Source organism: Aplidium turbinatum, chromosome 4 (assembly GCF_918807975.1).
Source record: "Aplidium turbinatum chromosome 4, kaAplTurb1.1, whole genome shotgun sequence".
Lineage (NCBI taxonomy): Eukaryota > Metazoa > Chordata > Ascidiacea > Aplousobranchia > Polyclinidae > Aplidium > Aplidium turbinatum.
Window position 1 is genome coordinate 14,897,584 of NC_137475.1, and position 121,896 is coordinate 15,019,479.

The window sequence follows — 121,896 nt, forward strand, 5'->3', positions numbered from 1 at the left end:
TTGCACTGAGGTCTCCACAGGGCCTCTGAGAAAAATTTTCAGTAAGGGTACGAAGAGTCATTCCGGGCCCCCCTCTCACTCCGGGCCCTCTTTGTCTTTGGCAAAGCGCGTGATTTTACTTAGGCGTATTGCACACCATACAACATTTTACTGCAGAATTGGTCATCTGTGCGCAATAATAGCATCAGGCTGCAATAAAACTATTATTTAGTGTTTTGTGTTGTGTATAACCTATCATGTGATCTGTCCCTCGCCAATTTGCGTAGGCTATCCTGCATTGGATTCGTGTGTCAGTTGTTGATGCCGGTGCTGTTGAGAGGTGTCGCTTGTAGCTTACAGCTTTAATGCAAAATTTTCAAATTCATTCATTTATTTCTCTTAGATGTAGCCTATAATTAGTCCTGATGAGGACACTATGATTTGGTGTCGAAAACGTTGGATTTAGTAGTGTTTCTTGTTTTTTTGTGTGTTTAATAAAAAATGTTAAATCCACTAACGTTACTGAGTGTTATATGTATCTGGTACAACAAGTCAAGCTCTCTACCAAGGCTCAAACATAACATCTTGTCAAAACATCATCAAATTAATCGTCTGACCAATAAGCTTTCTTCATTAACTTTTGTATTCACCACATGCCTAGCAGAGGTGAACGAAGTTACTTTTTTTTGACTCGGTTTCGTTCCTGCTCCGAAAGTATTGACTCCGGCTCTTGCTCCAACTCCGAAATTCATTTTGAAGTGAAATAAGCGTGAAACTACCTTTTTCAAATAATTTTTAAAAAACACAAAAAAGCCCAAAATCACCCGAGCTTTTTAAAAAAGCCCGGGTTTTTCTCAACCCTGCTTTTGCTTCCCTATGTCCTCCCCCCCCCCGAACAGGAGAAAAACCAACTTTTACGATTTAATTTTGGGTGCTTTAAAACGAAACATTTTTGCACGTAAAGCATTAAATCACCACTTTGGGCCCCTAATTTGCGTGCAATGCACTCAATTACTTTTCCGGGCCCTTTTGCTACATTACGGGCCCCCAGGACTAGAGGATAACAACTTTTATGCTTGAATTTAGTCGTTTAGAGTGGTTTTAACCATCATTTTTTCGCGTAAAGTATAAAATTACAATTTGGGGCTTCCCAACAATCACAGGCCTGGGCCCTCAAGGGTATGCCGTACCCTCAGTACCCTCTTCTCATAGGCCCTACGAGTCTCCAAGCAAAATATTCAAACACAAACGGTTTTGAAACAACAAATATTCGTGCTTGTACGAAAAGCATACTATGTGGCTTCAGGCCACATCATCACTATTGATGAACACGAATATTTGCCATTTGTTGATAACGTACAGATCTGTTCGGAGGATTTGTTGAGGAATCAGCATCAAATCGGTGGACCTGGCCAGTGGCCACATCGTCGCTATCGGTGAGTCCTTGGTGGCCAGACGAAAACGAGGAAATTCACAAGGGCGCCCAGTGCCACAGCAGTGGATCTTCGGCGGGATTGACACCACAACAAAGTAAGTTATATAATATGTGCATGTTTACGCACTACAACTAGGCCTACGCCTAGTCAACTACGTTCGAGCAGGTGAGCAATATCACTTGGGCTTGGGATTTGAAGGAATATTTGACACTTTTATTTAACCCACCCTACTTAGGGCACTTTCTTTTGCTTCTCAATGCCTGTAGATATCCCTAGTAAATTGTGCTATTAGAGAATGCTTCATCGTAATGGTACCGCGGCGGGACAGGGCTACACTGGAGGCAGAAATTCTACGCCACATCGCACAGGAACAGAGATTCATTCCGATGAATGGGGTGCATACTCTAATTTGTCTAGTGAGTGTTTCTTGTAGTTCTATTTTAAAATGACATACACTAACATGTAAACACTTAACGTGGATTATGTTAAACATTAAATGGATTAGATGAAGTACATAAAATGCATGTAGATTAAACATTTGTGTATACTAGGTGTACTGAGAGTAAAAATGTGTAGGGGAGATGTGGCACCCATGGGACGAATATGACATTATTTCTAATAAAACGTTATTTTAAAGCAAATCATGAACTAAAGCAATTTTATTGCAAAGTTTAGTCATTGTTTCATAACATGAAATCAAAACAGTGATGACTGTAGGCTAATATTCTTTATTGTTTTTTTTATCATCATTAAAAAGTGTCAGACAACTGTCCCATAGGTTGCTTACACACATGATCAATGGGACAAGGGGCTATGTCCCAGGGGACACTTTGCTAGATAGGCTACATCAATTGATTGTCAAGGGTATGATGGAATGAAAGAGACTCAAGAGAAAAGAAGCAGAACGTGGTTTCTTGGTTTTCATCAATAAATAGACCCGCTTTTCTTTTCAGACATGATAAAATAAGACACTTTAAAGGTTCAATGAATTGAAATCTAAAAAGGTAGGCTATATACTTTTGCCATGATCTATAGCAAAGTGTAGTGTAATAAGGCTTTTTAAGATTGTACAAAATAAAGCAGTAGCTCTTATCTACATTCCTAGTGAAAAATACTTTTTAAGTGAAAAAAATTCCTTTCAGCCTTAAAATAACGTAGGATTATGTCCCAAAAGTGATTGCTTGCACAGTCCCATTGGTCATTCAAACACCAGTTTGTGTTTAGCTTGTCTGAAGACATATCACAGTACAATGTGTACTTTTCTGTTGTGATAGCATCAGACCCAACCATATGGCTTAAACTGTCATGCCAGGTCCCACTTGATACAACTTATTCATAGTGTAGAAATTGTTAACAAAAGTTAACCATTTAAAGTTACTTTGGGAGCAGAAAAAACAATCAACTGCTTTTTATTATTTGCAGAGGTTTCTCCATCCAAATAGGAACAATTTTCTAGCTCCTGCACTTGGAGCTGACATCACTTGCTTCCTCAACCGAGCTTTTCCAGTTGATGTCGACTGAGGGCCGAGTGACAAGAATTCTTCCACCACCTCCGAAAGGATCAAAGTTCTACACCGCTCTAGAGCACACATCGCTTTCCTATTGATCAGTGTTTGTTACATCACTTGATTCGGACAAGCCATTACACCACAAATTAGGCTATTTGTGTGCCTGATCCTAATCCTTTCTATGACTTTAGCATTTTATCAATATAAATGGGAGACAATTAATTATCGTAATCACGCCATGTGAATCCAGAAAGACGATCGATTCGTCATTGAAATGCATTGTGCAAAAGCTTCGTTGGGAGGCTGTCTTCGAACAACGATTGCTCGTATATTCAATAAGGTATAACAATGAAAGTTAGCACTTCAATAAACCGTAACATGTTCTTTTAATTGGCTGTCGTTTAATGTCTTTATCATTGCAAATAAACTTTTGATAATGGTTTGAATTTGGTCAAGTTTAGGTGGCCACCAGATGGAGCTAGTATTATTTTGGGACTTGGTATTAATTTAGTTGGTTAGATTTATGCTTGTGCTTTTCAACGATAGCAAATCTGTTGAAATTGAGCAAGAAATGAATAAATGGGAGACAATTAATTATCGTGATCTCAAATGCAAGAAGAAGAATCGTGATCACGCAGGGCGTGAACTGGAAGACGATCGATTCGCCATTGAAATGCATTGGGCAAAAGCTTCGTTGGGGGGCTGTCTTCGAACAACGATTACGCGCATATTAAATAAGATACAAAAATGGAAGTTAACCCTTCAATAAACAGTAACATGTTCTTTTAATTAAATTTAATTTAGATTGTTTATCATTTAAAATGAAGTTTTGGTGATGGTTTGAATTTGGTCAAGTTTAGGTGGCCACCAGATAGAGCTAGTAGTATTTTGGGACTTGGTATTAATTTAGTTGGTTAGATCTAAGCTTGTGCTTTTTAACGATAGCAAATCTGTTGAAATTGAGCAAGAAATGAATAAATGGGAGACAATTAATTATCGTGAACATGCAGGGCGTGAACTGGAAGACGATCGATTCGCCATTGAAATGCATTGGGCAAAAGCTTCGTTGGGGGGGCTGTCTTCAAACAACGATTGCGCGCATATTGAATAAGATATAACAATGAAAGTTAGCACTTCAATAAACAGTAACATGTTCTTTTATTTGGTTGTCGTTTAATGTTCTTATCATTTAAAATGAAGTTTTGATAATGGTTTAAATTTGCTCAAGTTTAGGTAGCCACCAGATGGAGCTAGTAGTATTTTGGGACTTGATATTAATTTAGTTGGTTAGATCTATGCTTGTGCTTTTCAACGATAGCAAATCTGTTGAAATTGAGCAAGAAATGAATAAATGGGAGACAATTAATTATCGTGAACATGCAGGGCGTGAACTGGAAGACGATCGATTCGCCATTGAAATGCATTGGGCAAAAGCTTCGTTGGGGGGCTGTCTTCAAACAACGATTGCGCGCATATTGAATAAGATATAAAAATGAAAGTTAGCACTTCAATAAACAGTAACATGTTCTTTTAATTGGATTTAATTTAGATTGTTTATCATTTAAAATGAAGTTTTGGTGATGGTTTGAATTTGGTCAAGTTTAGGTGGCCACCAGATGGAGCTAGTAGTATTTTGGGACTTGGTATTAATTTAGTTGGTTAGATCTATGCTTGTGCTTTTCAACGATAGCAAATCTGTTGAAATTGAGCAAGAAATGAATAAATGGGAGACAATTAATTATCGTGAACATGCAGGGCGTGAACTGGAAGACGATCGATTCGCCATTGAAATGCAATGGTTTGCATGTGATCAAGTTTAGGTGGCCACTAGATGGAGCTAGTAGTATTTTGGGACTTGGTATTAATTTAATTGGTTAGATCTATGCTTGTGCTTTTCAACGATAGCAAATCTGTTGAAATTGAGCAAGAAATGAATAAATGGGAGACAATTTCCTTCTGGTGTGTTTCATTGCATTTCCACCCCGCATTTCCTCCTTCATAATAGTCCATTCTAATGTGTGTGACGTATTATGACGTCAACATTTTGTCTGGTTGACCAACAGGGCGTCTTGTGGAAGAGCACCTAATTTTTTGCACAATACTGCCCCTAGTGGTAAAAAAAGAAACTTTAAAATATCTTGAAAACTACTCATCATATTGTTATGGAACTTGCATGCACCCCCCATTTTCATGGGTAAGGAGTTTGATTTTAGCAATATTTTTGCAAAATATTACCACTAGAGGGCGGTAGTTCTAATTTTGAACTATTTTCCTGTGAAAAGGCGATATTGTTGCATTTCTTGAGCTGTGCTTCTGAAGAATACAATTTCATGGTTTATGCACAACAAAATTTTATGAAATTTATGAAACTTCATATTTGTGGTCTACTGATCTAAACACAGTACCACAAAAAAGGTAAGCATGGTGAAACCAAGATTTAAATTTCATGGGGCGCCTGCAACACCCTAGCGCACGCGCTACAGCTACTAAATGCAATGAAAAATATACAATTACCAAAACAATCTAGACTTGTCTAGACAATCCCAATTTGATTCTAAAAATTATTCCAGATTCCAGACATTTTTTTTCCCTGCTAGACAGTTCGTTTTGATTCCAGATCTGGAATCAATTATTCCAATCTGACACAGGGTTGCCAGATCCAAAATAGCTTTACCTGCCAAATGTTTCGTAAAAACCGCCAAAAAACTGCCAAATTTTTCAGGGTTTTAAAAAAACTGCCAAAAAAAATGCCAAACTGTTAGTGCGGCTTGTCCTGTTAACCAGCAAGGCCATACACCATAATATATGGTGCTAAATATAGCTCTGATGGTATATTGTCTTAATTTAACTTGATAGACCACTTAGTATGAATAATGAAACACATACTGTATGTATCAAGCTAGTAAATTAAAACAAACTTTCAAAGGTTGTAGGGGGCAGCCAAATAGTTGAAGCTATCAAGTATCAACGGAGCGCATTAGAAGAAGGTGATAAAGACCAATTGGCCTGGGGGGAATCTATGGGGAAGGGCTGCTTTTCTAGCAGGTTTTATAAGTTTAACCTGCATGCAATAGCATTCCTCATTATCAGAATCACTGGTGGTGGTATGTTAGTTCAGGTTTGTTTTCCTTGCTTGGCGACACAAACATTCTGTCCCACATATCTACGGTAGCCTACTTTTTACAATAGGCCATCCATTTAATGCATGCTTTATAACCAATCTAGCCAAAGTCTGAAAAACAAGAAAAACTCAGTGTTAAACTTCAACAGGTGAAAAGAGGACAATGTCAAGAAACACCATTGGTAAATATCACAAAAACTTTTAAGGTTTAAGGATTTTCACAATGTTAATGGCATAAAGGAAATACACCTACACTACACCTGATAACTTTACATGTCAAGAGGCTACAGTTATTAGCAGAAATGCATGGCATCTGCATTGACGCCGGTATGCCAAATACGTTCCGGTTCAAATTTCTACAAGGTCTCTGGCTTACACTATGCTTTCAACTCAAACGGTGCGACATCGCATTATTAACCATAACCTGTTAACACTTACTAGTCCATTGGCAAGAAAATAAATGTCAAAACGCATCCCTCCAGCTGTCCAGGCCAACTCCAACTTTGGACTTGGTTGGTGACTGGCCAGCCGCCAGTGGCCTCTGGAGCTTCCATTTGAATAAATTAGGAATTCAGAGTTTCCAGACCATAAATTAAACTTTTTTGATGGACTTTCATTGATAAAAGTATTTGAAAAACTTTAGTGGTGAGTTGTTCCGGTAATAATTACAAAAAAACGCCAAAAGATGCCAAAAAAAGGCAGTGGCTATTTGACCGGCTCCGGTCTTTGAATCTGAAACACTATTTGACCGGTCATGACGTCACTACATAAGCACTTTTTTCTTTTAAAAGCAAAAGACGATAAGCGCGTTAAGTTTTAAATTTAACACGATTTCTTCAACTGAGTGCGTGGCGCATACGTAACGTCTCGGGCTGCCATTCCAGAGGGAATGAGTTCGATACTATCCGGAATCGATCTTTTTTTTTTTAACTAAATTTTGACCCAAAGTGCATTTTTGTGGTCAATTTTTAATTTGAGTAGCCTACAGCCCATTTTTTTAAATCTTTCCAAATGTGAGTAATAAATTTAAGTTTTTTTAATTTGTGAATAAAAGAATAACAGTTAACCTCTCAAGTACATGTAGCTCCACACAGAGTGAAATTTACATGCCTTTTGACTCCTTTTTATTTCTTTAAAAGTAATATCTAAAAAGACATTATTGACCCAAAAAGAATGTCTAAAAAGACATTATGAAAAGCAACTACGAACAAAGGCCAGTGTTTCGATCTCCCGACCTCTTCAGCGTAGCGTAGTAAAGTGAAAGTGGAAAGTTGTCTTGAAGGGTTGGTTGAGATGATGATTTGAAACTTGACTGATTGTTGTGCGACAATGAGACTGGATATAATTTTTAACTTCGGACTTCAGCGAAACGTAATCTTACAGCCTATTAGAAGGTGTGATTTTTTCAGAGAATTTGTGCTAAGAAATGAAAGGAATTTGTTAAAAATAAAGACTAGAAAAAACTTTTTTAATTCGTTTTGAAATTTTTTTATTCATTTGTTGATTCATTCATATCAGTTTGTATCCTTTTATAGTGAAAAAAAAAAAAAAAGAACGCTTCCGGATAGTATCGAACTCATTATTATTATTATTGTAACTGTCTCCGCCGCCAGTGTGGCCAAATCGTTTGGCATCCGCTGGCTTCGATCAGTCTTTCAACAAGGTTGATAGGATCTCCATTCTGTTTTGTCCTTTGCGATGTTTTGCAATCGATGGAGATGTGGTGTGCTGAGCAAGGATCCCAGGCCAGCTTTTCTGATGTCAGATCTCAGCAGTTGTAATAAATTGGTACGGTGACGTCCGGTTCGGCCTTGGTACTTTTTGCTGCCAATTATTGCAAATTCAAGGGCTTTCTGAGGAGGTGAGTCCTGGTGAAGTCTCAGAATGTGTCCAAACATGTTCCATCTCATGGTGGAGATCTTGCAAGACAATGGTTCACTGTTGCATATTTTGTATCGAACTCATTCCCTCTAGAATGGCAGCCCGAGACGATACGTATGCTCCACGGACTCAGTTGAAGGAAACGTGTTGAATTTAAAACTTAACGCGCTTATCGTCTTTTGCTTTGAAAGAAAAAAGTACTTATGTAGTGACGTCATGACCGGTCAAATAGTGTTTCAGATTCAAAGACCGGAGCCGGTCAAATAGCCACTGCCCCAAAAAAAACACTAAAGTACAAACTGCCAAAAAATGCCAAACTGCCAAACGTAATTTTCTCCTGCCAAACGCTTTCAAAAAACGCCAAATTTGTGGAATTTGGCAGGAAAAACGCCAATATGGCAACCCTGATCTGACATCCCTGGCAGTGTTGTTCAGGATCCGGATTTTTGGAGTCTGATCCTGCCAGATTTGAAGAAATTTTTCGGATCCGGATTGGATTGGATTCAATTTTTTTCAAGAAGGATCCGGAGCCGGATTATCCGAATCCGAATTTGTTTAACTTTGTTTAGTTACGTTTTAATAAATTGAATGAAATAAATTCCATGTAGTTGCTGTTGTACGTTTCAGGCAAGCTAGCCTCCTTAGATCTGGCAGCACTAGTCTGATACCGATGTACGGGACTCGCACTCTCGCAGTCAAAGCAGCAGAGGCAAACCGGCAACTAAGCAAAGGCAGGCACGCCACGCTAAGAGGTTGATGAAAGTAGCCTACCTCGGTACTAGAAAGTGCTGGCCGGTGCCCAGCAGAAGCTAAAAAGTTTGCCATAGTAGATCTCCTGTTTCTGTGCAGTATACTATTATGCTTTTGACTTGACATTTTAGATTTTATTCACATTATCAACTGTTAATGCTTTACTTGTACTCAACTCTTTGTTTAGGTCTGAGGAAGAATAGTTTTCTGAACGACTTACATTTCTGTATGGTTCATGGAAGTGAGCATGTGATTAGTGACAATTTATTATACACTGATCTTATAATGACATAATTTGTATCATTTTATTCAAAAACAGTAGGCTACGGTATGCTTTTGATAAGTGTGTGCAACTGTGCAAGTGTGCATGCTTACACTGCTATTTTCTTTGTTTTGTTATTGTCGTTTATTATTGTGTTTCAGATTGATTAGGGTAGGCTGAGTGCTACTTTAATATCAGTATAAATTCATTATGCTGCAATTGAGACAAGGATGGTAGGGACAGGGTAAGAAAAAAATGTTAGTGTAACATACCGGTATGTCTGCTGTAAGTATAATGCTAGTTTTCGGATATTCGGATCTGGATTGGATATTGCTTTTCCTATTATTTTTGGATCAGGATTGGATTCGGATATTTCTAAAAAATTTCGGATTGGATTGGATTATCAAATTTCAATATCCGCACAACACTAATCCCTGGTCAACTGCAAGCCATTTGCATAGCTTTCCAGCTTTTTAGGGTTTCCGAAAAAAAAAAAACTGATCCTTGTTTCCAATTTAAATTTAAAGTTTTATAACTGATTTTCTTGAAAAGTTGAAAGTTTACGTTTACGAATGTTTAATTTCTTGAAAGTTTACGTGGCAAGCGGCGCGGCTTTGTCATTTCAACCTTCCACGCGGCGCGGCACGCGGCGAAAAATTCAAAAGCGGCCGCGTACACGGCGCGGCTTGCATCACTAAAGCCATAGAATCGGCCGCCTTGGTCATTAACTATGATGCTATGATGCATTGATGCTTACAATTATTTAGTTAGTTACCTTCAAGAAGTTGAAATTTATTGCATTTTATTAATATTTTAGATTCCTGATGAGGGCTTAGGTTAAGCCGAAAACGTTTGAATGTTAAACTATTTTGTAAATATGTAAAATATATACTGTTGTAATGCTCAACCCTGTGGTATTGTTGTGTCTTGCCTGTCTTTGGTATAAAAAAGCAAACTCTCTCCCGAAACTACATTAACTATGTGACGTCTACAAAAGGGCGCAACTACTTTTGATAAGAACGAAAAGGGTGAAGAACCGCGGATTAAGTGAAGAAGCGGAATTGATATAGATTTTTAAAATTTTCATAGTGCCTCCACCAAATGTGCTGTAGCTTTCTCATTTCTGATCGGACTTTAACAATTGTACTATCGTTGGAAAGCACGATACTGCATCTACCCGAATCAGTTGGTTGCAAGTCCAAAACATGCATTAGGCTATATTTATCTAGTGCTAACTTAAACTACCTTCCAAAATCACATCATGAGAAGCATGACCAACAAGAGGTTACTTGATCACACGAAAATAGAAGATTTTCTAACCAGGGGCTCCGGACACTTCCTGAGAGTGGGGGGGGGGGGGGTAATTTAAGCAAGGGCGGAACGATGTGTTGACATCGACAGGGGCTTATTGGATTATCGCATCACATATATTTCTGGACGGTCGCTCCCCAGTTCCCGTTCGCATTACTGAAAGCTTTAGTTTCTTATACAGCGTCTTAGGCTGCATGTTTCGCGCCGAAAGCGCAAAATTTTTGCCTTTCAGCACGATATAAAATCGAAATATTCTTTTAACGAATATGAAATCACGAGCAAAAGCTTTTTAACATTTGCCACATTTTTTTGGAGGTTGGGAAACAATTTTGACTGGAAGATGGGACGTACACAAAATCCCTCTCTGTATTCTTCCTTTGCTCAAATCCTCCAAATTTTGCATTTCAGACGCTAAAAGTTTAGATTTAAAAGGCCAAAAGCGGTAAGGTCAAAGCTATAATCTATAACTTAATTTACAATTACATGAATACAGCACGACAACCTGTGCCATAACATCCACAGTGAAATGAAACGTTTCAGCATCTAGGGTCTAGGCCTATATTCAACTCTGAAAAAATAAATAAAAGCTAAAATGCATTAACTTTTACAACAACTGAAAATAAGGAGACATCTTGATCGATACTGCAGGAAGGCCTATCATCTGCGCCGTGTAAGAAATAACACTAAACAAAAAATGCCATAACACCCTTGTGCCAAAATCTCACAAAAACTACAAAGAAATTACATTATAAACGAACACCTCAACTAAAACAAAACACTGTGTACACTTTGCTTCTATTCTAAGCAGAACAGTCAGAAGTCGCAAAAAACTTCAAATTTTTGTGCATTGTAAAACAAATTCTTTGCAGATTTCATCAACACTATTTCATCCAAATACACTTGATGGGCATGGCAAATGGCAATGAAATTGAGTCTTGAAGCAGTCATTGTGCTTCGGAGCCATGTTTTTAAGTGGCGTAGCAAGCTAAACGATCTTTCAGCTTCTGCAGAAGAAGGGCCATTGACCAATAACAATTTTACAAGTTTTTTCAAACTGGCATAAAACTCTTTGACAGTAATAAGTCCCACTAATTGTTTCGAACATCGCACACATACTTGATCGGCCCAAATTTCTGATGGAAGTGGCTTAAATCTTGGCCCAAAATTTTCACGTCAAAGTCATATCGTTCCAACGCTGTAACAGCACTGTCGTTGACTGTGCCAGATACTAAAACTTCTTTATATGCTTTTAGTGAGTTTTAATTTCTTCGCCATTGAAGCGGTGGGTGAGGCCTTACACTATGCTGTCAATAGATGCATAGAACTACCTTCTGTAATGAGAAGCGAGGTCGTCATGGGAAGCACTTTACTCACAGCGCTTTTTTGAAATTTAGACTTTAGCTAAGCCTAAGCTATCCACTTGCTGCTGAGATTCCTTGTATAACTGCATAAATTGTTCTTCATTTCTAAGACTCTGGTAATTAACTTTAAAGTTTTCAACCAGCTACATCATGTCGCTGATGGTAGGCTATAGGCTACGGTAGGTTAAGACTTGATCTGCAACAGGCCAGTTATCTTTTCAAGTGGTTTGAATAAAACTTAGCAAAGCTGCAATGCAAAGTATGTGTTGCCTTGCAATAACTGGGAATAAAGGCCTAATGACTTCGTATTTTTGAAATTTTGCAGTGTGTTTAGCAAGGCTTTGTAGTTTAACAACACTGAAGAAATGGCCTGTACACATGTCAGCCATCTTGTTTGGCACAAAGTGTGCAAGCTATGGTGGGATTCTTCCTGCAGGGCGATTTTGAACTTACCAGACTGATTTTGCAAACTACTTAGCTCTTGAACAATACCCATAGCAATAGCATTAGCCTATGCAGGTCTCTATTGCATATTTGCGTTGTCTTGCGAGTCGGAGTTTCCAAGCAAACAACTAAAAAGTTGTGCAACAAAATAAAAAATGAAAATAAAACACAAAAGTAGAAACAATATTAAAAATTAAATTTTTATCTGTAGGCTACATTAGTGGGGGGGTAATTTTGCATTAGTTACCTCTCCACTCCAATTGGTGGGGGTAATCACCCCCGCGCCCCCTCCTCTAACGGAGCCCATGATTCTAACTATGACAAAACTAGTTAGAATCAATCAATTGCAGCAATAATAAAATCAAAAGTTTTAAAACTGTTCGGCCACACTAAAAGATGACAATTCGGAATCAGCAAAGTTTGCACAGAAGGCAAAGTAGAAGGAAAAAGAAAACGTGGCAGACAACCAAAACGATGGCAAGACAACATTCAATCATGGACCGGACTCAACTCGACGACACTGGGCGAGTTGGCTCAAAATCGCCACTCTTGGAAGCAAATAAGCCATGTTAATGCGCAATCTGCCGCAGGCGGAGATGACGACTGATAATGATGATGATGAACTTAAACTTTACTATTTTGTAACAATTCTCAGCAATTCAATTTTTACAATAAAAATACCAAACCAAAACAAATTAAAAGAGTATGTCTTGGTTTATTCACCTAAAAGCTTTCACATTTATATCGAATCCACAAAACGAGCAATCGTTGTTCGCACGTAACCTCTCGACGAAGCTTTTTTTCCACAACAATGCAAATACAAAGGTTTTGGTTTTGTCATAATAGGTTTTGTCACTCGAATTTAATCGTTTGATCAACGGTTTAATAAAAATTAACAGTTTTTTTAATGTTTACCGACTCTGACAAATCTAGACCTACAGTTTAAAATCGTAGCCTACTTAACCAAAAGTTGGACTAATAAAACTCCAGACTCGTTTTAGACACGTTTTGATGTTTTATGTTGAGTAAGCAAGAACAATTATTGTAAAATAACATTATCATACTGTAGTAGACTCAACTTTTATGATTTTCAAGTATGGTATTGTGGCACGAAACAGCTTGTTCTTGAATTGAAATGAACTGCGGCTTTTCTGAAAAGTTCTTCTCGTTTGTCGGACGCACAACACCATAATAATGTTCGGGGTTGTTGAGAAGATAATTTGGGCCCGGTAGGCCTAGGGGAGAGTGGGGTTGGTTGAATCATTTTAAGGTTTTATTCCGCTTGTGGGCGCCACAGACTAGGGATCATGGTAAAAATTGGTCTGCTGATACTTGGACATACACTCTACTAGATGAAAATGATTTCATATAGATACTACGAAGCAGTAAAAATTGATGCCAATTTCAAAAAAGGTACTATTTTTTGAGACAACGGGGTTGGTTGAATCACATGGTGGGGTTAGTTAAATCATTCATAAAATCATTTAAAAAAATTCTTTGTTGTGTTGTATAACATAACACATTATTTCGAATAACTACAAACTAACTTAATGGCAAAATATTTATAGCATTCCACAAAAACAAGCAAATTAGTTTAACATATTTTGTGCAGATAAACAGCCCATCTGTAGCCTACAGAACTCATGAGTTCATTACGATACATTTCACCCAAGTTTCTCTGTCAACAGATGATGAACTGTTTTATTTTGGTCAACGACGCACGAGTACAAAATAATTGACACGGCGAGAAGAACACAATAAACATAGCCAGGTCAGAGACTTTAAAGAACCGGCCTGCCACGCCCCGTGGAGGCGGGGAGCGGCGTGATTATGGGGTGGCGATGCACCCGGAAGGGAAATCCACCAGCTTAGGTCGCGGGGGCCAGGCTGGGGAGTCTAGGTACCTGTGGAAGGAAAGTGTGGATCGAGATTTTTGTGCGACTCGTCCGCAAAAGTTAGAATGGCGGAACGGGCCAGGGAGACGGGATTTGCTTTCTGCAAACGCAAAAAGGTCAGCTCACGACGGGCCGGGCGACAGAAGTTTTATAAAGCCAGGCAGCGCCCACGTCTCCATCACGTGACCGTAACACAGGTACGTTTGACTCCTATACCCGGTCTGCCCGTAGGCAGAGCGGATAAACTTTGGGGTCTCCCACGAGGAAGAGAAGCTTAGCTACAAGGACGATTTGAATACTCGTGGGAGACGAAAATTATTTAAAATCTGGAGCAAAGGCTCAATTAATTGGTGTAAAAAAAAAGATGGTAAGTGGGAATATATTGTATGCTTTACCTACCGAAAAAGTGTTGACGTTGAACCAACGAGCACGGATGTGCACTGGCCAGACGTTGAGGCAGGTTCGCCCAGATGGGTCGGGGGGACTAGCGATCGAAGCGTAGATATGACTAGGCTACGTTACCAGGAAAAATATATAATAGTGGGATGAAACTTTGGAGGTTGCATCGAGTTGATCGGGAAATCATGATTATCGATGAGTTAAAAGCAACGCGAGGTTGATCCGAGCGGGAAAGAGCAGCATATCGGGAGAAGGTAGTGTGTGATAATCTAAAATATTGAAATATGAAAATACAGATCCAGTGTTGTTAATGATATTACGTCATTGATGATGATATGAGTCCATTCACGATATGCAATATATACTTAATTCATATATTGCTATTTTATTTTATTGATGATGATTGTATTCTTCATTGAGCTGCAGCATGCTGATGAAACGACAATTGTTTACAGGTAAATTGATAATGAAACAATGGATTTAACATACTATGACGTCACACAGTTACTGGCGGGTTTTGAGGTTTGCTGTCTTGCGCGCTCGGATGCTTACTGCAGAGCTTCTGCTGTTGGGGAATTGAGCTTCTGATCGCTGGAATCGTCTTTTCTATGACGTAGCCCCTCCACGAGTGAGCCCGGCGTTCCAAGCTTTCCAGACACGGAGGGAACCTTCGATTGAGAGGGAGGCCACTTTTCTAGCCACCTCTGCTACCCCACGAGCAGGAACACCCAAGGCCGTCAAAGCCCGAGAGCTCAACGGAGCATAGCTCCCGAGGGAGCCTACGACGAACGGAAGTGACAGGACGTCCCTGCAAGGGCGCTTCCTGTCTTCCAATATGTTTACACATAACTCGCCGTACTTGTCGTGTTTCCTGTCGGCGGCTTTTCGAAGGGAATCCGCGCCGTAATCGAACGGGCAAGTGACGTCACATACAACCGTGACACCGTCAGGGCGTTGCAGGACAATGTCAGGGCGCAGATCAGCACCGCCCGCTTCCACGTGTTGTGGAACCGTACTATCTATGGTAAGCAAGGGTTGCCATTCGGCAGGTACATGCTTCACGATCTCCCACAATACCGAATTGTGTCGTTCCGTGACAACAGGCATCACGGTAGGGCAGTGATTCAATATATGAGGGAGAGTCTCTTCCGCTTTCCCACACGCGCGACATATGGCAGGTTTATATGGGTGGCCATGGCTTGGTTTTGATTTCAAGGGAAGTAGGTTTAGGCGGGCTTTATAAGCAAATGCACGGTTCGCGTGATCCAGGAGCTCCGGTCGCCGAGTCCAAGAATTCGAAAATCCGGACAGACAGTGGGCACTGACCGTCTTGCCTTGGTCAGGTTTGGATTCCCACTGTCTCCTCCACCACAAGTCATTGTGTTGGTGGAGGGTCGGAACCACTTTCTTTCTTAGGGGAGGGGTGATTTTGGAGCTCCCCGCGGTCAACTCGAGACCGCCATCCGGGCGTGCGGACCAACGTACATTTAGACGACGGGTAGCCGCCGGGACGCGGCCCCACAAGCTTTCGCCTGTTGGGCACGGTCGAGAACGGGCACCTTCAGGTGGGGGGTCCTTATTCAAGTAGGGGAGATAGGGGACCTATGGACCCAAGGGACCTATGGAACCATTGGAATATTTCGCCATCTAGTGTCCGTTTTGCTGCGCTATTTATGTTGTGGAACCGAGATGTCTCTCTTTCTTGTCAGCACATGTTAGTTTGGCTAGCAGCAGCGAAAGTTACCTCTTCATCGTTAAAACGTTTTTTTAGGGCATGAAAGTAAAAAAAGACAGGTCATTATTTTTTGAAGTTTAGCAATCACAACAAGAATTTTCAGAAAGCTTTTGTAGTTATATCGAAAGCTTATTTGAGCTGTTTACAGGTACCATCAAGGTTATAGCTGCTAGTCTGATCGTTAGTGCTAATCTGAGTGTACAATTGAAAATGGCTGCCTGGGGACCTATGGTCCACCATGGGGTGGGGACCTATGGGGCAGTGGTCCATAGGTCCCTGACTAAGGCGATGTTGCTTGTTGTTTATTTGTTGACTTTGTTTGTTCAGATATATCAATAAATTATTGTGTGTGCCCTTATAAATGCTTCTCAACAATGCCAACTTTTAAAAAAAGCAAGAACATGAGAAGATTGTTTACTGACGAGCAACTAAAATTAGCTGTGAAAGATGTTATCGATAAACGTCAAACTCTTAGAGGTGCTGTAGCTGTTTATGGTGTGCCCAAAACGACTCTCTCAAGATACACTCGACAAGCAAGAAAGCATGGTACAGAAGAAATTTCCAAGCAAAGCATGGTAACTAAACAGGTAAATATCACCAAAGCATATTAATAATAATAATGTTAGTTTTTATATAGCGCTGTATTCATCGCAGAATGCGTTGCTCCTCAGCGCTTTACAAAACAGACAGTGTCAATGCAGCCGTATAGAGGCACAACTGAGTACATTATTATCCGAATCCACTCCATTGTTCAGTGCCAAGCAGGAATTAGATTCAGTACCATTTTTAAAAAGTCTTTGGTATGACCCGACAAGGTATCGAACCCATGCCTACCGATTCAGAGGCGGGCGCACTAACCACTAAGCCACCGAACCGTTTTATTAACGAAACTAGCTAACATTATTGCGGATCTATCATAATTTTAGCATAAAGTAAAAGCAAAATTATCACACAGTTGTAATGCTAAAAGACTTTAATAGCGTGAGCTTTCTCCTATATACCATTTTAGCATAAAGGGTTAAAGACCTACTGAATTTTTAAAATCGATATTTATTTTTAGATTTTCACTGAAGAGGAAGAACAGACGTTATTGAAATACATCACGCAATCTTCAAAGATGTTCTACGGCCTTTCTAAAATCAAAATCAGGCAATTAGCTTTCAAATTTGCAGTGAGGAAACAGTTAGCGATTCCTAAAAGTTGGGAGGTTCACCAGGCTGCCGGTGAAGACTGGCTTCGTGGATTCAGAAAAAGAGCTGGAAACATAAGTCTTCGACATCCCGAATCAACAAGCTTAGCTCGTACTATGGGATTCAACAGAATTGCTGTAAATGCGTTCTTTGAAAACTTGAAAGAAGTATTGTTCCGTGGTCTTAGCTCTGTTCCTCCTCAAAATATTTTTAATTTAGATGAAACTGGCATGTCCACTGTTGTGAGCTCTGGTAAAGTTCTTGCACAGAAAGGCATAAAGCAAGTCAGCCGAATTTCTTCTGCTGAACGTGGCGTTAATGTGACCATGTGCTGTTGCATTAGCGCTACAGGACATGCTCTTCCTCCTGTCTACATATTTCCCAGGGTTCATTTTCAAGATCGTATGTTAAAAGGTGCTCCTCCGGGAAGCCTTGGATTGGCATGTAACTCCGGATGGATGAATAGCGAATTATTTCCACAAGCTTTAGCTCATTTTATTGAACATATGAACATCTCCAAAAGCAAACCTGGAGTGCTTTTAATGGATAATCATGTTAGCCATATTTCTCTAGAAGCTATTGACCTTGCCAAAGAAAACGGGTTGTCGTTGCTTACTTTCCCACCGCATTGTAGCCACAAACTGCAGCCTCTGGATGTTTGTGTGTACGGCCCTTTTAAAAAATATTATGGCTCTTTTATCGACTCGTGGTTGAGCCAGCACAGTGGACGCCCAGTTACTATTTACGAGACAGCCGAACTGTCTGGGCAAGCTTTTGCCAGAGCTTTCTCAATTCAAAACATTGTTTCTTCTTTTAGAGCTACGGGAATATATCCTTTTAATCCAGACATTTTCCCAGATGATGTTTTTTTGCCTTCAGTTGTCACTGACATTCCACTTGAAGAAGGAACTCCTGCTAATAATTTATCCGATGGCATTTGGGCAACCGATGTTGAAATTGATGATGAAACTCTCCTAACGTCTATTCTGCCATATCCGAGAGTGTCATCCACAGCAAAGCGAAGTACCAGAACGAAATCAAAAACAGCCATCATCACTGACACTCCAGAGAAAGAAAGGATTTCATCACTGCGAAAGAAAAAAGTACCAGTGTCTTCCAATCGAGCCAAAGTGTCAGTGTTTACTAAACGAGCACAGCAGCTCTCTTCCAGTAGCGACAGTGATCTGGCCATGTCTCTCCATTCCGACACTGAATATGATGAGGAATCATCAAGCGCTGAAGACAGCGATTACCAGGAAAGGCAAACAGCAGAAGATTGTGGCCAAGAGTCGCTTGCAGATCTTGTAAAAGTTGGCGATCACATCATCGTGAAGGTATTCACAAACGGAAAACGACACCAAAATTTTATAGCGGTTATTACAGATGGACCAGATGATGATGGTGATTTTGATGTCAAATATATGAAGCGCTCTCAGAAGATTACGGGTGGTTTTTTGTTTCCAGAGGAAGATGACCTGGCATCAGTAAAAGGTGCTGACATCGTTCGTATTCTGTCTGCGCCAATACCTTGTGCTGCTACAAAACGTCTGTCTGGAATTTTTAAGTTTGAAGGAAATCTTGCACATTATGGATTGTAAATCTGTAACTGACAAATACTCTTCACTTTTGATTTTATTTTGTGCATTTATTGTCCAGTAATTACAACCTATTGTCGCAAAATCTCTGTATGCTCTAATAAACAGAAGAAACAGTGATATTAAAAGTAAAAATCAAGTTAATTGTACAGCACCTTTAACAATATTTTTCTAAAAATGCGTGTTCCATAGGTCCCCGACCATGTCCCATAGGTCCCCATCCGTGGGGACCTATGGAACACTTGAGTCACGTTTTAAATATATAAAAAAATATAACAAATAGTTATTGAAATCTTCTTATTTTTCGCAGTTAGGTAGAGCGTGGATTGCAGTATTAGAAAAACACTACTTTGGCCAACGTGTGCTGACATGTATCGCTAAATTTCAAAAAAATTGAATTTGGTTCCATAGGTCCCCTACCTCCCCTAACTGGCTAGCTGGCACGGGGTAGGATCTGGAGTGCCGAACCTCAGACTGGCACAACGCCTAAGCTGCCCGAAAGCGATGGCAGAGACACGGTCGTCAGGAGACGTCAGCATCTTGAAGGCCTGGGCTATCAAAAGCGTGTCGCTTTCGCGACACAGATTCAACACACCAAAGCCCCCCAATGCAGGCTTACAGTAAAAGAAAGCGCTGCACGCCCACCTGGGAAGACGCCACGCCACCTTCAAACACTGCAATACCAGTCGATCGAGCTTCAGAAGCTCATACTGTCTGAAGCGCCGCACTCGCAGATGGTATGACGCGGACGGAAGAATGATAGAATTAAGTGCCAGAAGTTTCTGGCTTGGAGTAAGGAAAGATTTCATTAAAGAGGAAATGTGTTTCTCCAGGGTGGAGATGAAAGGTTGGGTAAGGGACGCATCCGAGGCGTAACCGGTTCGAGCGCCAAGATATTTGTACGTTTCGCCTTTGGGGATGACTCGGATTTCCTCCCCGGCTAGGGAGAAAGGTTCCGGGTCGACCCGCAGACGAGACGCCGACGCCTTCCTATAGGATAAGGTGCCACACTTGCGTGGGTTGAACCGTAGCCCGGACCAGGAAGAGAAGGGATCAGTAGTAGATAAGAGGGAGATCATCTGCTCGCGATCGGAAGAAACGAGACAGATGTCGTCCGCATATGCCATACAACGTACTTTGACGTCTTCTTTAGCAGGAAGGTTGTAGCCGCAATCCGTTTTGTCACGGACGCCCCTGAGGAGCACCTCGATGACCAAATTGAATAGCAGCCCAGACAACGGGCAGCCCTGACGGACTCCCCGCCCCACAGGGATACGGTCGGTTTCACCATTGCCGCAGCGGACGGTGCAGGTGTTAGCGACGTATATGTCGGAGATGCACTCAATAAGGTCTGTGGGGGCGTCGAAATGACGCAGGACCTCGGCTATGCATTCGTGCCGGACACTGCCAAAGGCGTTTCGAATGTCCAGAAACGCAACCGACACAGGCCTTTTGCGTGACTGTGCATCCGAGAGGATGGTGTCGAGCATGAACACATGCTCGTAAACGCCCTCCGTGGGCATGAATCCCTTTTGCTCTCGGCTGATAACATTCCCCTCCACCGCCCATCGCTGCAGGCGTCGGGCCAATACGGCGGCGTAAATCTTATATATGTTTCGGCAGATGGAGATGGGCCGCCAGTTGCTGACGTCGTGCAGATCACCCTCAGGGTCTTTGCATATGAGTGTGATCCTGCTGGTTCTCCACTGGTCCGGTACACGACGGTTGATCCGGCAGGTCTCGAAAAGGCTGGCCAAGAGTCCCCCTCTTGGGTCCAGGGTCTTCCAGACACCGTAGGACAATCCGTCAGAACCAGGGGCGGAACTGACATCAAGCGACTGGAGGACCGCCTCCACCTCCCGGGCCGTAATGGGACCTTCACCGTCATCGATGAGGGAGAGGTTTACATTGCCATACTCGTAACGGTGGGCGTTCATCCACTCAGGCATCTGCGAGCAACTCCCAGCTTTAGGAGCGGCCATGTCACGTCGAAATCTCTCCTCAATTTCTTGAGGGGGAATTTCGCAGTGAAGGTCGCAGTTTTTTCCTTCAACGATCCGACGGACCGTTCCCTTCGCATCCCGCGAGAAGGCGGCTCGCAACTCCACTCCCCTACGATATCGGGCTCCGTTCCCGCGCGAACCCCCGCCGTCCGACCGAGGAGAACCCCCGTTCGAACGACGGCGAGCCGCGCGAGCCCGGGCGCCACGATTGAAGCGTGGTTTGCGAGGAGGTGTCCTCTTGGGCGGCGAAGTGCCAGCGGTCCACTCTTCCAATTCAATGCAGAACTGGTCGAAATTTATGCCACCCGCTAAAGTAAGGTTCACTAAACTGCAAAGAGCCCGCCTGGAACTCTTCGTCTTACTTTCCCTGACCGGTTCAACAGGGTCTTGGATGGATCGTTGAGTGTTGGGTGTGATGGACATCCCTGGGGTAGTCTGTGGGAGTCCGGGGTCATGCATGGCTATCGTAATTTTCTCCACGTTGGTTGCATAGCCAATTAGCCATGCTCTTCCATTTGCAGTAGCTGCTGAACCACTTTTTCTTGTGATTGAATCTTGCTCTTCTTTTGAGGCTTCTTAGCTGTCCTATGCTCAATTGCTTCTTATTATGGCGTGTACGTCAGTAGCTTATCGCACACTTGAGGCGTTTTCTTCCTCCATTTCTTTTACCTGTTTTGACAGGGGCCTTGGGGAACGCACGCACCATTTCAGGGCTGAATGGCATTGAATTAACTCCGGGACTTGTCAATGCGAGTCTTTTCCGACATGAACGAGAGGTTGAAGGTGTATTGACCGGTTCCTCATCGCTTGTGGCGGCCAACAGGCCTTGCACCTCAGAAATTGAGCTTTCGTTCGAGGCTGGTGGCTCATCAGCAAGCCAATGCTCTGTGACATCACAGACGTTTGAATATGATAACATTGGTTAGTGGATTCATTTAGCAGATTATTTGACTCATCTCTGATTAATGATTTCATCAGGTTAAATTATAACGGGGTTGGTTGAATCACGTGATTCAACCAACCCCACCAAGATATCACACAAAATAAGAGTAAAAGCTATTTTACATTGAGTTTGAACTTGGCCGTCATTACTGATTTCTTAACACTTAGCTGACTGGCTACAAAAATAACTTCCACCTTCTCATCTGCACACTATCTAACTAACGCTAAACGAAAAATACTAACAACACTGAAATGTTACAAACAGCTATAAAATATGGGGGTACTCAAAAACGCCAACTAAACACCAACTTCGAAGCTCGTGCGTTGCAGCATGCTGAAATGATGGCCATGCTTTGCGAAACAAGTCATCTGATTCAGTTCAATGATTTTAGTCTCAGCGCAGTCGACCGTGATTCAACCAACCCCCGATTCAACCAACCCCACTCTCCCCTACCCATGAGATTTGCGGGTCCTTAATCAAGGCACTTCTAACAAAAACACGCTATATATAAATTTACGAGATGGTTTCTTCAATTTCCCAGGCTTCTCGGAAAAATTACGGGACCCTCAAAGCATCTCCGGCCCGAGTCCAAAAAAATACCCTCTGAACCTCCTTTTCTCTGTTATGGCTTTGGAAGCTTTGTCGTTTTTAAGTTTAAAATTCGCACAACATGGACAACTCTTTGTAAATTGTTGAGTAGCCCTAAATAAATTGTTAATTTTTCAAATGGCAAAGCGTGTCGTGGCCAGAGGTGAGCAGTAGGGCTACTTTTTCCCCAATGGAGCGGTTACGGATAGGCGCTACTTTGGATTCAGTTTTACGTCCTCAATTAGCTACTTTCCAGTTTGAAGTAGAAAATAATAAAACCTTTTGGAGATTTTTGGTTGAGTAACTCGAGCCAGAGCTTCTGAGAGAAATTTTCACTAGGGGTACGAAGAGTCACTCCGGCCCCCCTTTGTCTTGGGCAAAAAGTGTGATGTTTGCTTAGGCGTTCTGCACACCACACAACATTTTACTGCAGAATTGGACATCTGTGCGCAATAATAGTATCAGGCAGCAATAAAACTATTATTTTGTGTTGTGCATATCATGTGATCTGTCCCTCACCAATTTGTGTAGGCTATCCTGTATTGAATTCGTGTGTCAGTTGTTGATGGTGCTGTTGAGAGATGTCGCTTGTACTTCTACATCTTTAATGTAAAATTTTTAAATTCATTTTTTTATTTCTCTTAGATGTAGCTTATAATTATTTCTGAAGTGGACACTATGTGGTGTCGAAAACGTTGGATTTAGTAGTTTTTTCATGTTTTTTTTGTGTGTTTAATGTTAAATCCGTTAACGTTTACTGAGTGTTATATGTATCTGGTACAAGCCAAGCTCTCCACCAAGGCTCAAACATAACGTCTTGTCAAAACATAATCAAGTTAATTATTTGACCAATCTAACCTTTCTGCATTAACTTTTGCATTCACCACATGCCCAGCATTAGCAGAGGTGAACGAGAGAAGTCACTTTTTTTGACTCCGGCTCAGGTCCTGCTCTGAAAGTATTCTCCGGCTCCGGCTCTAACTCCGAAATTCATTTTGAAGTGAAATAAGCGTGAAACTACCTTTGTCAAATAGTTTTTAAAAAATACAAAAAAAAAACACCCGGGCTTTTTTCCCGGGATTTTCTCAAACCTACTTTTGCTACACTATGCCCCTCCCCACGGACACGAAATTTTTTTTCCCACGAGATATCTGTCTCATTTGCATATTTTGGTAAAAGTTTTTATTAAAACCGTGTGAATGCAACATTTTCTCGTTGGCACGGTTGGTTCAGTGGTTTCATCCTCTGCCTAATGTTCGTGAGAACGAGGGTTCGACGCCGTCAAAGTCAAACTTTTTTTTTTCTTTAAATTAAGTTTTGCTGTGCACAAGAGCTTATCAAAAAAAGTAGGGTTAGGGAAGGCTTATATTTTATTATCATCGCAGAATTTCATTGGCAAATAGTTATTTCGCAATCTGAATCAACCAATCTCTCAAAACACTTTCGGAAAATCTTACTTTTAGAGTGACTAAAATCAATGAGACAGAAAGCTCGTGGGAAAAAAAAATTCGCCCCCCGGACAGGAGAATAAATAACTTTTATTATTTAATTTAAGGTGCTTTTAACAGAACATTTTTGCACGTAAAGCATTAATTACCACTTTGGGCCCCTAATTTGCTCGCAAAGCACTCGATTACCTTTCTGGGCGTTTTTGCTAGATTACGGCCCCCCAGGACTATAAAGAATACCCAGCTAGAAATTTCACGTGTATTACACGTAAATTCTACGTACCTTGGGTCGTGTATTATACGTTAATTTTCACGTATAATACACGCATATGTGTAGACACTATTTCACGTGCATTACACGTATATTTGGTGGTGGATTTTACGTGTTTTACGCCCGCGTTACACCTAATTTCCTCGTATCTGACAACACTAATACACGTGTTTTCCACGTATATTTGGTGGTGGATTTTACGTGTTTTACACCCGCATTACACCTAATTTCCTCGTACCTGACACGTAGATTCTACGTACCTTGGGTCGTGTATTATACGTTAATTTTCACGTATAATACACGCATATGTGTAGACACTATTTCACGTGCATTACACGTATATTTGGTGGTGAATTTTACGTGTTTTACGCCCGCATTACACCTAATTTCCTCGTATCTGACACGTAGATTCTAAGTTCCTTGGGTCGTGTATTATACGTTAATTTTCACGTATAAGTGTCGACACTATTTCACGTGTATTACACGTATATTTGGTGGTGGATTTTACGTGTTTTTACACCCACATTTTACCTAATTTCCGCGTACCGTATCTGAAATCAACAATTTAACACATTTGTATTTATTTAACACATTTGTATAACACATATTGTTATAAGAGGCTACTGTCCAATTGTGACCCTTCTAGCACTCATTCGGAGAGTTAACGCTTGTTATGAACTTTATTTGGAATTAGAGAAGAAAAAGAGCAATAGCAGTGGTGGGAATCGAACCCGCGTCAATGAAAGCCAACCAGCTGACAAAAAACCCATCACTTAATTTGCTTTCTATCAACTTCTTTTCGCCATTTTTACGTCACTTAAACCGGAGCTTATGATTGGTTGGCGGTTTCATTCTAGTCATTTTTAGTGGCAGAATTTCGACTTGTTAAAGTGGCTACCGTACCAAACCTTAGTAAGTAATTGTTTAATATCAGTAAGCGAGACCACTTAAATTTACACTAAGAACTATCGTTAAAAGATCACATTAATTTGCGACTAAAAAATGTCATGAAGTTTCCTTTTTACATAACGTAATAAAAACGTGTAAAGACACCTACAAAAACACATAATCTAACTTATATCCTAAAAAATGCGGAGGAGTGTGGTTGACACCAATCCACTTGAGTGGAGAATTCTTTCTGTTTATACCGTCCTTGGGAGGTAGTTTTACCTAACACAGATTAAAAATTGCCCAAATGAACGAAAGAACTTCAACACGTTTAATATACGTGGAAAACACGTGTTACTTTTCAACAGATGGAAACGTGCAATACACGTGGAAACAACATATAATCAAAATATAAAAAATTCCGATAAAACATCCTTCTGCTCGGGTAAACATTTTTTCTCTTTTGTATGCCCTCTTCTGGGTGTGATTTTACCTTATATACCTTAAAAATTAGTCAAATAATCATAGGATTTTGAACACGTGTAATATATGTGGAAAACACGTGCTATTTTTGCAAGAGTTATATTCAAAAAATAATCCCTGATAAAACTTCTAGAATCATATTTACACACTAGTCATACTAAATGATAGCTAAAATATGTCTCTAAAAAAATGTTTTTTAAACTAGTGAATTTGTGTTGGTGTACACAAACTCCTTAATAACACCTGAATTCTACCTAAGATACCATACTACCTAAAATCAACCAAAAATCAACGTGTAATATACGTAGCTTTCTAGCTGGGTAATAACTTTTATGGATGGATGGTCATTTTATTTTTGTTTGGATGCGAAACGCCGAAACATACATAAAACAAAAACTGACAGTGTGCATCCAATGAGAGAGTGCGAAAGACCGTAGCACTGAAGGCGTAGGAGGTCGTCGAGTCTGCACTCTCTCATTCAAATAGTTATATAAAAGAAAGTATTGCGTTGTTAATATTGTTGCAAATTGACACAAAAAAGAAGAAGGAAGGAAGAACAGAAAAAAACAAAACAAATACAGATAGCCTACTACAAACAATAATAACAATTAACATAGTCAGGTAGTGGATGTCGTTTTTATAGCTCTTGATTATTGAAGAAGTGTTTTTTGCACATTTTACTGAAATATTTGAAGCCTTTGTTCATGTTTTTTTAATATTTTGAGGTAAACAGTCCCATACCTTGATTCCCATGCATTTTAATCTTTTTTGAAATAATTGGGTATTTGCCAGTTTAGTATAAAGTGAATTGGTACTTGAACGTCGGGTGTTATACGAATGAATAGATGATACGTGTGTAAAGAAAGTTTTGAAGTTTTCCGGTAGTTTATTATTATAAAATTTGTACATAAATTTGCTTATTTCTAGTTTATAAGTAGAATTAACAGTTAGTATTTTATTTTCTTGATAGAGTGGCAGTAATTTAGTTTTCATTTCAAATGCTCCTGTAACGATTTTAATTATCTTATTTTGTCTAACCTGAATTCTGCTCAAGTATTTTGTGGGTGCGCATCTCCAGTTGATAATTCCATGCTTGAAATCAGTCGTTTTATGCTTGAAATCAGTCGTTTAGGATGGTTTTAACCAAACATTTTTGCGCGTAAACTATAAAACCACAATTTCGGGCCCCCCAACAAACACAGGCCTGGGCTCTCAATGGTAGCCTACGCCGTAGGCCTACCCTCCGTAGCCTACCCCCCTCTCATAGGCCTTGACTCGAGCATGAAGATAAAAAGCGGTAGCGTACTACTTTTCATCGACTGGTAGCAGTGGCACCGCTCGCTTTTTACATATTGTAGCGGTAACGATAAAAGGGTTTCAAAATTAACAAGGGATTTCTAGCCTAGCTCTGGATTACGCTTTTGAGGTTTAGTTTCAATAGCGGTACATTTTGATAGCGTAGGTTACTTGCAGGTCTGTTCTGATGATCAGCTAGGAAATAACCATCAGATCGGAGAACCGGGTCTCGTCGTGGCCATTGACAAATTTCTCGTCGCACGACGGAAACCTGGAAACGCACAAGGGCGTCCAGTGCCCCAACTGCGGATGTTCAGTGGAATTGATACCACAACAATACTACAATACAACATGTTACCGGTAGTAGCCTACCTACTTTTTTGATATGTTTGATTTATCCAAGTCCAAAACATTACCAACATTCTGGTATGGGGTAAGAATTATCTTCTAACCAAACAATTTCAATATAAAAACCAAAGGAATTGAGCACCTTTTGCGGCCAACGACCTGTTATTTTGGGGCCTTTAATCTCTGAAATAGCCTATGCATGACCCAACAAGACTTTACATTGCCTGGTTTTGATCGAAAAGAATAAGGTTACTCAGCCCTGATAAACGCTTAGTTATGATGGCAGTTTTGAGTCAACATCTTTGTGGTGAAAATCCTACATGGTAATTTGCTTAGTGGTTATGTCCAGCAAACACAGTTGCTACAACAATTGGCCAATATTTTATAATCGATAGCCTATAGGCAGGGTTGGAAGTAAAGTCTAGTTGTCACTATTCGTTAGCGTTATTCGTTGCTTTCTGAAAATCGAATGCTTATACCCATTCCTTTTAAAAATAAATATCGAATGCGCGTTATTCACTGCTTTTTTATGCAAGCAACGAAATCATTATTCGTTTTTCACTAATCGATATTTAGGAGAACTGCTGAATCATTTTTTGTTGTTCACTTAGCCTACTTCGTCGTCAAAACGAATTTACGAGATTTAGTTTTCGGATTACTATCCGACCTAGTCCCCTTCCGGTTTTCGAACTTTACAGGATTAAGGAAAATTTTGCGGCAACACAGTTCAGAAAAACCATGCAAGTGAGAGTTCAGTGTTGCCAACCTTGCGGTTTTTCCGCAAGTTTAGGCTTGTTTTTTCGAGTTTGCTTAATTTTTTTTGAGTTTGCGGGTTGCTTGTTTTTTGGCTTGTTTTTTGGCCAGTCAAACTTTTTTTAACTTGTTTTTGACACTGGAAATTTCAAGGTTTTTATTGTAGTCAACATTGTATCCCTTCTTTTCAAGGTTCTTCCATTCTCGCTGGCATCCAATCCGCTGAGCTTCGTCGCGAAGAAGCGACTCTGTCCCTCGGTCAACGGGCACTGGAGCCTAACTACCTTCTCCACCACAAGATCTCTGCTCTCCCAAACGAGCACCCCCGTCGACTGAAATTAAGACACCCATTCGTGCCAGCCGCTCAACTTCTTATCAACGAAGCTGATGTACAGGACATCTCTGCGGCTGCTTGGGCGGACTATAAATTGAGTTCTGAATGGAAGTCAACCGCCACCAGACTTCGTTCATCCCCGACGCCGACACACGCCCCATCGGCCTAACACTACCAAGACAGGCATGGGTGCGCCTCAACCGTCTCCGTACGGGCGTCGGGCTTTTCCGCTCAACCATGCACCAATGGGGAATGGCCTCTTCCTCCTCCTGTGAATGTGGTGCCGCGGAACAGACAGCAGACCACATCCTCAATGACTGCTCCATCTTCAGCCACCTAATGGAGTGGAAGGTCTGCGTGTCATGGATGATGAAACCAAAGACTGGCTGCTCTGCCTTCCAGTGTAGTCCAGGAACATCGTGAATCTGGAGTGGTAAAAGGATAGACCCTAGGCCCCAGAGGCTCACACGACGAAGGTATTTATTGCTTGAAATGGCGTAAACAAATGTCATTCTTGAAATAAACATGATGTATGGATTGCAAAGGTTGTATTGACAATTTTGAATTGCTAAACTGCATGCTTCATACTAATTGGTTGGCCTATTGGTTGGAAATTATTGGGCTTGTTTTTGTGTTGATTTGCCTGTTTTGGGCTTGTTTTTTAGACTCACTTGCTTGTTTTCAAAAAACTACCTAGCATCACTGGTCGTTAAGCACGCAAATACAATAGAATACACTATTTTTAGTAGGCTACTGTAATTGCTCTTCATTGCTTTTTTAAGTAGCCTATCGATAGCGGAAATAAGTCATTGTTGTTTTGGGCACTATCGAATAGTGAAATAGTCATTGCTTTTTGACTAACGACTTCCAACCCTGCCCATAGGTTACTTGCAGACTGCAGTGTTGTATTCGTAAAAAAAGCACAGCGTAATAGGCTACTGTCAGATTTGCCAAAATGATAAATAAAACACAACTTGCAAAATACTAATCTTTATTCTACCACAACATGAACTATCAACATCAAAATTGGACGAGAGATACAGAATTGTTTATTTTTCTATAAATAGTAGGGTACGGTAGGCCTATAGATTTGGTAGAGAGATACTTTTTGAAAACCAGCATAGATAGATTTAGCTGTTAGGCTATCATATTATTAAAAAGCTGTTAGGCCAGGGGCTCCCAACCTGTTTTGCTGTTCGTACCCCTTTGTCGGGTCAGAGCATTCTTCGTAGCCTACCCGCAAAAAAATTCTGATTGAATTTTTCAGGTGTATAACCTATTGTTAAATTAAATTGCTTTTATAGCTTAATTAAACGTTATACCAATATTTCACACAAAAATGCAAAATTTAACAAAAGAAATTAATTGTCAGTTATTTTGTTTTCACTTCTCAACGAGATATTTGTTGCTGCTTCATTGATAAAATTTGTTCAAATGATGGTTCGATTTTACTCAAGGCAACACGTATATCATCTTCCAGTTGCAGACGATTTCTGTAGGCTACTTATTCTTGATCAAAACATCATAATCGAAAAGCCACTTTCACTGTACCGTACTAACCAGTTGTTAAGAGAATTAACACTGTCATGGCTTCCACAGCAATACTTGGGAAAGCTTAATAGTAGCACACCAAAAATCTTCTAACTTTGATTTGTCAAATAGCAGTTTCAATTTTTGGCAGCTTTTCTTTTCGATGGTATTATCCTCATTCGACATTTTTGTTAAATCAAAATTCACCAGCGAAAAAGTAACCATCGAAAGAATCAACCAGCATCTTTAAATGGGAAATAAATTTTCATTTTGACATTTTGCAGCAAAGAGTTATTTGCAATTTGATCAAGACAAGGAAAATTAGCAAGGTTTCTATTTTCATTTTCAGCAGCAAGTAAAAAAACACATTGTTATGAGACAATGAAGCCTCTTAGCCTACTAAATAACAACAATTATTTGTAGATATATATATAATTGTTTTTTTCAAAGCAAAGACGGTAATGGCATAATATCATTTAAAATTACAAAATAAAACTATAGCCTAGGCCTACTGTGAAATCTGTTTGAAAAGCTGCCCTGTGGCCCAAGGATCTTCGTACCCCTTGATGTTTAATCTTGTACCCCCAAGGGGTACGAGTACCCCCGGTTGGGAACCCCTGTGTTAGGCTATCAATTATCTGTCTATGGTTTTCTATAAATACATTCCAAACAGCCTGCCGAGAGGAATCTACATCTTTAACCTCTTTAGAAGGAAAATTTGGGATCTATAGTAGGCTATCCTTATAGCCTACCCATATGCTGCGTGCATAAATGGATTGTGTGCACCCGCGTGCACGTAATTAAAACGAGAGAGTTTTAATGCTCTCTTTACAAGCACGTTTGAGCAACTTGTGTTTCTTCTAAAGCAGGGGTCACCAAACTTTTTTCTCTGAGGGCTGGATTGCTGCGAGATTAACAGCTGCGGGCTGGATGCAAATTCCGAAAAGATATACAAATCCTTTTGCTTATGATGTCTAGTCTGGCTGGTATGATTTGCCTAAACAGAGCAGTGCTTCCACTTCTGACAATTGATAAATCCTCTTCAGTTTCCTTTTTTGTCCTGAAAAATCCCTTTTTTCTCAATCGGAAGTCATACAAAATTTCCTTAAAAGCAAGGTTATTTTTGACGTTATTTAAGTTAAAAAGGTGCTAATACAACTTTAAAGTTATTGTAATCTCAATTGAAGTTATTTTAATCTCGATTTTTTTCAGTAGCACCGGTATGTCGAAGCAACAATGTTTTATTAAAACAGTAGGCGGAAGCAGCACATATTTTGCAATAACATGGTTTAGGCTATTTCCTTCGTTCATGTTCCAGCTAAAAAACTGCTTGTCAGTTTGTCGGTTCTGGGACATTTACCACCTGGAGTCCTGGACATCAATTACCACTCTCATCTTTCCCACCCGGATTCTTAACCTATCCCTAACACCGAAAATATGCAGGTGGTAAATGTCCAGTAACAAATTATTTATCGATTAACTAATTTATTTATGTGTTTAGTTCGGTTTTCCTTGATGCGCTAACTTGTTCAACTCTCTATATAATATAGGCTGGGCTATCTTTTTTTCTCCTTGTCAGTAACGTCTTCACAATCATTTGAGACTGATGAAAAACTTTAGGATACTAGGCTTATTCATGATACTGATTCAGTCTGACTGTGCACGCTATACATGTTGTATACAGTAGGCCTACACACTAAACAGCCTAGCTTGCTCTATTATTATGACACCATACCGTAATACTGGGTAGGTTAGCATAGGCTGTAACTAACTTTTCTAAACCGGTAGGATAGGCAACCATTAGCCTAAGCTTATCATACCTAAATGTACATCGAAGCTCAGTGAACTTTGTCGTTGCTACTCAAGTTCAACCGTAAATCAACGGATCACCTAATTTTAACTAAAAGAATAGAGAACTAACTCACTCACTGCTCACTGGCCACTGCAGTAGGCCTACTGCACTTACGTCCAATTCCCAAAATGGCGAGAATAGAAATCAAGCGACGGAAAGGCGAGAATGGGAAAGAGAGTAAGAGGGGTTCCGGTCCCGGATGGCGACGGAAACCAGCTGATCATCGTTATTCCAGTCGTTTTTAGAACTTTTCAAAGGGAATATTAATGAAATTTTCTTTAAAATTGCTAAAAACAACAATTCCCTTTTTAAGACCAAATTTCCTTGCAAAATTGTTAAAAATCCCTAAAAAATCCTTCTGATCTTCATTTCCTTTTTTTATCCTTCGAAGCGTTGAAAAATCCCGATTTCGGGATAAAATCCCTCAAAGTGGAAGCACTGAAACAGAGATATCGCACTGATGAAACATTGGTGTTTTGAACAACAAAGTTTGTGATGTCATAAGAAGAAATAATATCGAAAAATCGGTAGCAGGTTGCGTGTAGCTCAGCAGCAACGTCAGTCCTTTACAAAAAGTTTGGTAACTTTTTTCCTTAACAGTTTTAGTGCAGCTGTTATTTCCGCAGCACGTGGCGGGCCGGATGAAATCAGTTCGCGGGTCGGTTCCGGCCCGCGGGCCGTAGTTTGGTGACCCCAGTTCTAAAGGCATGCATGACTGGTTTTGAGTGTGCTTTTGCTGGCTGATGTTTATCGGCGAAAAAATAGCCGATACAACATATCGGCTACCTCTGATATCGGTTGACCGACATATCGGTCGAGCTCTAAGCAAAAGTATTTGACCATTTATCTGAGTGTTAACGTTGATTATTTCACTAAAATACGTTATCAGTCATTCCAAAGTCTGTTTACCTGTGAAAGATAGAAACAATTGCGACACAATCATCGGTTAGTCACCCTCAAAGGTTGGAAAGTATGCAAACTTGTGAAAAAGCTTATATCAAAATCGCATAACGTTTACTGACCACAAGAAGTGTGAAAATTTATGAACATTGATTGCTACCAAAGAAATGTTTTTATGGGAAACTCTGGTTGAGTGGCATTGATATCAAGATTGCCAGATGGCCCTTTTTTGGGCCAAATTCCAAAAAAAACTGGCTTTTTTAAATTGCAGTTGGCCTAAAAAAATGAGCCTTATTTGGCACTTTTTATGGCTGCAAATTTTGACCGGTTTAGAAAGTATTATTTTAAGTTGATTGCAAATGAAAGTGTAGGGTTCTGCCTAACTTATATTCCCAGCGTAGGGTTTGGCTATCTGAAGCTGGCTTTTGGTTATTGACAGACTCTGAGTCTCTAGCTACAAAAAGGGTAATTTAGGTTTCTGTCTGTCTAGGGCAGTGGTTTCCAACCTGGGGGTAAATTACCCCCGGGGGGTAATTTGCCTGTTTTGGGGGGGTAACGAGACCCGATTTAGAAACAGTAAAGCAAGTGAAGGTTGTAAACTTTATAAAAGCGAAGGAATTGAACAGCCATCTTTTCAAGAAACTGTGCAAGAAGATGGAAGAAAGATACGAAGCATTACTGTACCACACAGATCGCCTTACCGACTTCTGTACCACAAGTACGATGGCTGTCTCATGGCAAAGTGATAACCCGTCTGGTCGAACTTCGTGAGGCTGCCCATGTTTTTCGGATAAAAAAAAAGTCCGACTTGGCTGAATACTTCTCTAACCAACAGTGGATTTCCCAGCTGTGCTATCTAGTGCGGTATCTGGCTGATATCTTTGGTGAATTGAACAAAGGCAATCTTTTAAATTAAGGCAAGAATGTAGCTACAGTATATGTGATCGACACCAAAGTAACCGTAGCAGCATTTATCTCAAAGGTTAAATTGTGGAACAAAACGAGTTGGAAAAGGCACAGTTTCACACGCTTGACATGTAGCCTACCTCGAAGGCAATGGACTTGATTTGACAGCAGCGTTGAAGGAGGACATAGCTGACCACTTAGGCCAGCTAGCCAAGAAGATGGATTTGGACACGACTAGTCTCCAATGGTGCACTGAGCCCTTCACATGTGATGGCAGCCAGGTGGATGATGACGACTTTCCGACTAAAAAAGAATTTATTACTCTCCGAATTAACGAGGAGTTGAAACTTGATTTCAAGGGGGAAAGGTTAGAACCCTTCTGGTTTAGCAGACCCCAGGACACACCAACATTAGCGACACAGGCATTAAATATTCTGACATCTTTTTCAACAATGTATGGTCATGAACAAAGATTTTCAACTGTCTTGGGAATGAAGACAAAGAAGCGCAATCGCCTGGATGTCGAAAGCGACGCAAGAATCGCCCTCAGTAGCCTACCACAAAGCCTAGGATCACAAAGCTGGCAGCTGAAGTCCAGGCCCAACCATCCCATTGAATGTTTACCACGCAATTTTATCTTGTAGGCCTATTCAGTATTGTATTGCATTTTGATTGTCATAGTTAGCCCTTTGAAACACATAGCAAATCCCTGATAGCAATAAACACTTTTATTTTTGAAAATTGATCGTGGGGGTAATTGGCTCACTTCAGGGTGGAGATTAGGGTAACAGCCAAAAAAAAGGTTGGGAACCACTGGTCTAGGGGTATGATTTGGCTACCTACAAAAAAGCAAACAAATTAAATAGCATTAAACATTTTTTATTATCAATCAACGTTACAAATTTGCTATTCGGGAATTGAAAAATATCTCTAATCAATATAATTTATTGCGACCGGTGTCAGAAGAGCGACGTTCCCCAGTCGTGAATTTAACAATTTAGTTCTGCCCAGTCGCTATATAAAATCTCTGTTTTATATGTGTTATCAGCATTTTCCAATTCCCCGCTTCTCTCATAATATGGTGCCTTTTTATCAGTAATAGCCTATCGTGAGAATTATTAAGCGAAGCCAGTTACACAATTATATCGCTTCAGAAATACAAATGCGGTGAACCAACTTCGTGAGAGCGCATTTGTTAATAGAAAGCGTGGCCTAAATTCCTTGAGAACATTTGGGTTTTGAATAGACCTTTTGCATAACAAACCAACAGAGCGTGACGTTGGAGTCGTGAACGACTAGCCGCTGTTTGCAATGCTGTGCAATAGAGTTAGTGGCGTAGTTTGCAGGCGAATAAATTGCTTAACGTTTGCTTAAGCTGTTGTTTTGTGGTCTTTACAGGCGTGTATATAGTTTCATAGTATATAGTTTCAGTATAATTTTCCAGAAAATAAAACTCTTTTAAGTTGTAAACTTAGGCTACAGAAGTGTTAACCTTCGACCCGTTCTTTACTGTATTGGAAGCGATCTTGCCCGGCAAAGATAGGAAGAATTTCCTGTATTACACAGCTTCAAAAGCTAAGCATGCAAATCAAAATGTTGATGCAGAACTTGATGACGATGCTACATTCGAAATACCTCAAAATGATACAGGAGCACTGCATCTAGGCTACATAGACTAGAGGTAGAAGATGAATTTTTCTTGGTGTTGATGAAGCTTCGCATGGGTTTGTTTTATACAGACTTAGGCACAAGATTTGGTATTACTTCTGCATTCGTACTGTACACCGTACTTTTTATTCATGAATGCATCTCATCTCATGTATTCAAGGTTGATTAGTTTGAACATATTCCGTCATCGTGATGTCATCATAGCAGCCATGAAGCTAGACTTCAAAAAGGACTAGCCTACTCAAGCACCATGATCACCATCGACTGCACTGAAGTACGTCTCGAAACACCATCCTCACTTCACCGTCAGTCGCAAACGTACTCGAACTATAAAAGTACGAACACTGCAAAGGCATTAGATTAATGGGAGTTGATCTAAGAAATGGGGCTATTATGTTTGTATCTCAGTTGTAGGCTACACTGGTAATGTGAGTGACAAAGAAATATGTCAGAGGAGTGGATGTTTCACCTTTTGAAGCGGAAAATAGCTGCTAATGCACTGCACTTCAATGATACTGTTATGGCCGAAAAAAGGTTTCTTATAGAAAAAGATTTAGCCTAGGCCTACATGGTATTGGTCTACATTTGAATATCTCTCCTTTCCTAGGTAGGCCTCAAATAAGTGAAGACGATGTGTTGAATACACGAAGTATTGCACGCCGTCGCATTCATGTATTGTAGAGAGTGGGCCATAAAAAAAATTCGTCAATTTCACATCTTCGACAGGAAAATACCAGTGACTATGCTTGGCATCACCAATGAAGTGTGGTTGGTTTGTTGCATATGTTATGCAGAATGAAAAGAAAATGTTGCAAGACAAGGTAGGCTACCACTAACGTGATCCATAATTCCGGGTCAAAATGCACACGCTCCACAATGGCCGTCCTAAATTGCCTTTCCTAGTCTGTTAGCCAACATTATGATTAAAACGAACAAGAACTGAAGTGTACCGATAACCTACAACAATTCATAAACACAAAAAATTTAATTTCACCTGCCAGCGACCTCACGCTTGCTTGCAATAACAAGAAACGCCTTCATAAACCGTAGAAAACAAGCGATTCTTAACCCTCAGACTCCGCGTAACTCAAACGTCACGCTCTGGTGATTTTGAATGTGCAAAAGGTCCATTTGCAGCGTTGAAATGCATTTTGCAATTCTGATAAGTTTCGGTTAAATGTTAAAATATAAATTTGTTGCTTAAAACATGGTACATGTTGCAAAAGTATCACCTATCATCACTTACAGCCTGACCTATATCCGTTTTAATTACTGAGTAGAGACATAAAGAGAAGAGAATGTATTAGCTGTGGACAGGGAAGTTCTATTGAGTTGAACCTGGTTTTGGGACGATTGCCAAGTATAGCCTAATTAGTGAAGTCTCTCAGCTTAGTCAGCAGTCTGTAGGCCTACATAGTAGGCCTACCAGCAGCATAGTAAGTTGTAAGCAACTGATTCTGTAAACCATCTAAACTCGATAGACCTGCTAATTATAGGCCAAATATAGAAAGAAATAATTTTATCAGAAACAGTTATATTTAAATCATTTTTTTGAAAAATTAAGGTATAGCCTATTCTCCAATTATTGAAAATGAGTAAGTATAAGTAAGGCATACTGATGATAAATTGAAGTAATAATGGTTTCTAGTTTTTCTGCTACTACAGTAATTTTTATTAATCAGATTATGCAAACCAACAGGTCATTATGCTCTGACAGAGTTAAATTATTTTCTGTTATGTTTGATCGTAAAATGGCATTTTTAAAAAATTGTTTTAATTAAGTTGTTAGCGTTTATTTAGCCTTAGAAGTAAATAAAAAGTTTGGCCTTTTTTTGGCCTTATTTTATAACGAATTTGGCCTTACTATAGCTTGAGTATCTGGCAATCCTGATTGATACGACAAGTCGACAACTGACGTGACAAAAAAGTCATCTCTAGTCTCTAGACTCTATGTGATCTGATTGCTCAGTAATGAATCAATTAATTATTATCAAACCAGGGGTAGATCCAGAGCGGGGTGATCGCCCCCCCCTAAAACCTAAGAAAGTAGCTTTATTCTTCATTTATATATATACGATTTGGAAAACAACATATTGAAAGCAATTCTGAATTAGTCTTTCACCATGTTCAAAGATTAGGTTAGGCTAGGGTAGGCTATAATAATATACCGGTAGTATAAGGCTATTATTTCGTCACAGCGTCTAATTATAGAACGAAATTACTAAAATTTAAAAAGTTTCTAAACTTTTTATCGGCACTGTAGAGTGTAGAGCATAGCGATAAATCCCTTAGCCTAGATAACTAGATACAGCTTCGGTAGAGAGTTTGTCTTGTTGAACCATAGGCATACGAAGACGAGCAACAATATCAAGTTTAACATATTAAAGATTATTATATTTACAAAAAACACAAAACTACGCAACAATTAAATATCGAATGTTTTCGACATCACAAGATGTCCTCTTCAGGAATAATATACATACAACTTAACTACATCTGAATAAAATACAATGGTTAACTAAATCTATAAACAGGAAAATACAAAAACTGCACAGTACTTCTGACTAGCTCAAACTCAACGATAGGCTCCACGAGAATCAAAGGAGAAAGGTAACTGCATCAAAAGGTGTTAAACAGATTACATGGTGTGGTAGAAAGGCAAGGTGCGAAAAAACTAATTTTAAAATACAGAGAGCAAGAAAGACGAGCCGCAAGCATACAATTGTCTGTTCAAAAGTGGATTGTAACGTTTTATGTACAAGGCTTCCAACAATTCATGGAAAAGCTGAAGGATTTTAAATGTCCTCCGAATACTGTTATGGTGAGTTTCGATGTGACATCGCTATTTACTAACGTGCCGCTTCGAGAAACAATCAATATTATTGCTGATCACATTTTTAATGACAACCAACCGCATCGACCACTCATTGGGAAAAGGATTTCATAAAATTGTTAAATCTGGCCACTGAAAGTACCTATGTTTATGTTTAATAATCGCTTGTTTAAGCAGATCGATGGCGTCAGCCATGGGTTCTCCACTTGGTTCAACTTTGGCCAACTTCTTTTATCGCACTTAGAAACAAAAATGTTTGAAGTGTTCCGTGATTTTTACCCGGTACCTCTAAATACCCATTGTCAGGCATTGTCGGGCATTGTCAGGCATTGTCGGGCATTGTCGGGCATTGTCGGGCATTGTCGGGCATTGTCGGGCGTTGTCGGGCGTTGTTGGCTTTTTGGGGGGTTGTGGAGCATTTCTAGGGGTTGTCGAGCATTTTCAGGGGTTGTCAGGTATTGTAGACTGTAGAGTGTAGCTACTTTCAGGCATTGTTTGGAATTTCCAGGCATTGTCTAGGATTTCCAGGCATTGTTGATCATTATCAGTGGTTGACAGGTTTGTTAGTCATTATAGAACATATTCAGGCATTGTCGAACATTTTCAGGTGTTGTCGAGCATTTTCAGGGGTTGTCAGGCATTGTAGAGTAGCTACTTTCAGGCATTGTCTATAATTCAAAGGCATTGTCTAGGATTTCCAGGCATTGTCGATCATTATCAGTGGTTGGCAGGTTTGTTAGTCATTATAGAACATTTTCAGGCATTGTCGAACATTTTCAGGTGTTGTCGAGCATTTGCAGGGGTTGTCGAGCATTTTCAAGGGTTGTCAGGCATTGTAGAGTAGCTACATTCAGGCATTGTCTAGAATTTCCAGGCATTGTCTAGGATTTCCAGGCATTGTCGATCATTATCAATGGTTGACAGGCTTGTTAGGCATTGTCGGAAATTTTCAAGCATTGTCGAACATATTCAGGGGTTGTCGAGCATTTTCAGGTGTCAGGGGCTCTCAGGCATTGTAAAGTACTTTAGATTCTTTCTGGCAGGCATTGTCGGACATCTTCAGGCGTTGTCTAGGATTAGGCCTGACAACTGACAATGCCTGACAACCCCTGAAAATGCTCGACAACCCCTGAAAATGTTCGACAATGCCTGAATATGTTCTATAATGACTAACAAACCTGTCAACCACTGATAATGATCGACAATGCCTGGAAATCCTAGACAATGCCTGGAAATTAACGACAATGCCTCAAAGTAGCTACTCTACAATGCCTGATAACCCCTAAAAATGCTCGACAACCCCTGAAAATGTTCTATAATGCCTAACAAACCCGTCAACCACTGATAATGATCGACAATGCCTGGAAATCCTAGACAATGCCTGAAAGTAGCTACTCTACAATGCCTGACAACCCCTGAAAATGCTCGACAACCCCTAGAAATGCTCCACAACCCCCCCAATAGCCGACAATGCCCGACAATGCCTGACAATGCCCGACAATGCCTGACAATGCCCGACAATGCCTGACAATGCCTGACAATGGGTATTTAGAGGTACCCATTTTTACCCTAAAATGTATGTATGTTATGTTGATGATATTTTTGCAGTTTTTGGCAACGATCAGTCTTGTTCCCAATTTTTAAACCTTTTAAATGCTCAACATCATAATATCAAATTCACAGTTGAAAAATCTGATGACATTACTTCCTTTTTAAATGTTTAATTACAACTTTAAATTTTAAATTACAACGCTTTTTACCCAAATAAGTGGAAATCTGGATTAATCTTATGTCTTTTATCTCGTGCCCGTTTGGTTTGCTTGACGGACTTATTGTTCCACAATGAAACTAACAAGTTGAAAAATATGCTACATTTAAATGTATATATACCCGTCATACTGTACTTTTTTGATAAAATATTATATAAAAGCTTTTTTAGATATGAAACCGAAAGATAAACCCGAAGAAGACGATTTTAGCAACTTTTTTTGATGTACCATTCTTGGGAAAAGATTTGGTAAGATTTTCAAAAAATCTAGCTAAAATTGTCAAAAAGAAATTTTGATTGTGACATTTACCCTGTATATAGAACGTTCAAATTAGGCAGATATTTCCAGCTGAAGTTGCCTACGCCCTTTGCTCTATGTTCCAATGTCGTTTATAAATTCAGTTGTTTGCGTGATGCAAGCCTGACATACATCGGTATGTCAACAAGACATTTATCGACTAGAGCTGGGGAACACCTCAATTTGAATTCTGTAGGCCTACAGAAAAGCGCAATTAGATCACATTTTCTCATGTAGCCTACAGAATGTCAAAACAACGTTTCTATCAAGCAATTTGAGATCATGTCCAGAGGCAGGTCTGAGTATCAAACTAAGATCTTGAAAGCCTTGTACATAAAACGTTACAATCCACTTTTGAACAGACAATTGTATGCTTGCGGCTCGTCTTTCTTGCTCTCTGTATTTTAAAATTAGTTTTTTCGCACCTTGCCTTTCTACCATATCATGTGATCTGTTTAACACCTTTTGATGCAGTTACCTTTGATTCTCGTGGAGCCTATCGTTGAGTTTGAGCTAGTCAGAAGTACTATGCAGTTTTTGTATTTTCCTGTTTACAGATTTAGTTAACCATTGTATTTTATTCAGATGTAGTTAAGTTGTATGTATATTATTCCTGAAGAGGACATCTTGTGATGTCAAAAACGTTCGATATTTAATTGTTGCGTAGTTTTATGTTTTTTGTAAATATAATAATCTTTAATATGTTAAACTTAATAATGTTGCTCGGCTTCGTATGCCTATGGTTCAACTAGATAAGTTGGTTGACAAAGCAGGTTATTGGCAACTTTGCCGGTCAGACGTGGAACTAAAACCTTTGGAATTCTACCTTGAAATTGCATCTAGAAACAACAAAGTTCAATTTTTTTCAATGAGACTTTATAGCATCTTGTCACCTAACATCATTACTACCATGAAATTGCTCAAGTATCGACTCGATAGCATTGACAAAAGTGATTTGCAATGCCTGCAACTGCTTGTTACGTCATAATAGTGTGGAATCATAGGAATTTGCTCTATGTTCAGACTTCAGAGATCCAATTGTGGAAGGAAAAGTAGGCAAATATAACTGTTTCGGCGACTGCTGCAGTCTTACCGATGACTGCGGAAGAAGCTTTACACCAGTGTGATGAAGATGTGTATATACACAATCGTGCACTCTCTTCTAAAAATATATTAACCCAGCCAGTCAGCGTAGCATCAGCTGAAAGAAGCCTTTCATCTCTTCGGTTGTTGAAAACCTGGCTGACGAACAACACTGGCGAGCATCGGGACATTTTAATTGACACAGACTCCGTGATAGATCGATTTGCTAACAGTAGAAACCGCAAGCTTGACTTTGTGATGTAGTCAAAGGTAAGACACCTGTTAGTATTACCCGTACCGGCAAAGTAGCTTTTTTATTTTCGTTTTATTTGTGAAGTCCACAGAAATAGTTGTTTCTGTTATTGTTAGTTTCTTTCTTTGTCTGGTGCAGCGACCGTGCATTAGGGTGAAGTGAGAAAATTTTTTTTTTTGAAATTCAAAAATCAGTAGTTTTCAAGTCCTGACAAATATGCCAAAAACACCAGAAAAAATGAATTTGGGGGGTTGCCACCATTTTCCAGCCGGCAACCAGCCACTAGGTGTCTCAGGTAACCCCAAAACATAAAAATCTTCATAACTTTTGAACCGTACATGCTAGAAAGATGGTTTTGGGTTTAAAAGAAGCGGAATTGCTATGTTCCTATTTAACTTTTGAGAACTTTTTGTTGTATTTTTACAAATAATGAAGTTATTGAACAAAAACCGAAATTTTACCATATGCAAAACAATAGCCTAGCCTATGATATTAAGGAATATTCTGCCATTGTAGAGTAGTTTGTTTCGGAATGGCCCGTTTCGGCGAGTCCGATTCGGCGAGTCCAATTCGGCGAGTCCAATTCGGCTAGTCCGATTCGGCGAGTGCCCTATTCGGCGAGAGCCCTTTTCGGCAATTTTTTGAATTTTTTTTTTAAATTATTGGGTACCGTAGCCTAATTATCATTGCCGTTTTAGAGTTTGGGGTTGGGGTTAGGGTTGGAGTTAAGGGGGTTAAGGGTTAGGGTGTTAAGGGTTAGGGGGTTAAGGGTTAGGGGTTTAAGGGTTGGGGGGTTAAGGGTTAGGGGTTTAAGGGTTAGAGAGTTAATAATTAGGGGGTTAAGGGGTTATTTGAATGTTAAGCGACGTTAAAATGATGTAAATGCGGCAATGATAATTAGGCTACGGTACCCGATAATTTAAAAAAAAATTCAAAAAATCGCCGAATAGGGAACTCGCCGAATCGGACTAGCCGAATTGGACTCGCCGAATAGTAGCAGACCCGTTGGTTTAGCATACAAAGGTAATGTATGCTTCTCTAGGAAAAATATAATCAATAGAATAGATTATATTTGAATAAGCTGACTGAAGATGACCGTTTAGGCCGAAATTGATTTCAGTCTTTATATATATAAAACAGTGTAATGCTGACTGCGATTTTACTTATGCATTTAGCCTAGTCAGGTATCACCTCACCATCATGATTTTATTTTGACCAATCACAGCAATTTGTCTCTTAGTGACCAGTGATCAAGTTCATGACCTTGGGTATTGGATAAATCCTATGAAGTAGATGGAATCTTATGAAGTTTGGATGATTATATGAAGTAGATGTTACCTCAGACGGTGCATCACTAATTATCATAGTGCAATACGTAGCCTATCTAATTGCAGACATCTCTGTAGTGTGGTTTTGTTGAAGATTCAAACGTTGCCTAATCCTAGTATAGTTTGCAGCACTCACAATCATAGGCGCCGACTTTTATTTTTGCACGGGGTGGCGGATAGCACAATATGGCAACCTAAAAACTTTAGCCAAGGGAATTCGCTCTCCCACGATTTTTGATAGCTTCTCCCTTCAATAGCGATTATCCTGCTCGTGCACGGTTCTTCCACCTCCTTGATCGTGCTAACGCCTTTTGGCAGTGGCACACTTTCGTTTCGTTCAGGCGTTTGGTCACTTTCATGCTGGCTGAAATCCTGACAAGAAGCAACAAAAAATGACTCAATGGAGGGCTGCAATTTTGAACACTTTTTCGGTGGCATCTTTAAGCTGAATAAAACTGGAATGTCGGCGAAAACTTTTACTGGACGACTTTTCGTAATTTTTTCTATGATGTAACAAGCAACTCCTATGTCAGACCAATAAATTCTCGCCTCAGACTTTTACTGGACGACTTTTCGTAATTTTTTCTATGATGTAACAAGCAACTCTTATGTCAGACCAATAAATTCCCGCCTCACAGTTTGTCACGCATTGACACGCAATATTACTGCATGAAGTAAAAGTTCAAATTGAAGTCGGCAGCAGTGGCCGAGTGGTTTAGCGCGTTGGGCTCGCAGTTGAGAGCCTGCATGTTCGACTCCAGCCACCCGCACTTGCTGTTGTTTCTCTGGGCAAGAAACTTTACGATAATTGCCTCTACCCAGTGATCGATTTCGAGTAATGGGTAGTACCAAATTTAAGTCATAAGTAGAGTAGACAACCGGAAACAGACATTGCCGTCGGCTGCAGCGTGGGTCAGGTGTACGTCGGAAGGCGTACACCGATGCGTAGCGCTCAAGTCCGCTTTCCCGCAATGCAGGATAAAGATAATAAAACAAACAAACAAGTAGATAACAAAGTAGAAATTAAAGCATGAAGTAGATGACAGTACACTCCAATTGAAATCGAAAAATAATTCAAAAAATCTTGAGTAATTGAAAAAGGTTGCTTTTATTATTAGGAATTGACAGGGGGCGTAGCTTTCCTCGAATAGAATCATGTAAGCGTGTAAATTTGCAGAACGTTAAAACTGCTACTTTACTAAGTGCACTTTTTAAATGAAACTTAAAAAGTTTTGAAAATTGCATTTTTTTAATGAAATTTGAAAATAGATATTCATTTAGGGGATGGAGCTATCAATCATCGAGATAGTTTTATTTCCAAGTATTTTATAGCTGTCATAATTTATAGCCATATTATAAGCAGTTTAAAAATTTTCAAAAATAATTTTTGGGGAGGCAATGGAAAGATCGTATTTTATTGATTAATAAATCCCATTGTAAACCTAACAAATGTAACAATGACTTATGACAAGTAACAAATAAAACGATATTAACAACAACAAGGAAAAAACTCGTAGCCACATGTTGCGTAATCTTCACGTAGCTTGCTTGATGTTACGTGAGTATCATGCTTGTGACAAAAACAATCATTTTCTTTGCATTCGCCTCTTGCTTTACGTTGACTTGAAGCGAAAATCAATGATCAAAAAAAGATTTAAACGTCCGTTCAAACTACATTTATTTGCAATAAGTAATGTATCCCAAACGGGGTGGCTGCCACCCCGCCACAGCGGTTACGGGGTGGCGTGGCCACCCCGTAAGTCGGCGCCAGTGCTCACAATGCTTGAAGGGCCAAACGGAAAGCAGTACAGATCGCTAATGCTTGAAGAACATCTATCTGTTGTGGGTGAACCAGGAGAGTACTAACCCGACTCACCTTTCTCCTACTGACTGCAGGGATCGTACAATTGCAAATGAGCTTTATAAATCACTTCAAGGCATGGAACTCGAAGATGAACTTGTGATCATACGCGCCGACTTCCGGGGGGGCCGGGGGGCGGCGCCCCCCGTAAATTTATGGTTGAGGGGCAATAAAAATGGTTATTGTAAGTGGTGTTTCAAAGATAAAATACCCGCAAAACAGCAGCTGATCGGCGATCGCATGGCTTTCTCATATGGTATGGAAATTTCAAAGTAGATGGTAGAGTAACTTACGCTGCTGGAATAGTCACGTAACTATTCGCTGTGAGATCAATTATGATTCAACAGAATGCATTGTTTTGTTCGCAATGTGTGAGAATTAAATCGATGAAAGAAAAGGTGTTTAATGGTCTTGGTCGCAGATATTGCCTGCATTAACGACGTCTCTTACCGCTAATATCACCGAGCCAATCTGGCATTATTGTTTTATGCGGCCGCTAAGGTTTGACATCGACTTCAACGATCACGGAATGTTATGTAATAAGAACGACTGTATCCTACACGCAAAAATAGAAAAGATTGACCTCTTAAAACAGCTCTTTCTGCTGTTTTGTCTCGTGAGCTTTGCATATTGCTCAACAAGTGCATAGTTTAGAATGGACAAGAAGTCATTAAATTTGAAAATTACGTTTGAATCACTGCAAATAACGTATTCAAAACTTTCACTTCGGCCGACGCCATTTCACACTCCGTAATATACTTCGACAATGATTTGCCGCAGCAAAAAATGTGTTCATTTTAAAAACTGCCGAGCTGGAAACAACAGCTTGTTCTGTAAGTTGAACCTGTTTTTTTGAGGTAAAAATCACTTGCGAACAGCTCGACCTATACTCGAGTATATACGGTATTCGATGAAATTTCAATAAAAAACAGAAAAGAAAACATTTCGCCGTTGTTAGCACTTTGAAGGTAAGTAATTAGCAAAACGAGTGAAACGAGGTTAATAAAACTGGTAGCGGGTTTTCACTCTGCTTGAGATCATGATTTTTTTTGCGTTTTGTTTCGATAACTTCACTGTCTTGATCGTTGTCATTCACTCGCACAAAAGAAAATGAATCGGCTTGTTTTCCAACTGTTCCAATTATGAGCTAACAATATCAAAATTTTTACGACTAGACGTAGGGTACTGCGTCTGCATGCGTAAAACTAATCGTTTCAAGCAGCGGTTCTAATAAATTCGGCTTGAGACCTAGGTGTCAATATAAACAAGACGGTAAGCTTAATCAAAGACTATTTTAATTGAGTAAAATAGCGTTATTGTTATGACGTCATCACTTTTCTCGCCCCCCAAGGTTTTTTGAAAAGTCGGCGCCTATGCTTGTGATTGTGGGTACAGATGGTACAGCGTCCATGACAGGCCGACACAATGGCTGTATACGAGCTTTAGAACAGCTGCTGAACAGGCCATTGCAATGGGTGGTTTGCATGTTGCACGCATGTGAACTACCACTACGTTATGTTTTTTTAGAGTTAGATGGTTCGACTCAAAGCCCAGATACATTCTCTGGGCCAATTGGCAAAATGCTGGATGGAACAGGGTCTGATTGGCCTGTGGCAGATTTCTGTAATGTTCCAAGCACCAGCTTTCATGAATTTACAATTTTTGGAGATAGGGCCAATTGTGCATGCAAGATATACTTTTGTACCTGGTTTCAAATTAAAGTCTGTAGCAAAATAACAGGTGGATTAAAAAACTTTTCAGTTTAATGTAACGCATCATCAGGTTTCCTGTTAAAAAAGTTGAAGAAACTGCACTAAAGGTTATTCAGAGGAATGCCTTCTTTGCACACCAGGAAAATGTTATCCTGGCAATGTTGTCTGATGTGGATGAAGACATTAGAAGAGCGGCTGTAAATAAAGCGCAGTCTCTACAAGGAAACCTTCCTTTGTTCTGCATCGAAAATGGTGACTTTGCGGAGGGCTTTATGAGTTTTAATGGGGATGACCAGTTGGATTCCCACAACTTGGCCATTAGAGAGTTTTCATTGCCAGTTTTAAATTTAAAAGCAAAAGCATATCACAAGATGGTTAACTTAAATGCTGAAAAAGTTCAGGAACCACCAGCTATAAGGTACTTGTCCAATGATGAAATTGAAGCTATCCGAGCTCATCCACTAAACCTTTGTTATCCATGTCACTACCAGTGTGTAGGTACGTACTGTATGTAAACGGCTATGCTACTAAATTTTCGGTTTTTGTAAGCAAAATTGCAGGATGTTTTATTTAAAAACTGAAATCGATTTCGACCTAAACGGTCGTCTTGAGTCAGCTGAATCAATATTTTTCCTAGAAAAGCATACATTATCTTTGCATGCTAAACAAACTACTCTACAATGGCAGAATATTCCTTAACACCATAAGCTATTGTTTTGCATATGGTAAATTTTTGGTTTTTGTTCAATAACTTTGTTATTGTGAAGAAGGGGGTGTTCTTCCCGGCTATCAGCACAAGGCTGAGCACTTACTAGTACAGCGAGCAGCTGCGATTCGCGGGTCCACGTCTTTTAGGCGCTGACAGTTAGGCGCTGGTCTAATAGGCGCGCACACTGTGGCGTCTGGATATTTAGGTGTGGAGCACTGTGGCGCCCGTTCATTTAGGTGCTATTCCTAGTAAAGTCTGTAGATTGTATCAGCTTGGCAGGTAGAGGCGTAGGGCAATGCTTTTCACACAAAATATTATATTGAACAGGAAAATATATTGTTTTGTTAATGCGTGTGCGTTGTTGGTCATGGCTTCAGTGAGTGAAGTTGCTTAAACTAGCAACGCTTTTTCACACGAAATGTTATATTACACAGAAAAATATATGGGTGAAGCTGCTTAAACCGGAAATGCTTTTCACACAAAATGTTATATTGAACAGAAAAATATGTTATGGCTTCCGTGAGTGAAGCTGCTTAAACCGGCAATGATTTTCACATAAAATGTTATATTGAACAAAAAAATATGTTGTTTTTTTAATGCGCGTGTTCAGCATTTATTTGTTGTTAGTCCAGGTTTGCGCCGGCGAAAGCTTTATCAATAAATTATTCAAGTTTCCGAACATGTATGAGTTCACTTTTAGTTAGGTCAAATAATAACTAAACATCAGTAAAAAATGTACCGTAGGCTGTACTCAAGCGGGCGGTAGGCTTGAGTGAAGAGTAACTTAGTTTTCCGTCAAAACCCGGACTAGATTTAATAACGAGCGAAGTCCCACCATTATGCTTGCAACTTGTAGCCAAGGTGTAGCCTATATGCCCTGTAGAAATGTATTCATGTGAACAGTAGTAGAGCGTCTTACACGTTCTCGTCACATGGCCAATCCATCCCGAACAGAAGTAATTTATATTTAATTTAAATTACCAGACATTTTTCACACAAAACTGTTGTATTTACGCGGTAAAAACATGTCATGTGATCGACGTAGACGCACAATCTTGACATCAAATGAAAGCATACATCTTCAGCTATCCGAAGATGCAAAGCTTTGCAATAAAATTTAAAACATTCTATGTACAACTAGCAACTCCAAACGGTATTTTTTCTAATTTCTAAAAAAATTAAAAATTGGCAGAAAAGTGTACTTCATTATAATTTTTACTACCCAAGCATGATACAATAATATGAAAACATATGTAGTTTAATCGAATGCCAAAACAATTCTGCACATGAGAAAAAATTTACTTCGTTTCTGCGCGCAATGCTTTAGGAGGTACAGCAGAATGGTTATGGAGAAATTTGGAAAATTTTACGCAAAAAGTTTACGTAATTTATCCTACAGTCTTTTTGATCGAGAAATTCCAAAGTAAGGGGTTGCCTAGCCAGTTTTGACTGCCAATTCCAATAAGTGAAAGAAAAAAAATCCACTGTGTCCCCATCTTTAAGAAGTCCTCATCTGATAACTGCACCGCCAAAATATTTTTTTTTTAATTAGCCAAAAAAAGACAGGCAAAGACTATAGATCTGCCATCATTTACATTATTTTTTTGCTTGAAATAGGCTACCTTTTAACCTTGGACGTAGGGATACTTCCTTGGTCATCATGGCAAAAATCCCAAGATGTGTGTATACGTCCGTGGTCGCGAAAGAGTTAACTAAAAATGAACTCATACATGTTCGGAAGCTTCAATAATTTATTGATAAAGCTTTCACCAACGCAAACCTGGACTAACAACAAATAAAACAATAATAAATCAATAAAACAACAATATATTTTTCTGTTCAATGTAACATTTTGTGTGAAAAGCATTGCCGGTTTTAGCAGCTTCACTCACTGAAGCCATGATATAATTTTCTGGCAAGCTGCCAAGCTGATACAATCTACAGACTTTACTAGGAATAGCACCTAAATGACCGGGCGCCACAGTGCTCCGCACCTAAATATCCAGACGCCACAGTGTGCGCGCCTATTAGACCAGCGCCTAACTGTCAGCGCCTAAAAGACTTGCTCCCCGATTCGCCAACCATAACGGTGTAGCTTCCACGCTAGCCATTCAGACCATCCAATCAACAATATGTTTTGTTGGCTCTTTCTTTGTTTCCACAAAGATAAGAGTTAAACTGACTGGGTTAGGGTTTCAGTCTCAACTATAAATGCGGCTAGGTTGTTCAGGCTTCAACTTGACATGGCAAGGGGACATCAGTTCTTGATCCCTCCCTTTGTTAATCAACAGCATTGTTGAGAGTTTTTTAGTTATAAAATTGCTCATAATTTGTGTTCGAAATGCTCTCAGAACGCACCAAATTCAACCTAAATTTTCTAGGGGAGACTCCGCGTCGTTGTTTGTGCCGGGCTGATTACTTGCCTGAATGTCAATGACATCGCCCCCCCCCCCTAATAATTAATTAGTTAATACCTGGATCCGGGGTCCACGTCTTTTAGGCGCTGACAGTTAGGCGCTGGTCTAATAGGCGCTGGTCTAATAGGCGCGCACATTGTGGCGTCTGGATATTTAGGTGCGGAGCACTGTGGCGCCCGTTCATTTAGGTGCTATTCCTAGTAAAGTCTGTAGATTGTATCAGCTTAGCAGGTAGGGGCGTAGGGCAATGCTTTTCACACAAAATATTATATTGAACAGGAAAATATATTGTTTTGTTAATGCGTGTGCGTTGTTGGTCATGGCTTCAGTGAGTGAAGTTGCTTAAACCGCCAATGCTTTTTCACACAAAATGTTATATTGAACAGAAAAATATGTTGTTTTTTTAATGCGCGTGTTCAGCATTTATTTCTTGTTAGTCCAGGTTTGCGTCGGCGAAAGCTTTATCAATAAACTGTTCAAGTTTCCGAACATGTATGAGTTCACTTTTAGTTAGGTCAAATAATAACTAAACACCAGTAAAAAATGTACCGTAGGCTGTACTCAAGCGGGCGGTAGGCTTGAGTGAAGAGTAACTTAGTTTTCCGTCAAAACCCCGACTAGGTTTAATAACGAGCGAAGTCCCACCATTATGCTTGCAACTTGTAGCCAAGGTGTAGCCTATATGCCCTGTAGAAATGTATTCATGTGAACAGTAGTAGAGCGTCTTACGCGTTCTCGTCACATGGCCAATCCATCCCGAACAAAAGTAATTGCGAAAGACAACAGATTAAGTAAAGTTCCATCTGGCTGCAACTTGTGTTCAGGATGCATTGCAAATGTCCTGTAGAAATGTGCTAATATCAAGAGTAGTAGAGCGTTTTCACGCACCTCAACTCCACACGATCTATCCGTCTCAAGTAGAATTAATTATTAAAGGTAACAGATTGCACAAAGCTGCGCCTTTAAACCGGCAACTTCTACTCCAGAAGTACGTGTCCTGTGGAGATCAGGTGGTCTAATTGCCCTGCATATAAGCCGATGTTGGATCTGAGCACTTCATTTGCACCGAAAAGTTTGGTAAGTTTGCCACATCATAAAGCAAAGATTGATATGGCAGCTTCGACTATTTCAACTTCACGTAATCGTGAAAAAATTGCTGCTGATGGCTTCATGTATACGTTGCAGTGTTTGATTGCGCATTTTTCGTATTTATTAATTGTTTAATAAAAATCTTCATCCTTCCACCTCGTGTAGCCTACCTTCTCAAACAAAAAAGCTTGCTGTGGCTTCTTTGCTGTAGCCTAGGCTACTTGCAAAGTCAGGCACTGCACACTAAAATTTTAACCACCTGCTTCAATATAGACTAAGGTATGATTTTTTTACTGATGTTTAGTGTAGTTATTATTTGACTTAACTCTTTCGCAACCACCGCGGTCAAGACGTTTAATCTAAATAACCAGACATTTTTCACACAAATCTGTTGTATTTACGCCGTAAAAACATCTCATGTGATCGACGTAGACGCACAATCTTGACATCAAATGAAAGCATACATCTTCAGCTATCCGAAGATGCAAAGCTTTGCAATAAAATTTAAAACATTCAATGTACGACTAGCAACTTTCCATACGGTGTTTTTTCTAATTTCTAAAAAAATTAAAAATTGGCAGAAAAGTGTACTTCATTAGGCTATAATCTTTACTACCCAAGCATGACAAAATAATTTGAAAATATATGTAGTTTAATCGAATGCCAAAACAATTCTGCACATGGGAAAAATTTTACTTCGTTTCTGCGCGCAATGCTTTAGGAGGTACAGCAGAATGATTATGGAGAAAATTTGGAAAATTTTAAGCAAAAAGTTTACGTAATTTAGCCTACAGTCTTTTTGATCGAGAAACATTTTGTGTGAAAAGCATTGCCGGTTTAAGCAGCTTCACTCACGGAAGCCATGATATAATTTTCTGGCAAGCTGCCATGCTGATACAATCTACATACTTTACTAGGAATAGCACCTAAATGACCGGGCGCCACAGTGCTCCGCACCTAAATATCCAGACGCCACAGTGTGCGCGCCTATTAGACCAGCGCCTAACTGTCAGCGCCTAAAAGACTTGCTCCCTGGATCCGCCCCTGTATCAAACTCACAACTATCCACAAAGTGTTAAAATGCTGCAGTTGAGACGAAGAGAATGGAAAAAACAAGAACTGAAAGTGTCATAGCGAGTTCAAATTTTAAATTTCTTTGTATTACTGTTCACACTCACTGCAGACAGACCAACTAGTAATGGACAAAGGATTGTCGCAGCATAGTAGCAGCTCAGATAGTCAGGCAGATCTCCTCCATCAGTTTACTACTAGAGAACTTCAAGGTCATAATACTGTTCAGTTAGGCAATGATATGAATTAGAACAGAAACCTGGTAGGCCTAGCTAAACTTTCTCATGTAGTTGAAATGTATCATCGTTTTCTTTCATTTACACACCTTTGCCAGATATTGTGGTGATACTGCAGCAAGGCATGTAACCTGATTGTCCATTCCGTTAACTCAGTGGTTACGCACCCACCGCCTGCTCAAGATCATGCGGTGCTGGTTCAACTTTCGGGCTGTGCGTTTAAGCAACGCATTTCAGGAGGGTGCAACCTAATTCGTACCATGAACATTTCGTACCGTCAGTTCGTACCTTGAAAAGATCGAGAGAAAAAATTAAAAGAAGCCGAAGTCGTTGATCGCAGTTTTTGCAAACATTTTATAAGGGTTAGGGACTAGGGTATCGGTTAGCGGTATCCACAAACAAACAAACTGAAAAGATTGAGAGAAATAAAAAAAAAGAACATCGCTGATCGCAGTTTCCGTTTTTCCGCAAACATTTTAAAATTTCCGATAATGATCCTAAGAGTTTGCCGAAGTCGCTGATTGCAGTTTCCGCAAACATTTCAAAAGGGTTAGGGTGCTTTCGCAAACAAACAAATTGAAAAGATCGAGAGAAAAAAATAGAACAAAGCCGAAGTCGCTGATCACAGTTTCCGTTTTTCCGCAGTTTCCGCAAACATTTTAAAATTTCCGGTAATGATCCTAAGAGGTTGCTGAAGTCGCTGATCGCAGTTTCCGCAAACATTTTAACACTTTGCGTCTCAAAGGGAGGCCAGATTTGGCCCCCCCTCATATTTCCTTTGATTATTTGAAGCACAGTAACGCCATGCACTTGGTTTTTCTTGACTTTTCCTAAAATTGCCAGGCGGATCTGATGATATTAAATTTGATGCTAAAAGTTGTGTAGTTTTCTTGTAAATGCAAGATTTTGGTGAATTTTGCTATTTCTAGCTAACTTCCAGCAAAGCGTGAAATGGATTACATTGCGATAACAAGCCATAAGCTCATAATTGCTTCATGCATCGATATGCGCGAGCAGAGAGAAACATCCTCTTGTTTTCCTTTGTTTGGTTTGACCTCAATAATACAAAGCGCGTTATTTCTTATGCTACAAAAGAAAAGCCAGTGGTCACAAAGCTGTTAATTAGAAACAATAATAGCAAACGTTTTTTTGCGTTATCAGCTCTACAAAGAAGAATAGCAATCCACGATCAAAATAGTAGACTATGTAGGCCACAAATTATTCAAAACAGTTGTGCCAAGCAGATAATATTCATTGACGAATAAAAAACGTTACAATAAGAAATCTTCTCTTGGGTAAATGCATGAAAACCTGGTTTCGAAATAAACGTTCTATGGAAATGCTCTCATTGACAAAACTTGCAATTGAGGAAATGTATCATTGCAAATGCTTTTGGGAGAAGCCGGAGAAATAGCGTTTTTGCAAACAGTAATTGTGAGATACACTCAAAATTATGAGATAGGCTCCATTTACACGTAGCAGCTAACTCGATGGCGTCCCTTCCCTGCTTTATGTCGCCTACTTGTTGTTATGTCCTGCATTTTTGTTTCACAGCGCACTGTGTGTTGTTCCAAAGAGCGCAAAATAAAGATGATAATGCCTCATCTACATTACTAAATATTTTGTAATGTAGAAGAGGCATAAAGCTAGGCGTCACATCAGGCAAACAACAAATCAGATTTTTTCATTGATTCAACATCTGAATACGTTGCGCCAATGTATAAGAGGCCGGCTATTGTGAAGACCCGCCATTTATAAACGATCCGATTATACCAAAAGTGGGACAAACTAGTGGATCAAAGAATAAATAAACAATGCTGAGAAAACTAAATCTAAGTGACGAACAATCCCGATGTCTTCATTTATCTTTGAAAAATGCTGCCTAAACTTATCAACAGAAAATACCGTAAATAACGGCAAAGATCCCGAAAGCAGAATTTGCTCGACTTTGGCATGAATTTATTCAGACATCTACAGTAATAATTCCACACATACAATAACGGGCTCTCAACGGCTGTAAGATACATAATAATCAACCTGGTTCTGGGCGGTTTGTGTAACAGTTTAGGGATAGACACTACTTGAAATGATGCACCACACAAAAGATTTTCAATGAAGACTGAATCTAAAAACCGATGTGGATTGTGCTGCACAATGACTTCAAGTTTAGGACAGTAAGCTGCGCCCTTTTGGGGCAAATTTTTAATTTCAATTGGGGGGATATCTAAATATCTGTGTATGCCTGAAAAATGAAGGCACGTAAAAAAAAAATTTTTTTGGTCAATGTTTAGACCCTGCTGTTGGCCCCGGAACATTTGCAGGTTACCATAATTTTGAAATCCTCATAAAATCTTAATCTTTTGTGCTAGGTATGGCATGTTGGTATTCATTTCTATTGTTTTTGGATACTTAATCCATTTATTGAGTCTACAGATGAATTTGGACATGTTTTAAAATTTTAATTTTGCAACGATGACACATTTTCTTGCATTTTATGTAAATTTTTGTGGTTTCTGAAGATTATGAAAGTAGCAAGTTGGATTTACTGGTTCTGGTACATTCTGAAATAGTATAAATAGACTCATTAGTTAAACATTTTAACAATTCTTATATAAATGTAACAAATTATATGACAGGCATGTAAGCAATAAAAGCATGTATGCTGTTTCTCCACCCATTAACTTGATTCTGATTTTACCTTCCAGAATACTACGAAATATACCTACCTGACTTATTCTATTGAATGTATTGTATATATTAGCTGAGTGTAAGAATGGCATAACGATCTTCAATAAAGGTTGATCCTTTAGAAATAGGACAGTATGAGTCGATAAAACATCCGAACTTCCGCTTCATTTGAATGTACTCAGACATTTTCTCTATCTCCGTACATTTCAATTTACGAATTACACAACATCTAGTCAACTGCACAATCAACTCTACAAAGACGTCATTATATTCATCTGCATCTATAGCAGCCACAAAGTGCAAGAAGACCATTATAGATCAAATAAAAGAGCTTGAAACCAAAAGAAAGACTGTGAACAAAAACAAGAATAACCAGTAGATTCTTAGGTTCAATAAAAAAATTTTAGGAAGTCTTAACTTTAAAATTTGTATTCTACAGAAAAATGTGTTAAACTCAATGAAAATTAACATATCAGACATATGTGTTATTTGAGGAGATGGTACAAACTCTAATACTGGCTGGAAGGATGGTTCAATGGTCCATATCGAAAGAAGTCTAGGAAGACCTTGTCAGCGTGTAGTTTGCTAACTTCACCATGGCGAGTTACCACTTTGCAAACTTTTTGAACACATTGATGGATCAACTTCAGGGCCAAACAGTTTTAATGGCCCAATCGGAAAAATGCTTGCCAAAAATGTATGGGAAATGGAGCCAATACTGTTTGAACAACTAAATGATAAATATACCAAAATATCTTGAAATTTTGGATCAAATTAAGCAGAATCTCTCAAATGATGCAAAGCACCTGCATGCGCTGGGAAAAGCGACCAATAGTGGAAATCTTCCAGAAAGTTTGATCAAGAAAAAAATTGGCCCACTGTGTCACTCGTGCTGGTTAACTCTAACTTATATATTGATTATTATTGCACCTAAGCATCTGCTGCTTATTCTTGTTTTTGTTCACAGTCTTTCTTTTGGTTTCAAACTCTTTTATTTGATCTATAATGGTCTTCTTGCACTTTGTGGCTGCTATAGATGCAGATGAATATAATGACGTCTTTGTAGAGTTGATTGTGCAGTTGACTATCTAGATGTTGTGTAATTCGTAAATTGAAATGTACGGAGATAGAGAAAATGTCTTAGTACATTCAAACGAAGCGGAAGTTCGGATGTTTTCATTGACTCATACTTTCCTATTTCTAAAGGATCATCCTTTATTGAAGATCGTTATGCCATTCTGGCACAGCGGATAAGGCACTCGCTTTCCAATCATGCAATCCTGGTTCGACTCCCGGCAGAACCTGGTTGTTGAAAATCACCGCTCACCTCTAACCAGGGTGCAATAAATTGGGTGGGCGTAGTTACTGAAGTAAAGGCGGCCGAGAGAAAGGAACTGGCCACCCTACTCTCATTAGTGCCGAAGGCTTAGTATATATAATGAGAACCTTATCTTCTCATCCCCTGATGCTTGGATCAAGTATGGGACTCACCTTTTTATGCCATTCTTACACTCAGGTAATATTTAATACATTCAATAGAATAAGTCAGGTAGGTATATTTCGTAGTATTCTGGAAGGTAAAATCGGAATCAAGTTAATGGGTGGAGAAACAGCATACATACTTACACGGTCCACGACATTAAGGCGCGAACAAAACGGCGCGAGACAAAACGGCGCAGAAAAAAAGGCGCAGAGACAAAAGGGCGCAGAGGCAAAACGGCGCAGAGACAAAATGGCGCAGAGGCAAAACGGCGCAGACAAAACGGCGCCAAAGTCAACGTAACAAGCAAAGACCTTTTTCCTTATTTTTTTTTCTTTTGAAAATACTTAACTCAAGCGCTATAGTTGATCAATAATAGCATTGATTCAAACGCGTTGGTCACTTCAAGTTCATTTGGGAAGCACGAAATATCAAAACAATTTCAAAACAATAAGCGATTTCAAAACAATAAGTGTGAGCACTGGCGCCGACTTACGGGGTGGCCACGCCACCCCGTAACCGCTGTGGCGGGGAGGCAGCCACCCCGTGTAGGTTACATTACTTACTGCAAATAAATGTAATTTGAACGGACGTGTAAATCTTTTTTTGATTATATTGGTTTTCGCTTCAAGTCAAGCAAGAGGTGAACCAATATAGTATTGCGAAGAAAATGATTAGCTACGTGAAGATTACGCAACACGTGGCTACGAGTTTTTTCCTTGTTGTTGTTGCGATCGTTTTATTTGTTACTTGTCATAAGTCATTGTTACATTTGTTAGGTTTACAATGGGATTTATTAATCAATAAAATATGATCTTTCCATTGCCTCCCTAAAAAATCTTTTTTGAAAATTTTTAAACTGCTCATAATATCGCTATAAATTATGCCAGCTATAAAATACCTGGAAATAAAATAATCTCGATGATTGATAGCTCCACCCCCTAAATGAATATCTATTTTCAAATTTCATTAGAAAAAATGCAACTTTTGAAACTTTTTGAGTTTTATTAAAAAAGTGCACTTAGTAAAGTACCGTAGCAGTTTTAACGTTCTGCAAATTTACACGTTTACATGATTCTATTGGAGGCAAGCTACACCCCCTGCCAATTCCAAATAATAAAAGCAACCTTTTTCAGTTACTCAAGATTTTGCATTTTGAATTATTTTCCGATTTCAATTGGAGTGTACTGTCATCTACTTCATGCAATAATATTGCGTGTCAATGCGTGACAAACTATGAGGCGGGAATTTATTGGTCTGACATAGGAGTTGCTTGTTACATCATAGAAAAAATTACGAAAAGTCGTCCAGTAAAAGTTTTCGCCGACATTCCAGTTTTATTCAGCTTAAAGATGCCACCGAAAAAGCGTTCAAAATTGCAGCCCTTCATTGAATCATTTTTTGTTGCGTCTAGTCAGGATTTCAGCCAGCATGAAAGTGACCAAACGCCTGAACGAAACGAAAGTGTGCCACTGCCAAAAGGCGTTAGCACGATCAGGGAGGTGGAAGAACCGAGTACGAGCAGGATAATCGCTGTTGAAGGAAGAAGCTATCAAAAATCGTGGGAGAGCGAATTCCCATGGCTAGAATACGATAGATGCAAAGATAGAGCATTCTGTCCGATTTGCAACTATGTCGCAACTGCTTGATCTATTTGCAAGCAATGAAACAATTTCATTAATGCTTCTAAACGTGGTCTGCATTGTGAAAATATACTTATCGTTGCCTTCCACCACCTGCGAGGCGATCGTTTAGTGCACTTAGGCGCATAAAACCTACTTGCGATCTACCATGACGCAACAACGATTGAACCACGTCCTAATTTTAAATGTTTATCAAGCTGAAGCTTCACGGTTACATCTTGACCAGTTGATTAACAGTTGGATTGACAGAGCTGCTGTTCGCAAAAATACTTTTGCCAAATGTTGAGTGTCAGAGCAGCAACGTAACAATAAAATTCACGACATACCTTCTGTGCTTTGTTTTAAAGTTGCTTTGTAAATTATCGAGATACAAATCAGGTGTGAAAAGACAATTGCATCTACGAAACACGCTTAGTAAAAATCAAACAAAAACATGCAGTTTGAAAGTTTTTAGGTTGCCATCCTGTGCTATCCGCCACCCCCTGCAAAAATAAAAGTCGGCGCCTATGAGTGTGAGCCCTGTTTTTCTACCATACCACTATTTTCGTAGGTCACGTTTCATACGCAAAACTACACAGCTGGTACGGAGCTAAAAATAGCACGCTTGAATCAAAAACGTCAATCTCAAAGTTCGTGTTGTGACGTCACAGAGATCGGTGAGATTAAAAGAAGTCCCATTGCCGCAGTTTGCAGAAAAATGCTTTGATCGTACTTACTCAGCCAAGTCAGCAAAGCTGGTATTTTTTACATTGTTTCAACGTCTGCAGATGATAAATCAATGTAAAAAGGACCAGTTTTGCTGGCTGGAACATAGAGCGTAGTGTTATGTAACACAGAACTAGTAAACTCTTCAAAGTTTAACCAGAATTGTAAACAGTTGTAGGAAGCATCAGTTGTAATGTGCGTTGCAGCCTAGTCAGTAGTCAGCACAGACATCTTCCCAACAATTACGCCCATTCACAATAAACACATATATATTTTTATTATTTTATATCTTTATAGTATTTTCAAAAGAAAAAAAATAAGGAAAAAGGTCTTTGCTTGTTACATTGACTCTGGCAAGGAAAAGGTTCTGAGCTTGTTACGTTTACTTTGGCGTTACCTTTGCTTTGGCGCCGTTTTGTCTGCGCCGTTTTGCCTCTGCGCCATTTTGTCTCTGCGCCGTTTTGCCACTGCGCCATTTTGTCTCTGCGCCTTTTTTTCTGCGCCGTTTTGTCTCGCGCCGTTTTGTTCGCGCCTTAATGTCCTGCTTCGATACTTACATGCCTGTCATGTAATTTGTTACATAAATAACAATTATAATACTATTTTTTCATTTGGACTTCCTTAGCCATTGTTTTTGTTAAAATGTTTAACTAATGAGTCTATTTATATTGCTTCAGAATGTACCAGAACCAGTAAATCCAACTTGCTATTTTCATAACCTTCAGAAACCACAAAAATTTACATAAAATGCAAGAAAATGTGTCAACGTTGCAAAAATTAAAATTTTAAAACATGTCTAAATTTGTCTGTAGACTTAATAAATGGATTAAGTATCCAAAAACAATAGAAATGAATACCAACATGCCATACCTAGCACAAAAGATTAAGATTTTATGAGGATTTCAAAATTCTGGTAACCTGCAAATGTTCCGGGGCCGACAGCAGGGTCTAAACATTGACCAAAAAAATTTTTTTTTGCGTGCCTTCATTTTTCAGGCATACACAGATATTTAGATATCCCCCCAATTGAAATTGAAAATTTGCCCCAAAAGGGCGCAGCTTATTAGGACAGAAAAGGTACAAAAATATCACGATAAAAATAAAGATCTTGTGGGAAATTTTCAAGAATCATAACAGGATGCAAATACCATAAACACGTAGTTTGCATGCTGCTCTAAGCTGGCCGGCAACCACAAAGGCAGACAATACAGGCAGTTTATAATTCGAACAGCGCAATAAACATTATAAATACGGGTCCACGTCTATTAGGCGCAGACAGTTAGGCGCCGGTCAAATAGGCGCGCACACTGTGGCGTCTGGATATTTAGGCGCGGAGCACTGTGGCGCCCGTTCAGTTAGGTGCTATTTCCTAGTAAAGTCTGCAGATTGTATCTGCTCAGCTTTGGCAAAACCTAGTGTGGGTTTTAATGGAAAACTAAGTTACTCTTCACTCAAGCCTACCACCCGCTTGAGTATAGGCTACGGTATATTTTTTTACTGATGTTTAATGTAGTTATTATTTGACTTATGTAACTAAAAGTGAACTCAGTCAAATTCGAAAACTTGAATAATTTATTGATAAGGCTTTCACCGACGCAAACCTGGACTAACAACAAATAAATGCACGCGCATTAACAAAACAACATATTTTTCTGTTCAATATAACATTTGTGTGAAAGGCATTGCCTTACCTGCCAAGCTTGTATAATACAATCTGCAGACTTTACTACAAATAGCACCTAAATGAACGGCGCCACAGTGCTCCGCACCTAAATATCCAGACGCCACAGTGTGCGCGCCTATTTGACCAGCGCCTAACTGTCTGCGCCTAAAAGCCTTGCTCCCAGAAATACGTAAACCGACAATTTTCTTTTACAAACGTTTTACGTCTAATGGTAAATTTTCCCCCAACAATTTTTTGTGAAGCGCTTGCAAACCACGGTTTTGTAAAATAATTCATGATTATTATTTTTTACTTCTCGGATGTTGTAAAACGTCATCAGCAAAATCACAAAAAAAATTTTCATTACTTCAATGTAGTGGGCCTAAGAATTTTTTATAGAATTGTAGCCACGTTGTTTCAACAAAGAAGCCATTTTTTGGCAATATACTGTAAAGTTATAGAAAATAATTTGCAATCATGCAAATGTTTGGAAAGAATCTAGGAAGTCTTCTCACAATCTGGCGCAAAATGATTATGTTTATTGTATCTCTGCAATATTTTTTACGACAAACTTTGAAGCTTCGTTATAATCATTTTTATTTTTGAAGTCAAAAGTTAATTTTTTTTTGGCCGGAAACATAATCGCTGCATTGCTGATGTTGTCGCCTTTAGGCTACGCGTATTTTTTGTGTTTCAAACAATGACGACCCAGTCAGCAATCCAGTCCTTTTACATTGATTCAACATTTGTAAACGTTAAATTTATGTAGCTTTGCTGACTGTGGGTTATTTCACATTTCCTTTGTTTACGCATGTTCCTCAATTCTCTGTTGCATTGTTTCGACGCTGGCGGACTAAAAATGTATTTTCAAATTGATTTACACAATCTTCAATAAAAAGTGAGCTTCGAACTTAGCTTTGTTGATGTAAATGCTGTATTGTTTGTGAATGTAATTCATGAGTCATGTTTATAAACACCCGTAAGCGAAATGGCTTATGATGTAGCCTGCATGATATTTGTGATGCGACTTGACACAAATCCACAATTTCAAAAGCACCTAATTTGAACTTAGAAATTTCAGATAATTTCAACAACTTGTTCAATTGTCTTCTCTGTACTAAAAATATTCATACTTACTACAAACTCAATTGTAGACCTAAAATACACAAACGAAGATGTAGACAGCTATTCAAGCAGGCTAAGCTGTTACTTATGAGAAATTTGGTTCCATAAAACTAGAAGCTAGCCATGAGTTCGGGAATGCATTAGTTTAGGACAAAAATGTAAGACAACAAATGCAGTTTTGTTTTTTTCAAATTCGTGTAACAATATTACACTGATTGTAACTATTTTAGAATCAGTGAGTAGCTTACAATAAGATTTGCTCGCAAGTCGTAAATCTTTATCAATGCACTGATTCGACACACCGCACACACACTTCGTGCCTTCGATCGAGCTCATTGTTTTTCAGAACGTTGCATGAAATCGGATTAGCACGGGAATTAACTAGCGGCAAGATAAATCAAAATTGTCGTTTTTGGGTACCTTTGCAAAAATTGAAATATCAAGTTTAACACATAAAATTATAAAGTAATGACTTATCAAACTTATAGACAAATGATTTGTTTTCACACCAGTGCAAGTTCTGTTGAAATAGCACCAGCGGATCACACGTAATAGCTGATTGAATTTGATCCAAAAACGGCCCCCCCTTGAGCAGTTAACTTCCAAAAATACGTTGAAAAGCAAAGGGTTAAAAGGGTTAGGGCTCGTGGTTAGGGTTAAGGTTGATCGGAGTTTACGCAAACATTTAAAAAAGGTTAGGGGTTAGGGTTGATTGGAGTTTCCGCAAACATTTTAAAATTTCTGGTATTGATCCTAAGAGTTTTTGTTTGTTTGCGGAAACTGCGATCAGCGACTTAGGCTTTTTTTAATTTTTTCTCTCGATCTTTTCAAGGTACGAATTGTTGATGGTACGAATTAGATTGCATCCTTTCAGGAATGCTCTCTATTCAGCGGCACCTAGTGAATGGAATAATGCCCCGGCAATAACACTTCAACAATCGGAAAAACTTTACTTTGTCAATCTCGGTAACCGGCCCTGCGTCAAAAGCCTTTACAAGTATGCGACACTACCAGAAATAACCAGAGATGTACGTATACGTTGCAACTTCTACTCCGTAGACTTTTTGTTTACGCTTACGGCCACATTTTTTGGATAGTTGTCACTTGAGGCTACGCCATAAAGTTTTTGTGGTTTTTTAGCGTATAACGTCAACGCATACTTTTAACTGTCTTTTTTTTGCTACAAGACGTCAATACCTTCCAGCACTGCAGTTGAAAGAATGTTTTCAATGGGCATAGACATACTCAAACCAAAACGCAGCAAAATGTCAGATGAACACTTTCAGATGCTTGTGTTTCTTCGTGGAAATTCAAAATAAAACTTGTTTGTTTCGAGTGGTTTATACTGTGTGAATGTTTGGCACCTAGCAAACAAAATGAGTTTACGCTAGTGTATGCGCTGACGCCGCCAACTTTTTTACAAGTTACGTTGACGCATACGGCTTATGGTTTTTCGAATGTTTGCGTTTACACTGACGGTGTCTGCGTTTACACTGACGGTGTCAATATTTTTTGTATGCGCGTACAATTCGTACATCACTGGATATAACCTATCAAGGTTTTGTCAGTCCGAACTCCAAAGATAAAGATTCAAAACCAACCGTTGCAGTAGTAATGTACTTGTATTTAGTCTTCTAAATTTGGTTGATACACCACAAAACTGATATCGAAATATTCTTGTGCAACGGACTTGTATATACAGTAGAACTTGGGGATAACTCGTCACTCTAGGGGGAACAGAAAAAGTGACAACTTACTTGAACTGACAACCAATGCAAACAGCTAAATTTTGCCATTGTTTTGCGTCGCATTAATTTCATGGTGCTCCGCGACCTAATTAAATGCTATAGTGGTAAAGTGAGACGAAGAGGAAAGCGAGAAAAGAATTTAATTACGGTACACAATAAAGTACAGTATGGTACAGTAATAACACACTTAACAGCTTATCTGAAGAGCACAGATATTTTTAACTGCGTTTTGCTTGCAAGTGTCTTGTCAACCAAGTAGTCATGCATTTTTGATAGTGAGCTTGCGAATTCACCACTGTCTTCTTGGCATAACATATAGTGTTGGAGCTTTCCAACCATCTGAAAAGCTTCTTTTGTAGATGGAGGTGGCACAGGCTCTTCTTCCTCTTGACCAGTGATTCCCAACCGCGGCTCTTAGAGCCGCATGCGGCTCCAAGCTAGCCTTCTTGCGGCTCTCATTGACCTCTGAAAATCCCACAAAAATATAAAAATCTATTTATAATAATTAGGGCGATTATTTTTTGACTTGTCAAAATTGTTAACAAACTGCATTGTTGTGTCGTAGAGGTTGCACTGTCAGTGAACATTTCATCTTACACCTTGTAGCCTACTTTATACTGTTGTGAATGGCCCATTGTCTACTTATTGTGAATCATAAACCATTAAGTGAAATAATTTGGTTGATATGGTGTGGTGGTCAATACACCTCAGAACGTGTAAAATTTCTGGTAGGTCCTATAAAACAGACTGAGAAAAGCAGTATGTTATTGCCGCTATAAAACTGTGATAGGATAATCTGCCATTCGCTTAAGTTTTAGTATATTCAGCCAAAAATTATGTCAGATCAACCTTAAAAAAGCATGTACTCTTCAGCAGGAGAATCGGGTCTTTCAAAGCGCTTGGGAAGAAAAGTATTTTCAAATTGAGGTAGACAACAAAGCGCATTGTCTTCTATGTCCTGTGGTGATAAGTAGTGTAAAATCTTTTAACATTGAGAGGCACTACAAAACTCATTCTACAAAATATGATTGCTACCAAGGAGAATCAAGAAAAATAAAGTTGGAATCTCTTAAGTCGGCACGGAATAAGCAATAAAATATATTCAAGGTTAGTAATGAATCTGAAGATAAATCTGAAGGAAAACGCAGCTTGCAGGTGGTGTTACAACACATTTGCCAACGTTATCTGACCATCGAACCAATGGATCATTTGAAGCATACAGCAGACTTATCAGTAACTTGATTGATGAGTTCAACCACCGCATTGACGGAATGAATTTATTTTTGCCAATGATGAACATGTTTGAAAATCCTATTGCAGTTAATGTGGCCACTGCTCCTGATAACTTTCAATTGGAGTTGCTAGACATGCAGTCAGATATCGAGCTCAAACAATTATTTCAAAGCGAAGACCTACTTGAATTTTGGAGTCGAGTTCCAGAGGGAAAGTATCCCAACTTGAGAACCAATGCCCAGAAAAACGCCTCTGTATTTGGATCAACTTACGTATGTGAAGCAGTTTTCAGTAAAATGATCAGAATCAAAAATAAATATCGCAATCGGTTGATCGATGACCACCTCAAGCAGCTACTGCGTACTGTATCCTCTGCAATTGCGCCTGGCTTTGACAAACTTGGCTCAAAGCCAACGCCAAGTTGGACATTAAATTGATTTGTGTTATGTTTCTTGTTTATAATGTTGCTATTCGTTGGTACATGCTTTAAAATTTTCGTTATAATTACTTCAGTGTTTTCATGCGGCTCCATACGCACTCTGAAGTTTGAAATTCGGCCCCGACACCAAAAAAGGTTGGGAACCACTGCTCTTGACCATCATATTCTTCGTTGTCTTCATTTTCTGTACGATACCTAAGGTGCCTTGGATTTCTTGCAGTATTGTTTCTTCTGTGATTGTTTCTCTGGTTACCAGCTCCTCATCGGCTTCATTAAATTGATGAAATCTTACTGTGGCTGGAACCAAATCGGCAGCTTGCAACCTTTCCCAGATCCCTAGAAATTCTGGACCATTTTCTTCTTGAAGAGTTTCTTCAGCTTCATTGCCATTCAGTGAAAACTTCACTTTTTTGAAACAATTTTTGATGATAACGTCGGAAACACTGTTCCAGGCTTTCTTCAAAAAATTCATGGCAATCAACATGTCAATTTTGAAATTTTTAACATTTTCTTCCCATGCAACCAATCTTTCTTTTGCCAAATTCTTTCTGTAATGAGCTTCCAGGCAGCGGATAACGCCAGCATCCATAGGCTGAGTTTTTGCTGTAGTGTTTGGAGGAAGGAAAATCAGTTTCGCATGAGTCAAGCCTCTCACATTTGGATGAGCAGTGCAATTGTCCAAAACTAAAGCAATTTTTTGTTCAAGGTCCACTTTTCTCACCCAAGATTCAAAAATGGTGGAGGTCATGCAAGCATTGCAGTTGGACTCATATTGAAGTGGAAGTTTTTTCACTCCTTTAGAACAACGTGGCATGGCAGACTTTCCAATCAAAAGAAGGGGCAGTTTTTCTCCCGTCATACTCGCAGTGACCAGTCAGTCTTTCTTTGGACATTTTCCCCCCAGCACACTTTTCGTTTTTCAGCACATATTGTGTTCTGTCAGGAAGACATTTAAAAAACAGCCCAGTTTCATCTGTGTTGAAAATGTTTTCTGGTCTAAATTCCTGCAGGAGTACAGGAAGCCGATTTTTCTGCCAGTCGTCAACAGCATCATGGTCCGCAGACTCAGCTTCTCTATGCAGTTTCTGACAGACTATTTCTTCTCTTAGTTTCCACCTGTTGACCCAATTGATATCCAGTTTCTCTGGGTTTTCATAACCAAATGCTTCAGCAAACTGCTGAGCTTTCAGCCTCAAATCTTCGCCACTGACTGGCAATTTCTGATCTCTGGCAGCTCTAAACCACTTCAGCAAAGGTTCGTCTACATCTTCAAAGTTGTGTTTTTTTATCTTTTTGAGGTGCTATTCTTACCAGATTCATAATCTGCAATCATTTTTTCTGAATTTTTTAGGAGGGTGTTCAACGTCGCCCTTGGTAGGTCATGTTTTTCAGAAAACTTTGTCTTGTTCCTAATTTTCCCTTCTTTGAATTTGGTTACAATTTCATACTTAGCTTGTAAGTTTAAGCACTTTAACTTTCTCTTCGACATCCTGCGTTGCTGCAACTTTTGTTTACACGAAACAGTATTGTCGCAAATAAATCACGCACATGCAGGTCTGCAGTTTTTGCCTTTTTTGGTGACGAGGTCACTCGACACGCGCCATCACTATTGGACAAACGTCGTGCCTTACGGAAAAAAAAGAAGGAAAATATAAAGGGAGAAAACTGAAAGAGGACTGCATCATGTGATGCAATCATAAAAGTGCTGACTTACTTAAACTTTCTTGCGCCAGGTACTTCAAAGCAATGTCTAAAAGCGACGCTTCACACGAGAAACTCCCAAGGCGTCCGCGCTGCCATTTTGAACACTGCGGGAGAATGCTTTGATCGAAGTTCCAATGCCTGGCATCAAACATTTCGCAACACACGTTTCATGCTATTCGACACAACGGGTTTCTTTTATAGATGAAATAACCTAGGCTACGTTGAGTTGTCAACGTCTATGCCAGTTTATATTTCGCCATTTGAGCCAATTAACAATATTGCTCTGGTAAAATGACTGTTGAATACTTGCTATGAAAGGTTTCCACATGTAGAAAACAGCCTAGTTTCTGACCAGATGTTCAGAAATACAGATGAAAAAAGCCGCTATTTTTATGGAAAGGAGTTCTCTTTCAGAACATTTTGAACACTACGGGAAAATGCTTTGATCGAAGTTCTAACGCCTGTCATCAAACATTTCGCCACACACGTTTCGTGCTTTTCGACACAATGGGTTTCTTTTATAGATAAAATAACCGAAGTAGGCTACTTTTAGTTGTCAATGTGTTTGCAAGTTTGTATTTATGTCTGACTTATGGACTTGTTGTTCCAAGATTGCAGAAATGTTTTGCAATGTGAATAAAGAATAGTAGACAGATAAACACGGTTGCAACTCGACTTCACTAAAAGAGTTTCTGTGATTACGTAATGGGCGATTTTGCACATTCACAAAAGCACACAACCCAGCTAGCAAAACCCGTCGTTTTTACATTGATTCAACGCCTGCAGACGTTGAATCACAATGCATGACATGTATAAACATTAAACAAGTTTGCTGGCTGGGAAGTCTGGACATCTGCAGGAAATTTGTCTCGCACCAGGCGAGATGCCATTCTTTGAAAGATTTAACAATGATGGATTTATGTAGCCAGTGCATGATGACGAAAACAAATTTAAGATTTCCTTTCCGTTATACAGATGAAATCGGTTAATCGAATCACCTATTTGCCAGACGTTTTGATCGTTTAACCAATTTACTAAAAAAAAGGTTTATTGTGAATGGGCGTAATTGTTGAGAAGATGTCTTTGCTGACTAGGCTGCCAACTCACATTACAACTGATACTTCCTACAACTGTTTACAATTCTGGTTAAACTTTAAAGAGTTTACTAGTACTGTGTTACATAACACTATGCTACGGTCCTTTTTACATTGATTTATCATCTGCAGACGTTGAAACAATGTAAAAAAGACCAGCTTTGCTGACCGGGAGAGCATGCACGATCAAAGCATTTTTCTGCAAACTGCGGCAATCGGACTTCTTTTAATCTCACCGATCTTTGTGACGTCACAACGCGAACTTTGACGTTGACGTTTTTGATTCAAGCGTGCTATTTTTAGCTCTGTAGTTTTGAGTATGGAACGTGGCCTACGAAAATAGTGGTACTGTGTGATAGAAAAACACGGCTCACACTCATTGTTTGTTTTGAAATCGCAAAGGTTTTTTTTTTTCAAGTCTTCTGCGCTGTCTGGTAAAATAATTAATTTGCAATGTTCTTCAACTGAACGAAACTGCACAAATGAAATTACGCACTGCATTTCACAACAGTAGGCTACCGTACTTTTTTCAGCAATTTAAAAAAAAATTCTCAGTTTTCTGGTTTAAACTTTTGAACATGCTTTCCAACACTTCCCTCTCAAGCCGAAATAATTTGTCCATGTCCAATCCTTGGAAGGCCAGTCACTGATGGATGACATCAAAAGCATTTAAACTTCTTTATTGGGAAGTGTGATTATTCCTTTTGTGTGCTCTTTTGTTTTAATGAAGCCCAGCTGTGCGAAAATTGGTTCTTTGTAGTGCGATGTCTAGCACATAAGATTATGGCCTGGGATTACAGACACTTGTCTTTCTTTTGATCGCATGCGTCTGTCTCACCTTTGCTACATTTTGCCTTTGAACATTGCAGACAATTATGCCAAGCAAAAAAGAGACATTCTCTTTTCGCTAACGGGTGCAATTATACGATTAAATGAATGAAATATGCAAACTCGAAGCAAATCCTGATGCTTTTATCTGACTTATTCTTTTAAGCGGTATATATACGCTTAACCGATGTTTTTACTTGGCATTAGATTGGATTTAGTTTGGGATTTCAGGTTTTGATTCAAATAAATGAAAACGATTGATACGTTTAAGCAGTATATATACTATTAACCGATTTCGTCTGCATAACTTAAAGCAGGTGATTGATACAGGAGAAAATAATCGCAGAAGCACACAATAAAAGAACACAATAAAGCCTACTTATTACGCAAGTTTTTTACATCAAGAAAATAGCCTAGTTTCCGACCAGATGTTCATAATCAGAAACACAGATAAGAAAGGTCGCTATATATAAGAGTTCGCTTCTAGAAGAATAGTAGGTAGTCACTGGGAGTGGACAAGGCAAGGTAATAGGCAAGTTGTAAGAACAGCATAGGTTTGCCCAATTACAGATAGGATAGTCTTCAGTTAGTCAGTTATCCTATAATGACAAAAAAACGAAAGAATCCTCCGACAACACGGATGGCAAAAGCTTCGGTCGGTCTTATCGAGAAGCGGTTAAGGTTCAGCAAACAGCGAGTGAAGTGCGGGATCTGTTTGAAGGAGCTATCGAGAGAAGCATTGCCACATCACTTTGGAACTTATCATTCAGGTAAACTTCCGGCTAATAGCGTTTAGTAGCCTAATTTCGCAAAGCATTTTCAATTTCGAACATGTTTAATTTAATAGTGGTAAGCAAAAGCATGCTTCGTAAAATGCGCCTATCAATTCTCTATCACGCAGTAATTTGCGGTCAAAAGCTTATAATCTGACTCTTGTGACGTCATACCACTATTCGACATACAAACGCAGAATTTTTGGTTGTTCAACAAGAAAGAAAAAATCGCAGCCCTGCGCACGTGGTGAACAGCGCTTCTCTTATTGGCAACAGAGCACGTGCGTGGTGCATGCACACCCGCAATCGACCAGACCAACATACTCCACGCATGTGCATCTGGCCCGATAGAGTGTGTGCGTGCACACGTCTTAGCGCAGTAATTTCTTCTGGAAAGAGTCTGTAAATGCCACATCAGCATTTGGGTGGATGACAACTTAGACGAATTTTACGTCCCAGGGAAAGAAAAACAGTGACGACATAGACGACATAATCGAATTACGAATTATTTATGCAATGACCACTTAACCGAACTTGATTGTGTACAAAAGATAGGCTTTCTGCCGGGACCTGGCAATCATTGACGACTTGGGCAAACTGACGAGTTTTCCGAAGACGAATTATCCAAGTTCTACTGTATTGAAAGGTTCCACTTGCTGCACTGGGTGGTAAAGTGGGGGCACACAAGAAGATGTTCTGTTTGGGGCTTGGTGCCACAGATACATGTAACTGGGCCCATATTGGAGCCCCATTTTACCATTGCAGATTTAGTACGGCCAACATCGGTTCAGAGTCGATTCAAGGTGTTCTACTTTGCCGAGGGTGTTTGTTTGCTCCTGGGGAAGGGACTGTGATGGTAAAATTTTCATTTCCGCATATGATTGTTCGTTTTCGAATTGTTGTTTCCAGTGCTTAAGCCTTTTTCTTTTTTTGTAGAAATTGGTGGCTGAATTAGTTGAGATCAGTGTAATGTACCTCCCCTGGTATCAACATGCGCTGTCGCATAAACGGAGGGCTCTTCAATCTTGCTCGCTTCCGTGCAAAGTCGAAAACTTCTCATACAATTCATAAGTTATAGTTTGCCGATGACAATGCCATACCTGGTTGGACTCCTGATGATCTTCAAACTATAGCCCCCATCTGGGTTTTTTTTTCGGTCATTTATCGGTCATTGACCAATTTTTTAGCAAAATGTGCGAAAAAAATATAGGTAATTCGGTCAACATGTCCAAAAAAATATATAGTCAATTCGGTCAAAATGTCCGAATTGACTATGTGCAAATTTTGGTTTGTATCAGCTACTTGAAAGGAAATATTTTCATCAGAAAAAATTACCAAAATAAATAAAAAATGACCGAATTTTTTCAAGTCATTTCAGACAAATGACCGAAAAGTCTAAACGAAAAAAATAAACCCAGGCCCCCATCTACAAAAACTTTTATGAGAATTTTGGAATGGAAGTTAACAACTTAACATTGATAAAACTAGGATACTCAACCAAACGCCACCTGATCACACCTCCCCAGAGATCAATATCAACGAGAGACCTCTAGTGAAGTAGACTACTTCCCCTACCTTGGTAGCATACTTTCAACAACACCCACATGTTCAAAGGATATTGAACATTGTATAAAAGCAGCACATTGTGCCTATGGAAGACTTAACCCTCTTGTTTTCAACAACCATGCAATATCTATCCGCACAAAAATTATGGTCTTCCGGGCAGTCGTTCTATTCACCTTTATGCTTACAAGTGAAACCTGGACAGTGTACATTATACCGCCGTGACATCAAACGTCTTGAAAAATTCCCGCAGAGGAAACTGAGGCTAACGCTAGGCACTCGTTGGGAAGATTGTCTCACCAATGATGCAATCCTTTGATTGGCTGATCGCGCTAGCCACTAGGTTGCCCAGTTTAGGAGCCATCATATTGCAACACCACCTTTGCTAGACAGGAAATGTCATGCAAATAGACCCAATGAGACTTCCTCGTATAATGATTTATGTTGAACTAGAGACAGGGAAAAGACCCCCCAGAAGACCAAAAATGATATGCAAAGACCAGCTGAAAGTCTTTCTCAACCATGCAAACATTGATTTGGATTCATGGGAACAACTTGCTAGTGACAGATCACTCTGGAGGAAGCGAACTAGGGAAGGCACGGAAATTAAAAAAAAAAAGAATTCAAAAGGCCCAAAAAAACGAAACACTAGAAAAGAAAAGCTAAAACTACCATGTCCCCCACCCTCCATAAAACATGACTTTTGCCCACGTCTTTTCCATCATAGGCTAGGCCTCCAAAGCCAAATTCGATTTGAAGACGAAACCAATGCTCGGATGACGGACATGAGCTGGATCCTAATTTTCATAATTTTTTCTAATATTGAGTTGATCAGTTTGTGGTAGAGGTTGAGTATTAGGCCCATTGAAACTGTATATAACATATATAATATAGGTAACCTAGTGTCTTTAAAAGCATGATTCTGAAATAATTGGAATAGCTTTACCTAGCACCTTTCAAGTTAATTGTGATTTTATACATTTTTAGTTTAAAGATTAAGATAGGTAATAGGTATTGGTATCTGTTCTTCATTGTTATTTTAAAAATAAGAGCTGGTGTACAAGTTTTTTTGTGTACATTTTATGGATCATTTTATTAGGCGGGTCATACAAAATTATTCCGCTAGAAGACAGTGATGTTTGGACGCATTTTGGAATTAAAACAACATTCACAAAATGCACTAGTATAAATTAATACACACAACAATACCACCAAATTATTACATGCTTAAGAGTATGAAAATATCTTTCTAATAAAAAAAATTGTGACTGTTAAAGTTAACAAATGCGATTTTCAGATGTCCTTGGAAAAATGGTTGCAAATACACACATGGACTATACTTCTAAATTTCTGTTATTTATACTGTTCCAAACATTGGAAAAAATACTAAGTCCTATTTGGTGTGATCCAACAATGTTGATGATAGTTTGAAGCCAGTTCCCAGATTATCATTTTCTAAGCTTTAAAAAGACTATGGTACTCCTTAACAGACAATTCGTATGTGTATTGCTGACTATTAATATTTCATCTTTAGGCTTTATCATTCAATTTTCTAAGCATATCCCCAACTGTAAACATGAATGCTGGAATGAAACTGATCAAGTATCTTTTATTTACTTTCAATCTGATCTTTGTTGTAAGTATTTAACATTTTTTTCTTTGTAGAGTCTTAATTTTATTAAATTCTAGAATCACTAACCACACCTTAGCGTATTGTACATTAGGGTGCATCATTTCCCCTATTTATTTTTCAAGGCTTATCTCAGCATCAATCTGACGTTTAACATTGTCACACAAAAATAAAATAAAGCGAACATTTTCGACTATACATTATATATTTTTAAGTACATTATATATTTTTAATTATCGGGTACCGTAGCCTAATTATCATTGCCATTTTAGGGTTTGGGGGTTAGGGTCTTATTTCAACATTTAACGACGTAAAAGCGGCAATGATAATTAGGCTACATTACCCAATAATTTAAAAAAAATTTCAAAAAATCGCCGAATAGGGAGCTCGCCGAAAAGGGCTCTTGCTGAATCGGACTAGCCGAATTGGACTCGCCAAATAGTAGCAGACCCAGATTAAACCGGAATGGCCCGTTTTGGTGAGTCCGATCCCTTAACGGGGGATTTTTTCAATTTTTTTTTAAATTATCAGGTACCGTAGCCTAATTATCATTGCCGTTTTAGGGTTAGGGGTTAGAGGTTAGGAGCTCACCAAATCGGACTCACTGAATCGGACTCACCGAATAGTAGCAGACCCGATTAAACAATATTTTTGATGTTGTACGTACAGTGTTTCTCTTGTATGCAGTGTACGACGATTATTTTTTCTTATGGCTTGAAAAGGGCTATGTATTGTCAAAAACGTCTGCTTTATTTTAGTTTTGTGTGACAATGTTAAATGTATTGATGCTGAGCTATGCCTGTTTATGGTTGAAAAAAATAACTTTTTTATTCAAGCCCTATTATTTTTGGATGGCAAAATTTTAATTTCCTCATTCGTCTCTGCTTTCTATAGCTTTTCTTACACCTTTAGTCTATGTATATACATAAAAAAATTTAAAACATTATTTTCTTTTCATATTTTGCAATGCTATATGGTAGCGAGACATGGATATTGAGAGAGAGTGAACTGGCAATCCTGAGAAGAACGGAAAGGTCAATGGTGAGAGCAATGTGTGGGGTGAAAACGAGAAGGGAAAAAAGGACTGAAGAATTGTTGGATATGCTAGAGATGAGAGAGACCATAGACCAACTGGCAAGGGCAAATGGAGTAAGATGGTATGGACATGTGATAAGGAGAGAGGAAGGAAGTTTTCTTAGAAAGGCACTAGATCTAAAGGTGGATGGGAAGAGGAAACGCGGTCGTCCAAGAAGAACGTGGAAACAACAAGTGAAGGATGAGTTTAAAAAAGTCGGACTGAAGGAGGAAGATGCAAGGGACAGGGTGAAATGGAGAAAAGGGATTAAAACAATTGCTGCGTGGAAACAATCGGCCACCCCCACTAGTGGGGAACAAACCGACGATGGATTATGATGATGATGATGATTTTAACTAAAACTAGTACAGTACTTATAATAAATGTATTACTAAACACTATGTGCAAGCCTTAAAGCAGCTGGCGGCCATCGAGGCCATGGCCGCTAAGTAGTGCTTGAATGACCGCCGGTGTACCTCCTCAGTCGGCCAAGTTTGGCCGCCGGATTCTGCTAGCCAATTGTTTAATTTCGCAATAGAATGATCGTGGATTAAGTGTCGAAAATATGTAGTATCAAAGAGTGACGCAGAATTAGGTCAGCGCGTTATAATCACCACTGTTGTATTGCGCGGAACATTTGCTATTGTATATAAATGGAATATATCCAGCTGCGATCACCAGCGCTATAAGTCTTGTTTGCAATTCCCGACGTTTATTTTAGCAAAGTCTTAATCCGACGTGCTAAATTACATTGGCTGGCAATATTGTCGTTTTTATATCGATTCAATGTTGCCGAACATGTTGCCGAATCGTTGTTAAAAAGGAGAACTAGGTTAGTTGAAATCGGAGGGGAAAACACGTGTCTTCATAGTTGGGAAATGTTCCCGCTGTGGGTTAGTGACATCACACCCTCAATCGTGACATCATAATATATACTGTTTTGTTTTTTTCGGTCATTTATCGGTCATTGACCAATTTTTTAGCAAATTGTCCGAAAAAAGTATAGTCAATTCGGTCAAAATGTCCGAAAAAATATATTGTCAATTCAGTGCAATAAAAGATGTCTGTGGCCGGGTGTTACAAGGTTGAGTTTCGCTGATGAACGTTGAAGAAACGTTTGTCTGTTCTAACTCTTCTCAGATAAAACGCTACAACGTTTCTCAGCGAAACTTAATGTTGTAGCAGTCAGGAAGTGCAAATTTTGGTTTGTATCAGCTACTTGAAAGGAAATATATTCATCAGAAAAAATGACCGAAATAAATATAAAATGACCAAATTTTTTGAAGTCATTTCGGACAAATGATCAAAAAGTCTCAGCAAAAAAAAACCAGCATCATAACGGAATAAATGGCCAGGTTTTATGAAAGGCGGTATGCAGTTGAAACAATTTACTGAGCAGCGAGCAGTTGAAACAATTTTGTGTCATTAGATGGTCCTGCAATAGCATGTGACAATCCCGATAAAGCAGTTATTGTGTGGTACAACGATTCTATTGCCGGAGGTCGCCCAGACTTCAACAACACTAAGCGATCACTTTAGCATTGTTGCAAGTTTACTTCTATTTACGTGTGCTATCGTTATTTGTATTTTGGCCTCCAAGTACGCAGATTTGGCCGCCGAGAAGGAACTCTCGGTAGGCCACCATGACTGCCGGAAAAAAAACACGAGTTTTAAGGCCTGTATGTGATTATAGACAGACAATCGATAACAACTTAATAACATTGAATTGCATAATGACATAAAATAAAAACATAAAAACATAAAATTTACAGTGGAAAAAGCTATAAAAACTTTACCATTCTTGGATGTTGAACTAAAGATTAACGAAAGTACTTTTGACACATGGGTTTGGCGAAAACCTAGTAACACTGGATTATTATTAAATTTCAACGCAGTGTGTCCTATGAAATGGAAATTTGGCTTGGTGTTAGGTTTGCTTAATCGTGCTCGTTCTATCTGCTCAGACAAATACCACTATATGAATGAAATCGCCAAAGTTAAATCTATGTTATGTGCGAATGGATATCCCGGGCAGTTTTTTGATGAGGTTTTACAACGTTTCAATTCAGTATCTTCACCAAATACTGACGTCATAAATTTCCAGAACTCTATATCCATACCTTTCCTAGGAAAGGAATCTCTCGTATACGCTAAAAAACTATCTAAACTCTTTAAGTGTAAATTTGATATCGACATTGTTCCTCTGTACAAAACGTTTAAAATCAGTAGATATTTTTCGCTGAAATCTCCCGTTCCGCAGTCTCTTCATTCCAACATTGTCTACAAATTCACTTGTTCTTGCGACACGAACATGACATACATAGGTATGTCCACAAGACACTTGGTAACAAGAGCAACGGAACACTTAAATTTAACAGACATCAATAAACACAGTGCAATCAAAGACCACATTTATGACTGCAGTATTTGTTCCAACATCAAATTTACATTAGATTCATTCAAGATAATTCGCAACTGTCAATCAGAGTTTGAAACTAAAATTCATGAGGCACTCCAAATAAAGCAGCACAACCCCAGGCTCAACAAACAATTATTCACTGGAGGGGTTAAATTTAACATCTTAACATCAAATTTAACATCTTTTTTGTTAAATTTGTATTAGCTTACGTTTATTTTATGTTATGTTGTCCGCTCACTATCTTGTCTCATGACCACACTCCTGCATAATCATGACAGATTGCTATCACCTTTTGTGTTTGTTTGTCAGTTGTTGCTTGTACGCAGGTCAGTGCAGTTTTATTGAATTTCAGTCATTTATTATTAACATTTCACGAATAATTGTTTGGTTTAGATGAATTAAGATATTTTCCTGAAGAGGGCAGAAAGTTTTGCCGAAAACGTTTGAAATTATGTATCTATTTCATTTCTGTATTAATTTTGAATTATGCAATTCAATGTTATTAAGTTGTTCTCGATTGTCTGTCTATGGTTTTTAAAAAGTACCTCTCTACCAAAGCTATACTATTCTATGTGATTATCTTGTTTAATTTTTAAGTTATGTTATAGCAAGATTACTGAATCAAATTTAGACGGGTGAAGATGTGGTGGCAGGGAAGGTCCGGTGACCCCCATTTTTTTTGGTTGTATGTATCTGACCTGGAATTGTCACCATTTCTGAATGGCACTTGTAAGTTGAAATTTCAAAATGACCGGAAAATGATGCACCTTAAATGATACTGTACATGTGTATTCTGCATATTCATAATGGTACTTTGTTATGAACAGAGATCACATAGGAAAGTAGGGAATATGTGGAGGCAGGCTGCAATGATACTCATTCCATATAACATAAGAATAGGCAAACTTAACATCAAGTATTTTCACCTGTATTTGTTCAATATGAAATTTATTCGTGTAAATTGTTTGGTTATATATATTGTTTTTTTAGCTCTTCTGAGTGTCCTTTCAGTTTCATTTAAGCACCCTCACATTCACAGAGATGTCTTCAATAATTCGTCTTGTAACTGTCTTTGAATAATTGGTAGTTAAAAATAACGAATTTATCTGTGGACAATCGATTTCTGCAACTGCCATCAAGCATTCACCTGACAAACTTGTTTTCTGCTGTCAGCTTTGACACTGCCTAACTTGAATATTTCATTCACCTTCTGTGCCCATCTTTATAAAAAATAAAGACTGTTGCTGCAAAGATTTTGCGAGTCTACAAACTTATTCTTTTCTGATCATCTGCCCACTCAGCACAAGTCTGGGTGTTCTAAACGCAGTTCTAATGCATACACATGCACAATAATTTTACAATATCAATTTTAATAATGTAGCCTACACAACGCGTTTATAGAACTTACTAGGGATGTGCCGATTACAGAATTTTTACGGATGCCGATTCCGATGCCGATTCTTAAATATTTGCCGATGCCGATACCTATGCCGATTCTTTGGTTAAATGATTAAAGCTGCTTTTAGTTGGCGCTGTACAAGTGGTTGCGATTTTGTTACAAGTTGCTGCCTTTGAAGTGTTAAAAGCGTTCACTTTGTCGCCTGCTCTAGACAGCGTGATTTTTTACGGTAGTTGTTTACTTCTTGCGCGCTACAAAGTGGTGATAGACACACGTTTTATTTGTCGCGGAAATCAGTGAAGAGAGAAAAATCGCCATTGCTCACAGAGTGCAAAATAAACGTAGCTTAATGCAGTGTGCAAAATATTATCGTGTGCGGTTTGCAGTATTTTTTTCGCAGAATTCAAGAATCAAAAAGGTGCCAGAAATAAGAAGAGAAAAAGACTAGAGTGTAAAAGAAAATGAACGCAGCGGTATTGAATATACAAAAACGTTTAAAAAAGTAACACACCAGCCTTGCATTCAAAGTGCATCAATAGGCGAAAAAAGAAAAACATCTTCTGAAGAAATTACTATTGTTTTCGAACGCAGAGTTGCAGACAATCTTGTTGCTTAGCAAACACGTGAAGATTACCGGGTAGCTGGTTTGATTACATTTGCACAATCACACGATTGTTTGTTGAACGCATTAAGCATAATAGGCCTATACTTGGAGTTCACTTCTCTCTGCTTAGTAAATTAACATTAAGCAACTTTCAGTGACTACGAATTTTACAACGATTAAACAATAATTACAGAGAACATTTCCGCTTTTCAATATTCAAAATTAAAGGCACGTAAATTAAAATGCAATAACATCAACTAAAAATGTCTGCATTAAGGTATATTCTACAGATCAAAGAAAACTCCCTAATTTTGCCCACTAGAGCTGGGACAGCATTTGGCTGTAACATAGTCCGTTTCATGGGTTGAACAAACAATCGAGTGATTATTGCGCAAACGAGGTAATCTTTTTTCACGTGTTTACTAAGTGTCAAGATTAATTCACTGCATTTCAGCGTCTGAAAAGATATAACTTGCAACTTCACACGTTGTTTTCCATTGACGCCCTTTGTTTTTTTCTAAAAGCGTTTTGAATCTTTCAGACAGTTGCTCTCATTTTCTTTGCAGTTTATACTTCCTCGCTTTTTCTCTTCTTGCTTTTAGCGCCTCGCATACTGCAAGCTAATAACTTACGTAATAGGTAGCACGACAATTTAAAGCAGACAATTCAAAGCCGAAAATTCAAAGCCGTTTATTCAAAGCCGTTTATTCAAAGCTGATGATTCAAAGACGAAAATTCAAAGCGATTGATTCAAAGACGACGATTCAAAGACGAAAATTCAAAGCCGTCAATTAAAAGCCGATAATTCAAAGCTGAGATTAACAACAAAAAACAAAACAGAGAAAAGCCGACAATTCAAACCTAAAATAGTTCATAAGAAAACAGTTTCAATTTAATTACATACCAAAAGCCGACAATTATAACAGAAAATAGTTCGCAAGAAAACTACATGCCAAAGTTGTGAGCAATTCCACCCAGATACTGAGCCGTTGTTCGAGCATCATACTGTTGCACAATGCGAAGGATCCGTTCATTTAGTTGTTCATATTTCCTTTTTCGAGATGGAGGATTGTGGCTTGCCACAAGACGTTCCATTAGGACTTCGTTATGTTTCCATTAGGACTTCGTTCTTAAGAGCGTTGATGCAGCGAAAGATGGACGGACAAAAGCAACCGACAGTTGATTGAAAACGTCTATGCCACCCTTCAATGCTATTGTTGGTATGATGCTCTCCACGCAAAGTGCGCTGATAAACATTCCAAAGTTCATTTGGGAACACAGCAGATCTTCGATGCCCGTGGCGAGTTGGTCGACCAATCCAAGTGTCCTCAAAGTAATCAGCTACAGGTTGAATTCTGTGATCAAATTCTTCATCTATCACTAGGGCTTGTAATGCGTTCTCAACGTCTTGTTCTGGTACAAAAGCTAGTGCAAAAGCTCCGCGCACTCATTGCAAACTTTCGATCATCTTCTTTATAAGCTGCTACCAATCCAAATTGCTGTATTTTACGCCAAACACATTGCTGTAAATGGAAAAAGCAGCCCATCAGTGAAGTTGCGGGAAAATTGTCTTGAATGGCATTGATTGCAGCCTTCTCAAAGTCTGTCATCCAGGACATTGGATTTATTTGAGGTCGAAGGTTTTTTATAGCCTGCAAAAGTCGACAATAGGTTTGAGCAGCTTTGTTCGGAAGAAGAGCATAGACAAGAGGTACAATTGTGCCTAATTCAATAGCATGGATGGTATATAGCTGTTGAAAGAGATGGCTTGGAGCTGTGCTAAACGTTCCATCAGAGAAATAGCTTTGACTCTGAGAGAGAAGTTCAAGGTTACGCTGGGTACTGAAGATGCATATGCGATCATTTCCAGGCCCAGAATCATAAAGCAGAAACACAGCACCATCATCCAATTTCTTGAATTCTAATGGAATTACCAGTTCTTCAGCATTTGACGGCTCCACAGGAATATTTTGTACTTGCCTTCTGGCTCGCTGAATGCTGCGTTTCAAAACACGTTCCTCAGGAATTTGAGCTGCTGCATTTGGATGCAAATCTGCTGTTGCCGCCGTAATGATTTGCTGAGTTGTAGCGTAAGACGTTGCCGCCTGCAACTTAACCTGGGCACAAACGTCCAAAACCTGCTTACGCTGACCATTTGGAGAGTGGTTATGTTCTCCAACAAATTTCACTGCCTTTTCATTGCAGACATGCATTCTTGCTTTGCACTTATTTTCCTTTCAATGCTCTTCACACAACCAGAAGCTTAACCCCTCACCAAGCTTACTATCCCTGTCGTGATTATAGCAGTAGCCGCCATGGCATGCTTTATTCCTTCTTTCCGTTTTCGTGAAAGAAACATCCATACTACTCCTTGTTCGACTTCTGACTAACTTCAGCATTGCAAAATGATGGGCTTTTGAGTACAGTAGGAGCTCGCACTCTTATCACATCACAATAAGATTAATTAATTTCAATTATTGACTTTTCCAATCAAGCGGATTAATTATCGTCAACTTTGAACTGCCGGCTTTCAATTGTCGGCTTTCAATTGTCGGCTTTCAATTGACCGCTTGGAATTGTCGTCTTTGAATTATCGGCTTTGAATCGACCGCTTTGAATTGTTATCTTTGAATTATCGGCTTTGAATTTACCACTTTGAATTATCGGCTTTGAATAGACGCATAACCTACGTAATAACCCATTTCTCCTTTAACTTCTAACCGTTGTGTAATCATTCAACTTTTATATTTTATCTGGTCTGATTTTCTCTTTGAACGTTTTTCGTCATTTCAAAGAAAGAAAGTATTTTGATCTCGTACCTACTAAACAAGAGTTCACAAAATGGCGGACAATCGTCATAATTTAGACTACCGCTCTCCGAATGCTAGTTGATACTGATGCGGTTGTTCAAAGAAGCTGTACTTTGATCGGTATTTCCACGCACTCGCGCTACTTTTGTTTAGGAAACTTTGATAAAGAATCGGCAATTTTTTCCGATGCCAATTCTCCAAAAATTGCCGATTCCAATGCCAATTAATCGGCACATCCTTAGAACTTACCACTACGTCTCTAGGCCTATCAGTTTCTATGGTTAGTTTAAAAAGCCTTTTTGTTGCTTAAACAACATGTTTGCACTTTTAAGAGATATACAGCCTACCGGTATATTATACCTCGGAATGGCCCGTTTCGGCGAGTCCGATTCGGTTAATTCGATTCGGCTAATCCGATTTGGCTAGTCCGATTCGGCGAGTTTCCTATTCGGCGAGTTCCCTATTCGGCAAGAGCCTTTTTCGGCGAGTGCCCTATTTGGCGAGTTTTTGAAATTTTATTTTTGAAAGGGAATTAGTACTTTTGAATAGTTAAAATGATTAGTTTGGATCAACAAATGTGTGGCCTACAGCTTGTATTGAAAGGAAATTATCGGGTACCGTAGCCTAGTTATCCCTAGGCCACACATTTGTTGATCCAAACTAATCATTTTAACTAGCCTATTCAAAAGTACTAACTTATAGATATAAACATGATTTTTTTTGTAACATTTTCTTTTTTTTATTTTCCCTTCATATCTTAAATTTTTCTGAAGGTGTTGCGATCGTGCCAATTTTTATTCAACTCAATAACTTACTTCAGTCACAAGCACGTTTTAACGTTCGCGTTTTGTCGCTTCTACCTAAAAACAACTGAACTGACATGACGAATTCAAGCAAGTTTTAGCGTTCGCGTTTTGTCGCTTCTACCTTTGCTATGTTGACGTGTATTGTTTTTCATGTGATGGTCAGAAATAAAAACAACTGAACTGAACTGACATGACAAATTTTAATTTAATAGTTCAAACATTTTATTTTTATTCCTTTCTGCACGTTTAGCGTTGTTAAAACGATGTGAAAACAGTTAGGCTATGGTACCCGATAATTCCCTTTCAAAAATAAAATTTCAAAAACTTGTTGAATAGAGCACTCGCCGAAAAAGGCTCTCGCCGAATAGGGAACTCGCCGAATCGGACTAGCCGAATCGGATTAGCCAAATCGGATTAGCCAAATCGGACTCGCCGAAACGGGCCATTCTGAGGTATAATATAGGCTGTATATCTCTTAAAAGTGCTAACATGTTGTTTAAGCAACAAAAAGGCTTTTTAAATTAACCATAGAAACTGATAGGCCTACAGACGTAGTGGTAAGTTCTAAGGATGTGCCGATTAATCGGAATCGGCAGGTATCGGCAATTTTTGGAGAATCGGCATCGGAAAAAATTGCCGATTCTTTCCGATTCTTTATCAAAGTTTCCTAATCAAAAGTAGGCGGAGTGCGTGGAAATACCGATTAAAGTACGGCTTCTTTGAACAACCGCATCAGCATCAACTAGCATTCGGAGAGCGGTAGTCTAAATTATGACGATTGTCCGCCATTTTGTAAACTCTTGTTAAGTAGGCACGAGATCAAAATACTTTCTTTCTTTGAAATGACGAAAAACGTTCAAAGAGAAAATCAGACCAGATAAAATATAAAAGTTGAATGATTACACAACGGTTAGAAGTTAAAGGAGAAATGGATTATTACGTAAGTTATTAGCTTGCAGTATGCTAGGCTTATGTATTGTTTTTGATATCATGATCAGAAATAAAAACAACTGAACTGACATGACGAATTCAAGCACGTTTTAACGTTCGCGTTTTGTCGCTTCTACCATTGCTATGTTGACGTGTATTGTTTTTCATATGATGGTCAGAAATAAAAACAACTCAACTGAACTGACATAACGAATTTTAATTTAATAGTTCAAACATTTTATTTTTATTCCTTTCTGCACGATTTCAACGTTTAGCGATGTTAAAACGATGTAAAAACGGCAATTATAATTAGGCTACGGTACCCCACAATTTCCTTTCAAAAATTTCAAAAACTCGTCAAATAGGGCACTCGCCGAAAAAGGCTCTCGCCGAATAGGGAACTTGCCGAATAGTAACAGACCCATTATATCTAGCCGACCGGGAAAAAAAAACAACAATGTTGAATGCGGCAAGCCATCCTCGCACAAAAGTAACTCAAAATTGCCCTATAATGTGATCCAAAACAAAGGATACAGTCACTGTCAATTAATAAATAAAAAAGTAGGATAGGCAATTTAATGCACAATCAAGGTGCACAATCAAGGTGTCACAATCAAGGTGCAATGCCTCGCGATGGCTTGCTTTGTATCTTCAACGAGCGTGTTGTTTTGGTTGTGGAATTCTGGTGCGATGTGTTATTATCGGTTATGACCTAAAGTAACCTCTGATGACGAAATCTGTATTATGTAACGTGTTTTCTACAACCTTCGGCCCTACGTGACATTCTAGAGACTTCTGTTGTTTACATTTAAATGCTACGTGACCGACGATGAGTTCGTGTGATGCAACACTACGTTACCTTCTCGAGGTTACTGGACTGAACAACCAATTATAAATAGTGGTGTAGTTTGTGTAATGTTGATTCTGAGAATTATGATTATTATTATGAGTTGATTATGAGAGTTGTGCTATGAGTTGTGGATTGGTAGTTGATGCAGAAATTAGAGTTATTTAAGAAGCCGTTCGTTAAAGTTCTTCAAGAAGTCAGATTATCATTTCACTAGTAGAATTATTCGACATTTAATTGACTGCTTTTCGGTTTAACCCATTAAACTACGTCATTGAACCTTTCCAAGTCTTTTTCCTGGTAAGAGATAGAAAGAAATCGTGACACAGGAGAACAACTGCACGCCCAAGCCTGTGCTAAAGAGAAGCCCAATTGCGTATTTTTTTATTAATTGATTAATTATTATATTAATTAAACTGTTGTAATTTTTTGTATGTGGATTGTAGAGTTTCTCTGAAGAGGGTTGATTACCCCAAATTGTCGATGTAACATTACAGATCTTTTGGATTTGGACTTTGTCTTGCATTTACTTTGAAAAATAGAAATTTTGAAGCATTGCATACTTTGGATCTGTCATTGGGCTTCTCTCTAGCATCGGCTTGACTGGGCGACGGGCGTGCAGTTCTCACGTTAAATCGCCTACCCCATTTTTTATTTGTTTACCTATTGGCTGACTTTGTAAAATAGCATAATATTGATAATATTCGAATTCTACCATTTCACCACTTTTGGATGGCGTATAATACGCATGAGAAAACTTTTGCAATAAGATGGACAATGTATATGTATACACATTTTGATTGTTGACAAAAAGACGGGTGCCGTTTATATATACAATATGCAAAACTTACAGCAATTTTGTATTTTAATATGGCAACATTATTATGATGTGCACTGGGGAAACCACCAAACTGAAAAGCAAACAGAAACAAATCTACAGTAAAAATGAAACTTTTCTTTGAAATTAATCTCGTCCTTCAGGCTAAGCGAAATAAAAATACCTGCCGTCCTCAAGTGGTAAACTTACACAAATCAACTCTTTATACATACGGTAGTATGAGAGAGCAACTAAACATGATTTCTTGCCAGACAACTCAGATAGTAATATCACAGAATGCAGTTTTTGATACATATTATTTATTTCCCAGTTGTGTTTTGCTTGTTTACAAAAGCAATTGTCTTAGTATGAATATGTGTAAAGTAAAGTGTCATATCTGATCGTGGGAATTATGAAATTGCATTTTAATTAAGATAGTTCAAGGTAATAATTTGGGTCATACACTTCTGATCAATTGGGCATGGTGTAAGTCTCAAGACAGTAGAATAGCTGCCCCTCAGTGTAGTACGTACTAAAATTAATTAAATTCGGTAGTAATTTTATTTCGATTTATTTATTTCTTTTCAATTTAATTATTTCACAATCGATCGTTGTGGAGACTCACGGTAGCCGACGCCTTATTCAGGCATGGCCGATGATGATGATGATGAATTTTATTTGTCACGGTAGCAATTTCAGTTTTTTATGCACACAAAATTATAAAAATTGTTTTTTTGCATTTAACAAAATGGAGGTGAAAACTTGGTGTTTCTTACTAAAACAAATTGTTTTTTTGTTTATTAATACAGTAGTAATTTCATTTGCCACGAGAGCAATTTCAATTTTTTCTGTTTAACAAAATGAAGATGAAGCTGCTCTTATTTCAGTTGTTGCTTTTTAAACTTAATGGACACGTCTGCAAGGGAATAGGCTATTACTAATCAGAAACGTTCGGCAAACTCAAAGTGTAGGCTAAGTCTGGCTTCTGCAGTTAATCTCGTTCCTCGCTGCTTCAGGAACAACACAGGAGGTCAGTTACACTATTTTGTTTTCGAAGACCGATTAGGTTTGGACTCGCTGTCATCAGCATTTCGTATTAAAACTATTGTTCATATATCTTGATCAAGCACTTCTGCAAGCTTGCTCAATTTGCTATTCACGACTTTTTCTGCGTTAAACATTTTCCAATTTTTTTTCAAATCCATAACAAAACTACATTGCTTCGATTTCTAAATAGAAGACAAAAATTAATCTGTCAAATTGAAACAAAACTTTGTGAAAAACTTTTTAACATAAAAGCAATAATTAATTCACCCATGGCCACCTAGAGATGTGGTCTGATTTGTCACATTTTGCAGATTTTGATTACCGCTACTGCTAGTGTCAGTTTGACTGACATTTTCTGAGATTTTTTTGCTTTTTGCTGTTTCTTAATGATATGAATGCTTCTTGTTTCCTTGGGGAAACAGTATCAAATCAGAAAAAGCAAGTTGGAAAACGCTCAATCAGACTGTTATTGAAAAAATTGACAGTCTGACTCAAATATTTGCAATCAAATTATCTTCGTTTTTCAACATGTGATGATGTTAAAACCTGTTGTGTCATCTGGGGAAAACAGTAGAGAAAGCGTAAAAATACAGTTTTTAGAAAAATTCATTTAAACAGTCACCCAAGGTTGGTAAAATCTGAAAAAATTTTCAAAGTGTGACAAATCAGGCCATATCTCCAGGTAGCCATGATTCACCAAAATCAGATCTTGTTCAAAAGTCAAACTTCTATGTTAGAATTAAAGCGAGTAGTCCCAATATACGGATTTTAGGTTTGCACGAGCCCATGCTTGTTCGTATCGCATGTATTCCCAAAAACTAGTAGGCTAAAGTAATTTTTTCGATGAAACAAATTGTGTTAACTGTATTTAACCACTTGTTTTCCCAGCAACAGCTAAAGTGTTTGATTGACAGAAACTTTCTGCCAGAGAATGTAAAACATTACGTATGTGTAATTTTAATTTGAGCACAAATTGAAACTAATTTAGATCCTTTTTTATGTTGAATTGCTGCTATTTCTTTCGCTTTCTTGTTTTTGTTGAATAAAGTTGCTTTTTGGTTACTTTTTCGCAAAATTAAAGTCACATTTTTGAGTTTTTTAGGTTACAAAAAGTCGCCCTAGTAATTACTGTTGGCCTAGTCAAAATAAATCTCGATTTAGACAAAACGATAAGATATAATTTGCGCTGATGAGGGATAAATAAATTAGATAAAACATCATGAAAGAAAGCCATCATGGCAATATAATGATAAAAAAGTTCAGATATCCCCCTCAATGGAAGCGGTTGACCGGTTACGACCAAATATAGAGATTTTGGCAATGCTGCAACGCATGCACATAAATGCTTTTTTTCTTAAAATTAGTTAATTCTGCACATAGCAAAACAGCAAACCTTTACTTGACTGGTTTTGATCTTACTAACTTCAGTTGACAACTAAAAGATGAAAAACGACCAAACTCTGATCTGACCAAAAGACGATAATGATGTCATAAACGCATTTGAGTGTGCTTGGTTGGTAACAATGATTAAAAAACACCAACTTTATTAATGACGTATTCTTGAAATGTCACTGCTATTTCTTGTCTTGCATTCGAGTTTCTAAACAGAAAAGTTTGTAGTGAATGAATTGCGTAATTTAAGTGACTAGTAACCTCCACACCTCCCTTTTCCCCACACACTTGATAGTTTCATAATTCAAAAAATTTCCAAACCAAATTCATGAATTTTTTTTTTCAACATATAATAAAAAACGTTAAAATGATTGGGGGGCACGTTTCCCCCTTAGACGCTACTCTAATGCCAGTAGGTTTATGCATGCTTACGCCGGTAAGTGGTTTGCCTGGATCGACAGTAGCCTAGTTTTGCTTTTATCATACCGCCTCGCTTGGCTAATAAACAACAAAAACAAAGCTTAAAGCAGGCGAACAATTTCGAAATTTCTACATCAATCACACATTTTTTACTTTTTATTCCGTCACAGAAAACTTTTTGGTTAAAATTTCTGATGTCAGAACAAAATTTATGTATTTCTTGACCTCGATGTGAACAAAAGTAACACTGTGCTGCATAAATGTTAAGGTTGCTAAACTGTTGACGGTTCCTGGTGTACTTTTGGATGTTGAATCTGACAATGTTATCCATTTTCTTTCATCAGGTCTAGACTTTTGGCAAGTTACATTTGAAATTTTTGACAGCTTCATGGCTTTGTGATTGAGAAATGTGACGTCATATAAACAGTTCAGCAGTTGAATCAAGTTTTCATGACAACGACAACATTATGCCAGATGCATAGTCGTCGTCGTCTGAGCTTCTGGGGCCGAGGGTCTATCCTTTTACCACCCCAGATTCACGATGTTCCCGGACTACACTGGAAGGCTGCTAGAGAGCAGCCAGTCTTTAGTTTCATCATCCATGACGCGCAGACCTTCCACTCCGTTAGGTGGCTTGAAGATGGTACAGTCATTGATGATGTGGGTCTGCTACTATTCGGCGAGTCCGATTCGGCGAGTCCGATTCGACTAGTCCGATTCGGCGAGTTCCCTATTCGGCGAGAGCCTTTTTCGGCGAGTGCCCTATTCGGCGAGTTTTTGAAATTTGTGAAAGGAAATTATCGGATACCGTAGCGTAATTACAATTGCCGTTTTTACATCGTTTTAACGTCGCTAAACGTTGAAATCGTGCAGAAAGGAATAAAAATAAAATGTTTAAACTATTAAATTACAATTCGTCATGTCAGTTCAGTTGTTTTTATTTCTGACCATCATATGAAAAACAATACACGTCAACATAGCAAAGGTGTAGAAAAAGGTAGAAGCGACAAAACACGAACGTTGAAACGTGCTTGTGACCGAAGTAAGTTATTGAGTTGAAAGAAACATACGCGCCGACTTCCGGGGGGCGGCGCCCCCCGTAAATTTATGGTTGAAGGGCAAAAAAAATGGTGATGACAAGTGGTGTTTCAAAGATAAAACACTTCGTGAAAGAGATTTAGATAATTTAAACGGTCTTAAAGAATGCCGAAAGCAAGAAAAGCCTACGTTGCTCTTGCCCGCAAAACAGCAGCTGATCGCATGGCTTTCTCATGCGGTATGGAAGTTTCAAAGTAGATGGTAGAGTAACTTGCACTGCTGGAATAGTCACGTAACTATTCACTGCAATATTAAATAAACCAGCTAAATTAGACGCGCTATTTTCAACGAGGCCTTCCCGCTGTGAGAAAATTATGATTCAACAGAACGCATTTGTTTTCTTCGCAATGTGTGAGAATTAAATCGAAAACCGATAAAAGAAAAGGTGTTTAATGGTCTTGGTCGCAGATATTGCCTGCATTAACGACGTCTCTTACCGCTATTATCACCTAGCTAACCTGACATCATTGTTTTATGCGGCCGCTAAGGTTTGACATCGACTTCAACGATCATGGAATGTTACGTTATAATAAGAACGATTATATCCTACACGCAAAAATAAAAAAAATGATCTCCTCTTTCTGTTTTGTCTCGTGAGCTTTGCATATTGCTCAACAAGTGCATAAAGTTTAGAATTGACAAGAAATCATTGAATTTGAAAATTAAGTTTGAATCACTGCAAATAAACGTATTCAAAACTTTTACTTAGGCCGACGCGATTTCACACTTACGTAATCTACGTCGACAATGATTTTTAGTGCGTTCATTTTGAAAATTGCCGAGCTGGAGACAACAGCTTGTCCCGTGTTAGTTGAACTTGTCTTTTTGAGGTGAAAATCACTTGCGAACATCTCGACCTTTACTCGAGTATAGCCTACTGTATTCAATAAAAGACTATAAAGACTTTCAATAAACAACAGAAGAGAAAACACTTCGCAGTTGTTAACGCTTTGAAAGTAATTAGCGAAACGAGGTTAATAAAACTGATAGCGGGTTTTCACTCTGCTTGAGATCATGATTTTTTGCGTTTTATTTCGATAACTTCACTGTCTTGATCGTTGTTATTCACTCGCACGAAAAGGAAATGAATCGGCTTGTTTTCCAACAGTTCCAATTATGAGCTAACAATATCAAAATTTTTACAACTAGGCGTACTGCATGCGTAAAACTAATCCTTTCAAGCAGCGCTTCTAATAAATTTGGTTTGCGACCTATTTGTTAATATAAACAAGACACTAAGCTTAATCAAAGACTATTTTAATTGAGTAAAATAGCGTTATGGTTATGACGTCATCACCTTTCTCGCCCCCCAAGGTTTTTTGAAAAGTCGGCGCCTATGGAAAGAAATTTGGCACGGTCGCAACACCTTCAGAAAAATTTAAGATATGAAGGGAAAATAAAATAAAGAAAATGTTACAAAAAAAAATAAAATAAATTTTGTTTATGTCTATAAGTTAGTACTTTTGAATAGTTAAAATGATTAGTTTGGATCAACAAATGTGTGGCCTACAGCTTGGATTGAAAGGAAATTATCGGGTACCGTAGCCTAGTTATCCCGACCAGCAAAAATTTGTTCCAAGAACGCAGTTCATTTTTACATTGTAGTAACAGAATGAAAAGGCTAACCAAATGTGTGGCCTATCGTGTTAACGTCGCTAAACGTTGAAATCGAGTAGAAAAGAAAACTTTGCTGACTAGGATACGTTGAAACTGAGAAACATTCACAGAAGCCCTACGATTTGTTCCAAGAACCCAGTTAGCCTAACAGTTCATTTTTACATTGTAGTAACAGAATAAAAAGGCTAACCAAATGTGTGGCCTACTGTAGGCCGCCTATAGCTTGGATTGAAAGGAAATTATCGGGTGCCATAGCCCAGTTATCCCGACCAGCAAAAATTGCCGTTTTTACATCGTTTTAACGTCGCTAAATGTTGAAATCGTGTAGAAAAGAGAACTTTGCTGACTAGGATACGTTGAAGCTGAGAAACATTCACAGAAGCCTTTCGAATTGTTCCAAGAACCCATTTAGCATAACATTTCATTTGTACATTGATTCAACGTCTGAATACATTATCTTAAAAATGCAACGTATCGTAGGGCTTCTGTGAATGTTTCTCAGTTTCAACGTATCCTAGTCAGCAAAGTTTTCTTTTCTACACGATTTCAACGTTTAGCGACGTTAAAACGATAGGCTACACACTTGGTTAGCCTTTTTATTCTGTTACTACAATGTAAAAATGAACTGTTAGGTTAACTGGGTTCTTGGAACAAATTTTTGCTGGTCGGGATAACTAGGCCACGGTACCCGATAATTTCCTTTCAATCTAAGCTGTAGGTCAAACATTTGTTGATCCAAACTAATCATTTTAACTATTCAAAAGTACTAACTTATAGACATAAACATGATTTTTTTTGTAACATTGTCTTTGTTTTATTTTCCCTTCATATCTTAAATTTTTCTGAAGGTGTTGCGACCGTGCCAAATTTCTTTCAACTCAATAACTTACTTCGGTCACAAGCACGTTTTAACTTCGCGTTTTGTCGCTTCTACATTTTTCTCGACCTTTGCTATGTTGACGTGTATTGTTTTTGATATGATGGTCAGAAATAAAACTAACTGAACTGATATGACGAATTTTAATTTAATAGTTCAAACATTGTATTTTTATTCCTTTCTGCACGATTTCAACGTTTAGCGACGTTAAAACGATGTAAAAGCGGCAATTGTAATTAGGCTACGGTACCCGATAATTTCCTTTTAAAAATTTCAAAAACTCGCCGAATAGGGCACTCGCCGAAAAAGGCTCTCGCCGAATAGGGAACTCGCCGAATCGGACTAGTCGAATCGGACTCGCCGAATCGGACTCGCCGAAACGGGCCATTCCGGATGATGTGGTCTGCGGTCTGTTCCTCGGCACCACATTCACAGGAGGAGGAAGAAGCCATTCCCCATTGGTGCATGGTTGAGCGGAAAAGCCCGACGCCCGTACGAAGACGGTTGAGGCGCACCCACGCCCGTCTCCGCAGCGCCAGGCCGACCGGGCGTGCGCCGGCGCCGGGGATGAATGAATGGAGTCCGGCGGTGCCCGACCTCCACCCAGAACTCCATTTATGGTCCGCCCAAGTAGCCGCAGAGATGTCCCGCCCACCAGCCCCGCCGATCAGAAGCCGAGCGGCTGGCACGAATGGGTGTCTTGATTTCAGTCGGCGGGGGTGCCCGTTTGGGAAGGCAGAGATCTTGTGGTGGAGAAGATGATTAGGCTCCAGTGCCCGTCGACCGAGGGACAGAGTGGCTTCCTCGCGACGAAGCTCAGCAGGTTGGATGCCAGCGAGAACGGGGAGACCGTCCAATGGTGTGGGACGCAGGCATCCGGCCACCGCGCGCAGGGCGCCGCCTATGGCAGCGAGCACCGCGGCACCAGACAGGCGCACAGCACTCCGCTGAAGAGCAGACAAGGGCCAAGGCCGCCACTCGCAAAGTGTCAGCCCCCGCCCCCCAGCCAGAGCCCGCCAGGCGCCCCAGCAATGCAGCGCGGGACGTCAGCCTCCCGCGCAGTGACACCAAATGGTGGCGGTATGTGAGCGATCTGTCTAGTGTCACCCCAAGGTACCTTGGCTCGGGGCAGAAGGACAGAGGTTTTCCGTTGTTGTGGACATGTAGCTCACGATCAGCTTCCTGATTGTATAGGTGGAAAGCTGCCGCCACAGTTTTGGTTTCGCTGAGTTTCAGTCGCCAGTTCTGAAGATAAGCTGAGATGGTTTGCATGTCCTGGCTCAAGGTGTCTTCTAGATTTTCCCACGAATCTGCGGAGTGGAGAACCGCCAGATCGTCCGCACAAGCGTACTCCGCGGAGACCGTGGTTGGCAGGTCGCGGGTGTAGACGTTGAAAAGAAGTGGAGCCAGGACCGATCCCTGTGGGACGCCGTTTTTCAGGCGTCTCAGTCTGCTTCGCCGTGGGTTGCCGGTGGTGAGGGCGAAGCCCCGACTCCTGACAAGTTCCATAATCATATGGACCACATGTCGGTCAGGAAGCAGGCGAAGCAGCTTGTAAGTAAAGCCGCGATGCCATACGGCATCGCAGGCAGCTGTGAGATCTAGAAAGACAGCGCCGGCCTTCTTTTTTGCCTCAAAGCAGTCCTCGATGTCCTGGGCCAACAGTGCGACCCGATCTACAGTGGATCTTCCGCGCCGAAACCCAGCCTGCTCCCTTGAAAGGAGCGGGTCGATGACTGGGCTGACGCGGGCATAGATCAGTCCCTCGAGGATCCCGAAAGGAACACAGAGGAGGGACATCGGACGACAACTCCCCGGGTCCTCTGGTGGCTTGTGAGGCTTAGGGATCGCAACCACTAAAGCTCCTCTCCAGATTTTTGGGATTGTGAGGTGGTGCAGGCAGGAAGAGAGGAATCTACGTAACCAGGACTTTAGGGCATGGCCAGCATGGAGCACAAGCTCAGGGCAGATCTTATCGGGCCCTGGAGACTTGTGTGGTTTCACTAGGCGGAGGGCGGTGGCGAATTCCTCTGGAGTGAAGTCTCCAGAGATTGTTTCTTCTGGTGGTGTTTCCACTCGCCATAGGGCAGACACTTCCTTGGCAACAAGGCGGGATGCCTTGCGGTCCTTTGTCTTGTACACCCCGTTCTGCACTAGCTGGGAAGCGATGGCATTAGCAGAAACGGGGCACTGACGAGGGGAGTTTGCTGAGCGCCCAGTGAGGTTGTTGATGATGCTCCATGCTTTGCGGCTTGAGTGTGAGAAGTCGATGGTTTGGACAGCTTCGTTCCACCGCTCAAGCTTCTTTGTGTCCAGCCGCTCAAGTAGTCTGGTGGCGGCAGTGTTTGAAGCAGCACCACTTGTGGCGGCTAGGTATGAGCGGTAGAGAGTTTCACACTCAGAGTCCCAGCATGGTTTATAGCTGGTTCGATGGCCACGTGGTATTGTGGCCTTTGCCGCAGTTATTATGGCATTGCAGAAGTCCTGGTATGCCTCGTCTGCGTTGCATGTTTCAGTCGGTGGTAACTTTGCAGCAGACTCATTGGTCAGGAGGCTGTATTGATTCCAATCGGCTTTTTTGAAGTTCCATCGCTTCACCGGTGAACTCGGGACAGGAGCCACAAGTTTTGGGGCGGTGATGAGGGACGGCCGGTGTTGGGACCGCGGGAACTTCTCAAGCACACGTCTGTCTGGAAGAGAGCTGTCGACACTCGCGAAGGCCAAGTCAGGGTTTGTCCCTGTTCCCCAGCGGCCGGAGTGAAAACTGGCTGGTTCCTTTGGATTGAATAGGAGGGCAAGATGGTTTGTTGAGCCAGTCAGCCAGCAATTCTCCGTCGCTGCTTGTGTTGTTGTAGCCCCAGTCGATGTGCTGGCAGTTGAAGTCGCCAGCGTAGAGACTGGGGGAGGGGAACGTTGGAAGGGATGATGGCAACATTCGCGAGGGTGGGGGCTTGTAGATGTTGACGATGTTGTAGTCTGAGATACATATGCACACCCACTCAATCTCGGCATCAGTTGGAGATTGGTCGACAAACGTCCACTTCAGGCTCTCATGCACAAACGTGGCAATGCCGTGCTTCCTGCTTAAGGTAGACCCGGCTAGCGTGTAGTTGGGAATGGCTAGCCTATCTGCAGAAGTGCAGTGGGTCTCCTGGAGGAGGATGACGAGTGCCCGGTTGGTATGGGCAAGCTGCTCCACAACTTTGGTCTTGCTTGTTGTGTAGCCTTCTATGTTGAGCTGCAGAATGGTGGGGGGTCTGAACTTGCTATCAATTGCCCCTTGCAGCTGTGCCGTCCGGGTGGAGGCTCTTTGTTGACAAATTTCGTTTCTCATCTGGTTGAAAGCAGATGGTACTCACAGGATGGGGCACGAGGAGCCATTTGTCGTCCATCCCATTGTCAGATGCATAGTGACGAACTGACAATCAAAAGTAGCATAATTAAAAGTGTGATGGAGAAGTAACTTGACCTGATTGAAAAAGACTGATTGCATTTTCTAAATCAACGCAAAAAATGGATTCAGAAACAGTCAAAACATCTTTAACGCAGCACAGTGTAATTAATTTTGGCGCTGATAAAGAAAAATAGACAAATCAATGTGATAAAGCCATAGTTTTACCGCTATTACTATTTATTACTACTAGGCAAATGAAACTACTACCGTATAAAAAAACAATTGGTTTTAGTGAGAAATAGCCAAGTCTCATTTTTATTTTGTTAAGTGCAAAAACAATTTTTATATTTTTGATATAAAAATTGAAATTGCTATCGCAGCCTATTCAAAAAAACGATTAATTTCAGTAGGAAATAATTAAATTTCGGCGTCATTCATGCATTTCTGCATTGGGTCTGCTACTATTCGGCGAGTCCGATTTGGCGAGTCCGATTCGGCTAGTCCGATTCGGCGAGTGCCCTATTCAGCGAGTTCCCTATTCGGCGATTTTTTGAATATTTTTTTTTAAATTATCAGGTACCGTAGCTTAATTATCATTGCCACTTTTACATCATTTTAACGTCGCTAAACGTTGAAATAAGACCCTAACTCCTAACCCTAACCCCAACCCCTAAAACGGCAATGATAATTAGGCTACGGTACCTGATGATTTAAAAAAAAAATCAAAAAATCGCCGAATAGGGCCCTCGCCGAAACGGGCCATGCCATGCGGCATTTGTGCCTAAGGGTCGCGTCATTCGAGCCTTGTGGCATAGTCGTGTATCCGATTACCGATACTAACCACTGCTCATTTACTTTACAATCTACATAATGTTTTTTACACAGATATTTGCCTTTGTTTTGATCGGTGTTGGGGCTGGAGTGGAAATCAAATACCGCAGTTTAGCTCATTTAACCGGAAGTGCCATAACATCTGCACCAATCCTTCTTATTTGCATTGGAGTATTTATATTTTTTATTGGTATGTTTTATAAATATCATATATAATTTAAGATGTTAATTGTACTGCACAGCCGATTTGTCAGAGACTCAGAGTACGCTTTTGTGTAGCTTTCATATTCATTGGAAGTTGTCCAAAGTTAAATTGTTTTACTTTGGCAGTTTTGCAATTTGCATGTACTGCCAAGGCCTGATTTATTGAAGCAGGCAGTTTCTGTGTTATGTTGCTGTTTGTGATTATCATTTTTTCTTAAAACCATTAAAACAAATATACTACATTTCTCAATTCAGTACATTCAAACTGGAAGTAAGGTACCATTTCGTTTCTTGCTATTTTTGCAGACTTGCTGACTCACATCTAAACTAATTTGCTTTTAATTATGCATCTTTGAAGGGTATTTTTATGAAACAAGATTTACTTTTGTTGTACTTTTAGCCTTCTTTGGATGCTGTGGTGCCTACAAGGAGAGCTACAGAATGATGTGCTTTGTAAGTTTAATTGTGTGGACTTTTTGATTCATGAGTTATTTACTTGTAGCTTATAGTAACTTTTTTATTGTATAGACATTAGAAAAATATAAAAAAGTACTTTCATATTAAACAGAAAAATGAAGCCATAGCAGATTTGCGTATCTTTAAAGTTAAATCCAGAATCACAAGTTGTGAATAGTCAACATTTGTAGCAGTACTACTGGAGTGATTCTACTAAAGTACTGTGCAGTGGTCAGTGTGTTCTATCAATGGATGTTTTTCATTGACAGATCTTTTCGTACATTAAATCGAGCACTTATCGAAATACCCTGTCATTGTTTTTACTGTTATGATTTTATACTTAGTTGCAGAAACACTTGTGCCATATTGAAGATCATGAATGAAGGTATCGAGGTGCTGCTAATGAGAGCCTTTGCAATATATATGTTAATTTGCTTTGTTCCATGTACAATCCAGTAGCAGTTATACTATTAATATCTCCATTCTTAAGTTGTTTTGAAATTCCAAATGTATCTATTGTGGACGTTTTCCTGAATAACAATAAAAAATTATATGATTTTAATTGATAAAAAGGGCTTAATTGATAGCATAAGGATAACTTCAGTTCATTTCAGGTAATCATGAAACTATGAAAATTAATGCAATCACATGTAGTCGGTACACAACTAAATGCGGCCGTCCGAATGATGCGAACACGAATGACGCTATCCCTAGGCCACAAGGCGCGAATGACTCAAGACCTGAATGCCGCGATACATCAATAACGCGAGACTTGGTTATTTCTTACTAACAAACAGAATTTTTTTTAATATGATATTAATTTTATTTGCCACGGTAGTAAATTCAATTTTCATTTGTTACACAAGCAAAGATATAAAAATGTTTTTTTACACTTAACAAAATAAAGATGAAGGTGCCACTAATTTATTTGTTGCTTTTTAATCTTAATGGACACGTCTGCAAAGAAATCATACTAATCATAAACATCTGGCAAACTCGAAGACAAGTGTAAGTCTGGCTTCCCGCAGTTATCGTTCTTCCTTGCTTCAGGAACAACGCAGAAGGTCAGTTATACTATTTTGTTTTCGAAGACCGATTAGGTTTGAACTCGCTGTCCAACAGCATTTCGTGATTAAAACTACTTGCTCAATTCAGTTACACGAAGACGACCGGTTTGGTTCCGGCGCGCATTCAAACAACGGTTTATAATTAACTTGAGACGGGTTATTTTTGGTCCAACATTCGAAGTTGCACCCATTATTATCCAATAGACGCATTTGCACTAAAATCTGGCCATTTTCACTTTATGCGCAACATGAAAAAACACTCATAACAGACAAAACTTAAGACATTTGCGGAATTTGGCCAGGGACTTTTGATTTTCCTAAATTCCGCAAAAGGGTTTTGAAAAACTAATTATTGAAAGCAGGCTACAGTTCTGCAGTATGGTCACGAAGATGACTAAACAAAAATAATAATGTTGGTTGTTGGCGAATAGTTTTGAACGAAAGTAATTCATTTGGCTTCTAGAATTTGTAAGCTGATGTCAAGGATAGTTGTACATGTGAACTTTGCCATATGATTGAGTTGTACTTGGTTGGTGCAAACCTCTTGGCTTGTATTGATAGTCCAAAGCAGTCATCACAGATTGAACAACGTTTTATAAAAAACAATTATTTTTGTAAAAAATAACCAAGTTTCACGTCATTCGTACCTTGCGGCATTCAGGTCATACCGCGAATGACGACCAAGAGATGGCGGCATTCGCACCGGGGCATAAAGTCGTGTATCCACTTGTAGTAGTCGCTGTTAATTTTGTCGCAAAACAACTGCATGTGCATACAATGAAACGGGTTACCTACCTACACACATAATCAAAGGCGTTTTTGTTAACTTATACAATTACCGTACACATGAACTATAACACCGACATAAGTAAGCGAGTAGACCTACATGAAATTTGAAAAACCATTACGTTGATCTTGTCCCGTTGATTAGTTGTCTTTTTGACAATTACATTCCAATTTTTAGTCTGAGCGCTTAGGCTTATTTTACTGGTTACTGGTTAGTTAACTGCTTCTCCAGTTTCGTTGCAAGTGATCGGCTTACGCTTTATTACGTTGTTATTGGACCCACTTGCTACGTGTGATCGTTGTTGATGAGAAAATCAACTTTATGGCCGTAGCCAATCTTCGATGTTAATACCTTACCGGTACTTTGACGTGAAATAGTTTTTGCCTGACAATGAAAATGATCTGACGACAACGAAAGCCCTTCGAAATGTTATGTTCTGGTTACAACAACGGTAGTATGTGGCCCGCGTGAAACAGTGTTTTGCTGTTGCGGCCTTTGTATTGAATTGTGCAGACTTGCACTTCACAAGATGCTGCTGAAATTGCTATTTATTTAAATACCTAAATAAAATAGATAAATAAAAATCGCCCTGTGATAATCATCAACCACGTGACAAATAAACCTTTTTTTCATCGAAAGTAAATAATAATATAATTTTTACAGGTATCAATAAAAAATAATTTTTGTTTTGTTAAATTTTAGTCATTTCTTTAAATTGAGCGTTTAAACAGTGGTGTAAACGGTAACCTACACTTAACAAAAATATATATCAGCAATTAACTTGTTGAACCGTAATTTGAGTTAACATTAAATATATACGGTAACGTTGTTAGAAATTTTATATTGAGTTGTTGACGTGGCTGTTTCAAAACTCAACCTAACAATTACGTTCACAGTGGTTTTGCTGGTGTGAAAATTTATGAACATGATTATATAATACTGTACATGCTAATTGCTAACGTTATGATTGCTGTTGGTCAGAATGTCTTGTTTAAAAAGAATATCGTGAAAGCACGTTACGTGCTTGTAACGTTCACTCAAGTCTCCGAGCTAGATTGTTTTTTTGGCGGGCAAGTCCCAACCTGTTAACTGCGATCGTCGGACCACTCAGCCATGCGACAACTCAGCAAGTACATTTCAGCTACTGCCAAGTCAGCAAATGGGATTTATTTTGTCAGTTCGGACTTGCTAGTTCATCGCTTGCTAAATTGATTTTGCTAACTTGTGACATGCCAAGTTTCGGTTTGCATCAGTTGTTACTTGCTCAGTTTCATCGTTTGTCAACTTCAGCCACTTGCTGAAATGTTGCTAGCTTAGTTGTCATGTGCTCAACAGCCATATGCTCAGTTCACAACTGCTGACTTCTAGGAGACTCGTTAACTGCCTGCACGTGTTTTTGTCTCACCACTGCATGATGTTTGTTACGAGCATTTTCAAATTGTTGAAAGATAATGACGGTAGCTGCCATCTTAATTTGCTTTAAAAAAAAAAACAGAATGAAACTGTTCACCAGGCATTTGATAAATAAAATGACTTGCGTTCTTCTAGTAGTGACTTTAGGCTACTAGGTTACATGTTTAGGTAACATGTAACCTAGCAGCCTATAGTCACCAGAAGAACTCAAGTCTTTATTTAATTTGCTTTTTTATTTTCAGGTTTTATTTTTTTTGTCAGTTTGGTAATAATTATTTTAATTTTGATATGAACAGTTTTACTTAGTGATGGAATAGAGATGAGCCCAGCCTGAAGAGCGCAACACGTTTCTATCGCTGTCAACTCTTGTTACACTCGACTGGCGAGAAACTATTGTAGCTGTTAAAAATATCAGTCAAAATATCATCAGGGGATGGATGTGGCGTGTCTTGTGTACTTGCTATTTTTTCACGTTCTTTTCACACATTCATTATATTTTATGCCAATTTTACTCTTCAAATCTTTTTTTTTCCTTTCACTACGTTTTGATGATTTTTTCATTAAACAGTACATATTTAATCCTCACTGTTATTGTTGTAAAGCGATCAAATTGCAACAGTTTTGACAATGAACTTCTTCATAAATTGTCTGTTCGGGTAATCATAAGTCCTCTTTGAACTGGACGTTTGTGTGATTGGCTTTTTTGTGCATATCACTTGATATTGTGTGGCTGCTTTGACTGGATTAGGAGGTAGTTTATGACACCACAAATTTTCGACATGGAAAAAATTACAATGTCCGCATTTTTGTTTCGTATGCGATAAACCAATTCACGTTTCTCGGACTAAAATATGTTTGATGCCTTCATTATATTGGATGTCGACGACTCGACGTATTACATTTTGATTGTACTATATCTAGGTACTAACTTTTTTTGTAAATACTGCCACGTCCGTTTATTGATTACTGATGTTTCTACAACCAGTGATTGTTGTGATTATATTGGTTAAAGAGTTGTAACGTATTTGAAAATTCAATCTACTGCAAAGCTTTTTTTGAAAATAGTTCCGGTGGTCAAAGGCAAAAACAGCCGCAACCATTCGGCATCAAAACGATACGAGATTGCAGAGCTCCATATTTCATCTCAGTGCACTCAGTGCCTATGGAGCTACGGTAGAGGCACTTGCGATAACAGGCGCTCATTGGCACCACGACAGAAGTGACTTTACCACAAGCTTTCTATTCTTAGAAGCGGGTTATTCTAATTATTGTGCCTATCCTAACCTTTTCAACACACTGTGGCTTTGTGTCTTACTATTTCCAGTAATGTTCGTTTGAATTAATTGAGACACTTGGGAGATATACTTGTAAATGAAACAATTGAGAACAACGAGGGCAGCTCAACATGCCTTTGTTTGAGTTAATTGATTTATTTATCAGTTTGCAGGGCTGATGACGTTCATATTCATTTTGGAGATAGCTGCAGCCATCACTGCTTACAGCCTCAGGGACCAGGTATATTGTGAAGTACTTATTGTCTGATACTAATTTGGGAGAAGGCAAACTTATAGTATTGGTAGGATACAGATCCATTAGCAACAAATACTTAATAGTTAACATCGGCTTTTTTATCAATCTCAGCTCGATAAATAGTGTTATAACACAGCATAATATATATAATATTATACAATATAGCAAAAAATACATTATTTTTTATATAATAATACATATCAATAAATTTGCGGAAAAGATTTTTTTTTTGTGACATAAAAGTTGCAAACAGGCGATCGATTTGATACAGGTACCTACTACCCATTTGATTCTAAAGCAATAGCAACGGAGCCAGCCCTCGAAATTAGCTTCCATCTACGACGGCAAAAACATTGCCTTCGCCAAATCAACAAACCTTGGATTGCGGCGGCAACTGCCGTATGCTTTAATCAAACGAAATTTTATGCACTTCTTCATCGTGTCACACGGCGGTAGTCCAGAGCCCAGTGGCACTTTGCAAAATTTGTAAAGAATTTTATGACCGAAACAAATCGGAATTAGAAAAGCTACGGGGTCAAGTTAAAAAAGTAGTACGAAATTGGATAACGCTTCCGATCATAATATGGCATTGCGAGTACATGAACGGGCAGTTTTGCGTCTTGAAGTATTCCAGTGACGACGCGATAACCTCATCCTCCGATACAGGATCTGATGATTCCGATTCTGACTAGTTCTTTATCAAACACAGACTTTGTATTGCTCGTAGTATCCTAATTGTGCCGAAATTATGTTAGTGTATACGTAAATCGAGGCAATCTTCTCGCAGGGAGCTATTAATTTGTTACCGGTACCTGGTTGAGCAATTAACGTTATTTTGTGATAATTTAACGTCGCTAGATGTCGAATTTATGTAAAACAAACGTAAATTTCTTATTGGGCGTTGTTTTACGCATTATAACCCGCCGGGAAAATTAAATCGATTTGTGCTGACTCGAACGTTGAATCAATCCAAAATTAACTTACTTTTCCTTCCCGTGAGTTATTCAACGTGAATTACCGTAACAGCGTGCGTATCGCGTTGTTCGCTTTATCGCTACATTTGGTATTATTACATCACAACAAATCAAACAGTGCGGTCGTGATAGAATACTCTAGTATATTTTTCGCTTCTAGTTTTACATGTTTTGGTACAATTTTTTTCGTAATAAACGTTCACAGCAATTGCTAAGGCAATTTCAACTTTTGTAGTTTGGCCTCGGCAACTTTTTTGACGGAGCAAAAATGTGCTAATTTCGAAGACTGCGTGAGTGTTCATAGCAAGTAAAATAGTCCGAGGTGAGGTCTTGGTGCGATGTTTCTGCTAATTAAACTCCCGCTGCGAGTAAAATAACACAGGAAGAAATTTTAAACAATTTTTGTCCTAATTTAAATGCTCATTTTGCAACGGTATTTTTATTGCCGTAGCAGAATGGCCGTTATGACGTTTGCGGCAGCATTTACCACGGCAATTGCCGCGTGCCGCCGCTAATTTCGAGGACTGCATGAGAGCTGTGTGTACAACTTAAGGCGACAATACTAGTGATAAAAAAAAATTTTTGATTTTTTGTTTTTAACTTTAAAAGATAGGAAATTGAATGAAGATTTTGAATATGTAAAAATTTTACTGAATTTCAAACGCATTTGTGCAAAAAAACTAGTTTTTCTTACCCTCAGTACCACTTGCAGAACTATAAAAAAATCTATCATTTGGCATTTTTGAACTGGAATTGACTTGTGATAAGTAGTCTAAGTTCCTTCTAGCATTCAATTTTTAAAATACAATTTGGATTAGAGATTTATCAGTTTGCAAGCTTTGTCAGAGATGTTAACTTGAGCTGAGTGTTAGTATTCTTAGCACTCTTAGCAGTAGGAAGATGCAATGGAAGACTTTGAGGTGGCAGATTTCAGGAGGAAATTTTTGTTATGATGTTGCTAACTTTAAGTGAAGTTTTCTCAAAATGTTTTTTTTAACAAAAAAATGTATCTACTTCTTCATTTCTTGTCCTATCTGCTTTAAATTTTCAGGAAATGTTCACAGCAGCATGAGCATTCAAATAATGGAACAGTTTTTTGAAATTCAAACTAATACCCCTTTAAGGAAAAAAAAAGCAAATAAAAATACCTTGTTATGAAGTGGTATACTTTGTGACACAGTATTTGTCGTCATTGATCAGTTAGGAAAAAATCCTCCCATTTTTGTTAATAGGGCAATATACACTGTAAACAAGTTTGAACTTGATAAGGTGCATCTCATTTATGTTTTTAGGTTTCAAATATTTTTGCTTTAATTTTTTTTTGTTTGGCTTCAAAGCCAGCTGACTAGCTTGTTTGTTATTATTTTATGAAATTTTTGTTTCTGTCTTATAGAGCATTTCAAGACCTTTTTAAAAATATGTAACTTGTTGGGGTTGTGACTAGAGTTGTAAATGCAAAAAAAACGAACCGTTTTTTTTGAAAAAAAAACACGCGTTTTTAGGTTTTTTTTGTTTTTTTTCATATTTTTCTGGAAAAGTTGCAAATTTTTTTACAATTTGCAGCATAGTTTCATTATAGTGCTCTTGAAAAACATTTTAACTAGTAAAATTGGTTTTATTGGTGTGCTGAAATTCCTAAGTGTTTGTGCTTGGCAGCAGCATATGTTTTTTGCATAGCCCTATAGCCTGCGTTGTTTCACTTTCTTCTTCATTCTCAGGCATGTTTGTGGCAGTAGACCTGACAGACATTGAATTAATGCAATTTGATAAATGACATAATGTAGATGAGTTAATTTCTTTTTCCTTTTATGGAAGTTCTCTTTATGGAAGGCAGCCTACGATGTTAGTATACCGGTAGGCCTACTGGTTATTCTTGTACACACTCAATGGGTTAATGAAATTTTGGCAAAAACAAGATGGCAGTATTCAGAACACACATTACCTTGTTTGTGGTAATTTACTAATGCAAGCTATTGCCAATAGCTTGTTTAAACATGTTTTTTAACTGATAGCTTAACAACGATGTATATGCTTTATAAGTGTTGAAACAGAAGTATTCTTTTCGTGTGTTGTAAGGTCTTAGACACTTTGTCATTGATGCTTCCTGCAAATCATTTGTGACATAATGCAAGAGATCTTATCACTGATATTTTTAGCTGTCAAAAGTAAGTGCATTTGTCAGAAAAGGTTTAGGTTAATGTTCCTTTCAAATGCCCACCACCCATGTTGACTATTGTTAGTAACTACCAACCATGAATGAAGAAATTTTCCCTTTAAAGTGGAGTTTTTCAGCACTGCTTGTGTCCACATAGTGAATAAATGCTTCATAATACTTCTCCTGACAAGAATAACGTTTTACCCATATTCCCGCAATGCAGGATAAAAATACAAAACAAACATCAAAGATGAAAACTTATTTTATTTGGGAACTACGCTGGAGTAAAAAGGAGGGAGAATTGACCTCTTGTCGTTACGCACCAATAAAACCATGATGCGTAACTTTAATTTTTTCTTTTTTTATAGGGTAGAGGAAAGATTGATGAAAAGTTTGGCAGAAACAGAAAAGTGCTAAAGTCTCAAAGTCCTGAAAACTACAGTAGTTCACTTTAGATCAGGGGCGTGCAACTGTTTATCGCAATGGGCCACAACGTAGAATTATAATGATGCTGAGGGCCAGTCTATCGAATAACACATGAATTTATATGAACAATTTATTTAATGGAAAAGTACACACAATCAAGTTACACATTGAGTGAGTGATTAATGAGATGTCTGGTATCTTCTCTGTCCAGAGATCTTGCATATGTCAGCTTTGACGGAAGAAGTGGCAACTCGAAGTTGACTTGACAAGTGCTCATCTGTAAGCTGATTCCTGCATTTTGTCTTGAACAGCTTTATTTTTGAAAAGAACTGTTCACAGCAGTATGTGCTTCCGAAAAGAGAGATCATTTTTCTCGCGTGATTTTCTAGATTTGTGTAATTTCCATACACGTAGCTTCTGTAAAAAGTAACCAAATCATTTTCATTGTAGGCTTGTTTGAGATCGACGTTTGCTTGCAATTCTATTATTTCTATTTGAAAGCTAGATGGAATATTCTCCACATCCAGGTCAAATGGATGAGCAAAAAGTTGAAAGTCGGCATTGTGTTTTCGAAAATCTTCAAAGCGAGTTTCAAATGCCGAAGTTAACTTTTCAACCATTCCAACATATTTTTCACAGTCTTGAATTTGAACGCTTCTACTTTCCCGACAAGAAAAGTGAGTCAGGGATGCTTTGCTCAACTGAGATCGAAAGAGTTGTAGTCTTGCTTGAAATGAGGCAATATGTTAACAAATAACAACATCCGCCGATCTAACAGTGAAAAGTATTTAAAAATAATGGGCTACTTGATGAAGAATGTGCGGGCCACGTAAATGGGTACCGCGGGCCGTGCTCTGGCCCGCGGGCCGTATGTTGCACGCCTCTGCTTTAGATGGATAAATGCAACCATACTTCTTTTAAAAATGTCTATGACAGCACAATGGTGTGATTAAGGGAAAACAAACATGACTATGACATCACAAAGGAGTATTGAACCTCTTCAAGGAAAATAAAAAACATCAAAATGTTCCATCTTTTACTACATTTTAATATGATTTGGGCTAAAAGTTGGGACTTTAGCACTACACTGCTTTTTCCAAACTTTTCATCAATCTTTTCTCTACCCGATTAAAAAAAATTTTTTTTTAAAGTTACGCATCATGGTTTTATTGGTGCGTAACGACAAGAGGTTAATTTCTTTTTATCTGAAAAATTAGTAGCCAAAACTTGTTTTAATGTTCATAAACAGATAGCCCACCCCAGAAAACATGGGGTAGACCTAAAAATTATCCAAATATGTTGAGCGGTTCTTGAGATATTGCCATTTTTCTATTGCTTCTTATCTATGAAGCCACCTAGTGGCTAAGGTTACTTCACTTATAACTCGAGAACCGCTTGTGTGATTTTCATCAAGTTTGCACCAAATGCACATCAATTGGAACAACCTCTTGACGTTGTACTGGAAAAGGTGTGGAGTGCTGGTCAAAAGTGCCTTTGTTAAGCAGAAAAACAGGACACTGACCACCTGGTCCTAACATGCCCATTAACCAAAATCCCAGGTGGCTTCGAAACTGTACACGAGTGTGGTACTGCATTTAACAACTAGCTCGACCAAATTACGGACAATACTTGAAATGTGCCAACCATAGGACACTGTTACTACTATTTGAGACAGTGAGAAAATCTTTATCGCTCGTGTGTTGAGACTTGGGATCTACAAAATTGTAATGAAAAAATAAGCCTATACCAGACTTATAGTCTGATTTAAAGTAAGTTATACGAGTTATGAGACTGTTTCTTTGTCGAAAGAGACGCTATTGCAATGAGTTTACCCTAATTGCTGCATATTGTGACATTTAATGTCAAAATAGGTAAAAAGAACAAAAAAAACGAATAAAAAACAAAAAAAACGATAAAAAACAAAAAAAACGAGCTCGTTTTTTTTTAAAAACAAAAAAAACGTTTTTTTACATCTCTAGTTGTGACAACATCTTATTTCATTTGGACTTATTTATCGGCACTATCAAAAATTATTGCTAGCACTAGTATTGTCGCCTTAAAAAGATGAAATCTTTAGTATAGCAAGACAAAGCTACCGTATTTAACAAATTAAAACTTAAATACTAGCAACTCTGAACTACCACCGCTGCTTTTTTGCAAAAGTTCAATTCAGCGAGAATTTTGTTGTTGATCTATTGAGATTGTTATCTTTTCTTTGCTTGTATATACAATACATTGTCTTTACTATTTGCTAAAGGCACTTGTGTATCAGATTATGATATCAATTCATGTTTATGGATGAGTTTTGATTGTTTTTTTAGGCCGAGAATTATTTTGTATCTTCCTTCCGTGAGTCAATAAAAGAGTATGATCCAGAGATTGCAAAACCATTTGACGTCGTTCAATCGGAGGTAAAGCTTTATTATTTTACTATTTATATATATGTGTAGTAAAGCAAAATTGAAAACAAAAATATTTCATCGGATCAAAGTTTTGATCCAGTTTAACCCTGCTGCTTGCCGAGAGATTTCTAAATTTAGATTACTCAATGTTCAACACAGAGTCACGAAAGACCAAGTATGATATTTTACACTAACAAACGGAAAGTATATTTTTGCTTTATAACAATTAACAAACTTTTTAACCAATGTTACAAGCTACTTGAAACTTACTTTAGGTTGAATTTTGCTGTTTTTGGGGTTGTGTTTATTTTGATGTTACTAACTTTAAGACGCAAAAAGTCGACTGCATTTATTAACATGTTTTAGGGCTTGAAATGCTATACAATGAGACAATATTTATTAATTTTCCTCATTAATTTTAATATATACTTGACATTTTGTTTCCAACAATTTGTTCAAAATCATTGCTTTTTGTTAAATACTGTTGAAGACCTTTTGAAGTTTATTATGCGCCATTCTTGTTTTGAATGCATTTACTGAAAAATAAATCTAAAGTGATCTTTGTACAAAAAATTTCAAACTCCAGTAAATGCACGTTCTTGGCGAATACGTTTGCTTTCGTCGTTCACAGAATGAAGTAGTAACAAGCAAGTTTTGTTTCAGTTCAAATGCTGCGGGGCCACCAATGCCACGGATTGGCAAAACAGCACTACTTTCCAGCACCAAGGCCGTGAAAACGTCACCGACGATAGTGAGTGTATAAAACTATATCAATAATTTCGGAGCAAAGTTTTTACCTTCACTGCATGAGTCTGGATCTCAAATTTACGTTTAATTTCACCGTCGCGACGTAGGAAACTGGACATATCCGTTTTGCTTCATTGCTTGTACAGTATTATTCTGTTTGATGTTAAAACCAACTTGACTTAGTTCTTATTTGTGCCTTCTCAGAATATAGGAAATGTAGTCAATGGTAATGTCGATTCTTACAATTACTTAGCTTCTCCAGCTGCACGCGTTTTGGTATTTTTTATTTATTTATTGTACTGTTTTGAATAGACTCCAGTTGCAGTTGATGCCTAGTGCAGGTGTGTGCTGAAATTGTGGATGGTAAGAAGAGTTTCTGTGCCCTCCATTATCATCCAAAACTATGATCGCTGATTTTTTTACAAACTAAACATGAAAAAGTTATAAAACGATAATAATTCATTCTCAAGTAGACTTTTCATGATGCAGAGTCGCTATGCAAGCACTGCGCAGTGCGCATCATCTTTGCGCATCCCATAGGCAACGTTTTGTATTTTTTGTACGATCTGATTAACAATGTGCAAGGCGGCACGTTCTTGTTTTCATTTTTGTATCATGCAACTGCGTACTACAGTATATGAATAGTAGCATCAAGCATTTTTTTACTGCAATTAACATCGTACATGCAAGGCAAGACGGTGCTGAAAGCAGAAAAAGCACTTGCCACAATGTATTCTTTGTTCTTTGAAACAGTCTATTTATTGAAGGATTATTTAACCATCAGTAGCTTACGTATGTAGTGTTTTGCAGCTATCAATGCAAGGCTTAATGCTCATTTTGTGGAAGTCCAAGCTATGAGATATTTGCGAAAAAAGTTTTTTTCACAGAATAAAGCGACAAACAGTTTACCGACGTCTGTTTTTTGCTGTCGCTTAAATAACATTTCAAGTTTGTTGTTATTTCAGGTTTTGTGTACGTGCCGGATAGCTGTTGCATGGTTCACTTTCCCGACTGTGGCTTGTTCGAGAACAGAACATTATACAACCAGGTAAGATCATATTAGTTTGTAACAGTTTTGTCGAACGGTAACGATGTTGGATTACCTCTAAAAACCTCGTTTCAAGACCCGCTCTTGCACATGCGACGCTTTCCACTGAATTGCTTGTGGTGTGTTGATTAGCGTGACACGGCAATTGGCCGAATGACAATTTATTTGAACAACAAAGGGATTCTTGGGGTTTCTCCCCAAAGTAGCGAGTTCAATTTACGGCACTAAACATTTTTTTTATCAAGGCCCTGATCGAACGAAAATGAAAGACTCCATACTCGAGTTTCACCCTTGTTTGGGTTCAGCGAGAATCGAACTTTCAACTTGATGGGAATTGATAAAACTTTGGTAGAGAGTTTGGTTTGTTATACCATTGACAAACAAAACAAAGTAACTTTCGCGGGTTTAACATGTTTTATTACAAAGAGAAATAACACAATAAAATATCAACTCAAACGTTTTCGACACGTACGTGTGTTCTCATCAGGAATTACTTAAATCTACATAAAAATTAATGAATATTATATAAATCTGACAATGCACTATAACTGTAACGACACTCCGGAACGAAAAGCACAAACTGAACAAGTGATACAAGAATGATCACGAGTCAATTATACTGCGGGAAACAGCTGGGGTGGAAACTGTAAAGTACAGGCATCTGACAAACAATTACTGTAGAACACACACAAAAGGAACGATGAGCCACAGGTGAATAACTGCCTGTTGTTTGAGTAAGTGCTCCCCTGCCCTTGTCAACAAATGTCTGGTTGACATACCAATGTATGTCTGGTTTGTTTCACGCAAACAACTAAACTTACACACAACATTCGAAAAAAGAGCAAAGAGGGTAGACAACTTCAGTTAATCAGCACTTAAACCCAACCTTAACAACCAAAAGTGCATTTAAAGAGCACATCGCCCCTTGTGTAACGTGCATTGACAATGTCTTGATCGACCGATTTAAAATCATCTATCGAGGCATATTTAAATTTCAGACTAAGATCATGGAAGCCTTAAGTATCAAACGTAAGAATCCGTCTCTCAACAGGCAGTTGTTCGCCTGTGGCTCATTGTTCCTTTATTGTGTGTGTTCTAATTGTTTGTCACATGCCTGTACTTTACACGCCGTGTGACCTGTTTACCGCCGGAATGGCCCGTTCCGAATCCGATTCGAAGAAATTTACTTTATACATAATTGTAAAATAACGTACCACTAGGCAAGTCATATAATACTATAATTTGTAAAGGAAGCTGCTGGCCGGATAGTTTTCTTTGGCAGGCCGGACCCAGCCTGCGGACCATAAGTTGCCAACCCATGCTCTATATTATAACACTTAGGCCTTTCAGCGGTAGTACGTTTTCAATATTTGCAACATATTTACGATAGGACTAGACATTTAGACAACCAGTCATGTTCATTGTTCATCTGTACTAATCCAGCAAGAAAGAACGCCATCAGTGCGGTTTCGAAGTTTGATTTGTCTTTAGCTGGAATTGAACCCAGACCCATAAGAAACAGAGATGCTTACGCTACCTGGTTGCCACACAAGTAGTGGCCTGGATACGCAAACTATGACAAATATGACTTAAACATTCACTTCACCCTTCAGGGTTGTGCACCAGCTGTCGAGAAAGCCTTGAAGGAAAGGATTGTTGTCGTCGGTGGGGTCGCTGTTGCAATCATTTTCATTGAGGTGAGAACTACAGTAGACTTGAATACATGAAAGTTTAGCTCTGTAACAGAGTTATTTACTTTTTCTAGTGACTCCTTTTCTAGCAATATTGTATATACTAGTTGTTTTAATCCTTTGCTTCACTGGAGTTTTAAAACGGTTTTTGACTTAAATCAATTGTTTGTGTTGATGCATTCTATTTGATTCCAACTGTTTCGACTTTTAATGGTTTGTCCGGATGCATCTGTCTTTACTTGTTCGGAACTTACATATCACCCCGCATGAAAGCAACTCATAATACTAATGCCAAATGTATGTTAACCTTTACTTTTATTCGTTCTGTGTATAATATTGTATTGTAATTTTTTTTATAAATTTGACGTTATTTACCCTGAGAATTCTCTTTATTGTACTTATGGTGCAGGTAATAACAATGAAGTATGGAAACAAAATTTATGTACGTTTCGGATTTTATTTTCTAATTCAGTGAATAAACACAGCAGTCAGCGCTGAAACAAGAATGCATCTTATTGCATGGTATGTTTGTTTTTAGATCATCGGTTTCGGGTTTGCCTGTCTCCTGATGCGATCCATCAAGTCTCAATACGACACAGTCTAACCTTTCGAAGGCACCGCCATGATGCCCGGCTGGTTGAAAAGATTTTTGCATTGATTTTATGTTTTTTTAGCGTTGAACCAATGTAAAAATATCACTTCACCGCTAGGGTACCTGATGTCACTAATTGTACTTTTATACTCACAATATATGTAACTCACTACTCACTTATCATTTATGCTTTTTGTATCAAAATTTTACATTAAACTAACGTCTGGTAATGTGTGATAAACAAGAGTTTTTTGTTTTTTTTCATACAGCAATAGTTCGTTTTCGAAACAATCTTTCATAAACTTGTTGTAGCTGGCAAATCAGTCATTTTTTGCATTGATTCATAGTTTGCAGAAATCAAACAATTTAAAATGGGCTCACTTGCTTGCCATCGTATAACCGCGACACGTCGCAAAACTGTTGCAATCCACTGTATCCAATTTGAAAACCTTTGTAAAGGACAGTTTGCGCTAGGCCGCAAACAACTTAAATTGCGCTTTCCATAAAAAAAAGTACGAAACATGTAAGAGTCTACAATAAAATCACATTTATACTACTTTGTTCCATTCAAGTCGTATTTTTCTTATGATCACGTTACCAGACGTTGCGATAAAGGTTGGTGCGCGTGATGGGTTGCTTGCGGCATTTTCCATTTTGAAACTTTGCCAGGTTAGATGTTAGAATGGTGAGTAGAATAGACTTTAGAAGGGTCTTACCTTGTTTCTGTAGGTTGAATTTATTTAATAACGTTATAATCTGTTATTCTGTATACGCAATACGCATGTTTGACGTCCAGCTTTTACCTATGTAACGAAACTAATTTCTTGAAGTGTAACTTTATACACCTTCCTTCAACAGGGTTCTCAACTGATACTTTTTCTATACAAATTTTAAGTCGGGAATTAGAAACTTTGAATATTTCTTTGGTCTATCAACCGATCATTGAACAACAAACATCCCAGACAGCAAAACTCGTCATTTTTGCATTGATTCCACGTCTGCAAATATAAAAACGGCGGATTTTGCAATCTGGGATGAGTCAAAAGCGATTTTTTTATGGAACTGGTCATGTTTTTAAGCTGTAGACTTCATCAAACCGACTAACAAGATGCTCATCGGTATATTTTATTCTTTCATTTCTTGGTTGAATATCTTTATCCAAATGGTTTTAACGTCACGTTGAGCCATGGGTAGGTTTGAGCCGCCATTTGAGAAAATGTTCTGATGTTCAGGACCCTGTTTGGTAAGGTTATAAATGACAATGTGCTATACGGAGAGTGTCATTAACACTGCGGTTGATCAATCTAATTTCTTCTGTCTTTGTTGCACTTCACTTGGTGATAGAAGTATTTGTTTTTATTTAGTCTAGAACGCTATTGCATGTTGTCTTGGGGTTCTATAGTTCTCATTCGTGCAAATTGGATTATTCCAGTCACAACGCACAGCATAGAGCGCATCGTGGCCTTTTTTAATATACTTCGTGCAATCATTACATTTCTTTTGCAATTATTCATTAGTTCGGTCCAATCCATACACACTAGAATTTTAATGCACTCTTCACTTTCACGTCTTTTCCTTTGTGTTCTTAAGTGACTTTGATATGTTCACCTTGCCATTAGCTGTGATGCTGCTGGAGTGTTTGTTTACACAATTGCATCATCACTTAACGTGGTGTGTTTACATTAATTCAACGTTTTCGGGCATTGAGTTGACGTGTATTTGCCAATGTGTTTTTGAGTAACTTTCCGTTTGCACAAAAATGTTGACAAAATCTTTTCGGTGTTAGTGTCAACGAACTGAGAATGCAAAACCAGTTAAATTTACTGCACGTTGATTCAACAACTGCAGCTGTTAAATAAACCTATTTAAATATCTGATCTTGCATTCCGGAAGTACCCAGGGCGACGTTGCGCTGCTTTGCAAAGCGAACTATGTTGAAGTTCTCGCATGTGCGGAAGTCACGCACAGCTCCAACAACAACTATTTCATTTTTGTGTGATTTTTGTTCTTTCAACATCATGAGACGTAAAAATCAAGTGACGTTCTGAAATCAATTTTCTGCAACTGTTCGTTCTTGTGGGTTACTCAACTGACTGGCTTGACACTCTTAAATAAGACACCATTTTTACTCGGACAGCAAATCAATTGTTTTTTGCATTGATTCAACGTCTGAAGTCTAATCAGACTCTAGTCTAAATCAATGTAAAAAAAACGATTAATTGCTGTCTGGATACGTTTTTATCAATTCTTGTCACTGCAACGTGTATAACGTTTAAAATACGTAAACCTCCCAAAGGCTGAAAATAAATCACTTTTCTGGTGTTGCTTCCACTTAGTTTGTTGACACTGAGTGTGAATAGTAGACCGAGTTGCCGATGATACTTTCTCGGCATAGATGTCAGGGTGTAAGGTGTTTTCTGTCTTGTGACTAAATAAATGTACAGGCGTGGAGCTGTTCAAAGGTTTCAATGCCCCGAGGTTTAAAGGCTATTTAAATCCTCCAAAGTTAAAGTTTACGTAACTGTGCTGTTGCAAGAACTCGCGTCCAAGAATTACGCCCCAGAGCAGTCCATCCATGACACTAAATTCTACTTCAGCGTTATTGCAATCCAGGAGTTGCGGAGACTCAGCACAGGAACCTCGAGTTTTCACTGATGTTTTTTACGGCTAAATTTACATGTTCTTCCTTATGCTTCACTTTTAGGTAAGCGCGACGACTAAATTCCTTATCAGTATGGTTACGTTGAGCACGAGGCTGTAAGAACTCTCAAGTTTATCGATTGACATGAAATGGTTGCACTGCTGTTCGTCGAACGGCACACATTTGCAAAGTGGCCCTTTTTGCTACACTTATAACAAATGCGTTCTCTGACAGGATAAGCTACTTGTCTCTTGGATGGTGTTTTTTACCGCAAAAGAAGCATTTCTCCTACTTTATTGTGAAGCAGTCGCTTTGGCCAAGTGGCGTTTTGTTGTTCGATTCAAAGTCACAAAGATGAGACTCGCAAACAGCTATCTTAGGATCTCTATGAAAATCGCCGCTAGGTAGCGTAACGTACGCTTCCACATTGCGCTGAGCAGCATTTAGCTACCGAACCTTTTCGAAACCTCTTAACAGAATTGCCATCACAACTTTTTTTATACTATATTGAAGTGAATTTAACAATCTTATCGTTATCTGAGTTAGGCTTTATCAATATGCTTGTCAACCATGGTGTAACTAAGTTATCTTTTATCCAGTAGTAATCGCTTACGTGTTGGATACAATAATTGTTACAGAATGTTGTTTCATCTGCAGAAACGATGCAGCATCACCTCTCCTTTCGTTGATAACAATATCCAGGGGGGTCTAGGTGGTACTTTTGGACCCGTGCCCGGAATATTTAGGGGGCCCGGATTTAAAAGATTCCCCGCGACTTCAAACATTATCAAAATCTTAATATAATCAGATCTAAAGGAATTGCCTTCAGAGGTTAAAACAGCCACTTCAGCCATCAGATGATAAAGTACCGGGCCCCCTTCTGGGTATAGTGATTTCCCTAACCACGATTTTTTTTTTCAAAAATACGAAATATTTTTCTTAACCCACTCTTTAATTCTGAATATATATATATTTTTGGTGGTAATCACTTCTAGCTACTGGCATCCTAGCAAACATTGATTGCTGGGCCAGCATTGGCTATATGCTGGGTATGTTGGCACAAGGTCGGCAATTTCGTCCAACATTTTGCCAACAATTTCAATACTTCTTATTAAGCGTTGAAAAAGGTCTCAAAGATTTTATTTCAGGTTTATTTGTTTTAAACTTGAAAAATACTAACACAAACCTCTTTTCATGTCGTATTGCTTTTAAACACAGTTGTGTGATTGGTTAACATCGGTCAGAAGCATTGCCAACGTTGTGCCAATTCATAACAATTTCGGTGTTTTCTTTCAAATTATGCAAATGTATGCCATCATTTTGCTACAATTTAAAATTTTAATAATAGGCTATCAATGCTGTTATTATTTTCTGATACCGTACAAGTATATTATGAATATTTAAGACCAGCGTTGGTCAGAAGAGGAGCCAATACTTTGCCAACAAAGTAGTTTCATTTCAGTTTGTTTATGCCAAAATGAGCAGAGGTCTAGAAAAAGGTAGGAGCAACAAAACGCGAACGCGATAACGTGCTTGATACAGAAACAGTTTAAAGTTTCCATTAGCCTACACGTTTCCACAAAATAAACAATTGCAACGTTGGCTATATGCTGGATGTGAGGGCACAAGGTCGGCAGTTTCGTCCAACATTGCCAACAATTTCAATACTTCTTATTAAGCGTTCAAAAAGGTCTCCAAGATTTTATTTCAGGTTTATTTGTTTCAAACTTGAAAAATACTAACACAAACATCTTTTCATGTGGTATTGCTTCAAAACACAGTTGTGTGATTGGCTAACATCGGTCAGAAGCATTGCCAACGTTGTGCCAATTCATAACAATTTCGGTGTTTTCTTTCAAATTAAGCAAATGTAGGCTATGCCATCATTTTGCTACAATTTTAAATTTTAATAATAGGCTATCAATGCTGTTATTATTTTCTGATACCGTACAAGTATACTATGAATATTTAAGACCAGCGTTGGTCAGAGGAGTAGCCAATGCTTTTATTACTTATTTCCATTTTTAAAAATATCAATAGCCTACAAACCTTTTTTATGCGGTTTTGTTTAAAAATATGTTTGTGTGAGCAAACATCGGTTAGAAATGTTGCCAACGTTGTGCCAATTGAACAACTATTCTAAAGTTTTCTTTCAATTTATGCAAATGTACACCATCATTTGCTACAGACCAGGCCAGTGAGAAGATAATTTGGGCCCGGTACCAATGAGATTTTTGGGCCTCTAAACAGTTTTAAGAATAACGCACTACATCTAAATATACGCGGTAGTTTGTTTGTTTTTCCGGACACCTTGAAGAAGTTACGGGCTCCTAACATTATCCAGGGCCCGAGTTCAAAAGTACTCCCTGAACTAACCTGACACCGCTACTGGTGGGCAATTCCCAGCTTCAGGAGCAGTCATGTTGCGTCGAAATCTCTCCTCAATTTCTTGAAGCGAGATTTCACAAAACGATCGCTACTTTTACTTTCAACGATCCGGCGAATCGTTTTTTCTCCTCCCGCGGTGCATAGAACAACACTGCAGGCACAATAATTGTTGTGAAAACTCCATTATGACGTCACTACTTAAACTTTGACTGGTCAATATGACGCGTTGAAGTGAAATAGGCAACAAAGCTTTAGAATGCGGCGATGTGTTATATCAACGTGAGGAGATGCAATTTAGCAGAAGAACTTGGTTTGTTTTGATGAAGGAAGACAAAGGCCATGACTTAATCCTTTGCTAAAGGGATTATGACGTCACTCGATTCACTTCGACTGTTCAAGAATGCTTATGTGAACAGCGCTAAGAGGAATTTTCGCTTCTTGCATCGAAAATATAAAAAATCGAATTCAATTGAGATATTAGTTTTAGAAATGATCAATTAGAAATGAGCCAAAAGAAGTTTTAGAAATGATCAAAATGAAACTATAGGAATGACTTACGACAATGTTTATGAAAACCTGGTAAGTGAATGTCTTTTATTCATTCAACCTGAAATAATTGTGTAAAGTCGTTTTTGTCACTAGGCTACGTTTACACAATTTAAAGAAAGTTATAAAACTCAATTTAGAGAAAGTTATAAAACTCAATGACCAATGGAAAACTTTCATATGAAATATTCTCGTGACAAATTTAGTGCCAGTGCTCCTCCTAGATGAGTGCTAAGAAGATATCAGCAAAGTAGCAGAGCTTGTGATGTCCCACAACATGTGTAGGGTTTTGCTCAATCTTTGATTCTGCTGCTCCGGCAGTGTTTGCCTGACTGCTTGAATGTGTTTGTATTTTTATGTCGTGTGGATAGGTCTGTGATGGTTGTAGAGTATTTGCAAATGTAGCTTTCATTGCCGTCAACTGAATAATAATAACATGTTTTATTTTGCGCCCATTGCGACAACATAGCCTACAGTAGCCTACACTGCGACCTACATACGCAACACAACAGACGACTGGAATCCCAAATAAAACTTTAAACGTTGGCTGTCATTTGTAACAGTCGAAAATTTCTGTAACAAGTGCTGAAGCTTTTTAATATGATGGATGAAACCCCTGTCATTACATTCGATTTACATTTTGCAGGTGGCAAATTTAAGTCAAGTTGTTGGCAAAAATGCAAGCGATTGTATCAGTGGACTTATTCCAACTATTATTATCGAACACAACACAGTTCAAGTAATGTCGAGAACAAAGAAAGAAAAAAAAAACATCGTGAAGTCTAAGCACTCGCTTGATTGTTTAAAAAAGAATCTGAAAAAGGTTGTTCTTGGTGAGTACGGATAAATGTTTCTACTACGACTAAATGATTATGTCATAACTATGCCATTTTGCTCTTTTGATTAATGTATGATGTAATTGTGAAGAGTATTGAGTAATGTATGAAAATGTTTTAGTGGTGTACTCGCATTGATATGAACAACGAACATGGTGGTTAGTAGGCTATGTCGGCATTTATATACTGATTTAACACTTCTTTTTTTACTTTCATGATTAGACATGGTGATGGCGCACGACAAAGCTGCTACCGTGCAGCAAATTGATGAAGAGTTTCAGAGTGATTTCGAAATTGGAAGGACAGGCAAGGTGGCCGAAAACGGCAAAAACTAACTTTTGGTGAGCTTGTTGTATGTTTGAAAGACAACTGCGAATGTGTTGCTTTAGTTGTTGAATAACTATCTGTACACGCAATTAGAATGTATTGGAACTTGATTATCGCTCTGCGTGGCGCAGAATCGAATGATAAGTTTTTTGTCACGCACGTTGAAGAGAGGGATATTACATTGATATTGCAGATTGTCAATTAACTTCGTATTATCCTGGACGACAACTGATCAAAATCCTACACTGTTGCCAAACAGCCCTCTTGAATTAAATATTTTTATTCATTCGCAGGAATTCAGAATGATAAAGATACGCAAGAAAAAGCTGCTGATGTGCAATGAATATCCATCTGTCAATACGATTTGATGTGGCTTGTTTCTAATAAATGTGAAAATATAAGAAGCTCGTCTGTTACTTTGCTTTGTCACAAAGGGAGTAGTGTTGCTTATAAATCCGTGTTGCTGCTGTTCTTTCGCCCAAGGATTAGCTAGGTTCAACAATAAACTTTTGGTGATGAGCGAAGTTTAGGTACAGAGACGTTTGGCAAATGTAAATGCCAATGCTGTTCAGATGTTTTATGCACCAGCTTGCTTCGCATGGCCAACCTTGGTCAAAGCGCGGGCATCACAATAGTCAATAGGTCAGATGAAGCAGCGTCATGGTGCATAAAAGTCAACCAGAATTTAGGCGCCAGATGAAGCAAAATGGTGCACAAGCCATCTTGCCAACGTTGGCAAGATGAAGCAAAATGGTGCATAAAACATTTTGCCAATGTTGGCAAGATACAGAAGCCAACGTTGGCTAGATGCAGAAGTCGACGTTGGCTAGATGCAGACGCCAACGGTGGCAAGATGCAGACGCCAACGCTGGCCAGATGCATCCAAATGGTGCATAAAACATTTTGCCAACGTTGGCAAGATGCAGAAGGCAACGTTGGCAAGATGCAGTAGCCAGCGTTGGCAAGATGCATAATCCAATGTTGGCAAGATGCAGAAGCCAACGGTGGCAAGATGCAGACGCCAACGCTGGCCAGATGCATCCAAATGGTGCAAAAAACATCTTGCCAACGTTGGCGTCTGCATCTTGCCAATGTTGCGGCCACCTTCTTGCCAATGTTGCCCCAACAATCAATGTTTACTGGGATCTACATCATAGCCGTAGGAGATGAGGGGGGCGGTCGCTACCCCACTGAAAAAAAATGTCGCAAATTTGGGCAAAAATGTTCAGTTATTTGGGCAAATCAATCTTACCACAATGTTTCGACACCTCACCAGTTTAGAAACTTTACATATGATATTATTGTTGTAATTTATGAGATACCTACATTAATATTTCCAATCAATGTAAGTGTATTATCAACGACTTTGAAAACTGTTCCAAGTGGTATTGTAATCTGGGCAGAATGATACGTTTCGATTCGACAACTGCAAAATAGAACTGTAAATAAGCACAGTTGGGAAACACAGGTAAGCTTATTACTGATATTCACTAACATGTAGACTGCATTTCTTCATTGGTAAGATTTAAAAGCCTATTGGGTACTGGAAACTTTATGAGGTTTTTGTTTTTTCTCTATATCACACTAGTGTACCGTAGTTGATTGTAAAAATATTTAGGCAATAATATCCAATTATTGGATAAGTCAATTTAGTGTTGGGCGATATATCGAATTTTCGATTCGATATCTTTTTCAATATCGATATTTATTTCAATATCGTTCGATATTTTAACTATTACAGCCCTAACTCGTAACTGCAAACCCCTACAAAAACGTTGCCTAGGCCAAACGGCAAAAGTTGAAATTGCCTCGTCAATTGCTGTGAACGTTTATTACGAAAAAAATTGTACCAAAACATGTAAAACGAGAAGCGAAAAATATACTAGAGTAGTCTATCCCGACCGCACTGTTTGATTTGTTTTGTGATGTAATAATACCAAAAGTAGCGATAAAGCGAACAACACGATACGCACGCTGTTGCGGTAACTCTCATTAAATAACTCACGGGGAGGAAAAGTATGTTAATTTTGGGTTGATTCAACGTTAGAGTCAGCACAAATCGATTTAATTTTCCCGGCGGGTTATATCGCGTAACAACAATGCCCAATAAGAAATTTACGTTTGTTTTACATTAATTCGACTTCGACATCTAGCGACGTTGAATTATCATAAAATAACGTTAATTGCTCAATCAAGTACCGGTAACAAATTAATAGCTCCCTGCGAGAAGATTGCCTCGATTTACGTATGCACTAACATAATTTCGGCACAATTAGGATACTGCGAGCAACACAAAGTCTGTTTGATGAAGAGCTAGATGTCAAAATCGGAATCATCAGATGTTGTACCGGAGGATGAGGTTGTCGTGTCATCACTGGAATCGGACACATCAAGAGGCTCATCGCTTGGCTGTAAATCTACACTGTCTTTGCTGTTCGCAATGAAGCGTCCACGTTTTGCCGCTTTCTTTTTTGTTTGTTTTGTTTTATTATCTTTATCCTGCATTGCAGGAAAGCGGACTTGAGCGCTATGCATCGGTGTACGCCTTCCGACGTACACCTGACCCACGCTGCAGCCGACTGCAATGTCTGTTTCCGGTTGTCTACTCTACTTATGACTGAAATTTGGTACTACCAATTACTCGAAATCGATCACTGGGTAGAGGCAATTATCGTAAAGTTTCTTGCCCAGAGAAACAACAGCTTTGATACCCATCCACACGCCTTTTTCGCAGAGCTCCATCAGGGTGTTGACTGAGAAGCAAATCTATGGCTGTGGCATAACGACTGGGAGGAATGTCTAACCTTAACCTTACAAGCGCTCGTGTGGCCTCGGCATTTTTATTGCCGACACTAATGCGCCATTCATGCATCTGCGTCGGCAATTGCCGACACTAATTTCGAAGACTGAGAAGCTCTTTTCTTAATTAGAACAAAAATATCGAAAAGTATCGAAATATCGAGTATTTTTTCAAATATCGTATCGTTTTGTTTTTTTCAATATCGCCCAACACTAAGTCAATTTTACCTTAAATTATGCTATGCTCACAAAACTTGACTTAAAATACTACAAAGATAGCTTATCATTTTTAGATATGGTCAAACAAAATAAGCATTTGTTATAAACTTTAATAATATTAGTAATCAACAGTTGTAAGGCCACATACACATCACTTTTGTGAGCACTTGATCCCGGCCACTAACTATAGTTATGTACAAAGTGAAAAAGTATATTAAGTTTAAATGAAAACAACTTGTGAATTTTCCTGTATTTAATTTCATGTTTTTGTGAGCTATGGTTTGACTGCTTTCTATATTGAATTTTTTTGTATAAACTGCTGTTTGTCTTTGCCAGTCCCAGGGTTGATAGGCTCAGCTATTTACTATCTATCACACAGTATTAGAGCAACAGCAATCAAATATAAAGACACATGTTATGTTGTTTTGTCATCCAATCCATGCAGTTAATATATCAGGCAATGCAAACAGTGCTATTTTTGTGTCATCATCATAATGTGGTCTGTTTTGTTATGTTTTGGTATGTTTGGTCTGTCATGTTTTGGTAATGTGGTCTGTATTTTGTGGCAACGATTGAGCTTGAAGTTATTATCTGGGAGTCATTTTTCTTCAGTGCTTGTGATTTGAGTAGGCCAAGCTGCTTCATTGTGAAGTAAGATTTTCTTTGTAATAACTAATGATCTTCTGAAAAAACATTGACTATGATTTCATTGTAATATAATATCAATATTTTGGTATCAAAAGTAGTTTTGTTCAAAGGTGGAAGTTTGATGCACATAGCATGGTAAACTGTCAAATTCTTTTCAGGCTGTAGGATTTGAAGCAGCATGGATTAAATAATGATACTGGTTTGATAAGTAAACGGATTGTCATTTTAGTTTTTTTCAATGCAAATTTACAAATATTGAGTCTTTGGACTATCTTTGAATTGAAATGATTGAGCTACTTTTGGTCAGGCCTTTTATTGAAGTTGGACTGGAGATTTTCATATAATCTGGTGACATGAATATTCAGCAATTATTGTTATACAGTTATTGGTGAAGTCTCAGTTCAAGTTTTTTTGAATCCAGTTAGGCTTAATATACCACATATTTTTTTGAGATAGCCTACACAAGAATGTTTTAATTTGATGGTTTATTTAATTGGGACACAGACTATGAACATAGATTAAAGTAAGTTCAGCCTTGTTTTGCTGTTGTATATACGTGTTTTTTTCGGCTGTGGCTATATTTACACTATATAGTGTAAGAATAGCCTCAATAGTGTTGCCAGATAAGGAATTCTGCCTTAATCTGAGCAAAGTTTAAAGCTGTTGAAAACAAAAACTTGTATTTGGAAATTTTTTTAGTCCTGGGCAAAGATCAAAACCCTAAACTAATTCCTAACTCTAGCCCTTTCCTTAACCCCTCCTAACTTTAATCCTAACTCTGGCAACACCTCATTGTGTAAAAATAGCCATTTCCTTTTTTTTGCTTGTGTTTCGTACATGGGCAAGTTGGTGACTCTCAGAGATTGTGAGTAATTTTGCATTTTTGAAAACATATATATACGCAAAGACAAAATTTGGGCAAATTATGTTCGCCCGACCAAAATGTTTTACTCTCCTACCGCTACTCTACTTTACAAAGAATTAATTTCAGCCAAATACTCCAACAATTTTAAACATACCGTACCGACGAAGATCGTGATTGAGAGCAAGGATTTTGCGGTTTACGGAGAAATCCCTAATTATGCGTAATTGCACAGTTGTGGAAATTCGTGGATACAACAAATCTTTGAGAATATATTTAAATGATATTCCTCTTAATTTTCTACTTTGAACGGCATATGTCATCCTCATTTTAACAGCACATCAATAAAAGTTTGTACACATCCTTCATATTCATAACATCGTCGATGAGGGGGGCCCGAAAATGAATGAGTACCGGGCCCGAGAAATCCTGTCAACGGCCCTGACAATATCACAACTTTTCAAACTCTCGTAAAAAATTATACCAGTTTGTAGGCCTACTTTGTAACCCGGTGTAACTTGTCTTCCAATCAATGGATTTATGAACTAATGCGAACAGACTGTTAGGGACCGTTCAAATATTACGTAACGCTCTCGAGGGGAAGGGGGGGTTTATGAAAAGCGTTACGTTAGCGTCACATCGGGGGGGAGGGGGTTCAAGCAAAACGTTACGTAACGTTTACGAGTACGGTAGTTTATTTGTG

General features: G+C 38.8%; 1 protein-coding gene across 2 annotated transcripts; it reads left to right on the forward strand.

Moving 5' to 3' along the window:
- Nucleotides 1–41,232: 41,232 nt before the first annotated feature.
- On the forward strand, nt 41,233–112,258 carry LOC145769447 (CD63 antigen-like). 2 transcript variants are annotated; one of them, XM_082581090.1, is made up of 10 exons: nt 41,233–41,330; nt 71,957–72,058; nt 94,490–94,625; nt 95,040–95,092; nt 99,803–99,877; nt 105,769–105,858; nt 106,513–106,600; nt 107,562–107,644; nt 109,258–109,341; nt 109,874–112,258. In XM_082581090.1, the coding sequence occupies exons 2-10, from the start codon at nt 71,999–72,001 to the stop codon at nt 109,937–109,939; spliced, it is 735 nt and encodes a 244-aa protein (XP_082437216.1). In that variant the 5' UTR covers nt 41,233–41,330; nt 71,957–71,998; the 3' UTR covers nt 109,940–112,258. The 2 variants fall into 2 exon arrangements, with proteins under 2 accessions (XP_082437216.1, XP_082437218.1); XM_082581092.1 differs by lacking the exons at nt 41,233–41,330; nt 94,490–94,625; nt 95,040–95,092 and having other exon boundaries at nt 71,279–72,058.
- The last annotated feature ends 9,638 nt before the right edge of the window (nt 112,259–121,896 follow it).

What these genes read in the sequence shown, in the direction of transcription:
- LOC145769447 (XM_082581090.1), top strand. Translation starts at nt 71,999, where the DNA reads ATGAATGCTGGAATGAAACTGATCAAGTATCTTTTATTTACTTTCAAT. An exon ending in TGAAAACGTCACCGACGATA is followed by an intron (nt 106,601 to 107,561) that starts GTGAGTGTATAA and finishes TTGTTATTTCAG; the next exon opens with GTTTTGTGTACGTGCCGGAT. An exon ending in TTGCAATCATTTTCATTGAG is followed by an intron (nt 109,342 to 109,873) that starts GTGAGAACTACA and finishes GTTTGTTTTTAG; the next exon opens with ATCATCGGTTTCGGGTTTGC.